At 39.5% G+C, this 144,179-nt stretch overlaps 1 protein-coding gene across 2 annotated transcripts; it reads right to left on the reverse strand.

The window, feature by feature from the left end:
* Nucleotides 1–21,843: 21,843 nt before the first annotated feature.
* Nucleotides 21,844–116,624, reverse strand: SAMSN1 (SAM domain, SH3 domain and nuclear localization signals 1). 2 transcript variants are annotated; one of them, XM_086763977.1, is made up of 15 exons: nt 116,442–116,624; nt 105,007–105,144; nt 99,027–99,067; nt 96,515–96,552; nt 90,505–90,572; nt 85,747–85,815; nt 79,625–79,748; nt 78,110–78,486; nt 40,332–40,400; nt 39,598–39,753; nt 37,505–37,625; nt 35,942–36,093; nt 33,609–33,815; nt 32,456–32,606; nt 21,844–23,256 (listed from the first exon to the last, which is right to left on the reverse strand). In XM_086763977.1, the coding sequence occupies exons 1-15, from the start codon at nt 116,622–116,624 to the stop codon at nt 23,051–23,053; spliced, it is 2,100 nt and encodes a 699-aa protein (XP_086620103.1). In that variant the 3' UTR covers nt 21,844–23,050. The 2 variants fall into 2 exon arrangements, with proteins under 2 accessions (XP_086620103.1, XP_010126647.1); XM_010128345.2 differs by lacking the exons at nt 78,110–78,486; nt 79,625–79,748; nt 85,747–85,815; ... (3 more) ...; nt 105,007–105,144; nt 116,442–116,624 and adding an exon at nt 58,695–58,807.
* Between the last annotated feature and the right edge of the window lie 27,555 nt (nt 116,625–144,179).

Genomic DNA, 144,179 nt, shown 5'->3' on the forward strand with positions numbered 1-144,179 from the left:
TCATTGCCATGCTTTTGGCTGAGTCCTACTGCTCAGATATGCAAGTGCATGCTTTTGCCTGTTTGAAAAATCAGCTACTGCACACACCAGCACAGTAGTAGACTTTACAGGATATGTGAAATCTGCGTGCCAGCATATTTGTGGGCACTGAGCCCTTAAGCTTTGGAATATTTTTACCAAACACAAAATACTGATAAAAATACAACAGTATGTTTATGTTGTGGTTCTAAGAACCATTTCTGACTGTATGCTGGGGGCTGGGGCTGTCAGCTGGAGCTGAGGTGCTCCCACAGTACCAATAATTACAATTAAACAGCAGTGTGAGGGAGGGATTTTGCAATCTCAGAAAGATGTAATAGAAGCAGATTAATTTCTGATGAATTATTGGGACAGAGAATACATCTCTTCATATGTTCTGGAGAAGCCCCAAATGTTTCCCATCTCAGTATAATAGCTCTTTTCTTCCTGTTAGTCAGTTCCAAAGTGACCAGAGCTGACAGATGTCGATTCTTTCAGATTTTCCCTTTCCTAAGGACCTTGAGAGCTTCAGCTGCAGGAAAAACAGATTTATCCTTATTTTTTTTCCTTACCTCTTTACTCCCACCATAACTGTCCTCTCTCTCACAAGGAGACATAGATTCAGTTCATACCATGCAACATCAATACTTTACCCTCACTCTGCTGAAAAGGATCCCAGGAACAATACAACGTGCTACCTGTCCGTCTCTGTATGCCGTATGCTCCCGTAGCCATCTTCCATGCTTGCATTTCAGAAGCAGTTAGGTATGACAGAAAAACTGTCGGATAGATACAGGTATATAATGATGTGCTACTCAAAAATAATATAGTTAGGCAGCTGCTACACATCTACAATACCTGCACTATGTATATCAGCAAAATAAAAAACAAATTGTAAAGAAAGGTTTGCAATTTCAGTGGTAGTAAGTAGTCTGAATTGAAAGATCTGTGTCTGCATCCTTGTTGTTATTACATTCATGTAAAGCAAAACAATGGTTGTATATCATGCTGTGTATGGCCACAGTTAGTAATATGCAGATTTTTGAAGTTGGATTACACATTCTGGCTCAATATAGGGAAAATACAGCATGTCCAGAAAGTTTCAAAGGGTATTGATTGGGAGCCGAGTAGTTAAACGTCTGGTAACGTGTTTTTGTACAGTAGATCTCCCATGAAATAACATTGAGTTGACTGTTATCTGCAGTCAGTGAGGGCTGGTAATTCATTGCCATTCAGTTTCTTTGTTCTGATTTCTGTGTGTGGGTAAGTATGCTATGGATAAGCCTGTTTCTGTGTGATTGATTTATGTATTTTAGTTTTGAATTGTGTGGCCCTAAAGTCTGATCAGGACAAGCAAAGCCTATTTGTTTTTTTCTGGAGAGTTCATTAGACAAAAACCTTCACTAGCTGAAACCTTTCCCCAGTTCTCAGAACTCTTTAATTGTTTTAGTGCAGATTGATAGATTTTACCTCAGATGTGTGATAAACAGTTAGGAGCAGAGCTCTTCCTGTAAAAGGCAGTCCTAAGAAAAATGCGGTTTAGTTTGCAGCCTGCGATAATCTTAATGAGATAATCAGGGAGGGCCTGTCAGGAAAATCAGCTTACCATCTCTATGCCATTTTTAATGTATATTATCTATCTTTTTTCCTCCTCTTTTGACAGAAATGTGAAGCTTTCTCTATCCTTTACTAAATGATGGTGAAAGAAATGGAGAAAAAAAAGCAGTTTTCTTCTAAACACAGGCATTTTAAATGACTTGGGGAAAGTGATTCCTGCTGGCAAACTGATCCATCTCTCTGCTCCTCCTGCTGCTGATCTCTGCCCAGCTGGGTGCTTTCCAACCTCCCCTGCACCCGTGCTGTGTGGCACCGCCGACTTTTCCAGCTCACAGAGCATCAGGAGAGCCCTACACACACAAAACATGGTGAAGCACGTGCCTGCCCCTCTGGGGGGAGCGCGCAGTCCAATAATGCCATCTGGTAACCGTCTTCCTGGCTTATTGTCAGCAGTTAACCAAAAGTCCATTGCAAACCCATCTATGCAACAATATTTAGAGCTAAACAAAATTGACAAAGTCAGGATTGGGGAGAAAACTGTTCATGATGAAAGAAAAAAGGTGCATTTGTTGGATAGTGCTTTAACCAGCCAAACTATCTGGTTCAGCCTACTTTCACCACCATTGCACCTTTCCATGTCTATTTTCCAGCTCTTATTTTTTTTAAATATAGAATAAATGTTCTGTCTGCCGTTATTCTGTGTGACTATAAAGTTCTGCTGTTCTATCTGAGCAGGTTGTACTCCATCTGAATGGCAAAATGGATAGAGGATTGCAGTAGTTAGAGAAGGAAAAAACGTATTAGACTGGAGTCCATCATCCTGTAAGGGTATGATATAATATCATGACGGGGACCATATCAGATATTAAATTGGTACAATACAGAAGTTTTTTACACTATCTGAAATCATAATGAGAGAGAGCAGCCCACGAGTGCGTTTCATGTTGGTGTGCAAGCCAGGTTACTCTAGAAGCGAGAGGCCCAGACTATTACAAGAAACAGACCGCCAGGTTAGTTCCTGCAGATAAGTCTTCTCCAGCATCCACTCCGTGCATTTGGAACTGCAAGGTCTTGAGCGATGTGCTCTTGCACCTCAGCTCTCACTGGCCAAGTGGGAAGGGGGTGGTTCAGTCCTCAAGGGCTTGAACCAAAATTTGTGGAAGCACAGAGGAGTTTTGCCGGTGATTTCAGAGCAAACTGATGCCAAGTTCTGCACAGCCCCGAGGGGAAGGACGGAGTTGGGTCACGCAGTAGGTGGCAGTCTGTCCCCAGTCATCCTCCGTCCCCGCACTCTCGCAGGACCTGAGCAGCTGGAGGTGGTAGATTTTTGCTTAGCATCTGAAGGCAACTCTGATGTCCTGCTGGGAGGATGAAAAATCCCTTGACATGTTTGTAGAAGAAGGGATATGAACCTTTTGGTATCCTGGCTGGATCTGTTCTATCTAATGGATCTGTTCTATCTAATTTCTCCTGCATTTTAATTGATGCAGCTGTAACTGATGCCTTGCTTCTTCCAGACTGAAGCAGGCTTTGAAACAGCCCTTTAAATGTCTATTCCCTCACTCCCCTCACCCCGAATGTCAGGTAAACCAGCATTTAACAGTACTTGTTCAATTTGTACTGCACATAAATACGGTTGTGGAAACTGTCACTGTACAAATATCCTCTTTCTTTTCTGTAGATTTTTTCATCAGAATATGAAACTATGGAATAGAAATGCTTTTACATTCTTCTGCTGCTGTAGATAGAATTGTGAGACAAGGAATATCTTTAGTGCAGTGCTTTAAACTCTCACAACAGTTTTTTTTCCTCTCAAAATACTTGTAAAAAAAATACATTGCACCAGGTGCCCTAGTTTCATTTCTGCATGTTCTCTTCTCAGAGGTTTTACATAACTCAGAAATGGAAAGTCAAACTACACAGCATGCATTTGCTGCTGATGGGCATATACACAGGGGTAGACTAATAAAAATACCACGTTTCTTCTCAATATAGCGTACATTTCCAGTGCTGAGTAAATACTGAACACAATGGCTGAAATATCCTGTTACTAAGGCAACCACCTCCCATGTTATCTTTATATATATACACACACACGTACTCCCTATGCTACTTGGAAAAAAAAAAAGTTCTTGTCAAGATTTTGTGAACAGAATTCTTGATGAGATCTGTCTTCTAAAAGGCTAAATGTGGGTGCCTCAGACTGGACTTTTGGGTTGACAATACGAGTAAGAACAGAAGCTGATAGACAGGCTAATGATTTTCAAGTTGCAGAGTATTGGCCAAGTTAGATGTTAGGACAAAACTTTTCTAAGGCCTCTGTATGCCATAAGTGCCGTCACAGTGTTCATATATGTAAGTTCATAGTACCTAGTACCATAGTTCATAGTACCTCCTTCTGAGACAGCTCTTTTCGCTTGCTATGTTAGGCAGACAAATGTATTTCTCTAGTATGGGAATTCTTACTAATGAGCCTAAGCAAGGGAATGCCCAGCAGCACGGAGCATGATATGTAGTCTCTAAATCTTGCTATTATTATATATTTTCATGTACATATTTTCAATATTAGAACACGTCAAATACTATAGCAAGCAAGTGTGCATAACTCAGCGCTGCTCCAAAAGAGTGAAGAGTGTAGCTGAGGCACTACTTACGCAGTAGTTCTCATCCGACTGTCTTGGCCTCAACTGTTTTTCACCATAAATGTTTATTCTGAGCGCCACTCAGCTGTAGTTTATAACTAATGAAAAAATAAGTGTTCCCTCTGTAGGAGTTTAGTGCTCATGTGTATGCTGGTGCAGAGTCAGTTTAATTCAGAATTGAAAATTAAGTCAGCAACAACGGTCCCAGCAGAGAGGGTGACTGAAAGCCCCGGGCTTCATGGGTGGACCTAAACCATCCTTAGAGGCAATCTTTGGTTTCATGGCACTTGGCCTGGGGAGCACATATTCTTGAGTGGATCTTAAACTGGACAAGTTTGCAGCTTATAACTCCCCATGCTTTCAGTGAAGTACTACAAGTAATAAGGTCTATATTCAGGTCTTTAGGAGTTACTTTTTTTCTAAAGAATATTTAAATCCCAGCAGCTTGGGACACTAGATGAAGTTATCTCCTGAGGTGCTATGCAGCCTCACGTATTCACTGGCAGCAAGTGTCTCCAAAGAGCCCATTATTGGCTGCTATGAAAGGGATCACAGAACAAGCTTGAGAAATAGTAAAATGGTATTAGGTGAGACTTCCTCCTCCAAGTGAAGTTTTAACCCCAGTCCATCTCTCACAGCTGTAAGTACTGAGGCAATTCGCAAATGCTTTTTCCATCTTCTCCGTTATTTCTAAAAATTTATTGTCTGGAATTGGGGAAATTCATCTGTGGGGCACAAAGACCTCTAACTGCTTTTTTTTTCCTTTTTTTTTTTTTTTTTTAAGCCAAGAGACATTTCTCTTCTTTCTCTCAGATCACGTGATAATGCCAGGAGGTCCTTATCCATGTTCCTCAGTTAGGTTGCTCTCTCTCCATGGCTTAAATCCAAGTACTTTCAGCTTTTTTTGACATCTCAGAAGTGACACCATTCTGTTCCCATTTTTTAGAAAATACCAGTGATACACTGACGCTAAGAAAAATCCTAGCTCCTAAATAAGCTCTTTGGGAAGAAACTTTTCTTGTCGCATTTCATTCCCAGCCTCTTCAGAGGTTTCCCTCGTGTGGCCATAAAGACGGTGCTTGTAATTAGGGAACCTCTTCATTCCAAGCACAATTGATACAGTCCTTTTGTCCATTATCCCCCAACAGGGATAATAGTATTTTATTATCCTTAAATCCGAAGCCTAAATGCGTTTTAACCAAAGTGCCCAAACCCAGTGCTTAACTGCAATGCAAGTGAGGTCTGTCCCATACAATCATTTTCCTAGCTCACCAGCAGATGCTCGAGGAATGCACTCTCCCCTTGGAGGCCTCCGTCCATCTGGAGTTTCCAAGCAGCCCTTAGGCTGTGCTTCTCCCTTTTCATCAGCAATAAGCTCCTTGCTCTGAAAACCTTTAGGGAATGTGGATTACACACGCATGGAAATGGGATTTTTAGTAACAAGTGGCCAAATGTTCAGACGTCTCCTCTAAAGACATTTGTGCTTCTAGTCAAAAAAAAAAAAGCTTGATCCCAATAAGGAATCTATTTCTAAATTAATAATTTTAAAACCCCCTCAAGTCTGAGATGATACATTAAAATACAAGGTGACATTTGAATATGTACTGTGGGTCAGACTCTGATGCTCTAAGGCACATTGAGTACTGTTTTACTTGCAAGTAGTTCCATTAATTTCAGTGACCCAGTTATGCAGTAAGACACCACTCAGCAAGACAAAAGATGTTAAAAATCTGCTCACAGTATTTGATGATAATTTGATTTCTCTACTGCCTCCCAGACCCAGTCGCCTCTTTCTGCTTTCACCACAGTCCAGCAGCTCTTTCATAGATGCTGACATCTCTAGATGGCTGTCAGCCTTTGTGATGAAGAGTATGAGAATAACATTGCAGCTGTGTTAATAAAGAGATATGCATCCATTCATGAGGAGGATATTTTTTCAGTGATTCTTGTAAAATTCCTTGGTTTTTTTTCTTTTAAGTTTGATATTCAGGTTTCTGTGACTATGCTAACTTCTGTGCATATTTTAGGCTCTGCAGCCACAGAACTGCATTGGAGATAATTGATTTTCTCCCCAAAGTAATTTGGTGCTCTTCACTTCAGAGATCATCCTTTGGATTATCGACTGCTTATTATTAGTCATTTGCAAAATTATTGCTATGGCTATGAGGTTCACAGCCCTGTCAGACTTTTGGCTTCTTTTCCTCAGGGTTTGCTTCCTGACCAGGAAGGTTTTAATCCTCTTGTACTTAAAAAAAAAAAAAGCCAGCTAGCTTTGCTGGCACCTTCTCCCATAGGGCTGACATTTCAAATCAGTTATCAACATATGCTCCTTGCTTGCCTTTACGATAGCCTCAAAAAATGTTACAAAGAGCTTGGTCAGTGATGATAACCTCTGCAGAGCACTGACCGACAGCAAGGAGAGGAGTGTTTTCCAAATGACTACAGTATATTAGCAAATAAGTAGTTGTGCTTGTACTTGTCTACACTGTCACCCTTTTCAGTGTTTTGTAGTTAGGCTAACACTTTGTTTATGATAGCTTCACCTCGTATTTTTCTTTTGGTTTCAAATGAATTTATAACTTCAGCATAAAACCTCACTGTAGTGTAAGTGGTACATAAAGTGCCTGTCTGCAGCTAATTGTATTATGTAGTCAAAAAATTCAAAAATATCAGAATAACCTTCAAAGATTCATATGGGCTGGGTGTGTGGGCCTTTTTCATTTGGGTTGAATGTTCTTTTAATGATAAAAGGTGAAATTAATGTTTTTGGAAGATATTCACCAAATATATTGATAGATATTAAACAACTAAAGCACCGTGGTTGCTTATGTTGATTTTCAAAGCATTTAGGACTTCACAGATGTGGTAGTGATAATCTAAATATAAGATGTTTGAGTTTCAGTTACTGCTCTTTCTCTGTTTGCACGCTATTTTCATAGCAAGAAAATGGTATTTATCAGTGCAGGCTCTACAGTGTTCAAACACTGCAGGTAGTAGTAGGAGTGACTCAGTGCTTCCATTAACATCTGAGGTTCCCCACATGCGCCTTTGATGATTTCTGGCTTGCAATTAAGATAATCATCAAAGAGGAAGGACATAGTTTTAGTCGTGCAGTTGTGTCTGAACTAGGTATAGGGGTGAAAATGATGGAGCTGTCGCAGCAGCATCCATGGCAGTAGTACAGTAACTTCCATGTTGTGTATTCTTTTGGTTGTAAATCAACCTCCATGATCTTCCTACTAAGCTTATCAGCCTGTGGGGAAAAAAATGCAGAACTGGGACCCAAAAATGTCTATACAGTTTTACTGATGTTCCAGTCATGGTTTCCATAGTGCTGGAGAAAGACTGATGTGGAGGAATGGTGTTTTGGGACAAAACATGGGATAACAATAAGGGCTGTGACTACTGATAACATTTCTTCATAGTATAGTGTTCATTTCAGCAGTATTCATATACATGCATATGCATGTGTGTGTACACAAACCTCTCATTTTCCTTGAATTGATAGCTTTCTGTTTATTAGGAGCCCTCATTGTCTGCCTGTGAGGGGCTCAGGAGCATCCCCAGGCACTCGAGAAGGATTCTGAGTTTTATTAGTCTTGCCCTGACAGACAGGTCTCTAATCTCAGGCATGTGTTTCTCTGGTAATGGCAATTCCGCAGTCTTCTCCGTAAACTTGTTCCATTGCCTAACTTTTCCAATAGTTACAACATTTGCCTAGTATTAAATCTAAATTCCCCCTTGCTGCATCTTAAACCCATTACATCTTGCTCTGTCCTTGTTCTCTAATGAGAATAATTGGTCTATGTCCTCTCTGTAACAGCCCTTTACGTATTTGTGGACAGTAATGCTTCCCCTCAGTCCTCTTTCCTCCAGACCGAACAGGCCCTGCTCTCCTAACCTTTTCTCAGAGGTCTTATTTACTAACTCTTTAATCATTTTTGCTGCTCTCATCTGAACTCTCTCCAATTTCTCTGTCTGTTTTAAAATGCGGTGCCCCAAAATGAATGCCGTTCTCCGAATGAGGCCTAGCCAGTGCTAAGTAGAGCAGAATAATTATCTTGCTTGTTTAACACGAGGTATTCCTCCGTGTGGCTTTCGCCTCATCCGTCAGAGCTCAGTCCTCTGGCCTCTCCATCCATTTGTTATCCTGTATAACCCCACAGAAAACAGAAGCTTTCTAATGCAACATTTTTAGGTCCAAGACAAATAAATTAAGTCCTGATGTCTTAATTACCTCTCCCTCCCAAAGGAGAGATGCTCCCCTCCCCGTCTGTTTACAACATGGAGGAGCACCCGGCAGCCGAGCTGTCAGGTCTTGGGGAGGTCCGGAATGCTCTGAGGTCCCTCACCCCACCCCAGAAGTGCTTCTCACCACAAGCCATCGCGCTGAGGCCTCACGCTCCCTTTCCCCACACCTGCCCAGGGGCTGCAACCTCCCATGCCTTCCCCTCACACGTGCCCTGTCTGCTGCTCACGGCAGCCCCTGTGACCGGGACACTTTCCCCCCTAATGGAGACCAGTGCTGCTGTGACCTGGGGCTGCAAGAACCCCTGGGAGATTTTAGCTGGGATATTCTTCTCATACAGGTGTGAGGCTGGCAATTTCACTGCTGTCTCCCTACATCACCACGCAGTTTGTTGTTACTTCTTGGGTAAAACCAAGTGCCGAGCCCGGGATGGCTGCTGCAAACCCATGTCAAAGGGCAGTGTGTGGGCAGCGCTGCTGAGGCCCCACCTTCTGGTGAGGTGCACCCCACTGTTTTTAGTGAGGATTCACCGTTGCCCTTTTGGTCTGCTGGGAGTTGAGCCTCGCGGCTTGGCCCTTGGGTTTCCGCGGTCTGCTGCTGTTTTGGAGACCTGCACAGGGAGAGCCTTGCATGGGTGGGAAGGATGGGTCTGGGGAGGGGGGGATGGCTGCTGCCAGCACGCTGGTGACAGACATAGCAGGGTCAGAGGAGGAAGAGAACATTATTTTTTTTCAGTCACACTCAATGAGTTCAGAAATGGTTATCAAGACAAGAGTTTTTATTTTGTTTTCGTGCCCGTAGTATAAATGGTTTACTTCAGCATCATACCTGATACTTCTTTGGGCGCTCAGTGTGGAAGGTTTGAGAGGTGAGGCTGCTTTGCAAGGGCTGCCTGGCAGCATGGGAACTGCTTGGGCAGGGTGGCCCTGCAGCTGGTGGCTTGCTGCCTCTGGCAGGCAGGCACTGTTTTGAAGCTCCCTTGCAGGCAGCAGCTAAGAGTTTATTTCCAAATTCTTTGCCAGCTCACACCAGTGAGAGCTGAGGTGCTGATACTCTTAGAGGTGCATGATCCAGGGAGAACATACAGAAACACAGGATATCACTTGTAATAGCAGCCACCACTATTTTGCATAGGAGCCCTTAGCAAAACTCGAGTATCTTTACCTTACGATTTATGCCCATAATACAGGGACAGCGATGCTTTCCAAGGAGTGCCATGTGGCATACTTAAAGTGTCTGACAGGCTTTGGGGCTGGATCCAGAGCCCTCTCTTTCAAACATCCCCTTTGACTTTGCAGAGCTCGGAGTCAGCCCTGGAGACGCTCTGGCTTGAAGGGCTACTGGAGATGATTACTTCTTTCAGAGAGCAAGACAATACCTGCTGACACACTGTTTTGCCTGGAAAGAATTAGAAACTCAGCGAATGAATTCTGCATAAATGTTCCAGTCTCAGACTTTGAGGGAAAATGCGAGTGGTAAAAATACACCCACATCCCAGGCTCCGTGTTCAGCAAAGGCATTGGGCCAGGGCTTCAGCTTTGCTGAGTCCACGTTTGTTGAAGCAGAGTGAGGAACGGGTTATGGCTTCCTAATTCCTTGCCTGGCTGCCAGCCCACAGCCAGGTTGGAGCAGCCGAGGAGGTGCTCTGACACGTAGCATCTAGTGGCCTCTCGAAGGCCTTAGCCACAATGAATATGCACGGACAGTGGTGTAACCTGGGTGCATCCCCTGCGCCCTTCTTTCTCCTTCTCGTCTCTGCCTCCCCTGCTTGGGGCAAAGGAGCAGCAGAGTGCTCTGAGGGAACGTTTCAGTGCTGGCAATCAATCATGCATGCAGGTAGCACAGCTTCTCTCTTTTACCTCGGCACCTCTTAAGCAATGCAGAGAACGTGCTCACAATTTACGAGGCTCATGCTGAATGCAGCCAGCATCATTGACTGCTACATTTTTCCAGATCGGTGCGCCAGTATGCTGCTTAATAGACCTCTGGCATAATGTGCAACAGTACCGAGCTCTGTGCCTTAGAGCTAAAAATGAAGAGACAGGAAGAGGTGAACAGCATAGTTGTTTCTCATGGCCACAAAGTGAAATTATACAGGAAGTAAGTCACCTCCTGAAGAGACTAGACACCAGAGGAGTTATCTTTCTCAGTTAAATTAAAAAGAATGATTAAATGCCAGATAGTTAGAGCACATATGCCAGATACTGCACAAGTGCTTTTCTTGCTTGAAAAGTGACCACATTACCAGCTGTCTTTAAAACTACTGAGAAAGTGTAGTTGTAAAAATTGTTACTGCTAATTTACCTTCTGGCAGGAGTAGGAGAAATCAGCTTTGGCTGGGCAATATTACTTCATACAGTATTAAAATACTGTGACTTGTAAAGAGCGCCTGAACATGTGAGGACATGGTGTCTGGGTTGCTCCATGCTTGGCTAATGAACTTGCATGGCCCTCATGAAAGCTTCACATGTTGAGCAAAGAACTGTGAAACCCAAACCCAGCTGACTGCGTAGTCTGCTGTCTCTTTTGGCTTTGCAAAGGTATGGGACACTGGATTCACATAAGCTGGCTGAAAGTGGGGACACTGGAGCAAGGTCTCCTCAAATCCCTTCCCAAATCTAGCATGTCTTTGGCATTTGTTGTTATCCAGGATCAATATACCTGCCAGAGGAAATATTTTTCCTGGGGAATTTCTCTTGCTGTCCCAACACTAACCCTGTTCTACCTCAATCACAGTGGGTAAGCAGGACCAGAATGGTTCCTCTAAAGCATTAGAGGGTTTTCAGAAGAGCCTACATAGCAAATATCTCTATCTCAGATCTTGTACCTAAGAAGAGATTTTTTTTTTCACCGTTCTGATTTCATCCCTTTCACTTCTCACCAGCTAGCACATTACTCATATTTAAAGGAAAAGTACAATTCATTTTAAAGACCGTCCCACTCTGTATCAAAACCTTTCCATTAATCTCAGCAAGCGTTGGTAAATTGTTAACCTAACTACTAAGGGACAGTCCTACAGGGAGAGAGACTTGTCCCATCTCTAAGCTCTCTGCTTCTGGAGGTCAGCAATTTTATCTTTGTAAAGATTTGCCTCCTCCAAGAAATATATGCCTGAGTACTGTAATTGTCTGGGACTTAATGGGAACTGTTCTCCTGTCCAAAACCTTCCCCCACAACCCTAGTTTCTTCATAAAGAGGAAAGAATTGCTGTATTACTGCAGAATAAAATTGTCTGTGCAGAGACTTGGCACAGTATTACTGCCCCACATGTATGGGCTATTTCATACATTCAAGCCTTAAGTTAGGACTTAACACCAACGGGCCTTTCAGCTCCCCAGTCAGTGGGAAATTTGGGGAACTTCTTCATAGGCTCCAGCTCTTTCAAACTCCCAGCATTAGCACAGATTCTCTGACTCAGTGGAATAGGAGTTGAAAATAAAGGGGGCGGGGGGAGGGGGGGGGCGAGGTGAACTCATCTGTCTGGTGTCCTAGGCTGGAGAGAGAAGTGGAAAAACTTTATTATTCAGATCAGCAGTGTATAAACTCCATTCTTCCCTGCTTGTCTTTGGTTACTTCTCTGATTGCTGTCTGAGGGCAATAGGAGAAGAAGAACACCACAGCATAACATTTTTAGTTCATATCAATAGCTAAGCAAGACAACTTAGCCTCTTTCTACCCCACCCTTATAAATGATAGAGATAACCTTTATGAGACAAGATAGGAAGGAATCAAACAGTTGTTACTATACCTTGCTCCTTTGAAATGTATACTTCCACTTGCCCATATTTACTTTGCTATTGAGCTCCTAACAACGTAATAGGCTATCTATAAACTTAAAAAAAAATTATCGTTAAAGGATAAATGGGAAGCCCCTCTATGTTTTAGAGACCAACCCCCAGAACAGATTCCTTCTAAATCCAGCTATTCCAGTTAATAGGGCTTGGCACAGCCCCTATGTCTACTATCCCAGACCTTAAAAGATAATTTATAACAGAACTTTGAATGTTTCCTGGCTCAATGCATTTTTTAATATACTGGATCATTTGCATCAGTGTCTCTGTTCACCTTATATTTCATGAGTAAGTAAATTGTGGAAGGTTAACCTTTTCTATAAAAAAAAATAGGACTTTATGTGGAAGTCAATATTGGCATAGTCTGTAGAAGAATTGTGTCTCAGCTGTCTGAGTGAATGTTTTGTCTGGCCTTCCTTGCAATTCTTTTGGTTTTACTCAGTCTTTCTTCTTCTATTTTTTTTTCCCTAAAGCTAAAAAAAGGAAATTTAATAAACTAATATTACCATCAAATTCTTTAAATTGTCAAGTCATACTCTGGCTAGCTTTTCCACCTATATAGTGCTTTGCGCCATGGTGAACATTTATGCTTGCGGCACATCCCTTCTTGAGTAATTTATAGCATTTAAAAGCTTAGATGATCTTGTGGGCTTCTTGGTTCCTTGGTGCTTAAGTGGACTCTTGGCTCCGTAGCTGTGATTCCAGATCTAGCAGGCAGCAATGTGCCACTGCAGTGCTTGATTGCTACCGTACTCATCCAAGGGCATAACTAGCAGTATGAAAGATTTCTCCAAAGACTGATGCACGCAATTAACTGAATTACTTCAACAGGGTGTAGATAGGATAGATTTAAAGTGGAACCTGTTACTATGCCAGTGGCTGGATGAGGATCCTGCTGTGCCAGTTGAGGGGGAAGAAAATCCTTCTCTGCCAGTTCTTAAAGAAGAAGTTCTTGCTGTGACAGCAGATCTAGCTCACACGCTTGATTTAATGCCCTCAATTACCATATCTTCGTAATTATCATCCATGTCTGATAAGTCTTGTGGAAACTATCAGGTCTGGAGTAGAGGATCTGGGAGTCTTTTAAGAATATAATGTCTTGAATTGATCTTTCTGTTTAATGTTTCATCACTCTGCTACCAATTGATCATTCTTTGAATAAAATGATAGCATAGCTGTATGCCAACACTAGTGATTCATTTTCACTTAGCTAATCAAAATGTTGTTTCACAAGACCCTGATGATGTTCAGGATGCCTTTTAGGAGGTATTACCTTACTCCAAGCTGGCTGACTCAGATGGTCTACTTCTTATAACATTACCAGACCAAACCCGATGATTTATGAGACACGTTTTCCTCTAGCAAATAGTTCTTATGGGGGTACAGAACTGTTTCATTGCAAAGTTTTTCAACTAGTGAGAAATCATGGTAAATGTTTTTGGTTTTGTTTTTGGGTTGGTTTTTTTTTTTTCAGTTGAAGGAACTGCAGCATCTTAGCATATCCTGGATCAATAACTGCACATTTTATCTTTTTACATTAAACTCGGGCATTAGAAGATTTCTAGCCTGGTTTGTACAGATCAGCCATTTGTTGTTAGCTAGCCGAGCCAAGCATCTCTTTTCACTCTGTCTCATGCTGAAACCATAATGCTAAGATTCAGACACTAACTTGTTTTTAGGAGGGCTTCTTTTAGCAATGTGAACAAATTGAAAGAAAATTTTTCCCTTCTTCAGTAGTCGTGAACCATGTTCATGTTTGTAGCTGAATTTTGAAAGCACATACCCATCAGCCAGGGATGGGATTCTTACTTTTTTTAAGAAAAATAGTTGGTCTCTTTACTGATATAATTCTAGTAAGTTAAACAGAGTAATGGAGTTTGATATTTGCTTATAGCAATGAAGTAGTAAGTAAAGATCACCTTTAGAAAGGCTTAAGCACTGAAGTAGGAAGGAGCAGTGAGTCACAGTACTCTCATGTAGTTAAGAGACTCTAGTTGTCAGGCTGCAATAGTAAGCAAGTGTTTCAGAGGTCTTAGGGAGACAGGGGAATTTTGCCTAGAGAAGTAAGCATTTTCCTACAATTTTATGTCTGGTATAATTATGTTCTCAAGTTTTAGCGTATTTTTTTTATACTCCATGAGCCTCAGTAGCAGTAGCATTGGGAAAATTAAACTGTAGCGCTGAACGCTGTCTGCCTACAGCAAAGATGAAGTTCATAGAGGACACAGAAAGCACAGAGCCCCTGTTAACCTTCTGTGGATGAAGTTTCGTTACTACGCTCCAAGAAAGCAATCTTTTTTTCCCTTAGGTCTTTGTACAGTCTCATATGTTGTCTTTTCTAAAGAGAGAAGACACCGCTGTAGTCATTTTATAACTATTGCCAGCTTCAAAGAGACTGTAGAAGCATCTGGTGGGGCCAGAATTGTGGTTCACAATGTCAGCTGCCACCTTTCATGTTACTTTTTAAGAAGTGAGTTAAACTGCCTCTCGAACACTGACAGGTTAAGAAAAGTCTGAGAAACAAGCCTTTCCCTAAGTGCAGTGATTCACCTGTGTTTTCCTGACTGTGATTACAAATATTCTCATTTAAAGTGTCGGGCATGTTCCTCCTTCACAGACCAGGATGTCAGACTTCTAACCACTTGCTTTTGCTTTCTATACAACATTGATGGTCCTTTGAGTTAGTGATGCTTGTGCAATTCCAGATGAGAGCTCCCAGGGCTCACGTGGGAGCATTTCTTCCTGATTAAGCAGAACAAGTGAGCACCTGATTGACTTTTACCATAAATGCTGACATTCTGCAGCCAAAGGGGAGAGAGGAGGAAAAAAATATCTTTGATAGTGCTTAAAGCACACAGGCCATTTTCAGCAAGGATTTCCATTTCAAGAGATTTGTTAGTGTAGTCTTGGATTAGTGTACACATCGAAAGCTTTACTGAGGCAGATTTTCATCCTTGAGGCACACACTTACAAAGCTCTTTGTTGTTCCAAATCCATATGATTATATGCTGAATAATGGATATTTTTTAAAAGCTTTATGCAGCCACACTGTGACACCTCACCGATTTCAGCCAATCTCATTCTCTTTATCTTTTTTTTTTTTGACATTTTCTAACATAAAACTTTTAGCAAAGACTTTTAGCAATTTAAAAGTTCTTCAGTGCCAGGCAACTGAATTGCTGAGATGCTGATTTAAAAAAAGAAAAGGTATCTTATGCTGATTTTGTTTTAGAACAAGCTGACTAGCTGCAATTGAGGTTAATTGACCTTTATAATGGATACACAAGACTAAAGCTGTATACATAAACTGCAAGTTTATTTGAAAGCAAATTGTGTTAATTGACATTCATTGTGCATCTTTCTGTTGTTTATTGCTAGTTGCTCATGTGAATAGTTTGTTGATATTATAGATAGGACAAACATTTGTTTCAGATAAATAGGATTTTCAGTTGAATAGGTTTTAATTAAATGATCCCCTGTACTCAATTTTGAAACTGTGAAGTACTATACAGTATGTAGCTAATACTGTTATCTAGGATCTTAAATTGTTGAATCACATCTCACACAGCTTTGTTTATTTTTGGCAAATAATGTCTAAATTCTCCGCCAGTTGTGCAAGATTTAGGTCTTTTTCCAGAGTAAAATGTGAAATTATGGTGCTGCAGAGACTGAGCTTATGCAAGAATTTTAGATGGTTGGTTTGCCTCACTGGGCAAACCAGTCTTATATTAAACACATATTCACTGTTCTATTAAAAGTGTAAGTCAGACTATATACAGCTTCTCTCCTACATGGGTCCTGTTCTATTAGACACTCAGACGTTGTTGTTCCTTCCACAGACTTCACTAACCACTTGTGGAGCCTGTCCTATACAGCCACAGCCTTAATGCTTTTCGCAACATACAGCGTTTTTGATCCTGCAACAAAATTCTAAATATGTCTACAAATTCAGTCCACACCAGTCTATTTTCCCATTTTTTTTTCTCTGATGAAGGGAAGCCATAGCTGACAAAGTCACTGATCACACAACCACTTCCACTAGTGGTGGCTTTCCCTTCACTCTGAAAGCAAAATGACAAAGCAACCCCTTCAGAGACCCAGATGGAAGCCTTTTCTAGGTTATGAGGCATGTTTTGCTTAACAAAGTTAAAATGAGCAAAGATTGCTAATACATTTTGTCTAAAAATAAAGCAGAACTAAGAAGACAGGTAGATATCCTGTAGGCACGTTCATAGCATTAATTGAGTGGTACAGAGCTATCAGTTACGCTAATAATCTTCTAGCTCCTTCTGATACGTCATCTCTGTCTTTAAATAGCTGTGTAGCTAGACAGAGAGGCAAGGAAATAAAATAAGTATTTACTGTGTATTTTTACCACAAAGGTATTTAAAGAGAAATAACTGTTCTTCCAGTAAGTTACATTTTATTTTAATATACTGATGTAAAGAATGATGCTAGTCATTCACCTGTTATGCTAGAGATGAGAGCAAACTTTGGAGGCAAAGTAGTTAGGTAATATACAGAGAGATTTCTTTGAAAGCATGCAAGTTCCTCAGTTTTGCTGTATTCATTTTTCTCTGAAGTGTATTTTTGCCACATGAGTGGCTTTCTCTTTCAATTTCTTTTACGTTTGCACCCTGTAAAGTGTAAGGTTATTTCCAATAGTATTTTAAGACGTGCTTTCCCTGGAAAATGTTTTTTTTGATAGCCAGTGAGGGACTGCACTCAAATATGATGGTGAACATTTCAGAAAGATTTGTGATATAATATGTGTTGCAGACACAGCTTACAGGTACCTTCTTTCTTGTCACAGAAAAGTAACAAAAGGCTGGGGCCTGATTTTCAGCTCTGACTGAGCTAACCAGCTCCAGGAGCAGTCCCTGGGACCTGCACTGAGTACTGGGCATCCAAGCAAAGCACGTCAGTAGTGTCTAGATGAGGATGCTCCAAAAAATGAAAGAGTACAAGAAACACAGGCTGTCTGTCACGACGGCGGAGTATTTACTGCTATATTCAAACTCTGTCCCAAGTCACCAAGTAACTCTTAACATTTGTATGTTAGTTTGCACTCAGGGTAGCCATGATTCACACAGTTTGGCTCCTTCTGCAGGAAAGCTAAGGCTTGGGAATGACTCAGGTTGAAGTCTTCCCACTTCCTCCCTCAGCCATATTAGTCAGTGTCAACCAGCTTGCCCACTGTCTCTCAAAACCACCCCGTGGCCCCGCATGCTCTTGACCTGTCTCTGTGTCCCAATGCTGAGTTGCACAATTCTACACCTTTGATGCTCCTCCCAAAAAAAAAATCCACATATGACACACAAGAGAGCCCTTCCATGTGTGGAAAACATGTTCAGAAGCCCTGACTGAGGAAGGGAGACAGGTATTCTGGAAAACCTGGGTTGTACAACTTCCATAATGGGAAAGTAATGGGACAGTAGTAAGGGCACATCTAACCCTCCCTCACTGCGAGCACAGAGGAGCCATGGAGGATCAAACTTCGAAATCTGAGATCTCTGAGTGTGGATCATTTGAGAAAGCCCAGGGTTTGCCACAGCCCCATGTCAGAGCACCAGTGAGTACAGTGGCATTAATGTTGTTGATTGGCGTGGGGAATGGGCTTTAGGAGGTGAGGATGTGTGGGCTCTGCCCAGGGAACACACGCATTGTGTGACACTGGCCAGGCTTAAATTAAGCAGCCAAGGTATGTGAACTGTTAAGGAACACCACTTGCCCTCCAGCCCTCTTGTCCCTCGTTTGTGCATGACTTCCTGGCACAGGCAGATTTACTGTGCTCTTGCTGGTCAGCAGATGGATGTCATGCCCAGCAGAGATTGCTAGGCATGTCAGACCAGATTCTGCTTGGCCACAAAAAATGAAATGACCATCTCAGATCCCCCTAGCCTATCATGGATGCCCTCCCACCTCTTTCTGCCTTCTAGAGAATGCATATTTCCCAAGAAATTCAGATTCTTTGCAATGACTGCTGTTTATTATGCATACATGATGCGACTGTAGATTTCATGGCTGTTTTTCCTTGAATGTATTACCCATCACTCTCCTCCATTCTCTTTTGCCATGTGCTTGTAGCGGCATTTCTTGGCCTTTCCTAGGCAGGAGGAAACAGAAGATTTGACACCACTTTTGTTGGTCTTACAGTGAACAGACAAGTCCTTCTTCTAGGGCTGGGTAAAGTATAGAGCTTGGCAGGATCACTGGCTGGTTGTCAGTCTGCAGCAAGGATGCCAGCTAGTGCCAGCCCTGTAGCCAGCCATCAGGACTCCAGGGGCAGACAAGGAGCTACAGACTGATAGGTTCATCATGTAAGACAGACTCTGGAGACATACAAACTGGATGCTCTACATAGCCATTTTACAGCCTTTTCCACATTTTCCTCTGAGATGAAGGGAAAATTCTGCTCATTGCCTACCAGGAACCAAAGATCAGGGACACAAGTGAATGCCTCATGCAGGAACTCAGACCAAAAGAAGCTTCTACTATCCTGTGTAATATATTCCTGGAACTCACCGAAGGCCGTAATTGCACAAAGCAGTAGTACGACATACACAGCCAGCAGGCGTCAGAGTGTGGTGCAAATAACCTCTTTGGTGGCTAATGTAACCCAAAACCTCAGCTTTGAGCTGTGAAAAAGAGGTGGAGGGTTTGCCATGCTGTTACTAGGTGTGATGGAACTACTTCCCTCTGAGACGAAAGAAGGCTCAGCCATCTCTGATAACATGTGATTCAGTTGCAAAACTGCCATTGAGGACAGTCTGTCTTAGGACAGGCACCAAGCTGCTAATGTGGCTCAAGGCACTGAAAGAGTCTGTGCATGTCTTCCTTTAACTGTTGACGCCAGAGATTTGTGTGTGTATCTGTGGGCAGAAAGGACTCTACTGACCTTGGCTTGATGGAACAACTAATTTCCAGGGAAAGGGGCCGGTTGTACTCATCCTGTGAACCTGGTGACATCTAGAAACTGGCCTGTCCGGTTCATAGCAGAGATATCATATTTTTTCTTTCCATATTGCCTTGTGCTCTTTGCACCAGCCTTCTTTTGTAATGGCTCCACCAGTGCGATGCAGATCCCCTGATAATGCCAGAAATTATTTTAATGGTCACTACCTGGGAGCAAGCGCTATGGTATAAAGGCCCCTTTTATATCGTAGCTAGTGAGCTGTGGGCTTCCTCACATGACAGGAGAGACCGGCCACTCAGTGGTAGGATTGGTGAAGTATGGGATGGATAACTGGGAGGTAAGGTGGGTAGAAGATTGCCTGGACTGCTGGGCTCAGAGGGTTATGTGAGTGGTGCGAAGTCCAGCTGGCAGCCATTAATTAGTTGAGTCCCTTGGAGGCTGATCTCCTCCAGAATTTCCACAGGTATGCCCAAGTTCTGCCTTATGCTTCATGTGCTCATTCACACCTCAGCAAGATGAATGCAAAACCCTCCTTATTGCTAACCTCTATGCTAATGTGTTTATGCCCACCGACTTTCAAAAGTTTTGTTACAAACCCTGGAGAACAGGATGCTGACTCCCAGGATGTGGAGGCCAGGCCATGTGGATCGCAGGGCTGTGGTCTGGCACTCTGCTACCCTCTTTGAGGATAGAGCAGCTCTCCTTTAATGCAATTCTATAAAATGTTGCTAACTTTAACCCTGAGGACAAGGGTGCGCGCCATCACCTGAATTTTTCTGTGGGTTACCTAAGTTTTTCTGAGTTACCGGCTTTCTGCCTTGGGCAGGTGGCAGCGCATGTGCCAGCTACCAGCCCGGCGCCGCGGGCCTAAGGGGAAGTCTGCTGCACCTGCACCGCAGCGCTCTGCGGCAGGGGAAATCCCCACCAGCTAAAGGCTAGTGGGGCTAGCCTCCTTAGCTTTGCCGCTACTACTGGTTTTGCACCTTTTCCTATGCTTTGTAACTGCAGGGGGCAGTGGACTCTCGGTTCTCTCCAAATAAGAGACTTACAAACCTTACAGTCCTCCTTAGTTGTAGAGGAAGGTTAATAAAAATGAAAAGGAACCTGACACTGTTGAGCAAGTGACAGAAAGGAACAAAACCTCCACTGCTTGATTCTCTTCCCTGTCTCTGGGACATTGTAAAGATTCCTCAAAAGTAGCTCAGATCTCCACGGGACTTTCTCCAACAATTCCTAGAATTATTCAGATTGCCCAGCACTAAAGTCAGTTGGAGAACCTCTTCTGCTGTTACAAACAGTTTAATCCATTATTGGTGTGATTAACGAGACCACTGAGAGATGAAAGAAGGTTGGGTATGCTTCTTGTAGGGAACACTTTTTTTTTCTTGATGGTACGAAATTTCCTCATTCTTTTTTTTTCTCAGAATAGATCGAGAGAACGGAAGTTTCTCTGTTTGAGATCTAATCTGCTCTGCCTGTTGCAGGAAATTACAAATGTCTCAAAACAGGTTTCAGTTGACATGTTTTTCTAAAAAAGGAGCCCTTTGGACAAAACCGTACTGATTAGAGACAGGAGTGGGTAAACCACAGCTGATGGCCATGGTTACCAACTGGTTAACCTTACACCTCTTGCCGTCAGCTCAAGCTATGCAGGGTTTGATTCCTGTAAAATAATAGCAGCTGTTGGGTACTTTGCTCTGTTGAAAGCCTTGCCTGTCTCACCCTAACTAGTTAGGGAGGCCTCTCTTAATTTGCAAGCCTATGCAAATAAACATTTCTCTGAGTATTTGTATCCAGTAAATCTCTGGTTTCTGTGGTTGTTAGTCCTTGACCCAGCTAGCATAGCTGTTTCTTGACAGTCATAATCATATTTAAGCTCACCTCGATATATTTTTACAGGTTCAGCAATTTCACAGATGTCTAGATAGAAGCAACCAGAAGGCTGAGTGCCTCTGCCGCAAAAACCAAATAACAGGGCCCTGTTAGAGGAATTCAAGCTGACTTCAGTCTTTCTCTAGAATGAGGAGGGGTCAGAAGCCAAGCCAAATACATTGTTTTAGAAGAAGTGATTAAAGTCATATTAAGTAAAGCCAGTACTGCATGTCGTGACACACTACTGGTTAGAAAAGCATTAACAGACAAATACAGTTGCTTGATACAAGCTCTCAAGTACTTTATCCCTTCAAGGGAATCTGCATTCCCAGCACGCCCGGCAATATCGGGTCGTTACTGCTAACTGATGATGATTGTTGCCAGCATAAAAAGTAAGTTACAACCAGAAACAAATCTTAGCATCTTCCATTCTTGTTTATTTTTTTTTAAACAGACTGTATTTACTCCAAATCTTTGAAATTTAGTTAATGCAATGTTCTAAAATTGCGATTTTTATACTATCACCTTCAAAGCAGATCTGTATTTTAGGAGTCTGACAGCAGTAGTCATTCGAAGGGTCATGAAAACTACAGAAAGCACATAGAAAGCATTTCCATTAGAAAAATAAAAAAGGGGGGGGGTGGTGAAAAGCTTCAATTTGTTTATAGCTTTCTCAGAAATACTTTTTTGGGGTGGAACTTTCCACATCTCATCTCTTCTGAAGGTGATTTTTTTTAAGCTGTCAGCAATATGTGGAAACTTTTAACATAAATGCAAAATGCCTTAAATTATGAAAATTGTGTGACTAATTGATGAGCAAAAAGTTTCTCTACTGATTTGATACACAGATTATTATGCATGATAAAAATGCTCAGTGGAGTTGCCATTGACTACATTAGTCTTAGAGCAGAGCACTCTTTGAAATGTAATGACCACATTAAAAATCAAGCAGTTTTTAAAGGGATCAAACACATGATTCTGTTTATTTTAGAAGGAAGTACTCTAAAAGAAGACAGGCAGTTAAAATGTGTATTCCAGTGTGAAATATACTGGGAAATTACACTAAAATCTCATATAAAAGACAATAGTGCACAATAACCGTATTAGCTTCCACATTTTGTATACAAACAAATACTCTATTAGCAAACTTCACACTACACACGAAAGGCAAGAGCTTCACAAAAAAAAAAAAAAAGATCATAAAAGCATAGCATTGATACTGTGTTGTTTTTTTTTTTCCTCCAAGCTTGCATTCTCTGTATAAAGCTTGGGAAGAATGAGAACAGGTGTGAAAATAACAATAAAGAAATTTCCAGTGCATGAGCCATTCAGATGGCTATGTTCTCTAAAAGATAGCCAACACAGACAGCTTGATTCAGATTCACACTACAGTTCTTTCATACCTCCAGGGTAAAATGTAGGAGATTATAGTCTACTTTAGGGCCCATTTTGGAGAAGAATAGTATGAAACAGCTTTAATATTAATGAGAATTATCTTGGTACTTTTCAAAGTAGGATGTGAATGTATCCACCTTTTTATTATGATGCTATATCAATGAAAATAGGTTCTGTACAAATATGAGCATAACACATCTGAAAATAGAGACAGTGTGATTAATCTGTATCTTTTAAAAATAAATATATACAATATTTACATTTTGGAGAGTTCCAGAAATAAACATGTCTAGATTATGTACCACAACCTAAACCAATTCTTTATTGTTATAGAAAATGCATTTGCTGTACAAATATTTATAAATACATATGTATAAACTTTTTCAGTGAAAGATCTGTGGATTCACTGAGAAGAAAAGCATGAGATATTCTTATTATCAGCTAACATTTAGCTATCACGTATCTACATATTAAACAGTCTAGAGTGTCATACATCAGATGGAAGTAGATTTTTTGATGTTGAGAATATTTTCTGTTCTGCTTCTGTGCCATTATACTGGCAAATCTGATTGTCTTTTCTGAAAGTCTGCAGAAAAGCAGCAGGGCTGAATCAGTTTGACTCAGTGATTGTTAGTGACTGCACCATGTCAGACAGGGTTTCTGGGTCTACTTCTTCTTTACCATTATCTGAATTTTCTGATGAGATGTAACACCCAGAATCTCTTGGGCAGTCATTTAACTGTGATTTGTCAAAGCCGTGTTGAGGGCTTAAGCTCCGTGTCTCCTGACCACCCTCGCTTTTCTGCTGTTGTTCGACTAGAAAGAACAGAAAAAGAAAGAAAAAAACTGTCAAAATAAATATCCTCAGAAAGAGTTTGAGATAGAAACATGACTGATCGTGAAGAACTGTAGAAACAGAGTTGGTAGTACACACATGACTAGATCAATATCTTTTGTCTATCAGAAATAGAAACCTCAGCATCAAAGAACTAAAAATATAACTACATGAATATAACAACATCTAAGTTGACGTTGAGGTTGGCTTTGATCTTGCAGTATGTTGCTCAGAGGTGAATGCTAGAGGCTTTGGCCTTATCCTTTAGACTGAGGTCCTTTAGGCTGTCCATAGGTGCAACAGTCACCATGCATGGTCACCATACCCCTAGTAGAGATGGCAGCTTTTCCCCTTCCACACTCACGTATTCCAGAGCTGGCTCATGCAACTAATCATGTAGCCTTGTTTATAACACATTGGATTATAGACATTGTGTCTTTTGAATGTAACACCCAGTATTTGACCTATTCTGTGCACTGCCTAGCAAGATACAATGCACTGGTCTTCAGAAGTGCTCAGCGTAAAGGGGTGGTAATCAGGTTTTCTAAAGCACTGGATTTTTCAGTGGGAGGGAGTGGCTGACAGAAACTTCCTAAGCTTAGCTTGATATCCAAAAGGTTATTTTCCAAAACACAAAGGTGTCAGAAAGCTAAGATGCCTAACTCTTGCTATATGTTTTTTGAACGCTGTTCCACAACTAAGTAGAAGCAAATTATCTTGCAAATAGCTTCTCCTTGTTTAGCTGCTGTACGACTAATCTATTCTAACTCGTAAATCTGCAACTCAGGGAGAGTATCGACAGATCTCTCAAAAAAAAGCTCCATAAGCTGGTGCCTTGCAGACAGGATATACCTGTGTGTCATGATTCTAATATATCTTGTGTATCTTGTGGTTAAAGTTTGTGTTCCTGTTTTCTGGCTGTGAAATACATGATGTTTATTCACAGTAAATTTATCCACAAAACAAGCTATAAAATACAAAATCTTTCCCTGTCATACTTTTCTTTTTCCTTATCACCCTGCTGTAACTATTTTTACTTCAAACTATGGCTTGCTTTCCAAAACATAGTATAATATAGCTTGCTTTCCAAACATAGTATAAGGAACAGTTCTCACAGGAAACAGACGGTTTTACTCTAGATTTTAGCCCTGGTACTTTTTTTTTTTTTGCTTTTCCAATGAAAATTCTCATCTTTCATTTGACTTGTTCCTCTATGGTTAAATAGTTAGCTTCGAATCTTTAGTCGGATTTAAACTGTCTCCATTCAAGTGCAGACAGAATGGAAGTCTTGATACATGAAGGATTGCATCTTAATCTAGTTTAGCTCCAGAGTAGAATCCCAGAATTATAAAATTTCCACGAGGAAAATTCATACTGACATTTGCTTCAGGGGTTGTAAATAATAAGCTTTGGCAACATGGGGAAGATTTAAAAAATTGATTATTATTTTTTTTAAAAAATCTTGTGTTATATTGTAGAACAAACAATGAATTAGAAATAAAAAATTGAAATGTTTCACTCTGAAAATACTGAAATGGAACAGCAGGAGAGTCAGAACCTGACTTCATTATATGAGATTTCAATGAACTTGTTTCACAAAGCATTTTGATATACTGATAAATATTTCTAGGTCCTGATGGAAGTCTTCTAGATTTGTTTGGACAGAATAATTCTGTTTATTTTCTAACTTTCTGTTGCCTAATTAAGTTAATAAACTAATCTGATTTTGAAGAAAAGAATCCAACATCTCAGCTTAGGCATTTTTGCATGAATAGGTTACAGACATAAGTTTATGCATTAAAAAAAATAGTATTTACTTTAAATGCTTTCCAAGGAATAGAAGTCCCACCTTGTTCCCAAATAACTTAATAGTATGCCTTTAATCAGATTTAATTGATAACTGTAACTGTTTGATCTCTTTCTCACCTTACAGAACATAGTTTGTCATGTCAAATGTTATCTCTCTTTGCAGGGGAAATATTTGATCACGTAGGGTCCAATTGATTTCTGATTTAAGTCAGGAAGGAATTACAAAAGGCATTACACCAGTGAAGGTATTACTGCTGCTATTAGTAGCAACAGAAGTAGGTTAGTACAAATAACAGCAGGTGCCCCCGTAAAGCCTTGTCTAAACTGTGTCATTAGCTCCTCGCACCCATCCCACTGGTGCCAAGACAACTCAGGTCTTGGTCGCTGTGGGCTGACAGAGCTCAGCCGGTGGCTGGGTGAAGTCCTCCCATGCAGCTGCGGGCAAGGCTCCCCTGCCCTCAGCTGTAATCCCCTCGTCAGCCTAATGCTGCTTGCTGGTACTTTTATCAGCTTCTCTAGCATCATCTGCTGCCCTGGCAAGCAGTGACCTAAAAAGTGTTAATCCTGTTTACATTTTCAAGGTCGTCCACTTTGTTTGTTTTACAATGGAAAGAAGACCAAGAAACTAGTGAATTAAAGAGAAAATGCAGTTTCAGTCAGTATATCAGTGCCCTGTAACTAGTTGCGATAATCTGAGTAGTTCCTACGTGAAAAACAGATCCTAAATTTTTTTGTAGCAATGTCTTTCCCTTGTGTGTTTCAGGAAAAAAGACTTAGACAAGCCTGGAACTGAGATTTTTTTTTTTTAAATTTGAGTTTAGATCTATTAGGAGAGTAAGAAACTTCTATTTAGAAAACATATAGAAATGTAAAACTTCTGTCTCTTCCCATAACACTAGAAGAACTTTCTACATGAAAAACTGAAAAAAAAACCCCCAAAATATTAACGTTTGAGACAGTGAAAATATTACATTATATATTTTTCATTCTGAGCAGAAAAAGTTGAGGAAAACTCCCCCATATTTAAGATGAAAAGGCTGAAAGCAAACTTTTTCTTTTCCTCTTTAAAGCAGCCTTAAATATTATGCAGTAACTACTAAACCACTTGAACAGGATACTGAGTGTTATAAATATATGTAGCATACAACTTTAGATGTTGCTTCATGAGAAAAGAAACTATGCTATTTTTTTCTTTTTAGCTTTTGGCTTTTACATTCAGTTCCACTTAATTCCTTCCTCTAACATGTGTTCAAGGTCCACAGTAGGAAAGGTAAGTTTACTGTCTTAATCTTTTGGACATCAGAAGACAGATACAATGCACAGGAAACAGGAACTGATAAAATTAAACTGCCGTTAGATGTTGCAGAATCATCAAAAATAACTATCTTATCAACAAATGGAAGTCCTATCATTTTTCTGCAGTAAAGCAGTTTCACGTAAGATAAATAGCTTTCAGTCTCTGTTGTCTATGATATGGCCAGAAGAGTCCAAGATATGCATCATTTTGACATATATATTCTAATACTGTTTTCGATGGTAGGATTATATTCAGACTTCTGAAAAAAAAAGATGAGGCTTTAGCCTTAGTAATAGATGCCTGATGCATACTTATCTTCTTTGCTATTTAGGTCTTTGACATGAATATTTGTTGTTCAATGACATAGATGTGCATAACATATGCAGGGATAGATCTCCTTTTTTCCTTCACCAGCTTTTTTCCCTTCTTTAATGAGTTTAAAGTCCTGATTAGGAAGGCACTTTAAGCTTAGGTTTAAGGCAATTCAGCTCAAGATTGTACCGAGGTCACACTGACTCCCTTGTGGTTATGTCAGTTTAAATCGGATGAGTAGCAGGAGGCTTGGACTTCGTCTTGGGAAAAAAACAGAAGATCATCCAACAGCAAGCTGTACTTCATGAGTGTGCCCTCTGAGAGTTTGCCTCCATGAGTTTTGCTCAGAAGGAGAGCAGGGCTAGGAGCACAGTGCTGTAGGCTGAGTCACTTGCGTGCCTTCCTGGAAGGTACAGTGGTGACATACTGAGCAGCACGATACAATAACTGGATAGAACAAAGTGTGTCTTCAAGGATGATGATAGACCTTCTAGGTATGTTTGAAGGCCATGCATCCTATATTGCCTGTAGGAGTTAGGCCACCTAATTGTTAAAATGAAATGAAAACTCGTAAAGCATCAAACTCAGAAAGGATCATTTTGAAGCAGTAAATAGTAATACTTGAAAAAAAAAGCAGAGAAACCTGAAGTGGATCTGTATACACATGCAAAACTTCGAGGACCAAAAGGAGTAAAGCTTTTGTGGATATTTACAGATATGCAACTTAAAAAACTACACTCACTGAAGCGAGTGGCATAGCTTTCCTGGGAGGGATACTGAACTGAAGTGGGAGGGGAGTCTGAAAACAGAAATGAGAAGGTTCTTTTTTTTTTTTTTTTTGTCTAAAATCTGGAAGCAAACAGATGTGCTTGGAAAAGGGTGAAAAATGCTAATATGCATGCAAGGGTGAGCTTCCTCATTGTGTAATCCCACGTATTTAAAGGGACTGCCCAGTGTAAAATGGTACTCTTGGTGCTAGGTCCTCATTTAAGGAATGCAGCTAAGAACTGAAAGTCATGTCCTCAGCTATCTACTGTTGTGCTGTCCAAGTACAATAAATAAGGAACAAACCTTATCTGGTACTGGCAGTGGGATTTTGAGTATGCTCTGGCGCTTAAATATGAAAAGCAAGCTAAGGAAGTGGATTTAGAGAAATAAGCATAAAATATTACACTCCAAATTGCACATATGCATTTTTTTTTCTATAAAATGAACTGTATGTGCTTATCCAATGAAATCTAATTCTTCTTTAACTCAGAATAGCTTTGGACTAATGTAACCCACTGGATTTCAGGAATGAACTTCTTAATTTACATAATCTCAGTGAGACTAGAATCAAGACTATTTTGCACACACAAAAACCTATGTCCTGGGAAGCGGTCAAGAAAAAAAGTTCCAAACTTCTTTTATTACTTTATTCATTAACCATCCAGCAACTGCTTCACTTTAAAAATAGCATCCTACAAAAGCACGGACATCCATCTCCTGTCTAGAAGCCATCTGGGAGAAGAATGGAAAGCTATTAAGAAATACTTTATGAAAAAGAGCTTTTTTTTTTCCTTCTCAGCCATGAATTCATGGAAACCAATCATTTTGTCCCAAATATATAGGACTGATCAACTTATAGAAAATCTAAAAATAGATCTGGTGGTGGAGATGAAGGTCATGAGGAGCTCACAAGACCTTGCAGTGCTAGAATAGCCTTGCTCTGTGAAGTACTTGAAGACGGTGAATTTGGGCCTGGACTCCCAGGAAAGGCAGAAAGAAGATGTACAGTAAGAAGTAGTGCAGAAGAAAGAAGAAGTGCAGTACCAGGAAGCAAAATCTGCTTAAAATCCACTGCGTGGTAGCATTTGACACATAAAACTTACTTTTAAATTCCTGGTATGAAATGGATGATGTTTTTTTTTTTGTTTCACATTCCTTCAGGTCTAAATCAAATGTAAGATGAAAAAATTCTCACTGCCAGAAGTCCTACATTTTGGACAGCTTTAAGGAGCATATAATGTGGAAACTCTTGCTGCAGATCTTTTGGTTAGAAAACAGAGTAACTGTTTATTCTGCAACATGAATTATATAGTCACAACTAAATGACATGAAGAAATCACTTAGTATAGCATAAAATAAATGTCAAGAAAAGCCAAGGGAAGAAAAAGAAATTAAAAGCCTGCAAAAACATCTGGACATTTCACAATATGAGATATTACATTAAAGAAATATTAAATCTTGTTTTACGATATCTATTGCAGATTCTAGTAAAATGAGGCTATGTTCCAGCACGCTTGGCTGTTCTGAATAATAGCAGAGTCACAAAAACTCAGAAACCCTTGCATTTCTGGCTCATACCTCAGACTCCATCCATTAATCAAACACATGCCTCATGGAAGCACAAATGTAATGCAAAGACGTGGAAGCCTTCCAAGCTCTATGAGAAAGATGGGCTTAGAACAGTAAATACAGTCTATGATCTTAGTGTATTTTTTCACGAAGATTATAAAAACAGTGAACTTTTACCTGGAAGAGTGCTGAACTTATATCTAGAATACTCTTGGCCAGTAAACAGATTACCTTGTAGCTGTGGGTAATTATGCTACTCACTTCTAAGCAATGCAGAAAATAAATTTTAATTAAAAAATCATTTATGCTCAACTAAGTCATGCCCATTTAGGAAAAAAAAAAATATTGACCTAGGAAAGTTCAGTTCAGATACAGAATTCGCTTTCACAGGAGCACCCAGCTCTTTCAACCCAATTTTCCAATCAGATTGACAGAAGGACAAAGAGGTCAAATGATTCAGATGAAGTCAGACTCATGCTGAGCTTATCCTCAAGATCATCTTGACTCCCTGTCTTTCGTTATAACGACTTAACAGATGGCTTCTATCAATTTTAGTCTTTAGTATCTTCCTTTTTAGAGCAAGTTGTTAAATTCTGTTCTGTTGCTACCAGTCACGTGACAGATGATATGAACCTTTTGTAACCAGATAAAGCAAGGTTTTGATTCAATCCTCATTCAAGACAGTATCCCAAATGAGGAAAGTATTTTTGTGTGGCTTACCTTAAAAATATACACCAGTCTTACAAAATTCAATTAGACTTAAACGAGTGCTTATAGCTGGCATGATATATAAAGATGTCTTGGTTCTGGTCCCAGTGAGTATTAAGAAATTCTGGGAATATTATTTTATTGAATTTGAATACTAGAAAGATTGGCTATATCTCTAAAGTGAATGTGAAGCAAATAGTCATTTCATCTCTTGATCTAAGACTACAGTGTCATCACTGATTTTGAAGCATGGGCCACTTTATAAGATTTAATGGTCAATCATAGAATCATAGAATGGTTAGGGTTGGAAGGGACCTTCAAAGGTCATCTAGTCCAACCCCCCTGCAAGGAGCAGGGACATCCCTGACTAGGTCAGGTTGCTCAGAGCCTCATCCAGCCTGGCCTTGAACGTTTCCAGGGATGGGGCCTCCACCACCTTTCTGGGCAAGCTGTTCCAGTGTTCTATAACTCGCATCGTAAAAAATTTTTTCCTAATTTCCAATCTAAATCTACCCCCCTCTATTTTAAAACCATTACCTCTCGTCCTAATGTTATTATTTCCCGAACAATTAGGAGAATTTAAACTATTAAACTACCATACACATAACATCAGGGACACTGTTTTGCCTGGAAAAGTGACTTAATCCCATGCTGCCAATTAGGAAGAACCCTATTTGGATAATTAGGGTAAATTTGTTAATTTTCATTGGGATATGTAAGGACGTTCTTACATTTGGTCCTTGCAGAGGAGTAGGCAGAATATTAAATGTTAAGATACCTTCAGAAAAAGAAAAACTTGGTGTTATCTTCTAAAAAGGTTAAGTGTCTAAGGCTGCTTGCTATGCTTTTGTTACACAAGGAATATAAATAGTAAACCATATCCTCACTACTCCAGAACAGTCTGACACTCATGTGGTCTGTTAAAAACCATTATGTTTTGGTTTTGTTTTCCACACCAATGCAAACTCTGCAAAATTACAATCTAGCATTTTTCATTATTTTTTTTTTTTGTGTTAGATATTGGTGTAGAAAAACATACACAATAAAAGGTGCAGGAAGTGCAGCAAGGCTGCACCAAGAAATACATACAAATATATGTATACTCAGTTTAAGGGCAAACTAGGAAAATGAATACATTTTCAGATGATTTCCAGCTAGACCCCTGCAATACAATTCTTGGAAAATGTAACCCTTTTTTTTTCCTGGATTCACTCTTTCAACCACTACTTCTACATAGACAGCCCTTCAAGAGTCCTTTTCTAGACCGTCTTCTCACAAAGCTATAGACCAGAAAGAATTACTGATCTTGGTGGGCAAAGAAAACCCTTTAAATGCCTCTCCAACGTATTTGCAAGAACCTTACCTTCCCCTGGAAGCTGACTAAGAATGGGAAAGATTGCAAGTACAAATGGGGTCCCAAAAAAGCCCAAATGAGTGGTCAAATATCAGGTCAGCAAAGACATGAAGAGGGAGATCAGAGAACATCTGCAGGGAAAACTAGATGGAGGAGGCAGCGAAAGGCATTCTTAGAAACCCAGAGGGATTTATGTACTGACGCACATAGGGTATACATGTAGTGCAGGTATGTGCATGCATATGTACGTGTGCTGAGTGAGAAACTGAAAATGACCTATCAACTGAGGCAAGAAAAAGTGGACAGCTGACAGGAACTGATATTAAAATATCCCAGGAAGTTATTACTTTTCCAGATCTTCTTTTTTTTTTTTTTTTCTTTCAGATGCTTCGCAATTGTGAGTGCACATCTGATGAAAAGACTGCTCAGGATAGGTGGCGATTATACATGAATATTAATGAAGAGAAAAACGTCTGTTTTGGCTGAGTGTCTAATTAAGTAGATGCTTAGCTGAAGTTATGTCTGAACTTGACATAAATTATTTAAAATTAGAAGTCAGGCTGGAACTATCATGAAAATATCGTGAGGACAGTATTTTCTGTTCTGTGCCCTAGCTTTTCCACTCCCAGTGAAAAGAACAAGTGAAGAAAACATAATGGTGATCAGTACACATACATATAAACACCCCGAATGATCAGCTTTCAGAAGCTCTCTGGAAGCTTGAGTCAGACTCATTTTGAGAAAAGAATGCAAACCAGCTATTAGGTTTTTGTTAATGGTTTGCATTTTTATTTTGTTTTGTTTTGTTATGTTTTTTTTTTCTTCACAAAACCTTCCTACAAATGAAACTGATTTGGATAAGGATTTAAGTGCAGGGTGAAGTGAGTGAAGGAAGAAATGGAATCTGCTGCAGAATGTTGTTTAAAAAAAATAAAGAAAATTCTTTACTGTAGCTATTGAAATAGGCTCTGTTTTGGTTAAGATACTAGTGCAGAGTTTGGGACATTTTATTTTCTGCTCTTGCACAGACCTTGTGCTTTTGAGAAGTCACTTAACCTCTGTGGAGATTGGTTCTGCAACCATAAATAGAATTGTTTTCAAGCAATAGTTGCTACCAATCTCTAGGTTAGGACCTAGAAATGAGACATTTTAAATCATTTATGTGTTACTAGTATATAAATCTTGTACATATCTAGAAGAGATGTGAAGTTTGCTGTCTGAATAAATAAGAAAACTATCTGATCCATGTTTCATATTTAAAAGAAAAATAATTTTACACATCAATGTGAGATTCACTATTTCTTTAAATGTGTTTCTTCAATTAAAACTTCCATATGACTCATAACAAAGTTTAAACACTTACTGTCATAGTCCTGTAGATTTTCAATTGCTGATAACAATCTTGTCCTGTCTTCTGGGTTTGAAATATTTAATTCAATCAGGTGACTCTCCTGTAGATCCTTTAAGTCCTCAAGAGTTTCATAGCCATTTAGCAGGAGGGTTGAGGCATATTCCTACAGAAAAACCCAAGAAAATAATCTCATGTAAACAAGCACTATGTTTAGCAGACAAATATGCACAATTTATCTTTTACTTTTTTTTGTCAGGTTGAAATGGGCTTCGTTCTCCAGTCTAATCAACTGCCTTTGGCGTAAAGCCAGAGCTGGAGAGCAAGAAAGGACAGAGGCAGAGACGCCTTGAGATCCTCTTGGCCATCCCAGCATCTGTGACAGAGTTGTCTAACAGAGTCCAGTAGCAAATTGGACCAGGACAGAGCTCTGCCGTAAATGATTGAATCTCCTGAGCTTCTGGACTTTTGTGGGTCACCCCATAGGGTGCCTCCCATGCCGGCTCCAGGAGGACCTCTGAGGTAGGGCCTCTGCCTTTGCAATATCAGTGAGGGTGAGAAGCTTGAGAGAGCCCTCAATCGTGCTATGTCACGCATGGTCCCCCTTCAGGTGTGTGTCAACGTAGTATGAAACCTTGTGTGTACTCCCGGGAAAGGCATGTTTGCATCAGCACAAAAGCAATAATGGTTATTAAAAATTTGCCTGTAAATCATGGCCTAATTATGCTTTGATACTCAATTGAGAACTGAAGTTGCAGAGAGGAAGAGATGCACAACACGAGTATAGCGCAAAAAGGCTTTGCTCCCTAAATATCACAAGAAATTAGAAGCCCAAATTCTAAATGTTGGCACTGGAGTCAGAGTACAGTCCTCTCCCTGAAGCCTCCACAGTCACACACCTCCTACCCTTAGGCACATAGTCGCAGTCAGTTGGCTTGACAGGTCACTAGCATGCCTCTTTGCGTGGAGTCTCTTAGCTTAACCAAATGATGTGGTAAAGCACAGTTCTATAAGCCACTCATATCAGATAAAAGACAGATATGAAGCTGCTTTGCTAACATCAACAGTGCTGAAACCTGCCTTTCTAATTCTGCCTGTAAATGACATCCAAACCCGGGCGCACAGAAATGAAACATTTCAAATACAGCTGGGAAATGCATTGGCTGACCTGCAGGTGGACACAATCCAGGAGTTCTTGCAATGTTTTAGGCTTGGTCCTTTTGCTTCCTCTGTGTGGCTTTATCTTTCTGGGTGCAGCTTCCTCTTCCAAGATAATATCCACATAAATGAACTTGAAGTTTCCTACTTTGTTGTTCAGCATGCCTGTCCATATGCCCATGGGGGTTTTACAGATGATATCTATAATGTCTCCTTTCTAGAACAATTAAAAAAAGCATACCACTGCTTACACATCTGGTTTGTAGTATGTAGTTTTTCCTCTATGGACCAAAACCAGCACAGATGGCACAGAATCTTAACTGGTTAGTGTGAAGTAACTTTAAAGAATTACCTAGATTTAGCTCCTTTGCTTTTATAACATCCCAGCAAAATAATTACAGAAAATTGAGTCCTTATGTCCAAACCTTTGCCAAGGAGAGTTGGGCATAAGCAGCACCTTTCACCTTTTTTGTGCTCCCCTTGGTCCTGAAAGGGGATAGGGTTGCATCAGCAATCAAGTTTTGCCATGAATAGTGGGCATACCTTTGGCAAAAAGCAAGGAAACACTGTGAGGTTATTTTCCAAATACATGCCAAATTATTTACACAATAGTCTTATTATCCAGCATTTCAAGGGTCTTAAAAAACTGATAGCTGTCCTATGTGAAAGGTGGACTCTCACCCGTTTTACAGTAAAAAACACTGGTTACATTTCTCAAAGGCAATAAAGAACATTTAACTCCCTTAATATCTTCCTGTCAGGCCTTCCCAAAGGACTGACACGTTTGCACTATCATTAACACAGTTGACTGAGAAAATAGTGGAAAGTGGCTTAGTTGACAGATCTCAAGGCTTCAGCTCTCCACACTTGTGCATGCACTCGCAAACATGAGTGCAAAAAAAAGAGTGACACCGCAGCAACTTCAAGAGGGGTTCTTGGTAAACATGTTCACAGCCACGCTGTGGGAACTGAGGTCTCAGCTTAGCAAAACAGTCACTCTGACTAATTCTTCTAGTAAAAAGGCTCCCTTCTAAGTCACACAACTTGCTCCCATGACCTCAGAACTGAGTCCTCTCTTCTGGGCAGGTACCACAGAACTTTTAAAAATGTTGAAAGTCTTTAAAGAGTTGTCCAAGAAATCCCTGTGTACACACTTAAAATGGCATTCTGTTACAAACTTAAAAATCAAACTCAGTTTGTTAAAATATCTGTTAACAAATCCAAGACTTTCAAATCTTTTCTAGTCTGTTCAAGAAATTGCAAATAAGTAAAGCGGTCACCCTAGTTTTGGTACAAACTCAAGTATGAAATCCACTGTGTTCCAGTGACCTGGTTTTGTTAGAATACGGAGCTCAGAGCTATGAGCACGTTTGAAATGGAAACTAAACAAACATTTGTTTAAAGCTCTAGAAGGACACTTGTTATTCTACGCGCTCATGGAGGCTCCAGAAGTTCAGATGTGGATGCAGATCAGGATTAGGTAGTGGCTCTAAGCCAAGCTGCAGATGCACTTTGAATTTAGATTCAGTGTACTGAAATTTTGTGAGATAAATTTAGGGTCTTTCAACCCTAAGTACTAGTTTATAATTCTAAAGTACGCCACCCCAGTGACTAAAAAAGGAACCTATGTGAGCCAGCAGACACTTGCTATTTCGTTACCAGTTAAACAGAAAGAAATGCCCTAGGTCTAAGTGGAGGGCAAGTGGTGAAGACTGCAAGTACTGGCGAACAACAGCTGTAATATATATAGGCCAGAGAGAAAGAGGGAGAGACTGCCATGAGATACAGGTGAGAATTTTGACATGAAGAAGAGGATGTGGAGAAGAAAAAAGATACTGAAGTGTGAATATAATCTGGATATGAAGGTATTTACAAAGAAGGAAAAGAAATAAGTCCATATTACTGACATGAGTAATCTGAAGGATGATGATATTGAATGTGCATGTCCATCTGTGCATGGAAGGAAAAGAAAAGGGCTGAGTATCAATGTACATAATGTACATTGAGTGAGACTCAAGTTTTTCTTACTCCAGACCTAGTATGTGGCAAGCAACATGCATTTTACTCTGAGGAAAGCTGTGGTATCCATGTAGATACCACAATGAGGTACTTACCTGGACCCTATGCCTTAAAAAGCCCTTAGCAGCAGCTGGCTTTGCAGCATTGCCTGAATTAAGTCCTTGAAGAAGCATTGCAAAATCAGATTGGTCTTCCTTTGAGAGTGTTACATGTGCTTAACAGTTAAAAATACATTAGTAAACATATTCTTCACATGTATGAAATGCCCCCCGCCCCCCCCCAACGTTCTTACTGGAAAAGAAGAAAAGCTGGTGGTTGTCTTACCTTGATTTTCAAAGAATCGGTGTCATAAGGGCTTGGTGTGAAGTCGGTGTGAACTTTGGCTCGACCGCAGAAGGGCCCACTGTAAGGGACTTCATCATCAAACCGGAGGCTGTCCCTGTTGCTCGTTCCATCTGAGCAGCTGGTCACCCCACCTTAAAGAGAGTCAAGTTGAGATCTCCTGCACTTAGTGCCCAGACATGCAATTCTGCACAGCAGCCGAGAGGAAAGTATTCAAAAGCACAGAATTAGAGAAAGAGTGCACTCTGTGTGTTTTTGACACATTCCAGGAAAGATACATTCAATAAAAAGCCTACTACAAGAGACCGAAGGAAATAGGTCAGAGATTTTTTTTTATGCCTTCCCTACAATAATCTTTTTCTGGTGATGATACTAATAGACTACACGTTTTACTTACAGACTTCTTGAAATATTACCTCTGCAGATTAATAAAATGCATTCTAAAAGTGCAATTTAGAGAATTAATTTTGCTGAACTTCTCCTGTTTATTCAGAGAAATGAAAATAAGTGCTGTAGAAGTTATTTTATTTCATTACAGAGCTAGCTGAAACATCAAAAGAACCTGCATTGCAGTGGGAAATTTTAATCTTATCAACATTTCTGCCTGTCATTTTATTCAAGTCAAGCAATAAAGTATCAGCAAAGTAATTCAGGAAAATTTGAGCAAGCTCTGCAATATCCCATCCAAATATGTTTTTAGATAAAAGCAGCAGTGTGTTGGAAGTAAACTCGCATATACAATTTTCACAAATCATATCATAGAAAATGATCATAAAAATGGTTTTGTTTGAGGTGGTTGTTTAAGTGCACAGCTCCGTCTCAGGGCCAGATTAACTACCAAGTGCAAATGGTCTGGACTGCAGCTCAAAACCCCGCTTAGAGCTCATGTGGTACCTGCAGTGATGGCGCAGCAACATCATCATGGACAGCTGTGGCCTACGGCCCAGCAAATGTCCACAGCAGAGCAGTGGATAGAGAGGTGGAGGCAAACTCCACTTCTCATCAGAGATTTGTCTGCCCTCTGACTGAGACTACCCTGCTGGGGGAGGGTTTTCAGTGCGTCTGAGGAGAGGCAGACTGTGTCTCTGTGTCATGACCTGAAGCTGCCAGGTCAGGCCCCCATCACCCATCATTTCAGAGAGACCTCTCACAGTGTCTGTCTCACATCTGCAGGGTGAAGGATGAACTCACAGCCACTGCCCCCAGAGAGGGTGCCTGGGTGGCTGCACCCAGTGATTGTAACACTATGGGTGCTAGCACCATGGCAGTGATAACCCCAAAAAATATTTATGGCATATACACCAGCAACATCCCCTATAATCTGTGTTATTTTTTAACTTCAGTTAGTTAAAATATTCAGCTTATTTCTGGAGAAAGTTATCTCTACCCCAGCTGCCACCCATTTAATCAAACTACACTTTTGTCTGCCAGACTGAAGAGCTCCCTACTATCACATTTTTGATCACCAGCTCTGATACCTCAGACTTAAACAATAACAGTATTGATCCAGTGACTGAATAAGAAGTATGGATATCTTGCACTTACTAGATGAGCTCTGGCCACTGTTCAGACTATAGAGACTTTCCATAGAGTCACTTGCTTTTAAGGAGACCTTCTCGGTGTGCATTCCACCACCAGGATCGCTATCATCTTTTCCTTCTTCATTCTTTAACACAAAAATCAGGTGTTAACCACCAAGAGATGTATTTTAGACAAACATTTTTATTTATTTTTTTTTCTTTTAAATCATCATTGAAGATTAAGTCATCATTACACTTTATTAAGAACCACTCTATGAGAGAAAGCATTTTAGAAGCTGATGTCTGGTACTAAGGATGCCCAGCACTTCTAGCACCTTATGATCTTGAAGAAATCTCCTGTCTCCTCTCTGCCCCATTCACTTCATTCCACTCCTGATCAAGCAGCTAAACTGATTCTCCATATCAGAAGACTGCAATGCACCACAGCAGCGACAAAGGCTTGTAACGGGAAATGTGCAGGTAGCCAGATAAGGTGTTTTTTTTTTGATTGTCTCAGAGGAGGAAATAGTTTAATTCTGAAAGCACATGGCCAAGTGCTAGCTGACATAGCTGTGTTTTGCGTTGAACTTCTGAAAATCATGGGCGCTTGGCAGCAGGCTGGTACCCCAGCCAGGGTGTTCAGGAGACAGCTTGCACACAGGTAGGGCGTTGTGTGCTCACCACATTGGCTGACCTACACATTGGCCTCAAAATCCAGTGCATTTCAGAATTAACAGATGCATGTTTCTCTCGCAAAATCTAATGGTATATGAAGTTGGCCCCTTGAGTTTGTAACGTTAAATCACACCTCAGGAATCACAGCCTATTCAAAACAGTAAGATCCATATTTCAGTTACAGGTAAGTTAGGGATGGTGTAACAACTAAATGAAATAATGATGAGCTTTCAAAGGGAGGAATTTCTTCAGCAGATTTCATCACATTGTCAATGTGCGTGATATCCTGATGCAACTGAAACATCCTGCAGTACTTAGGATGTTACGTTATATTTGGGGAAATATTAATTATTCATCAGTTGGCTGATGAAGTCAAGCAAAAATGACAGTACATATACGAAGTAGAGACCAATACAGGTGCGTATAAGGCATAGCATTGAAATGAAAGACTGTATTGGTTTTCAACAAGGCCAGTGCTTGTTACACCAGTCAGCAGCACAGTCCATAGATTAATCGGTGGGCCAGTATTGATTGTCCATAATCTCCTGCAGGAATGAAGATCATGCTACATGAGTGTCCAACCAGATAATTCATTGAATTTCTGTGATGTGCATTGTTGCTCTAAATGTGCAGAAGGTAAATGCTGAAATTCTGATTTTTAGCTCTTAAAATATTAAAATCATGGATTGCAACCTCTCAAATTTTAGCAAAAACTGCAAACTAAAGTAGGAGTCCTTGTGTTTGACCTCCAAAAACTGTATCCTGTGAAACACTATTTTCTACTTCTGGATTCTCTTATTTATTTTCTCTGGTTATTTGATATTGACGTATGTGTGAGATAGGATGCAGACTAGCTAGATTTTTTAGGATTATTAAGTATGACAAGTCCTTTTTCTGTATTTTTTTTTTTTAAATTTGGAACTCACTGACACAACATTTTGAGAAAACAGGGTTTGCAATGTTTAAAATGTTATGGTTTTTATGTTTAATAATGATAGGTTCACTCAGATCAGATAAGGTAAAAGCAGATAAGGCATATGTCTTGTCATGCTCTAGGATGCTGGCTGACCTCTACAAAATGGACTTTGGAAATAAATCTTATATTGAAAGATAAATTCTTCTAATGACGCATTTTGTACAGGTTGAGTATCAGACTGCTGATGGGATTCATCCGATACTCCGTTGTGTCCACAACAGGACAAATTCCTATGTCTATCTTGGGCCCTTACTGTGAGATGCTGTAATTGTATATATACATGTGTGTGTACATTAACATGAAAGAAGGAGTACATACCAGAAAGCTATTTTAATTTAGTATGTGTTACCATGTTTTAATGGATTGTCATCATTGATGACAACTGAAACATGAACAGGAAAAATGTGCACAACATTTTTACTTCACATATATTATCATCAAACAGGAGATTCTTAAGCTGTATTTACCATCTCCTCGGAGAGTGCCTTGATGTACTTTTTACCCATCTTTTTCTTCATGGTGAGGGAAATGGCTCTCATCTTCTTACCCAAACTTCCTCCATTATTTGCTGCTTTAGTTTGTACTGCTTCTCCAGTGTCACTTATAGTCTCCAGCTCAGATATCTGATTTGAAATAAACCAGTAAACAACAACTCACCAGAAAAATGAAATTCAGTGTACTGTAATAGGAATTACAGGACAGTATTAAGGACACTGATGCAGTTAGGATGACAAAAGTCAGTCATAGCCATTTTGCTGGAGAATCATGCACCTAAACAGGTGTTTAGCACACCACTGTATATGTGAGTGACAGAAAGAAAATACATTTTATGCTAGAAAATTTTCTTTCCCATTGTTTGTTATCCTTCATCCAAATAAGAATTGAGAGGATTTTTGCAGAGGTCTTGAAAACAAAAATGACACGTGTTAGTTGCATACACATACTTGTTACTTTGGGCATATACCAAGCTGAAGTGCACTTTTGTCTTCTTAAAAAATTGTTTCTAATTTTCACATCAAAGTACCAAAGTTTAGGTGTGATTCTCTCATTTGTTTTGGCAAGAACTCAATCACCCAGACAGATCCAGGTATACAAGGAAAGTTCTCACCAGTTTAAAATTTACACAATAGTTTCCCAACATTTTTGCATCATTGTCATAGGAAAGTCAACTGAAGAAAGTAAAACTGTGTGTTATACAGACCTCAGCTGAATCTGTCTTTGATATCGAGTGGTGCCTGAAACGGTCAAAGCTCCCAAAGCTGCTTGTGCGCTGTAAAAAAAAAGAGAAGACAAACTTTGGCTCACTGATGGTGTTTTGTTCTGTTATTAAGACTTAAATACAACTGTCAAGTCACCTGGTTGTGTTTAAAATTCCTCCCAGATCAGTGGACCGTGAACTGCTACATCCAACTAGAAACAAACTGGGAGGTGATTATAGGGAAAAAAAAAAAAGTGACTGTACAGCCAGAAGCAGAAAAATGGATAGAAGAAACATTGCTGCTTCAAAAACTAATTAGGTAATGGATATGGTTATGAGTTCTTCTACATCAGTTTCATATTACTTATACACAAACACCTATGAATTACTTCTAGGTAAGATTGCTTCTTACGAGCTTACAAAAAAAAAGGTGTTTCTATAAATATTATACAAGCTATAGAGTCAGTTATGATGGTGTAAACTGTGGCAATTTATATAGTTTACTTTCCCAAATGGGGAGACTGTTTACAGTTCTTTACCATCAGGAATCAGCAAGGACTGCCAAGGATTATGAATACATTTTGTCCAAAATGCGTAAGTTGTGGAGTGGGTAAATTACAGAATAATCAAGCAGGCCTCATGTTTTTCTTCTCAATCCTCCAATTCAAAAATTTGATTTTTAAACACAAATGAGTACGATTTTTCCCTGTGCTGCAGTTTTACTTAACATAAGAAAGGCTGCATCACCCGAGCTGCGCATCAAGAGACAGTGAATGGATTGCTTTTACTTCCTGCTAATTTTCACCCTTTCTGCATGTGTATAAGTGGCATGGAAAGGAGGGAATTGGCACAGCAGATTTTTGTGAGAGAGGTCACACAGAAATACTTGCCAGACATGCCCAGGCAGTGTTGTCTGGCACTGCACTGGCCATGGTGGCAAATTGCATAAAATTGGCATTGATGACAAGTCAGAAGTCCCTTGAAGTCTGGCCCTAATAACAGGGAGAATCTGGACATTTATCCACTCTACAGTCTCTTTAAGAGCTTGTTTTTGTATCTTCCCACTACTCTAACTTAAATGCAGAACAACAACTTTTTTTTTTTAACTAAGTTCTTCACTCTTCCATACTAAATGAAAGTCTTTTAATGCAATAGCAGAGTTTTTGAGCAGGGTTTACTATTACATACTATGCAATGTCATCTCAGTATATTTCTGAATATTCAAAATCCCCTCTGGAGGAATAAACCACTGAACTAAGTAGCAAACCACAAAATAAATACATCCTGAATGATTTAATAAGTGATTTCAGACTACCTGGCTACAGGTTTTCCTGTATTTATTCATCTGTTTACCTTGCCCACATGACTTCAGCCAAACCGCTTCCTTGCTCTATTGCTTTCTTCCCCCACCTCCAGCCACACGAGACATTTTTTAACCTCCCACGAGGTTTCTTAAGCACCCATGGTGCCACCTTCTCCTGGCACCTCCAGCTACCTCATAGAATCATAGAATCTTTAAGACTGGAAAAGACCTCCCAAGATCATAAAGTCCAACCATCAACCTAACACCACCATGCCTACTAAAACATGTCCTGAAGTGCTATATCTACACGTTCTTTGAACACCTCCAGGGATGGTGGCTCCACCACTTCCTTGGGCAGCCTGTAACCTCCCTTCACTCTCCATTTGAGAATGCCACAAGCCTCAAAAGGGCCTGCCAGCTCCTGGTTCTGCTCTACCATTACAGCTTTTCAATCTTCTCCACCAGGTAAGAATTTTCATGAGGCAGCTTCAGAGGCAACTGCGGTAGATCATCCTTTGGGCAACAAAAGAAGATGAGAAAAGAACTGGTTTAACAATTGGTCCTATTGCCTGCCTTCGTGTTGCAGACACACCTAATGCTGGCATGAACCTCCTTCCAGAGGAGCTAAGGAGAAATATCTCGGTGATGGTAAGAGAGGCAGAACTGCCCAAACAGCAAGTGCTGCAGGGAACACTGCCCTTGCTGCTCCTGTCCTCCAGTTCCCTACCCAGGTGGCAGGGGTAGTAACGCTGCAGGAGTGCCGTCCTCTGGAAAGATGGAAAACCAAAGACCTGTTTGAGCCAAGGCCTAAGTAATGATTTCAGCTGCTGGCAAATTTCTGAGTGCTGGTACCTCGCTGTACCTGTCCTGCCCTCAGCTACCAAGCTGCTGCTTGCTACTCTGTCTCCTTACGGTCTCCTCTCCTGGCAGCAGTTTGTCTTCTGCAGGACTCATCAGTAACAGTGTCTGGCTCCTGATGCTGCACAGGGTGGCAAGGTGGCATTCAGGTCTTCACAACCGCGATCTTAAGGAAGACGTTCATCAAAATGATACCAACTACACAAACCACACACATATCTCCCCTGGGTGTTTCCATTCAGGAAAGACCCTGTCTTATTCTGTCTCTGCTCATAAATCACAGGGTTACTAGCCTTATTAGCTCCTTTATCTCTTACACACATTCACTTTTAAACTAATAATAGTTTGTAGAAGGAAAAAAAAATACAAAGAAAAGCTACAGGAAATCATGTGCAATACTTTGTCTTAAACTCTCCATTTGAGAAGAAGAAAATCACCATCCCCTGGACTACAATTGAATAGCAAAGCCCCTTGCTGTTTCATTTCCCTGTTTTCCCACACTTATTTATTAATCAGCTTCCCCCTTCCTCCAAAAACAACAATAAAAAAAATAACGTGGACATAGTAGTGGGAGAGGCCTGAGCACAGCCAGATGGAAGAGGAAAGTGTACCCACATTTTAAGTCCGTGTCCTAACCACTGCAGCTTAAGACAAAAAGAAGTAACATCTTTTTTTTTTTTTTTTCACTACATTTCTGGGCACATCTAACCTGAAACATGTTTCCAGCCAAAGGTTATTTGAAGAAGCTGACCCAGATTTGTGAATATTTTTGGACAAGTGGAATAACATTTACTATTCACCGAGTGGGGAAAAAAAAAGAAATAAAAAATCACACAGCTCTCCTCTTAATTGGTTGTAATCTCTCAGAAAATCTCTGTTGGCTAAACATTGTGGTTTGTTTGTTTGCTTTTACCCTGTGAAATTGAAAAGGACAATTTGGATTGTACACTTAAATTTTATCTAAAATTCCCATAAAGAACTTTGCTATTAAGTAGATGAACAATACCCTGTGACAAGGGGTTAGCTCAATAGTATGATATAAAAACACAGCCCCAAGGATTATTGTTCTATTAGACAGGATTAACACCTTTCACTGGCTTGTCAACCAAGCCAAATGTGCCGTGCAGCGTGGAGTGGGAAGGACAGAAAGAGGGAGGCTGGGATTCACAGCGATATTGGAAAAGTATAAAACAGTCTCACGCAGTGGTCTCTAAACATACACCAACCTCTCTGTTGCATTCAACCACTTCAAGATATCTGGTAGGAGTAACTGTATATTAGAGTGCAGAAGTGCTGCAAATACTTTAAAAGGAACAAGGGGAGAAACATTGTTTATTGTTGGCCTTACCTATAAACAGCTTGAGCACAGGGAAATCAGTTATTCTTTTCCGACCCCTGAAACAACCTTATATCCTACATGTGCAGGAGCCCTGGGCTATTTTGTAGTGTGCTTCAGTGTTGCTCCATCCCTATTAAATATTAATAAGGGTGACGGGAGGATTTCCACTATTCTAGATAATGGTCCTGTTGCACTGGAGAGCACTAAATAGGGCTGCTTCAGCGATTCTCTATACTAACTTTTTCCATTAAATAATCAATAGCTACCACCTTTTTAAAATGTATTCAACCCCATTATACTGATAACGAGAAGCAGATTTAGGAGCTCTGGGCTTAGTGTCAGTCACTGCATTAGTGTCAGGGAACACCTACTTTGTGAAGATATGGACAGGCCTTATTTCCAGGTGAAGGGAAGCTTTTAAAGTAAATGCAAAGCCACTAGGAGAAAATATGCTATTGACTTTTGATACCAGGATTCAGCATCCTATAAAGTTAAGTGATTTTTCTGGCTGGATTCATGCAAGAGCTACCAATGAATATGTTAAGCAAATATGAATTTGCTCAGTAAAATCTAATGGAGGCATGGGTTGAGGAGAAACACTTTTATTTTCCTACACAAGGACTGGTCAAATAATTTCTACAAATCAATGTATTAACTTTCATCCCTTCCTCTTTGGTATATCAAATTAGCTTAATAGAAAATATCAGATATTTTTCAGTACTTTAAATCCTTCTTCCATCTTTTCCTATATCTTCAATTCCCGGAAATCCAGGAACTTTAAATAATAATTTTAAAGAGGTAAGAGCTATGTAATTGCTGTTTATTTTAATTTGAACAGTCTGCAGTTGGTGATCTGGTTTGTCTGTAAATAGCCTATAATGTTGCCTAGAAAATGGTATGGTACACAAATAGAAAAACAAGAAGAAGAAGTTCTGCAATCCCTGCTTTTCTGTTATAAAACATACTTCTCTTGTAGGGCATATCAGAGGAGAAGTGAGTTAGTTCTTATGATAAACGACTCAGAGCTTCTCTGTGTCTGAAGACAACTTTTGAGTCAAAATTGGCAGTAGCTATCATACTTGATATCCATCTTATATTTTCCTTTGAACAATTCACACTGCTCAGAGATCTGGTTCCCTGCTGTGAGAAATTCTGGCCCATTATGTTTTGCTTCAAGTCCTATTCAAAATAGCTTTTAAGTCCAGCATGACACAATGGCTTTGCACTGACCCTCTGACGCAAGTAAATCTCTTCAAATTCCTCCATGCATTTTCATTTTTAGCTTCCATTCATCCTTACACTACCCAGACCATATAAGCAGTATAGGGGTAAATGCAGCCACCAAGAGTAACAAAAAGGGAGCTCAGCCTGTTGCCCAATTTCCTCGCCTGCCAGACACACTTGTATTCTTCCCTATCTGCTCAGAAGAAACCACAGCAGTTCCCAGGAGGACAGTCTGTGCTTACTGCTTTGATCGATGGAGGTAAGTGGAGCTCAGGATTTGATTTATTTCTTCCGTTCTCTGATAGTCCTAGTGCCTTCAGAAGGAGGAGACTACTCTGAAAACAAAATTAAGAGTTACCAAAGTAGGGTGAGTATCGCCACTTTGCTAGCTTATCTTCTTGCATAGGTAATCAAAGAAATGGTCTCTTACTTTCCCAGAAGGCAAGACAGTAATTTTAAGCTTTTGGGATATTCTGGGGAAAAAAAGCCCCCAAAACACAACATCAAAAAACCCCTCATTTCTGTATAAAGGAGGGGAATTTGCATACAAGGTTCAGTAGCACTCCAAAGAGTAATACAGAAGTAAAAAAAAAAAAAAAAAAGAAGATACTGTGACCTCCCTACCTCAGGGATTTTTTCCTATTTACACATTAGTTACACATATAGAACTTTTGACCACTAACCAAGCTATTAATATATCTTTATAGCCCACACGAAACATGGCCTAAACCTTGTACTTCACCAGTCAAAAGCAATAAAAAAGATACAGCTTGTTCTTGCTAGCTCAAATAGGGCAATCTACTGAAATGGCATTTTTAACTGGCTTAAAAATGACTCTATAAAAGACTGGTTGTTATCATGGTCTGGTATTCAGTAACTGCATGGGGGTGGGGAGAGAGGGGAGCAAAGTGATCTTTGAACAAAAGTGCTACTGTGAAGCATTAGAGCAAACACCCTAATTTTAATGATAGAAAATGACTGGAAAATAAAAACTGTATAAAATAATGAGTTAATTGGATTTAACACTCCTCCAGGTCAACCAACTGCTCTCCGAGGTAAACACTGAGCAGCTATTTTATCAGTACCGCTATGCTATCTGGTACCAGCCTCAGTCTCCCAAGCCTGAACCAATGCTGACACAAAGCACGTAGCTCCCGATAACCCAGCCCGCACGTCAGAGTTTCCACCGGAAACCTGGTTCTCCAGTGCTTTCAAAGGGCACCTCGTGCAGGGTGGGTGCTGACGCAGCTGAGAGCAAGGGGGAAGCTACCGTTCATGAAGTTAAAGGAGGGCAAGCTGGTTTGCAAGGTCTGTAAGTCTTCCTCAGGAAGAGGCAAGCCATGTAGGAAGTCTGAGCAAAAAGGCAATTTCATCTGGCGAAAAGTGTGCTCTGTTGATTAAACAAGTTTGTGAGGAACTAAATGAGGAACCAATTTAAGAAATGTCAATCTTAACATGAAGAAAGTTTTTAGCAACTGAATGTGTAAAATGTGCAAGGGGGAAGGGATCTGACACCTCTTCCTTTAAATGCACATTGACCCTGAATTTTGAGCACCATCGTCTCTGGCCAGTTGCTGCAGAGCACTCTCAGTTCCCAGTGAGAAAAGTCACTCCAAGCGCTCCTCTGGCACTCTGTCCAGTTCTGGGAGTGTGCACACAGGTATTTGCAATAATTATGTAATTAAGACTTTATTATTTATATGACATTTAATTAAAAGTGACTTTCAGTGGCACACAAAACCATGAAAAGAAAATGACTTTAAGAGAAGGTTAAGGATGTGTGACAAACTCGGAAGAGCTATGAAAATGACAGTTAAGGACTTGGCATGATGTGCACATCTACCTCCCTGCTATCCTTTTTTACCCTTCATTTCCACATGGGCAGAAACCTCAAGGAAGAAGACTGGAGATCCAGCCTCCCCAGATCCGTGACTGCAGTAAAGGGGAGCGCTTTCTGAGTAAGGGGTGGATAAACACTACATAAGCATTGCAGGCTTTGATCTTTAATCTCTTAAATACCAACATCTTTCCTCTCCTGAAACTTTCTCCTCTCCAAATCAGATGAATTCACAGATTAATTCTCGTACTTTAAAAGCAAATCACCTTGCATCAGTTAAAGTCCCTCCCTGCTTACTTATACAGCACGATTTTGTTAATGCTGTGTGTTCTCTAGGTCCTGACCTTGCAGGGTTTAGCTGGATTTCTCATGCAAGAGAAATTACTCACATGCATGTTTGCAGGCTTTAAGTGAAGATGAAAATGTATATGCCCAAAGTTGAGCTGAGAAGCATGCAGTCCGTGAGGGCTCACTTTTAAAGGGAGCCCCACACCTGTCCCACACGCATGGAGTGAGGCAGCCGGTGTACTGCCCAGGATGAGGTGGGAACTACCATCAATGCTCCCATGCCGGAGCTGAGGCAGTAATAAGGAGCCTACTGCCTCATCGTGCTCTACATAGGCCACATGCAGAATAGCGCGGGGAGACATAGCACGTCTGAGGGCTTTGCTGTTCCTTCTGGCAAGCCCGAGAAGCGGCCACAGCTGCTGACTGCAGCATGCTCGCCTGCCCACCCTGGAATGGAGCAGCAGGGTATCAGCAGAAAATACTCCTGCCTGCTGTGACAGTGTTTCGGTCAGAGCTTCTGCAACTCAGCTGTTGTACCACAGCCGTTCAAGATCCTTTACAGGGGTTATTTCAATGGCAGGGAGAGCCTCCTTGCCTATCTTACACTTTGTTCATGTGTGACGTGGGAGCTGGTCCTGCTCCTAGGGAGTCACCAAGAATGAAAGGCATCTGCTGCATTCCTTGCTAGGGAGAGACACGTGTTCAGTGGAAGGTGTTCCTTCAAATGACCTTTTAGAGGGAAGCAAGATTAAAAAATAACCTCTAAGTCATGGTTAAATGTGACCATTCCGAAAGCTCCTTTGGTTTTTCTGAAGAGTAAGCAGACTTTAGAAAACCCTTATACAAGTTTCACTGACGTCCTGCAGTCTTAGCCTTGACAACAGGTAATGATCAACAATAAGCTAATTCTAAGAAACCTGGGGGAGGGGGAAAGAAAGAGAATTAGTTTTTATTACTTTTAAATGAGTGTTTGATACATCATGTTGGTTCCCCTGATTAATGTTCACAGCAAACTCAGCCATTGGAGTTGTAATGTTTCTGCAAGCTTCCCTACAGCAAAGCTTAGCCATTAATTCAGTGGCATATGTCAGCTCAGCAGAGCAAGGTCACTCTTCTCTTTCAAGGGGAACCTTTTTAGAAATAATAAAACTGACAGAAAGTTCTTTTTTGTATGCTTTATGTCACCTGAGGTTGAGTGCTGCAGTTAATATCACAGAGCTTATAAACATTCCCATCTTCAGCAGCCTCCAACCCCACTGGGCTCTTGGAACCTCAACTATTTATTTTTTTTTAAAGTAATATAGTGACAGCTTTATGTGGGGCAGATATACAGTATGTAATTCTAAATTAGTAAAAAATGAGTAAAAAATGAACAAATCTTTTCTTAGACTTTTTAGAGGTGAAATTTTGGAAGGCACTAAGAGACTGCTGATACTGCAGTATGCGTTTAGGATGTAAGTGCTTAGAGAAAAAGATGTAGGATTAAGGACTTTGTCTCCATGGATGCTTGCACCTTTGGCTAAAAGGGAGGAAATTTTAAACCACTACTGGTTCACCTCGTTTCCACTTCACTGTTTACTGATCCTGCAAGCTGGAAGTCTGAATAGGCATGCAATGTTAAGGGAATACAAAATTAATTGATATATTTATGGAATATTTTTGAACTTGTAAGTAAATAAAGATGTGCTAGGCATCTATATTTGTAATATTTGTATCCCGATAAATAAGTTCCATTTGCAACTGGAATTTATTGCAACTGGAACTTATTTATTGGGATACAAATATTACAGAACATTATAAACAAACTAACTAGCTGAAGAATAAGATCCAAACAACAGGCCAATTTTTCCCCCTCATTATCTCCCTTCAGACATCCTGACTACACTTGATTAATGAATCCATAGTGAGATTAGCTGAAATTGCCTTAATGGAGATGCACTACAGTAAAGAAGCAAAATTCACTGCAGTATCTATCATCAGTCACTGTTTCATCAAATATATATATCAATTTATTTACATTATTTTTATCTTGGAAAACAAACAACAACAACAACAAAAGACTATACTCATTACAGTGGGTTAGCTTGTGGCTCCATTAAAATAATGATCAGTGTCACTGTTTTTTCTCCTTCATGTATCCTCCCTTCTCAGAAGGCTGAGTTCCAGTGTTGGCTCATTGCCATCCATGGGCCAAAGTTATCCTTAGCATCTATTTGAAGAAAGCATGCGTGTCACTTCATTGCAACTTTATAGGCTTAAAAAACTGGACATACTTGTACAACATATGCCTGAGAATCTGAAATATCCTCCTTGGAAATTAGAACTCATAAAATAAATTCAACAAGCTTCTGGTTATTGAAAGATGGTTTCCAGCTCAGGGTTTCCTTGTAATTTAGCACTTCATAAGAATACTTCTTACTGCATCAGTTATGATGTGTTAAATTCAGGATTTTCTTTATAGCATAAGTTCCATAACTGCAATCTCAGGAAAAAAAAATCTAGTCATCTGAAGACAAGATAGCATCCTGATTCTGTTCAGGTCGCTCTTATGCCAGAAAGGAATGAATGCAATCAACATCTCACTGGGGACACTGGGCACAGCAAATGGTACTAGTCTAGTATGGGCACACCTATTCCTCTCTCTCTGTTTGATTATCTCTGTGGCATGAGGTTATTGCAAGCACAGCTCAGTGAAAAACTAGTTTTGTCTCATGAATAATAAATGTACCAGATGCCTGAAGTGTGTTTTCATTCTGACGCATGCCAAAATGGAGACTGAGCTTTTCACCCCTCCCCTGCTCCTGCAACCTCCATGAAAACCACACGTGGTTGAGAGACACTCCCCAGTGAGATGATGCCACCAAGGCACAGACAGCAGTGGGGGCTTTGAGGTGTTCTTTGAACCCCACATTCAAGGCTGTAGTCCAAATCCTACTCAAATCTGGCCTATCACTGAGAAGGGGTTGTGCCAGGTACAAGGTTTTAAGCTTTCATCAATGGGTAGGAACATATTTCCTCTTCCCATTCCTTCAGACACTAACTAAAATTCCAAATACATAGTTGTCAAACATTTTACCACAATTACCCAGAGACATTAATCAAGCAAATTTAAGGTCTATTATAGAGATGGGAAGAAAATAATGGAAACATCCTGATATACAGTGTCAGAAGAGCCTTGCCATATACTTGTGACTAGAGCTGAATGCCTGCTCTACTATCATCAGTAATTTCATGTACCCTCTACACAGGCTCCGAGCTGCCCATCCATCAGTAAACCATGTCCCCTTTCCAGCTTTGTGAAGCAGTTTTTTGACTTAGCATCTGATCTTAAAAAAGGAGGCAGAGAGACAGAAGTATATGAGAAACAGCACAGCTGTGGCAAGTGAAAGCACTTCATAAGTGGTAAAGCTCAGCATCCACTTTGCACAGGTGAAGGCAGCAGAAAATCAAGTTGTGTGAGCTCATTCAGCTGTCTCAGCTTCTTTGTCATCTCATCTTCACACATCTGCTTTTGGTCGTGCTGTTGCTAAGTAAAGCCGATTTATTTCTCTCGTGTTTGCAGGCTGCTAGTGACAAAGCTCCATCTCTATCTCAAACACAATGGTAGACGGAAGACATGAAACTGCACTGTCGCTTTTCCATGTTTTCTGGTTGAACAGCACGCCTCTAGTGCTTCTCTTCTGCTTGAAGAAGCCATGAGAAACACTGCAGAAAAACCTAAAGCCAAGTACTCAAGTATTTCAGTAGTCTCATGTCTCACTTGCCTTTCAATATACCTGAAAGAACAGCAAACCTACCATATCTTCTGAATGAGGTCAGCATGACCAAGTAGAAGAACTTATAACTTCCAACAGTTCTCAAGGAAGTAACCATTCAGCATCCCATAGAAATCGAGTACAGGAGTGTGAGGTTACTTGGCTGTTCTTATGACGGTGATAAAAGGTTAGGAAAGGGACTAAAACTTCAGCTAGAAGACATAACGGTGCAAAATAGTAGGTGGATCACCAGATATTCTTCCCAGAGAAAGCTAGTCAGCCTCAGTGCTGGATAATGGTTAGAGATGATAGACCCTTTGCTGTTGACATTCAGCTTACCAGAAAAGTGCCAGTAGATGTTTTGACTGGCAATTAAGCAGCCTGAAGACTGTGTATAGGTGGTCGTTATCCAGCTTTCTGTGTATCCATTGAATAAATCAAAGAGGTATGGGGAAAAAAAGTGGCAGTCCGGCATATAATATGTGTAGTGAAAGAAGCAGCTTCCCTGAAGCAGTAAAAAATCTCCAAACTTTTCCCTAGGCTGGAATTTCAACCTCAAGTTTGAGAAGAAGAAAAAAAAGGTAAGAATGTTCTCTTGGGTGCACTGTAGGTGGAATAAGATGTAAAAAGCTGGAAAGGTAAGAGCAAGCAGGTATACAGGAGAGATTTCACTTGGGGAAAAAAAGTAGGTGGTCATTCATCTTCCTATGCAGTATCAACACACCTACAACACACCTTCATCTGATACATGAATCAAAGTCTTCCATTAGAATGGTTTAAAGGACATAGGACTTGCTAAATATTCAGAGCATATATGATCTGTAGCCTGGTGCCAAGCAGCAAAATGTCTAGCAGAAACCCTGACATTGCTAATTTGTCGGAAAATAGTATAACTGTTTCTAACAACTGAAGTAACTCTGCTGTCTCTGTTGCAAGCTTTCAGAAGATAAAGGTTAAGGGATATTGTGATCACAGAGGCCCAGAAGCCTTTTTTTCCCCCTTCTTTGGAGTGGGTATTGTCAGGGGTTTCTGCCCGCACATCAAGGGGTTGATTCTTCTGGCTGAAGTGCTTGTAGGCACCCACAAATTTCTTATACAAGCTGGCCAGCAATGGCTTTATAATGACTTCAGTCTGGGTTTATGCTATGACACAGAGTACTAGAAGAGTGTTGAAACCTACAGAAAGCTGTAGGCCACATCCTCTGCCTGTCCTACCTGTACATAGTTACTGCTTCCTTTTGTCAATGACAGATATCCTGGCCAATGTTTAATCTGGGGTATTTTTGGTTACCTAGAAACACAGTATTGAAGTAAGTCAACTGCTCTATAAAGCTAATTAAAGAATTAGAAGGCAACTAATGCTGATTTATGTTACCTTAGTAGTTGTGCTGCAGTACTTATCAGAGAATACAGTTATAAACAGTGTGGTTGGCAGTCCAGTTTATAAAAATGTCTGGAGAAGGTGGTTCAGACATACTTCTGTAAATGCTTTTATTTGCTTAGGAAAACAAAGACCTGAATTGGATATGTTACTCTAAGCAAAATGAGTATTAATGTGAAAATATTCTCTTTGGGAAGTTTCCTCTCACTTATTTAAAAATATTCTGCTATTGAAGACTTAAGCCTGGCCAGTGAAGGAAAACCAAGACAGGGAAGAAATAAGAAACTACCTAATTTTGCACAAATTTGTTGAACATTTAAAAGGTGCTGTAATCAAGGGAACATACAGAAGAGGCCAGGACTGGACCAAGCCACAGATGTCATTTTTTCCTTTGGCACTTGAGCTAGTCAAGAGTTGTATGAGCCCTCAATGAGCCTGTGTGTCGATCTGAGCATCAAAATGTGGAGTCTGGTCATCCTAATCAGCCTCCTGGCAAGGGGCAGGAAAGAAATGGCTGTTCTTTTCCCCAGAAAGACTCTGGACCCTTACTTTCTAGTAAGAAAAAAAATCCTCAAATTTCAAGACCTTACTAGAAGAACATATACGTTAAGCCATAAACAGCTTCCTGGAACTACTGTTGAAAAAAACAAGTAAAAATTGGCTGATGATCAAGAAGCAAGATGGTAATAGAAAGGAAGAAAAAATATCAGAGGTAAGATGAACAGTAACATGATTGTAGAGCCTTCCACTCACACAAGAAAAATAACCCAAGGTTAACTCTAACCTTGTTCTAGTTTTTTATGAAGCCTGAGGGAGACAGGAAACACCTTCTGAAGTGTCACCTGCAATCCCGTTTTTCCCCATCTACACATACATGGTTATTACACGTATCATTTTTTCTTTCTCTGAACCCTCCCTGATAAAGGCCTTCAGGTATTTCCACTATAAACCAGGTTCTTAAAACTACTTCCCAAATGTTGTCATACATTTCTTCTTATTTAAAAGATTTCAAATGGCTTTTGACAAACAGTCTTTCTTGAAGAGGCAATGCAGTAAAGACCTTTAATGACAGAACTATGTGTCATCTTTGCCTACAAGCATAAATTTGCACAGCGGGCAGTACGGTGAAAACAGCTTATCATCAACTCATCACCTCTCATCATTGTTAGAATTAAATGCAAATGGAAATGAACATCACTTCAGTCATGGCTGTGAAAATTAGCATCTGCGACATTAGCAGTGGCTCATTTATTATGCACTCAAAATTTCAGGGGGAAAGAAAAGAATATAAAACTTGCTGTTTTCAGAACTCTACCAGCCTTTACCTTTGAAATAAAATTAAACCCCTCAACTTTCTCCACTCAAGGATAAATCCTAGTTAATATTCATTAACACTGAGCAATCTCTTCACTGCAGATCTTGTCCTACAGAAGACCTAATTATGTCTTGAATTATTTTTGATGTTTAGGTTTGCTGTACCTATTTTCTGTTTTATTTTCTTTAATAAGTATTCCCCATTGGAGAATCACAAGCCACTATCTAAGAAAAAAAGCAGCACCAAAAAAAATTGCTTATAGCATCATTCTGCACTACAGGCTCCAAGCACTTAGGCAAGCGATAAACTTTACTAAGATGACAAATCCCATTGAAATCAATGGGATCACAGCTAATTTATTCATTTAAGTGTTTTCAGAATCAAGCTCAGGCCTTCTGCAAAGAACACATAAAAAGGGGAAATCCTGGCCTCAAAACTATGGTCAAAATGTGCATTGATTTCTGTGGAGGCAAAGTTCCATTTAAAGCTTATAAAAAGGAAAATTATTTGTATGAAATAGTACTAGGGAACAAAGTTCCACATTAAAATATTGCCTCCCATTGGATTTGCCACTATTTTCTCATAACCCTGAAAATAAATAATAGTTTATCACCTAAGTAAGCGAGTATTGATTTAATTAGAAGCTTGGACATATTTTTCCTAAGCAAAATGCACAAGCATTGACCCTGAATTGTCTTACACACCAGAAGTAAGCTGAGTTTGAAGCACTGAGCACATTTGGAAGCAGAATAAGGAAACAAAAACGTCTCAAACCTTTAGCATAAACATAGATCAACTGTCATGTAGAATAATGACACAAGACTTCCTTCACTCAAGCCAGAAAAAATGGCACAAAGTCCCTTTGCTTCAGCTTGAAGTAAAGCCAAGAATCATCAGGTAGTTCTCAAGTTTGCTGTGTCCACAGGAATTTGAGAGAGAGAGAGAGAGAAGGCAATAGGCTCTGCTCAGCACCTTGCATCCTGTGAAATGGGCAAGACCATGCAGGGCTGTTTTACAGATTATTTGCACCTTCCATTGTCATTTGCATCTGGTCAAATGTGCAAAACAGTGCAAAGTGGAATGCAGAGTAGCTGCGAAATGCATTAACGGTGTTTTATGTGTATGGTGTGAGGATATGGTGCTACCTGAAGCCTATACAGAAGAGAAGACTAGATCCTGTATGATTTCTTAGAATGTTTTTTCTTACCATCTTTCTAAATCTGCTTCATGCAACTCCCCAGACACACTGACATCTGTAACATCATAAGGGCCAAAGAGGCTAAGATCCAGGTGATTTTAGGGGTCTTTCTTTCATCCTCTAAGTCAACTGCTTTCCTCCTGCCCAGCTCTCTAAGAGGTGGTGAAGTAGACTGCACAAACTCATAGCTGAAACACATCTAGTAAAAGCATCCTCCCCTTCACTTGCTTTAGTAATTTTCTGCTCTGCAACCAAACCTCCAACAATGCAGGAGACGCACGCTCTCCCTGCGGTGAGCTGGCGGAACAGAGGCTGACTTGGCAATCAGCATGACCATGAACCTCAGGGCTCAGTGCAAGACCTAGTTTCTTTGACTTCGCTTTCCCAGAAATAATACTGTATCTCAGAACAACTCCGCTGTGTCAACCAAGCTGTGTCTCGTCTAATGGAAAAGAAAGAGAAGCAGGTGAGGACTAAAAGGAAGCGCTGGGAGAGAGCTGCCTCTTGGTGGATGCCCTGATGGAGGGTGCACAGGCTCTGTTGTGATAGAAAGTCATTTAAGGTCCTGGACAGGCAGACAGGTTAGATTAGACAGGCTTGAAACAGAGAACTTAGCCTTTCAGTTGGTTGCATTTCTTCAGTATAAAGCAGAGTATTTTTAAGTCTTAGGACTTTTCCTTTATAATTCAGCCACCTGTGTCCTCAGCTGATGCACAAGACATAAATGTCCAGTTCTGTGGCAGTACGTGCAGCTAAAATGATAAACATTGCCAAAGGATCATAATCCTTCCTCTTTTGAAAATGTTTCTCTCAAGTTTCTCTCCCAGTTTTCTCTGGGATGACACTGGGTGTAGATTTTTTTTTTTTTGCCTAACAATGAATGTTTATTTATATGGTTTACACAGAGTGCATTCAGTAGTTATACACATATCCGTGCATAGGCAAAAGCTGCCAGATATGCAAAGAAGTTATTAGCATGACTGCAGCACTTCAGAAATCCTGCTGTGTAACAAAAAAACCTGCAACACTACTATTTCATGTCATAGTATCATCCTTTTCATAGCAGACAATGAGAGTTGTAAGATGCTACTTTTTGTCTATGTAGCACCTAACGCGTCTGCAGAAGTCCCTTAAGCACCACCGTAATAAATAAAGAAAATGCACTGCACGTGGAGAACTGTCAGTTAGATACTGAAAATCGGTATCACTCCTGCATTACTCATGGACTTACCCACCACTACTAGAAGCTTTATACAGGGAGTTGCCTTGAGAAGAGTTTTAACACTAGCCTTGCATGGTATTCCTTCGTCTTTATCAAAAGGCATAACTGGATGCCAACATTCTTCACATTAGAAAGTAATGAAACCAAAAGGATTAAAAAGAAAACCTTGGTGAAACACTTGAATTAATGCACAGATGCTCATACAATTGTGATAAAGACAATTGGTAACCTTGGCTAAGATTCAGTTACCTAAAAATATTTTTTTAGTGTTCTCTTTGAGGGCCTAAGATAGCAAACCTGATATTCACTTAACATCCCAGACCTTATGGCTCTCCCATAGTTCTTGTGCCAGTTCTGTGTGGATGTGTTGACACTGGAACGTCTAAGCTACCTAAAAGCAAGACGAGGTAGCCTAGGACCTCCACAGTGACAATGGCATCCTGCCCTGTGATTATGAGGAGGTACCAAATGTTGCCTGCACAGGGCAGGGGCAGCCAGGAAGTGATTTACAGAAGTCGCTTGTGAAATCCTGTAACTTCTGTCAGGAGGTAAGGACCTGCGTCCTGTGTTACCCAATTCAGTATTAAGCAACTTAAGTATTTGTGTTGCTTCCACGGGGGCATGTTTCGAAACATGCTACAACAAGCTAAAATTTTTATTCTGTGCAACATGGGGCTGTCTCCTCCCATGCCCGTTTTGTGAATAGCACGTTCAGCAAAAACATTCTCGTCGTGGAAAGTTTACACAATTCTGTGCACAAGTAGGACTGCAGTAGGTGAAGAGTTTCAAAGCACACTACTGGAACAGAAAGACATCCTGAGCCACTTCACCAAGACCTTTCCATCTTTGTAAACATTTACAATAAGACAAAGTCAGCACAGAAAATTCTGCAGGGTTGACACTCGGTCAAGTGGTTAGACCCTTTTTCCCCTGCTTTACACATATGGTGAATCAAATCCATGACCATAATACATATATATTTCAGAAGCCACAACACCAGCATTTTAATACCATGGAGTGCATTCATGAATGACTAAGTGTGTAGAAAAAAAATAATATATAATCAGACTGAGAGGCTGTTTAGTAGGGCCTCTTGCAATAGGACAAGGAGTAATGGTTTTAAAATAGTGGGAGGTAGATTTAGATTGGAAATTAGGAAAAAATTTTTTACGATGCAAGTTATAGAACACTGGAACAGGTTGCCCAGAAAGGTGGTGGAAGACCCATCCCTGGAAATGTTCAAGGCCAGGCTGGATGAGGCTCTGAGCAACCTGATCTAGTTGGGGATGTCCTTGCTTCTTGCAGGGGGTTTGGACTAGATGACCTTTGAAGGCCCCTTCCAACCCTAACCATTCTATGATTCCATGATTCTATGATTATTCTGGAAGGAGAGAGTGACCAAAACTGGCTTTTTAAAATATTTAACAGACAGGAAAACAAAGCCCAGCCACAGAGTCTCTTGTGATCATTTCTTACTTAACCTATAGAATCATAGAATTGTGCAATTAGATATTAATTATACTTTTTCCCTGCCATTAAAAAACAGTATGATGATAGAACAGAAGAAAATGCATACTATACCAACCAGTGAAATGCTTAAAAAAGCATTAACATATGTGGGAAAATGGATCCAAGATTGTTTCAAATCCATGGAAAACGCATTAATTTTAATTGTTAATGAGTCATGTCTAAAACTGCAAGTGCAATACACAAAAGCCAATGTTGTGTAAAAGCAGAAGATATTTCTGCTGGAATAATGTCTGCAATAATCTTTTAGGACCCAGAAGTCACTAAGTAAGGTGTATTCCCAAACAATGAGAAGATGGGTCTGCAAACAAGGAGACCCTGTGTTGCTGAGAACAGAGATATACCAAAAGTCTTTTCTAATCTCTTAGTTAAATTTTCGGCACTGATAAACTGAGGTGGAAATGGATGCTGAAGTGCTCAGGTCTAGCAGCAGCCATTTCTCTTCAGGCTTACAAGACACTTGCAAAGGTCATTTTGCACCCAGTTCAGGGACTGAAAATAAATTTCTAGCACAGGACACATTCTTATGCATCTTGCAAAACTCTCATTTTCTTTCTTGCCATTCCAGATTGTGGAAAGTGTTCAGTGTAGCACATTATCAATTTATTCAGAGTATTTATTTCATGCTAAAAGTATAATCATTCCCAGAAAAGTGAAGATGGCAAATACTGATTGCCAAATATTCTTTCCTCCTTTGGCCATGGTGATGCAAAAGCAAATTTATTAAAATAAGTAACAAATTTAATAGCTTTTCTAATTCTTCACTGATTCTCACACTCTTCTATGGAACATCATCAGTTTATTACAGATGAAAGAGAGAAAGGAGATTTTTGTGAACCCCTCTGTTAAAAGGCTGATACAGACATATAACAATAGACAAAGTCCAGTACCAGGACTCTTTAGCACAGCTATAGCAGCTTCACAATGAGGATTCCTCGAATTGGATCATTACTATTACAAAGCAGCTATATATAAATAGATTCCTGAGATTATAGCACTGAGGCACTTGCTAGCACATCAAGAAATCTTGAGGCTAGGATTTAAAAGGAAATTCTCCTTTTAAAAATTGTTAAGAATTCCTGTTATTATTCATTGTCAATAAAAATTAAGCATTCTTACCTTTGGCTTTTGGCTTTTCTCCTTATCAGACACATTAGATGGTTTTCTCTTCAACATTTTAAATTCACCTTTATCCAGCTGATGTGCAACTGCTACTACTTGTAGCCAAACTAAGTACAGTGAAGCGCACCACACAAGCGTACATTGGTTACACAGTTCCTTATTCTATCAGGATGTGACTTCACACGGATGCTTTGTGGCATGGGTGAGCGAACTGAAATCTTTGTTTGGGGAGGCAGTGAGGAAAGAGGGTAGTAAGTGACAAAGAAAGAGAGAGGTCCACTAAGGAGATGAGTTGAAAATTAGGTCAGGGTTCAGAGTGAGAAATACTTTAAAACTTATCTCCTTCTGTGGCACCATCAGGCCTTAGTAAGACTTTGGCAACCTCAAGAAAGCTGTCCTCTTTTCCTCTCTTTTATCCCACTCAGCCTTGTGGCACTAACTGCACCCTTCATTTCAACTTGTGCTGGAACTCGAATATGAAGAAGGTGTGCTGCTGTTCAGAGGACCAAGGGATATTGTTGCCCGGCAGATTTGTACTGAAATGTGGTCGTGGTCTAGCTGGTCCTTAACAGTTCCCTTTCTCTCTTAGCTCTACAGTCATGCAATACAAGCAATGAGATTAAAGGTCACTATTTGGTAGAGAAGGGAAGTTTTCTAAAGCCATCTTTTTCTTTTGCACAATGGAATAATTTTTTTTTTGCCATTTGTCACAGAACTTGGACTCCCTGAAATAGCACTTTTCAGTCCTCCATTTTCCTTGCTTTGGTGACAAAGTCACAGGGAGAAAAAGCAAGTCTAACAGAAAGCGTACAACAAAGAGACAAAGCAGAATGACAAAGGTCCTTTTTACCCTCTTCAAAAACAGCCCAGAGGCTAGATGAAAGTGGAGGTATTAAGATAGCTTTGAATTTCTGATGCATTTTGATTGATATTATTTGTCAAAGTCAAACAAACAAAAGTCTTGAGTATCCTAAGTAAAACTTATTTGTTGTGAATCATAGGCTACAAAACCTGAAAATATGAAAAATTCCCCACTCTTTGCTGAAAGATGGAGGCAAATTCTCAATTTCAACCCCCAAACTTTTGGGCCACCCACACAGCTTCAATTAAATCTTAATTTAACATTACTACAAATGAAAAAGAAATCTGTTTCTATGTAAAGTTGCAAGAAAAAGGCTCAAGAGTAAGTATCAAGAAAAAACTTTGGCAAAAATTATCTTTTTTTTTTTCCTAAATTTTTATAACATTTTTTCAAAATCTTTTTTTTTTCCAAGTAAATCTATTCTAAGCAACTTTTACTCATATATTTTGCATAGATAAAAGCTCTTTTTAAAAAAGTGAGTCAGTGTGAAAGTCTCTTGCTCCAAATAAAATTCAGAAGTCCCTGTGAATCCAAATACTCAGTGCACAGATCTTTCTTTCTCTATGTCATTCTTTTAGTATTAGATCTGGTTGAACAGAAATTTAAAGGAAAGCTAAAACAAGTAACAATACAAACTAAAACCCAAAACAACTGATGGTTGTAAACCAGTAAGAAATACGCAGGTCTTATTTCTTAAAATTGCCTTTCCCAGTCCCTTAAACACTTCTAACTTTTTGAAGCATGCATGAGAAGAAAATGCTAGATAGGCACTGAATTCCCATTTCAGTTTGGTATTTTGACTTCTATTTAAATGTTTAAGAAAAGTTATGGAGGCCTTCTTGGATTCTGATGAATGGGCAACTGAATGGACTGAGACTGACTGATGACAGAATTATTATTTTATAGAAACATAGAATCATAGAATGGTTAGGGTTGGAAGGGACCTTCAAAGGTCATCTAGTCCAACGCCCCTGCAAGGAGCAGGGACATCCCTGACTAGGTCAGGTTGCTCAGAGCCTCATCCAGCCTGGCCTTGAACGTTTCCAGGGATGGGGCCTCCACCACCTCTCTGGGCAACCTGTTCCAGTGTTCTATAACTCGCATCGTAAAAATTTTTTTCCTAATTTCTAATCTAAATCTACCCCCCTCTATTTTAAAACCATTACCCCTTGTCCTATTGCAACAGGCCCTACTAAACAGCCTTTCCCCATCTTTCTTGTAGGCCCCCTTGAGGTACTGGAAGACCGCTATCAGGTCTCCCCGGAGCCTCCTCTTCTGCAGGCTGAACAGCCCCAACTCTCTCAGCCTGTCCTCATAAGAGAGGTGCTCCAGCCCTTTTATCATCTTCGTGGCCCTCCTCTGGACCTTTTCCAACTGGTCCATGTCCTTCTTGTGCTGGGGGCTCCAGAACTGGACACAGTACTCCAGGTGGGGTCTCACCAGGGCAGAGTAGAGGGGCAGAATCACCTCGCTCGACCTGCTGGCCACACTCCTCTTGATGCAGCCCAGGATGCGGTTGGCCTTCTGGGCCGCAAGGGCGCATTGCCTGCTCATGTTAAGCTTCTCATCCACCAGCACTCCCAAGTCCTTCTCCTCAGGGCTGCTCTCAATCCATTCCCTGCCCAGCCTGTATTTGTGCCTGGGATTGCCATGACCCAGGTGCAGGACCTTGCACTTGGCCTGGTTGAACTTCATGAGGTTGGCACGGGCCCACCTTTCCTGCCTGTCAAGGTCCCTCTGGATGGCATCCCTCCCTTCCAGCGTGTCGACGGCACCACACAACTTGGTGTCGTTGGTGAACTTGCTGAGGGTGCACTGTATCCCACTGTCCATGTCGCCGACAAAGATGTTGAACAGGGCCGGGCCCAGCACGGACCCCTGAGGGACACCACTCGTGACTGGTTCTAATGGTATAATGAGTTTTTCCTTTCTAGACCTTCTAAGACCCAGGTTGGTAAGAAGGGGAGAAGGAACTGGGGTTAAGGTGCTGAAATTCTGCCAAATATAATGCAAGACTGTTCTCTGAGTTATTGGATTGCAGTGGAGTATGTGTTGAACCTCAAACCATTAACCAAGATGTTTCACTTCACGTTTTAATCAGAACTGCATTAATCTAGAACAGAGTTGATTTTACTATTGCTGTTATTAATAATGGCATATCAATCAGAGTTCATAATAATTGTTGTTATTAATAAATATTTATTAATAAATAATAATTATGGACTCTGAGAGATACGTTTCTTTTCTATATCTGATAATACCTGAAATGTCCATTTAAGTTTCTATCTATAAGGAGGTCTTACTATGGGTATTTTATCAGCCTTAGAAATTCAGTAGGGCCATAAGTTTTTATAAAAGCTGTATGTATTTTTAACAGTAATTAAACCTGATTATTGATCTACTTTGATGTACATTGCAGTGTATTGTTTTTCTCTTTAATCTGATCCAAACATGAGGATTAAATCAGACTCTGCTGATCATTAGACTGTGATTTCCTGTCTCAGGCCACTGTTAAAATCTTCATGATTAATAAAATGGGAACTCATCTGAAGAGTAATATATGACCTTCCTTTCTGTAGAATATTTATTGTTAAACAGGAAGAAAGAGGCCATTTCAAGAGATATAATACCCACCCATATCTATTTCCTTTCCTCATCCACATATCAGAAAAATTATAGCAGCTTGAAAGCTGACCTGATTATGTTCTTGCCCTTGGAAGGCTGACCCACACTAGTTTTAAAATGTAACAAAGTGAAGAAAATCAAACATATATAACATTAAGTTCATTTGATTTCGTTAACCAATACATTTCAAAAGGAGCTCTTTTGAATTAAAAATTAATGCTAAGCTTGGTGCTTATATCCTCTGTATTTGAAGCTAATTTTTCAAAGTGGAATGAATAACTATATAAAATTAAAAGAAAAATTCTCATTCTTATTTTTCTGTTGGACATCATTGCAGGTAACTTATTCCATTTCCTTGCTAGTCTTTGAACCTGATCCAAACCCCAGTGAAATCAATAGAAGTTTTTCAGGTGAATTTTATGGGACTTGGATTAACTCCTCCATCCTGAAAGATCCAGGCACTGTCACTCTTCTCTTTGGCAAGGCCTATGGGGAAAAAGGCTATCCACTTAAAAGTTACTAAGATAGCCCCGTGAGAATGATTTCCACTGTCATTGTATTTACAAAGGCAACATACCTTAGAGTTCATTATTATCATTATTCAGTTTTAATGATTGGACCATGATGACTGGTCCTGGATATTCAAGTGCTTTATGTGCCTCCCTCCCACACGGTATCAAGTGTCACGACAGTTCTGTATCCCCTCAGCACCTCCATCCAGTTACCTCGCCCTGAAAGGAGAGATCACTTCCAGTCTACACTGCAAGTGTAAATTTCTCCTTTCAATACTTGATTATGCTGATAAAAGTAAAAAGTAGAGTGCAAAGTGGATTGAACGGTTTAGCATACTGGCCACCTGTCAAAAAGCAAATGAAATTAGACTTTTTTCATATTAGCAACTTGGTTTTTATTGTCCGTCAGACAAATCTGGTCCACGTTTAACCAGAGGCTCAGAGATACCTTGGGACTGTACATTGCTTTTCCTAATGCTAAGCAATCCCAGAGTGTTTTAGTCTGTTTTTTTTTTTAATTAAAATAAGACTTGTATTTTGTACAAGAAAGGAATCATACCTTCAGCCGCTGCTTTCATGGCCGTGCCTCTCCCTGTAGGATCTAGCTCCCTTAGATATTGAATAAATCTCAGACTAGCAAGTGGAGCTGAGTGAGTAATTTGCAGTGAATAATTTACTTAACAAATTTAATCTTTATTTCCTCAAGGAATGTTCATGAGCAGAACACGATTTCCTCATATCTATTAATTATGGGTGAGAATGTAGCTAGATACTTCCCTCTCCTGGTCTAATCTGAGCAAGGGCCAGCCACAGTTACAGTCACTGCTACTCCTCAGCAGAATTCTCTCTATAAACTACCACAGCAAAGTCTATGGAAACTAAAAGGAACAAGAGTGAAAAAGCGAAATTAGGCTCTCCTTCCCCTGCCAACAACCCATGAAAGAGGCAGATGTTGCAGGCTGGGCTGTCTTTATAACTATTTAAACAAAACACTCCAAAGACTGAGGCTGTGATTTTCCATCGGGATGCTGGGCAATAGAGATGGATGCTTAAGGTCCCATCTTTGAAACTTCCACACTCACTGCAAACTCATCTCTGCAAGCACCTAGAACTTAGTCCTAAATATTGGTCCAAAACACTTAGGGGCTTCGTGCAACAAGGTGTGTAATTTCCTATTGAATAGGCTCTTATGTGCTTTTTGTCAGGAATGAAAAATGAAGAAGCTACAGAAACTCAGAATCTTCAAGAGATAAGAAGGGATAAAATAATATTTTAAGCTTGCACCCTTGATTTGGCAGTGTGTTGACGCTATATCAAGAAGACTCCTCTCCCATACGAAGTACAATTCTTAGGAGGCCTGCAGAAACTGGCTGTTAGCAAAGCTAGTAACTAACAACTGAAGTTTGCCTCAAAAACTTGATCTTTGCTAAACAATTTACACTGGTGGGGAGGGGGGGATTTTTAATGCCATACATCCACTGAAACAGCATGAGGGAACAACAGCAGAGCAGAGTCTAAGCTTGTTTAAGCAACCATCGGACTGCAGAGCAGCAGGAATACCCTCATTATGCCAAGTCCCAGGAATTGTGAATTTGGCCTCTCTCAGACTATTTGGCTTCCTTCTTTTCCTGAAGAAATATTTTTGTGATTCTTCCTTCTCTTATGCTAATCCTTTGCCACTAAGGTCAGTAGAGTCACAAAGAAATATGGCAGAGACAGGCTATAGAGCATCACTACCAGAGCTCCTATTGAATTTAAAGATGTGCCTGGTACAAAAAGGAGTTGCTACTCTGTGAGTAAGAAAAAGTGTCTCCTTGCCAGGCCCTCCCACTGTGTCCTTGGCATGCTCCCAACACTGCCTGGCCTAAAGGGAAAATGAAGTACTGAGAACTTATCTCAAGCTTTGATCCCAACACATTCTCTTGCATTAGCCGTAGATGAACAGATCAGTCATACCTACACGATGTCGGGTTAGCACTAACACTAATAAAAATCTATACTATTGTGATGGAAAGATTGTCAAGGAAATTGGCTTTCACCTGTTGAACAAATCCCTTTCTTATTATCTTGAAGAGTAAGAGCCAAAGTTGTATCTATATCTTCTAGGTATTCCTGTTGGGAAAACTCAAATTCAGCAAGGTTGGTGTCTTGTAAAACACAGTCACAGGCTTATCCAGCATCTGTGTAATAATTTCCAACAGAAATGCGTGCATCAGTGGTGGTTTTCCTGTACAGACTAGTGTAAGCAGAATACACTTTACTGTCTGTGATGAATAACAGAAAGTGACTGGCAGGACAATGCTGCTGTGGGTTCAGGCATGTAAGTGAACAGCATGCTATTTCTCACAGGGAATCTTAAAATGTAGTTCTAAGCTACATCACAATGTTCATGCCTAGAACATCTCAATGGATTCTGTCAGTGAACACCACAATTACTAATCAGCTACAAGGGTGTTTTATCCCACGTAATTTGCAGGTTTATATGACTATTGTTTTAGAGTTACTCAGCTGAAGCTTAGCCTCCCAGAAATGCACTTACAGATAAAGAGTGACAGTTGCCTTGCACATGTATTCAGAAAGCTCAGATGAGATTTTCGATAAAGGGAACTGATATAAAAATAAATTTAGGCTCTCTGTTTTAATCTCATACACAAAACATGACATGCTTCAGTCGGCATTTAGAAGACCAGCTTAATGCACAAGCGCTGGCAGTGCAGCAGGGGATTTTTTCAAGGTATGTACATGATGTCTGCCAGCCTATCTCTGATTAGAATCAAGATCAACAGAAGTAAATTCTGATTAACTCTAATGCACAGCCTGCTGTCAGGAAACTCTTTGTAGTTTGAACTGTCTTTTACCAGTAAACATCTCCTGCTGAATTTATTCATCAAGTGTCAAGTCACTGTGCCATCACAGCGTTAGGAGTGCTGTGCAAATGCTAACATGGAAGCTAGTAAAGTGTGGTACACTGTATATTCATTTGCAGGGTTTCAATTTAATTTTGTTTCTAGTGGAAAATACTATTCTTCCTTTCTCCTTGAACATAATTTCAAGAGAGTGAAAATCATAATGTGGAAATGACAGAAAGGGACAAGATGGCTTTATTTGTAATTGGTTTTAAAACTTTCTTTCTACCCATCTAACTGATGTGATACCTGATTGACAGCCAGCATAAACGCAAAAATGCTTCATCATCAAGAACAGGTTATCAGTTTTAATCTTACGTTTTATTTTATTTTCTTCAAACACTCTGTACCAGACCTGTGGCCTTATCTGTTGCCCCACTTGATTCTGGTACTAATATTAATGGCAATACATTTAAAATCACGCAGGATGTGAGTCAGACTAGCTCCATCAGCAGACCTGCCAAATCACATATACTGGGAATGAGACTTGAGTGGTCGATTTGCTCTTATGCTTACTTCCAGACTTGAAGCTCACTGCAGGGAGATCTGGCTCCTGCTCTGTACATCTGTCTGGTGGGTGAAGGTGGTTACTCCAATCCATCAGCCACTTGCTCCAGGGCAGGGATGACAGAGGGTGGGCAAGTTGCAGCCACACTGAGCTCCCCCATAGAGAAAAAGAGGCACTATTCCTGCTGGGTTTCAGCACCAAGTCCCTCACTGAGAAGGACTGGCCAGATTGCTGCACCCTCTGCCTTTCATGGTTGGTGCCCTGCTTACCTCGGTTGGGTGTTCATAGGATGCTTCGGGCTGTGGCTGAATGGTCACAGTTGGTTAAGTTGCCCCAGGTCAGCTAAGCCTCACTAATGGGATGGAAACTTGCTCTTAGCCCATCAACAAGACAAAGTGAAGCACAGTCACATAAATTTATTTAATTAAGGATTTAAGAAAATGGAAAGGGGAGGCTGACTCTGAAACTGTGCCCTGTGGAGAGACGGGTGCTTTGCCTCTTCACAAACACCCCACTTTTCTTACGGATTCTCTCCACCAATCCTGATCTTTTTTTCATTGTATTATCAAACTCCTTCCCCTCTTACTTCCCCACAACGTATACGAGCTTTTGACTCCCACCTTGCATACCACTTCTCTAGAGAATCTTTTTTTGCCTCCTACTCTCGCCTATCTGATCCTTTTTACATCTTTCACATGTATTATCGTGTGTGTTTTCTGTCTGCTTTGCCTTGCTGATGCCACGGAACACAGAAGTTGATGAAAAGGCCACAAAACTTCTCCCTCCAACAACTGCATGATCTGCCAAAAGTTTACTGAGCTACAGACAGCAAATTGGAAAGGAGTTACACTCCAGGAACAACAAAACTCTGAAAGCTAGATATAAGCCTGTTAGTTTACAGCAAGTAATTTTTTAAATATATGTACAAACTGGTGAAGAGAAATGCTAACATTAAGCTACTGTAGTTTGGGAGGTGAAAGTTCACAAAAATCTTTGAAACATCTTTGCGTTCAAACACCGCTATAAACCTAAATAATAACACCTAAACCCCTAAAAAATAGCACTTTCTCATACCATACACACACAAACTCATTAGATTAAGAAAACAAAGTTTCAAAGACAAGGGAAGGCAGGATTAGTGCTGTCTGTGATAATTGAATCTCACCCCTATGAGTATATGTTTTATGATGCCGTTTTAATGATGCAGATTTAATATTTGCCATATTTCCTCTGCTGAATTTCTGCCTCTTTCAGTGCAAAGGATGAATATGAATGGAGGTATCAGAGCCTGTAAATAAACTGTTAGAACTCCTGCCCTTCTCATGCACAAGTTGTTATATGTATTCTTGCTCATGCAAGAGCCATCTGATGTGTAAAATAACATACTATCCCCATTTTGCAAATGAAGCCTGAGGCAGACAAGTTAAGTGATTTGTCTAATATCACAGAAGAGGTCTCTAGAAGTGCAGGGAATTGAATCTGCATTATCTACATCCTTAATCACTGGATCATGATTCATAGAGTTAAGGAAGCTATGCTGTCATGAAGAAATGGAATAAGGGTTTATTTTGTCATTACAGTTCAGTGATATGCTAAGAAATTGTGTTAAAACTTATTTGCTTTGCAGCTGATAATTGACTGCACATAATCCTCAGGTTTTGACCCTGTGGATAGATGTGCAGAAAATTTGAGCGCATATAGCTGCAAGTGAAATTTTGGGAGTTTGACTTCAAGGCTTTCAGACTAAAAATTCTGAATAATATCTTGCCTGTCTTAAAATGGCCACCAGAATTAAATGATTTTACCCTTTCCCACCTGTACACATCTTGCCGTAGGATGTGAGTTGTCATCTGTATTTATCTGAGAACAAGAACTGTCTTGTGAGCTAGCATGGCAGCTGACACACCAGTCCTCTGTCATAACTGAGGCCAGTTATATTGCTATATTGCCATGTGATTAGTTTTTAGTGGAGTTATGTGGAAGAAAGGATGATCTGTGAGGAAGGAAATCTAGGTATCAAACCACCTACACAGTCCAGAACTAAATATAGAAACCCTCAAAATATCTGCAAAAGTTTTCTGTCTCATGATCTTAAACTATCTGAACTCTTGATTTTCCCACTTCCCATGCACTGTTTGTCGTCATTTCTTGCGGTATGATATCAAACATAAGTTGTAAGTAGAAGTGAACAAGAAGTTTCATGTCATTTAACCTAGTTAATTTGGTCCTTTCATGAAAAATATTCAGCTAGATTTCTTCAAATGGAAAGGAGTGTAAGCACTTCCAGCAAGAATTATGTTTTGTTCACATTTCGAATTTGATTTGTTTCTATGTTAGGGAAGGTGAACTTCTTCAATCAATTAAATGCCTACAGAAAGTCAGTCCAGAAATTTCATTACCATAGGTGAACTCCTTTAAAAATAAAAGAGAATACTTAGATACAAATCATTGTCCACTTCATTCTGAAAAGCCCTGGTCTTTGTCTTATAGTGATCTGTTCGTATACGTGGAAATATTTAAATAGCAGAATTAGAGGTATGTCCACTGTCTGTCCATTTTTTTTCACTTCCATTCTTATTTTTCAGGCCCTATTCTTGTTCATTTTACCCACAATTATTTTTTCAAAGCTGGATGAAAACCCAGTATTCAAATTAAAATTTCAGTTTCTAAAACCAAGTTTGAAATTGTGCAAGACATACCCTACTTTTAGGAGAATGACACAACAGAAGTACTTCTTTTACTGGACTTTGAAATACATTCATTATAATAATGCTGCAGCCCTGGAAATCTTAATGCCTTTCTGGCACTGAAAATCCTCACTCTTCTGTTTATGCCATTGCTGATCACCAATATCATGTGACTTTTTCTACATTTCTGTGTGAGGGAGTTGAGAACAGAACTAATTTCTTCTGATTTATGGAAGGTTTATTTCACAAATAGGCTTTACAGGAACACTTTAAAGCATACAAAAATGACTTACCAAAGAGAGTAACTACCTCAGTCTACACTCACAAAACAAGCAACCAAACATAATCAGCTCCTGAGCCAGCTCAGAACTTCCAGAAAATTAATGTTCCTTAAAAGAAAAGTCATTCAAATTAGCTAGGGAAGAAGACAAGGAACATCGGGCATAGCTGTATGCACTGCTACCTACTGCCTACATATTCTTGTAACTTAAGGTCAGTAGGGATCCTTGAGTCATCTCAGGTTGTGCCTTCCTTGCTGAAACCTTAACCTCAAAACCCTTACTGAATTAGTCATGTGGGTAGCACTTTAATTTCAACTTCATCAGGGACACTGAAGAAATCTGAAGGTAAGCTTGCTTGTTCTTCTGAATAAATACGAGCACACATGAGAGGTATACTGAGCTAATGCAAGCACAGTAAGAATTAAACATTTTAACTGCAAACAGGAAGCTCGTCACCAACTCAACAAGTACAAGATCAGGCCAAGGTTTAGGTTTCAGAAGTGAATCTATGCAGAAGTAAAACTGTATTACTTTGTGTAAGGAGATAAATTGCACTTAAAAAATTGCAGTCTCGGATAGGCAGATCCCAAGGCACCTGATGGCTTCATTGGTCAAAACATTCCTGCCTGTATCGGGAACTAATGCATTAGCACAACACAGGATGAAAACACAGTCTGTATGCGCTGATTCATTTGACAGGAGCACTGCTCAAGCAGAGGAATGTATACTTTTTTTTTTTCACTTTATATAGTGTATAGGAAGAAACAGTAGCTTTTATAATTTTTTTAATATAAAAAAGCCAAGAAGAAAAATGTCCATTATGAAATACTGAACTGACGGCAGATCCACAGAAGGATAATATTATCACAGCGTAGGTATATAAAGCAGCAGACAGAAAACACAATCTATTTCTTTCAGTATGCAAAAGTGCATCATTTTGGCAATTCTGAAGGATGCTAACAGGAAGTTATCCTTTCATCAGACAGTTTGTTATCAACAATTGCACTTAGTTTAATTATATTTTGACTCTTAATCATATTTCATGAAACACGTAGCATTCCTTTTTTTTCTATTAAGAATTCATATGCCATTTACAAAGAATAAGTATATGAAATGCACAATTTCCCCTGCACTTTAAACAATAATATTCCCCTTCATACTACATTCATGACAGTAATTCAAAATAACCTTTAATTTCTCACTCTAGCTGTAGTTCTGCAGTATCTAACATATCTAACAGCTATGTCAGAAGCAAACCCATGAAATCTGCTGAGGTGAATTGAAATGTTCTTCTGCAGTTATCTGTAACCATATTAAAGACATTGTGGTATTTTAAAACATCTTTTACTGCAAATAAATTCACTTAATTATCATTCTGCCTTATATATACTAGCAAGTACTAGCAATCCAAATTTGCAGAATAGTTCAGCAATGTTTGGTGGAAAATATTTGGAATTGTTAAGCTTTTTGGCAGAGTTAGGTATACGTGTGTCTAAGCCTAATGAAAAATGTGGTATAATTCCCTATATAGCTATGAAAATTCTTGGAAGGTAGTAAAAATATGAAATAGAGTTACTATAGTGAAGAGCAGTGGTATCAGATTTTTTGCATTTTTTGAAAGTCTGCTTTGAGACTGTATGGTCAAAGTCACCACATACAAAGACATTAAATTTGTAAATTTTTCACATTACTATGCAGGAAGTAGCAAAAATCACTGTAGGATGCAGAATGGCAGTGGCAGATATTTGCTATCAGCACAGTGCAACGGTGCAGCTATAGCGAGGCTGGGCGCCCTCCCAGGCTCCTCTCTTCCAAGCACAAAGCTTGAGAGACGAAGCCTTGCGCTTTAGGAGGTGATTTTTTCTCACTTTTTGTGTTTAACTGAAGCAAGCCATACAATATTTACCAACTTCCTGATGTAACAGTTTTTTAAATAAAGCTCCCTGTGACAGGAGGCAATACAGATGCTGAAGCATCAGAAAAATGAGTTCTCTTAAGTTCACTACCATTTGTATCTTTTTGTCTGAGTTCATGTTTTGCTTGGTATTTCCAGGAAAAGTAAACACTAAAAATTCAGTCATGGATCTTGACTTTCCCCTTTAAAATCAAAGCCATTCAAATTTCACCAGCATCTGACTACGACAGATATGGATAAATATATCGCAATTCCCACCCCCTCACAAGGCTTAAAATTCAAAATAAAGTTTCAAAAGGTTCTTGGTCAGATTTTGAACTTGGGAAATCGTGAGTGCCTTTGAATTTAACCATGTGCTAGATTTAGCTGTAGCACTGTTTCTTTTGTCTGTCAGTTCATGTATCTTTGAAGACTCTGCAGTCTGGGGAGCACAGGAGCATTTGGAGCTATCTCTGTATGCTGAAAGAGAGGTGCTGAGTACATATGGTGAAGGGCTGAGTTGATGGACTGATGGGGAGAGCAGGGTAACGGGTTAAATTAGCTAGAATGTTATAAAAAGCAACAGGAAACCTGTTGAGAGGCTTGTAAATGCAGATAAGATGAAAGAGAAGCAGCTGGGGACAGTTTTAGATCTTAGAAAACAAATCCTGTTTTCATATCTCAGCCACAGCTCATCACCTGAACACCCATCCTCATGGTCTTGATGATTTTATTTACTGTCACCCTTTCAGCTGTTCTTCGTCTTTTCCCTGGGCAAAGACCTTGGGCCTCAGCTTGGGCACAACTGAGCGGGATTTCTAACACCAGTAGGAAACAGATTTCTACTTGGTGAGGAGCTGGCTTCCTACCTTGTCACTGAAATAGGAACAAGTAAGAGCTACGGCTTTTAAAAGGACCATTTATTACTGACACTGAAGCAGCTAGAGTGACTGGAGCAGTTGAAAATTGGTGTCTCAGAAAAGCAATTTTGGAATATCCAGGTATTTTTTTTTAGTGCTATATTTGTGCCAAATGACGATTCAAAATGTAATTGAGAAAGCTCTTCTAAGGCACATTCAGGTGTCTCTCAACAGAAAGATATTAGCTGAAGAAAGAAAAAAAATGCAGAAAACAGTCAAATTGCTTAAGAAAACCAAGCAGCCAGAAAGTCCATTAAAGCCTACAGTATTCTAGTGCACGGGAGAAGCTGCTGGCTGAAATGAAGTAGAAATCTTCCCACAGCCATTCTCTGGGCTGCACAAATGGTCAAACGTGACTTTCAGCTTTGAAACACATTTTTCTAGAAAAGGGCACTCTCTGTCCTGTTTGCTTGCTACTGGCTCTCCATACTCTTCCTCCTCACTCCAGCCACCTAGAGAATAACAGTCAGTCACTGGTATCACGAGAGATCCGATAACCTGTGTAAACCTCAAGGCAATATACAGCACCTCTTTGAGAACCAAGATGATCAGGAGCAGCAGCGGCTGAAGAGAGTGGAGAGTAAGAGCAAATCAGAGCAAGCAAGCAAGCAAGGCTGTTAGGTGGCAACCATGAACCAGAACCTATTAAGTAAAATATGTCAGGAAAAGTTAGGACAAGAAAATGTCCAAAAATAGAGCTGAGAAGAAGAATGATTCTTCAACAAACAAATGAGTGTCAAGCTAGACGTATCTACTAACGGTCAAAGGGAAATGCTGAGAAATGGCTTGTCTGGCAATAAAGCAAGAACGGGAGGAAAGCAAAAAGCCACAAGGTCACTGAAATGGCAGAGAAGCAATCTTTTGAAGCTTTCTACTCTCCTCTTAACCTGAAAATGGAAGAGAAAACATATCTTTCTCTGCAGCACCCTTAGATATTTTCTTCCTCCTTACCAAAATCCCAGGTCTTCTCTAATCTTGGGAAATGACCCTCTTCTTTTCATTCTCACTGAATACCAAACACATGTTGCAACAGACAAATATTCTTAGGGTATCACTGACTAAATCCTTCTTCTGTTAAACTTAACCATGGTTCTAAGATACTGCAAGAAGAGAAACCCACTTCCAGTAGCTCTCTGCTGATTTCTTTCCAACAGGAGATGTTGTGTCCTCTCCCCGTCCTGTAAGGGATGCCTGTGTCATCCTACAAACACAGCTTCCATATGGCGCAGTTATTGGGAGAGTGGGTGGGTCAGCCAGTGAAGCAGCGTGTTAAAGTATTGAGGGAGAGGAGAAAGAGACTCATCAGTTTTTCTCTCTCTCTCGGGCCGTCCAAAACAGTGTGGGAATGCTTTTGTGAAGAAGACCCCTCAGTTGTGACCCCCACTATGTGCTCCACTCTGTGCTTTTTTCAGGGCCAGTCAAGCCCATCAAGCTCCTGTACTTTCCAGGCTTCTGACTCTAGATTTTCCATGCCTTACATTGGGTTGCAAAAGTCTTATGCAATTGTGCAGATTAAGAAAAAGCAACAGAAGACTGAAATGGCTTGTATAAAAGTCATACGGACACGGCACTTCTAAGTATACTACTTCGTTAGGGTAATGAAGATTTTAGCATATGAATAAAAGAAGGGCAGCTTCTAGCAACTATAATTTAAGAAAAAAAAAACTGAGACAGGCAGCTGAACTGTTTTCTGTAGGGCTAAGCTTAAGGAATAAAAAGAAGCATAAAAACTAATAACCTTTCAGATTAAGGTCAAGTGGTTGTTAAAGTGGTGTCTGGACAATCTTTTCTTCCATCCTCCACCTGATTTTCAGCTGATTCATAACATTACAAACACCAGCCTGTGTAACTCCTTTTTCTCCCTAATATACTTTCTGGTAATATGAAAATATGCAACATAGTAGTTTCTTTATCCGGACTTTTTTTTTTCTTGCTGAACTATTCAGTATTTTCTTAAATATATTATTCCGCTTTCTAAGGAAGAACTATTTACAAATTACATCTCCTTAGGAAGAATATCAGTAACAATAATTTCACATGGCAATCTTGACACACCAAAAAAAGCAGTGCTCTATGTTGCCCCTAGCAAAATTTTGACCAACCACTAATTATATTGTCAACAGCTGAACATTGCAGAAAAAAATGACCTATGTCTAAGTTAACTTTGCACAAAGTTGCTAACAGTGGAACCGTGGCTATAAAATGTTAACGCAGCACACTCAGTTCTGTATGCAATTAAAGGACAGAAATATAGACTTCTAAAATATTTTCATAATACATGAAAGTAGGGAGGATGGGTGACATTTGAGTTGTCTCCAATGTCTCTGTGCCAGAGACAATCAGCTAACACAGGTTATTGTATGCTTGAGTGGGGGAGACTGAAGGAGGCTGGAGGAGTTTGGCGAGTCTGTTGTAGCTGAAGATGGATGTGACTTTTGCAGGCTGTTCCTACAGTTCTTGTTTAGGTGACCAGCTTGGATGATCTCTGTCAGCCTTTTTATTGTTTTAGGTGAACAAACAATGGCAATATGAAACACCATAACGGAGGTTATGTATAGTGCTGAGGAGGAAGAAAGGAAGAGGAAGAAAGGAGTCAAGGGAAGAAACTGGAGGAAGGGAATTAGGATCACTCATATTTTGTCTTTCTAAACAGCAACCTGTCATGAAGAGATCCAAGTCTTTTTCCTTGTTATTATGGGAGAGCACTACTTAATTTACTGTCTGCAATGCAAGCTTTAATTAAGGCTAAGTTCAATCACCTTTGTGTATGTCGCTGAGATGAGACTGGGTATGTGTCCAACCTAGATTTTTCTCTGTCCGCCAAACCACATGAGCCACAGTTTGCTGATGGAATAGCAAAGCCTTGGATATACCAGTTTTGCCTGTTTTCCTCAATTCACCACAAACCAACTAACATTTCAGTAGTACATCTCAGGCTGTCTTCTGCACATCATGCTACAGCAAAGACAATAGAGTGGTAGTGTCATAGTTCAGCCCCGATCAGGACCAGACTATGCAGTCTCTCTCTCGCTCCCCCCACACTCCGAGAGAATAGGGGGAGATGATATAAGAAAAACGGCTCAAGGTTTGAGATAAGGACGGGGAGAAATCCTTAAAGTTACCGTCACGGGCAAAACGGACTCGACTTGGGGAAAACTATTCATTTATTTCTAAAATTAGCAGGAGAATGAGACAGGGAACAAGATAACCTCCCCCCCACCCCTCCCTCTTCCTGGGCTTAACATTATCTCTACTACCTTCCCCTCCCGAGCGGCACGGGGGGGGAAAAGGGAATGGGGGTCGCGGTCAGTTCATCACGCGTTGTTTTACGCCGCTGTATCATCGTCAGGGGAAGAACTCCTCGCATTCCTCCTCTGCTCCAGCGTGGGGTCCCTCCCACGGGCCACAGTCCTTCGTGAAACTGCTCCGGCGTGGGTCATCTCTTCCACGGGGTGCAGTCCCTCTAGAACAGCTGCCCCAGCGGGCCTTCCACGGGCCACAGCCTCCTTCAGGCCTCCACCTGCTCTGGCGTGGGGTCCTCCACGGGCTGCAGGTGGATCTCTGCCCCTCCGTGGACCTCCATGGGCTGCAGGGGGACAACCCGCTCCACCATGGTCTTCACCACGAGTTGCAGAGGAATCTTGGCCAGGAGCCATATTACTCCTCCCCCTCCTTCTTCACTGACCTTGGTGTCTGCAGCCGTTCCTCACAACAGGCTGGCAAACGCCTCTCAGGATCCTTTTTACATCTTATTCACTTCTCATCTCCTCTCCACTTCTTGCAGCCAGGCCAAGCCGAGTTGGGCCCAGTCGGCTGCCCGGCGGGAGGCCAGAGGGTGAGGCCTGCAAGGCCCATGAGGCTCGCGCCTCCCCCTCTCTGCCCCCCGCTCAGCTGCTTCACATCTTCTCCTCCTCTTTTTCCTGTTTTCCCCTACTTAAATACGTTATCGCAGAGGCGTTATCACGGGACATTCTGCTACCAATTGGCTCGGCCTTGGCCAGCAGCGGGTCCGCCCTAGGCCCGGCCGAGTCCACTGAACAAAGGGGAGCGACTTCTAGCAGTTTCCTAGAGAAGCTACCACCTTAGGCCCCCCCTCACTAACAAAACCAGAACAGGTAGCCAAGTCACGATCAACTAAGAAAATGAAATGATATTTTACTCACAGAACCAGAAAGAGGTTTATGGAATATACTGGTTTTACTCTGATAAGTAAATCAACATCTGAAAGAACATCTGCATCATCCCCGATGTCTGATCCCCTGATAGCAAAACCACCAGTGTCAGCTTGTTAAATTCTTAAAAAGCAAAAGTGAAAATCCAGTCTTTCTAATCTTCAATTGAGCCAGTTGGTAGAATGCAAATGCAAGGAATAAGATGTCTTGCCATTGCCTATAATCTAAATCTGTAACCCACAGAGATACATTAAAGTCAGGGAGCCTATCAGAAAAGCAGATGGCAAAATAAAAAATAATGTGGAAAAAAAAGCACGAAACCTCTTGCTGGCACTTAATAGTAACATGGGTAGGACAAATCTCACCAGGATAGAGAATGCTAACAGCCTGTTTGTAACAAAATGAATTAAATTATTTGAATTGATACTTATGCTCTCATAAATCTGACCAACACATCTATTATTACTATTTTGCCCTGGGACTTCAGCCTTAGCTTGGGATGCTGAAAGTTGCTTTCATTAGGAGCAGGCATATGATGGAGCCCAACATCCCTGGCACAATTTGATTTCTACTGAGAGTCCTATTTACTGGCAGACAGGAGGACTCACCTGACAGAGCACAGCCTTAGTTCACAGCTCCCAGCCTACTTCTGCCAATGCTCTGTCTCAAAGGCGTATCTCCAGGGGCTCTCCCTGGGAGTTCGCAGTGCTGAGGCTGTCCAGGCTTTCACTACTGCACCTTTCTTAGGTTTTTAAGGGGTAGCTTGCTTTCTCTCTCTTCTAGTTATAGTTCCATCAATCAAAGATTAACCTTTCTGTTTTCTATGTCAAATCCCAGGAAAATCTTCTAGGCTATATTCAGCTAGATAAATCCCACATTTCAGGTACTGCCTGTTGTTATGTCAGCCACTGTGTCATTGAAAAGAAACTGAATGACTACCTCCACGTATTCAGAAATGTGGTTGCTATACTGGCCCATACATCTATGCGTGTGTACCTTAACTAACGATACATGAGCACATGTTAGAGGAAATGGTGTTTTCAGCAGGACACTCTCTGATCTTAGGTTATCGTTGCTCAGGTCTCCATTTGAACACTCAGCTGGCAGGTTTCAGCAGGTATGTTGCCTCGTGTTTTAGATGCACTTTCCTGGGAGCTGGCCTTATTGCACAGTAAGAACCAGCTCTGTCCCTGGAGCACTGTGGAGGGAATGGGCATGAAGGGAAAAGAGGCTACTTCTTCCCTGATATATTTTAGTCAACAGGTCACCCTCCATGTGCTTACCACTATGTGGGGTGCCAGAAGAGCTGCCGTGCCCAGTGAGGAAAGGGAGCAAAGCCTCATTACAGTCTCCACATTTTGTACGTCTCACCAACTGAAGTTTTTCTTGGTTTTATTTTTCTAGTTTTGAATAGCCCTTTAAAAAAAGCCAGCAATTGAAACAGAAAAGCCTCCTCCAGATAGCTGTCCAGAAAGATAATGTCAGACCGAGATTAAACTGCTCCTTTGTATCTGGCCCTAAAAACTTCTTGCTGCCACAAAAGTAATTGCAAAAAAAGGCTCCACCAGCTAAGCTGATCCAAGAAGGAAGAAACATCAATACCTAGTCAACCGCTGACGTTTGTCTAAATAACTCTACTCTCCTTTACTAGTATTGCAGTGACCTCTAGGGGCCTGATCCAAGCCCACTGGCTTCATTGGCCCTTGCTGACTTACCCCAGACTTCCAGAAAGTTTTCTAAGCCTGGAAGGACGAGTATTTAATGTACAGATGAAAAGAACAGTGTGTCTGATGAGAAATAGAATAGCCTAAAGTCTTCCGTCTCAATGCTGCTGATGTCTGCATGGTTAAAAATGAACTACCTAGGGCTATATGAACCTCTGGTGATGAACAATGCATTCACATCCATTTACCTGAAATCTAAATTTGGTTTATTGCATTTCAGAACCACATGGAAGATGACAGCACCTCTTTAATGCTGAATCAGAGCAAAAAGTTTCCACCTTTTTTTTGCATATCAGCACAAAAGAAACCACTTCCACTTACCCAGGCATACTGTAGATCCATGTCAGTTAGGGAATATGTAAGATGTGGCTGATGAAAAGAACAAGTACAGTTTTCCCATTCTTCTATTTTTGAAATCAAGAAATCACAAGGACATAGCTGGTTATCAGGAAATGGCTTCCAGTCACTCCACAAATGAAATTCAGTTTCCGAATGTATTGAAATAGTTCCTAGGTTATTAAGTCTGGAAGTGTATGAGCGGCCCAGAGATGCAGAAATAAAATCTGCCCTAGCCTCAGTCTCTTCTTTTCTCCTCACATTGTCTTTCCAGGTCTTCTTTTCCTGAGGTTTTGTCAGTTTCATGCAAGAAGTTAGTGCTTCTTCCTCCTCTTCAGAGAGACAAGCATCTTCTAATGTATCTTTAAAAATGCAAATACTTCTGTTATAGTATGTTGAAATTCATAGAGGAAAAAAAACCACACTTTTTTCTTAAATTCTGTCTGTTGCATTCTATATAATGAAAAAGCTGAGGACTCCATAAAAAAATAATGATAATTAGGGAGATGGAAAGGATTTTGTACTGGGTCAGACTTCTAAGCCAAAAGTAAGATTTATTCTCCATTTGGTAAATTTGTCTTGTTCCCTCAAAAGCCTGGAAAATTGTGCTGGTTCTGCACTGAACATGAAAATTTGCTAATTAAAAGTCATAGTGCTGCACAGTTGCAGAGAGCATGAGTTAAGATTAAATACTGGAAAAGTTTGGAAAGCTTTTCTGGATAATTCCACTCCCACTCCTTCCCAGTATGTATGTTGTAGTTACAAAGCAGTTGCTAAAATCTAAATTTCCTCCTGTGTTTCAGCCTAAGCAAAGATTTGGCTGGAGCAGTAGTTCATCAGATAGTTTAAACTCACTTTTTTTTTAGTATTGGTTTAAAAATAATCATATACACAAATGCATTGTACAACAAATGCATGCACTCTTAAATTAACGTTAGCAAAACAAGTTCAAATGAAGAACTGCTGCACAGTCAGATCGGTGATCTATAGGAGACTTGACAAAAAAAACCTGAGCTCACCATCAGTTTAGAATTCCTGTGTCTTATGACCCTAAGCAATCAGGATGATGGGAGGTCGAGTTGCTTATCATTCCATAGACCTTCTTGCGCTCCCAGCTGCTACTGACTCATGGATTAACACTGGAAGTTATCTTTGCATTTGTGAGTTTTACCTTTCTGATCTGAAACATGATACCAAACTAGGAACTACTTGAAAAACGAATTGTACCCAGCACGGAGGCTCCACTGTTGTACAATTCTATTTAGCTAAAATCCCCACTTGCAAGATATACTGTTACAAAACTGAAGCTAGTGTGACAGGAAACAGGTTTTCACACTATGAGGAAGTTAGCACTAGAGTGGTATCACAGTAACATCTCAGTTGGGGTTTGAAAATTGTGGGTGGTGAATGACAGACTAGGACAGGATTATTTACAGTTATGTTCAATATAGTGTCATTTGCCAAATGTTGGAAAGAATGCTGATATGATGCTTTACTTACTGAGGGGGATCAAAACATGTTTAACATCCTCCAAGCTCTGTGTACTTGTTTTTTTGGTTCGGACCAATTTCTGCAATCGTTTTAATGTTCCCATGGACCCTGCTTTATCGTCTGGTTCTGTACCCTGTCAAAAAACCAAAGATGTTAAAAGTATTCAAACCCTAAAAATAAAAACTGAGGGTAACATGGTGCTTATTTTGAGAGTGATAAAGTCTCAGATTCAAAGAATTAATCATCTACACAGTGCTTTAAAAGGTAGGAAATTCCTTGCTTGGGATCTATATATACAAAAAAGGAGAAAGCCGAGTGACAAGAGGCATCAAACTTAGACCAATGTTCATACTGCTGTTACATATTACTTTTCCTTAATACCCTAGTATTATTTAATACTTAATTCCAGATTAGTTCCAGAAAACATTTTAATATATGCATCCACTACATTATCCAGGAGTATTTTAGGTCTGCACAGAAATCCCAGATGTGGCAAGCTACTGCATTTAAATGTGTGTGGGAGTGTGTTCTGAAATACTGATGTCTTCCTTTGTTCAAGGCTTTATTTTCTTTCCTAGATTAAATAACAACAATGTAAATGGCAATTCAAATCTGTTATTGTATATTCCAACAATATCCTACTGGAGAAATTAAAGATTTGAGTACTACAGGCTCCTAGAGCAGGAACTTTGTGAAGATGCAGCCATCTCACATGCTTTCACTTATGTTAAACCGGCTACTATCTTGAAGATCAATCCAGAAACACTTGAGTTCACTTCCAGTCTGACTCTGAACTTCTCTGTGAGCTTCAGAGAGAAATTTCATACCTTGACAGCAAATAACCTCTCTTCCATAGTCATATGCTGTGTTTCACAAAGGATATATGCTTTTCATTAGAAACAAAAAGAAGTAAATATATTAGAAATGAGTAAAACTGTAATTCACTGGTGGCTAATTTTTGGAACAATAGTGTCTATCATTTATGGATGTTCACCTATTTACACCGATAATGAATTTGGCCTTATTGAGAGCAGCCCTGAGGAGAAGGACTTGGGAGTGCTGGTGGATGAGAAGCTTAACATGAGCAGGCAATGCGCCCTTGCGGCCCAGAAGGCCGACCGCATCCTGGGCTGCATCAAGAGGAGCGTGGCCAGCAGGTCGAGGGAGGTGATTCTCCCCCTCTACTCTGCCCTGGTGAGACCCCACCTGGAGTACTGTGTCCAGTTCTGGAGCCCCCAGCACAAGAAGGACATGGACCAGTTGGAAAAGGTCCAGAGGAGGGCCACGAAGATGATAAAAGGGCTGGAGCACCTCTCTTATGAGGACAGGCTGAGAGAGTTGGGGCTGTTCAGCCTGCAGAAGAGGAGGCTCCGGGGAGACCTGATAGCGGTCTTCCAGTACCTCAAGGGGGCCTGCAAGAAAGATGGGGAGAGGCTGTTTAGTAGGGCCTGTTGCGATAGGACGAGGGGTAATGGTTTTAAAATAGGAGGGGGGTAGATTTAGATTAGAAATTAGGAAAAAATTTTTTACGATGCGGGTTATAGAACACTGGAACAGGTTGCCCAGAAAGGTGGTGGAGGCCCCATCCCTGGAAACGTTCAAGGCCAGGCTGGATGAGGCTCTGAGCAACCTGACCTAGTCAGGGATGTCCCTGCTTCTTGCAGGGGGGTTGGACTAGATGACCTTTGAAGGTCCCTTCCAACCCTAACCATTCTATGATTCTATGATTCTATGATTCTACTGTGGCAATATATCTTTGGCGATATTACAAATGATTAAGTGCTAGTGCTGATGTTATCAGAAGGTAGAAATGCAGAGACCTCTACTGCACTCTCCCCAGCAATTAGGTCACACATCATAGAACCTTTCTGCTTCCTCATATGCATAATCCTTTGAGACAAAGTCATCAGGGAGTTTGCCAGCCCAGTCTAATGTATAGAGGGCAGGCTGCTTAGGGATGGGTCTCAAGAGATTCTGAACTCCTCAGCTTTCATTTGGGTTAAAGGCTTTTCACAAAGCCTTAGCATGAGGCACGTCTGAAGCCCCAGCATTCACATATTACAAGTTACATCCACCCCCTGCAGCAATAAGGGAGAAGGTGTATGTTAGTTTCAGGCTTAAAAAATGATTATCGCTCACTTTACAGATAGCTGCTTGTAAAGATGGCTGTGCTTCAAGTGCCAAAGGTTCAGATATTTTTCTATGACAACATGATGTTCTGGAAGCAGAAATGGAAGTCCAAGACTTCCATGCCCAGGCAAAGGACATTTTATGTGTATTTAGATAGTTTTGTGTCACTGGACAATTGTGTTGGAATTACAGTAAGTTGAAGTAAAGAGTTAATGAAAGTTAAGTGTGAATAGGTGAGATGTTCCCCTATATATTCAGATCTTTGATTTCAAACCTTGAAAAGGCTTGTACCAAATTATTTGCACCAGCATCTTCGTCCAGCTATAAATTGGCATGGGGATTTTATAGTCTGCAGAATCTGATATATCCTCTTCATGTAAGACCAATGGACTAACAGAATATTAGAAATTGTCTTGAACCAAGCACGACCTAGTGAAATAAACACATGGAAATGTACCCCATTTACACATGGGTATACCACATGCGTAAAGTTACAAACAAAAAAATACGAAAATATTTTATTCTTTCAGGGACTGTTCTGATGAAATATTCTTAGCTATGTGAATATTAATCATAACAATTACTATTATATCTCTAGATACAGCTTTAATGGCTCCCTTCATGGCTGATGTAAACTAGAATGATTCTGTTCATGCTGATGGAGCTATGCTGACTTCTCTCCTTAAGGATAGGACCTTAGGAGTCCTCCTTTTGCTAAACACAGTGAGTAATGTTTAAGTTCCCATGGTGAACAGCATTTGGGTTTAGAATCCCTTCTTCTCAGGAGCATGTTATGTTCCTGGGAACTGGGACTCAACCACAGGAACATAATGGGAAGCCAAGGAGTTGAATGTAAACACCTTTTTGTGTCTCGGTGTCTGTTTTAAGTTATGGCTACATTAGTATTTTAGTTTCAATCAGGGACACGTATTTGAAGTGAATTTCACAGCTATCACTGCAAGCTGTGTTTTGGTCTCAGAGTACCACAAACAAAATTAATCGCAGATGAAATTAAGACGAAATATGCTTTCCAGAAGTTCAACCGAGGAATTCCAGGTACTATTGGATGTTCAACATACAGAATCTGAACACAAGTAGATCACCCATAATGCATATAATGTGGGCATCAGCTCATCAGCACCAACTGTTCTACTGTGCCAATACTCACATAGTACTCTGTGCTAGTTACTAATATAGACAAAACTTAGGTGCTTTCAGTTTCTGCCATTTTAAGAATTAATTATTTTATTTTGTAGACTAGTAAAACCCAGTGGTTTTGAGTTTAAAACTCTTCAGGTTTTCTTGAGGATCTTCACTGTAGGATAGGGTGTGAGCAGATCCACCTTAAAGCTCTCATCAGCTTAGGGCCCTTTTACAGCTTGTATCTGAGTATTCATCATCCGCTGTGGGCCAAATCCAAGCATCCTTAGATTAGTTGTGTTCTGATTTTTATTTCAAGCTGCCTCTCCCCTCTTCCAAATTCAAGATAGTAGAACTGCAGTTTTAGCTTAGCTAAAGGGAGAAATTGAAGTGTAATTTTTCAGTCTCTCATTGTGAGATGTCTTTGCAACATAAATCACAGGGGGTTTAAAATGCTAATAATGCTCTAATATGAGATCTCTTGTAGTAATAATCATTTATTCACTTATAAGTTATGATACAAAAGCAGCATGATGACTTTGGGTTATGATCTGGGATTTCCATCATGGGGACATCAAGATAAATTGAAGATAATCTATTCAGATAATTTTATTAATGGCAAACGCTAATCCTCTTTACCTTAAAAGCACTCACTTGGTAGAGTCTATTGTTAGTGAAATGTCATAAGTGCTTAAATAATAAATACAGCAACTCCCTTTTATGGAGAATAAAGCTCATGCAGTATCAGTTAGTGATGGGACAGCTTTTAAATTTACAGTATTTTATTTTGATTTACCTAAGCATTCAAATCCAGAAGTTTAGCTGCCTATGCAAACAGAGATGGGACAAGGGTTAACGGTTTTAAACTAAAAGAGGGTAGACTTATATTAGACATAAAGAATAATTTTTTTTTACAATGAGGATGGTGGAACACTGGAACAGGTTGCCTAGAAAGGTGGTGGATGCCCCAACCCTGGAAACATTCAAGGCCAGGTTGGACGGGGTTCTGAGCAACCTCATCTAGTTGAAGATGTCTCTGTTCCTTGCAGGGGGGTTGGTCTAGATGGCCTTTAAAGGTCCCTTCCAACCCAAACTATTCTATGATTCTTTAATGTGGAAACCAGACAGACTATCAGGTGAACTGACCATCCTCATCTCACAGTTTTGGTGTCTTATCCTAGTAACCCTCAGCCACATCTTAGTGAAAGCATGCTTAATATTGAGAAAACCCTGTTAAATGTTACACGCTGGGTTCAAGCAATTTTCTCCTTGCTGTTTTGTGTTATCTGGAATCTGGTATCTCTAGTTGCTGGTGTCCAGGATATAAAAGAAGGAAGTGCAGTAACAGAATGTGCACCACTACTGGTTGGACCAGTAATACACGCTAATTTGGAGTATGCTACTTTCCAGTATCTTCCTTCTCTGCAGAAGAGGAAGGATGTTCCAAAATGAACTATGGAGAAATACTGAAGACCAGTGAACAGAGCAGTAAGTCTCTACTCATAAAAAGCTGTTAGTTTTAAAAACACATTTAAATACTTTTAGATTTCTGCTTCCTCTATGTTCTTGGGTCAGAGCACCTGCTCACTTGAATATTGTAGCTGAGCTTGTGTTTTGCCCAGTCTATAAGCAAAGCTATATATAAGGAAAGAATTCCCTCATGAACAAGAATATTCTTTATTTCCCTGCTTAATGAATTTAAGTCATGCAAAATCATGTCACATCACAAATAAAAATGAATTGTGTAAAAAAATAAATCACAGGCTGCCTTTTAGTTGCAAATAATTTGCATGAAGTATGCATGAATACGTGAGGGCAAAAAATATACATTTAAAAATCTATTACAGGAAAAACAAAGACCTAAGTTGCGTCTTATAAACTGTTTCCAATTTATCCTAAGATATTCTAAATACCTTAGAAATCTTTGCTCACTGAGATGTTATGAGGATTAACCTGGTAACAGAAATAAAGCAATTTCTAAGCTAAGTGTAAAACAGTGTTGGTCAGATTCCAGCAATCTCAGTCCTTTTGAGCACTCTCTTTCCTGGGTGTAACTGCATTAATTTCAATAAAAGTACTTGCACAGCATGTCACTTCTCAGCATAAAGAATTTAGTCATGGCAGAGTCTAATCTCTGTGATTTTTTTCTCAACTGGTTTGCCTTTCCCAAAGAACTGCGACGACTTAATCATGATAACCTATGCACTTAAATTCAGTATACAGTGTAAGAGTGAGAAAACAAAAATTACTGCATGTTTACTGTGTCAATGATGCTATCATTATTGTAAATTTTTGGAAAGTTTCAGTAATACCCTTGCTGCACATAGTGAATATTAAAATAGTACTTGATGATAGAGAAATTTCTGCTCTATTTAAACGAAGAGTTAGTTCTGTAAAATGCACCAAATTTGGATAAATTTTATGTTAAAAAATGTCATTAAAGCCACGGTCAACCAACATGTGTACAAGTACTGCACAAACTTCTTCCATGTGCTGCTGCCTATACTTATCTGGCCTTTAAATATTCCCATTATTTCAGTCTTGTACTCCAGCTACACAAAATGAGTGCAGAGTCAAACTAAGCAGGCTAGGATTCTAGGCAAATTTTCTCCTGGGAATCACAGAACAATAATAAGTTATTCTATAAAAGATAAAGAAATATCATTATTAATTACAGAGCAATAATAAGGTATTCTATAAAATATAAAGAGATATAATGATTAATAGCATGGACATGGATAAAGATCTTTCAGCTTTTGAGGAAGCAACATACAGTAAAGGAAATCCTACTAAACCAGCATGTTATTCCAGACTTCTAGCTGCTGATGAAAAAAGAATGAATTATTTTTGTGGGAACTCACCATGTCACTGTTACTAGGGACACTTGGATTGTGAACTCGTGGTGGAATCCACTGCTCATAGTTTATCACCTAGGTGGTAAGAAAAGTAAAATTTAAAAAATCCAACATATATAAGATGAATAAACATAATTAGTATTGTGTCATTGAGTACAGATGGAGAGCTCAGCAGTCTTTCAATCCAGTACTGTGTGCATATAAAAGCAATCGCTGACATACACCAACTGACATCGGTTGAAATCAGTTTGATATTGAGCTGTCTTAATTTCCTTAGTTATCTGGGACTCAGTAACACCTTGGAGACATCACAGTGTATGTGGTACAACAACAAAGCCATGAATTATGTCATGGGACACTTAAGTGTCATCCTAGATCTTGGCTTTCCTTTCTCAGTGAGCAGGAAGGCCACAGAACACTTCCTTCAGCAGCAACCCCCCAGCTGAGGAGCAAGTGTCACTGATGTATTTCTAAAAAGAATCTTATTCAGTTCACCTCATTTTGCCTGGGATGTTGAGCCCCAGGGATGTGAGTTTGAATTCGATTAACAATGCAGAGGAAATGGGAGGATCCCCAGAATTAACAAAAGACAAGTCTATATACACTTTCATCATCTGCCCATAATCTATTTCTTGGTCACAGTGTCCTCGTGATAGGACACCATGAGAATACACTTCACTTTCCCCGGGGCACTGATGCAGTCCCTAGTGGGCAAGCCTGACAGTGCTTATAGCTTATCAGTGAAAGTAATGAACACTAGCCTTTTTCTTCATGAATATGAATGACACTTTGAAGGCTGAATGCAACCTAAGAATTTACGTGAGAAATGAGCCATGAAACATTTTTGAAAATGTATTAGCCCAAAGACTGTATTACTTCACATTTTATGTCCTTCCCAATATGCTACAAGGGGTTTGAGCCATCAAGGGAGCCCTGCTAGACATGAACAAACAAGAAAAAAGATATGAAAGATAAATGCAGAAAGTAAAGCTATTTTTTATGGTAAGGTACAATTATTACAGTATTTCTCATGCAGTGTTCCTCAACCTGTAATTCTGTTCCAAGCCTCCACTTTCCAGAACTTACAGAATGAATAGAATTATATGAGCATCTGTTTAGGAAGTGGAGAGGGATTAAAGTTTTTGTGAAACACTCAGGGAAGCTTATTTGTTTTCTTTGCTTGCTTTTTTTTTTCTTTTCTTTTTGAGAGAGAGGAAAAAACATAAAATGGTCATCTGTTCTATTTACTCTTGCTTGTAAATTTGTCTCTTCCATGTCTCATAGGATCACAGATTCACACAGACCAGTTGAGGCAGGAAGGCCTCACTGGGGATTGTCTAGTCTAACTCCCTGCTCAGAGCAGGTCCACCAGAGCAAGTTCCATAGGTCTGTGTTTTGAGTGTCTCCAAAGATGGACTTTACACAGCATTTTGAGGTAAAGAGGTCCAGAGGTCAGTCTGACTGGTCTGTAGTTCCCCAGTTGGTCTTTCAGCCTCTCTGGGAAACCTCTTCCAGTGTTTGACCTGCTTTCTTTATCTTAAATGAAATTTCCTGTATTTCAGTTTGTGCCCATTGTCAATCATTCTGTCACTGGGCACCACTGAGAAGAATCTGGCTTTTCAATTTATCCCTCCTATCAGGTATTTGTACACATGGATCAGATCCCCCTGAGCCTTCTTTGCTCCAGGCTGAACAGTCCCAGCTCTCTTAGCCTCTCTTTGTATGACAGATGCTCTAGTCCCGTAATGATCTTCATGGCCCTTCATTGGATTTATTCCAGTATTTTCCCTTTTGTCTTGTACTGGAGAGACTATAACTGGACTTAGCACAATCATGTGATGGGTCAGCTCACCACTGCTGAGCAGAGGGGAAGGATCACCTCCCTTGATCTGCTGGCAATGCTCTGCCTAATGCAGCCTAAAAGGATGTTGTCATTCTTTGCTCTAAGAGCACATTGCTGGCTCATAGTGTCCACCAGGACCCCCAGAACCTTTTGTGCAAGGCTTCTTTCCATCCACTTGACCCTCAGCCTTTAATAGCAGAAGAGGTTCTTCCTCCTCACGTGCAGGAGTTGGCACTTCCCTTTATTGAACTTCATGAGGTTCCTGTTTGCCCATTTCTTTAGTCTGTTGAAGGTCTTCTGATGGGCAAGCACAACTCTGGTGCATCAGCCACTCCTCCCAGTCTTGCACTGCCTGCAAATTTGCTGAAGGTGCACTCTGTCCCATCATCTAGGTGATTAATAAAGATGACAAACAGCACTGGACCCAGGATCGACCTGGGGTAGACCACTATGGACTGGTGTCCAGTGGGATTTTAGGCCATTACTCACATTCCTCTGAGCCCAGCAGTTCAACCTTGTTTTAATTCATCTCACTGTCCACTTTTCTAGTCCCTATTTAATTAGTTTGTCGATGAGGACGTTATGGGGGACAGTGCTGAAAGTCCTAGTAACATCAAGATAAACGACATCCACTGCTTTCCCCTCTTCCACCAAGCTAGTAATTTCATTGTAGAAGGCCCTCAGGCTGGTCAGGCATGATTTCTATTTCATAAATTCATGCTGACAACCTCCAACCACCTTCTTGCCCTTCATATGTTTTGGAATAGTTTCCAGGAGGATTTGCTCCTTCACATTCCTGGAGATTAAGGTAAGACTGACTGGCTTGTAGTTCCCTGGATTTTCTTTCTGGCCCTCTTGAAGATAAAAGTGACATCCATGGCAGCTTATACCCCAGTTGTGTGAGCTATCCCACCACAATTCTGTGATCCTAATGAGACCGCAGCCTTGCAACTGCACGCAGACCTCAAATTCCTTGTCTTTGTTCCCCACGCGGTGTGCATCAGTATACAGGCACTTCATAAGGGCACTCATTTGTGCTGTTTTGGCAGAAAAAGTGTGAGCGCTTCCCCCATAATGCTGTTCTGTCAGCATTTCCTTGTTTGTGTGTATAATGCAGTACAGCAAATGAAAATAGACATAATTAGACTATTTTGGAAGCCTAAAAGGGCATTATATCAATGTTATCTTGATGCTAATGAAGGCTGGAAATAATAAACACTAAAATTCAAAATAATGTAATAAAAAAATGATTTTTTTTAAAAAAAAAGCAAGCTGTAAAAGCCAAGTTCAATAGGTCTTAACTTTGTACCAAAGCTTGGAGGTATCCAAGTTTCTACTGCTTGTTGGTCATGTGCCCCAAAAAGCATCTTCAAAAAATTAGAGAAGTCAAAAATAGAACTTTGCTTTTAAAATGGAGTGAATGGTTCATGGGGAGATGCATTAAGAGATTTTAAGGAAACTTATACTTAAAGCAAACATAGACCTTACTTCCTATTACTTCTTCTTCCCTTTTTCCCTCCATATCCTATCATGTCTGGGCAATGGCCTCCGGGATCCTAACCAGGAGTCAGCCCAGAAGCTGCCATGGCAGGGTAGGGGAAGAGCCAGAGATCCCTTACATTAAGGGAAGAACTGCTGTGGGAAGTTAAAGAATTATCTGTCTTCTTAATACTTAGAAGGCAATAGGAAGATAACAGAGAAAGAGAATGAGAGACGCAGAAGAAAAAAATAGTTATTTTCTCCTTACCTTCCTCTTCATCTACTTTTTGGCAGTGGGGAGAGGAGGTAATCATGGGAACAAACTTACAATACAGGGACAGATAAAACCTGGAGGGAAAGCAGGAGAAACCCGGAACATACTGGCTTTAAAGTCACCAATACGGTCGTCTGTCCCCCAATATACAGATCATTTGACTTGTCTTTTTAAGCCAGATTTTGTCTCCAGCCTACACTGAAGCTGAACACTACCTAAAGTGTGTGTCTTCACAGCTCTCTGTCTTATCTCAGATGCCTTCAGGGTGATGCATGTACAGTTTTTTCTGTCTTTTAATCTGAACATCCAAAAGGACTCCTGACATTGTATAGAAACAGCAGAGGAAACACAGCTTGGAGCCTTTTATAAAGTTTAATATTCACCTTGAATGTAATACACTTTCTGTAAAGGAAAATTTACCAGGTTTTCAACTTTTAAATAGTTTATTGTATTAATTCATCATTTATACACACAAAAACATATATTGGTGTGTGTTAGACACTTTTAGTAAGATTCTCAAACTGGGTAAACTGTTGTGTCATGTGAAATCTGCAGAGCTAAGCTGATTTGCAATAGGTATGAATTGGCCCTTTAGGTAACATATTATCAGGGCAAATATTGGACTGGAAGTGAAATAAAAAGCAAATGTCAATTGTTCTAATTCTAGAGCTACAAGTCCTTCTCCCCACCACTCTGCTACTCACCAGCTGATGGGTTGTTACCTACTTTGACATTATTACTCTTCTGCAAACCCAAGGGTCAGAATTCCTTAATTGCTCATACTAGTGGGATAACTAATGTAGTATTGTGAACAGGGGATACAGTATGTGTTTATAGAAATTCAGAAAGCATTAGGCTATATATGCCAATATGGATCATACAAGACAGATCTAAACCCTCAGTACAGGTCTTGCTAGACAGAATTCCACCACATTGATTTAGCAGAAACGTATTCACTCAGCAAAAGAAAAAGCTTTCTAAGTATTAAAACACGTATGGTCTGCATAATGAAAATGGTGCACCAGAGTCTTCTTTTAAACTCAGCTTCTGAAATATACAGACATACTCAGTATGAAGCTTAGGCTAGGCAAATACTGAATGGAACTAAGAAATATCCATTTTATTGGAATGAAATTTTAGATTCTGAAAAGAAGAATAGTTTTCTCACCTGGCATGTGGTTTCTTCTATCTTCTTTCCTTGCAGCAAATGTATCCCATCACCAATAATACTATCTTCTGTGAATTATGATGAAAAACAAAAAAGAAAAGAAAAGAAAACATGCTTTAAAATGTCCTGGTTTAAGTTATTCTGAGGAATATAATTTGAATCGCACTTGATGATTTGAGCTGCCATTTTTACTCTCTGAAGTTAATCTTATATCATTTAAGCTTGCATTTTATCTCAAACTGCTTTGAAGTAAGACTACAGAATAAACTGTCAAACTGACTCACATAGAAAACTCTAATTCATGCTTACTTCTTCATCTATACTTAGTCCTCAGTTTACAAACCCAGAATCCCCCCAAGTGCTTTCTTTTGCCATGCTAATTTACAGCAGAAGAGTGTAGAATTTTCAAGTAAAAAATTAAGGCCCTGGGCAAAAATTGATTTTAGCAATTGAGATCTGTTTAGCTTAGATTAGATTACAAATTGCTTTCAAAGGATGAACGTCCTCCTATTTCTTCCAAGAAATGAATACTTTGCATGGGAAGAGTATTTTTCTTCATTACAACAATGAGCAATAATAGGTCAAACAACCATTTGGAAAGTTTAGTTTTAGTAAGGCTACCTTGAAAGATCTACTCTTACTCCCACTCTTAAGGCAAAGCATCCACCATTATACTACTGTAGAAAGACCCTAGTGATTAGATTCCATCAACACACAGATCAGAAGCATTTAGTTATTTTTCAAGAAAAAAAAAAAAAAAAGAAAAATTATCTTCTAATCACAGCCCAAAATGCTATCCTATTTTTCCAAAGTTACTAGAAAACAGTAGGAATGTGTTGTTGGTTTGGTTTTTTTTCTCACTAATCCTAACTTGGCCTCCTTTCTGCTGCTAAGGAATATCTTACAACATCAGTAATTCTCCTATTCACAAAAGGATAGCTAACTTAACATACAGATTCACAAAGGCTCTATGTAGGCAGGTGAGACTGGTTGAATTGTTTTGTCTACAATCAGCAGAAAAAAAAAGATTTATTCCGTGAATAATTCCAAGTGACTGAGATTATTCAGCTATCACATGAAAAAAAAAGTATTTGAATAGGACCAGGAAAACTTACATTCAAAGAGGTAAGTAAGGTCCCAGTCCTCAAAATGCCTATGCTTATTTTGGAATTAAATGAGACCACAATGTGTGTAAAGCTAGCAAAAAAAAAAAACAAACCCTAAACTCATGTGAGTGAAAAAAGTAAAGGGCCAAAAGTTAGCACATACATTTTATTTTTAAAGCCAATTCTAAATCAAGAGACTTTTTTAGGATCCTTATTTTTCCTAAAAGAAAATCCTCTGCAAACAAAAATTATAACACAATAACAAATAATCTTCCTTACAATTTTACAACTTGGATGTTGTACGACTGAGTTAAAACTCACAAATTACAACCTAGGCATCAGAAAAAAAAAGAGCAACACTCTCTTCATATCGTAGTTCTGCCTTGAAACAATAGGTCAACTGTATAGAAAACCCCATCAAACAATTTCCTTTATTTGCCACGTGCTTCAACAGGAAGAGGAAAAATGAGTAATGGAAAATTTTATTGCATGAGTTTGTCTTTGGAGGCTTCTGTAAGAGCTCCTATGATTATAGGACAGTGTTTTTCTCCCTCAGACTTGATGGTTACAGTAAAACCAAAAGCTTTTCTAAGTGGGTTAGATTCCAAAATCTAACACGACTGACCAAATTTTAAGATGTCTCAAGCACATGCAAATCTCCTTGAGGTCACTGAGGGCCAGGTGTCTGACAATCCAGTTTTCTATTTAAATATAGAGTTACCTGGTCTTCTAGAAGCAGCGTAAGTCATGTCAAGCAGTGCTTATCTGACATGAGTTTCACATAAGTGGGTTATTTCTGGTCCTCAGGCTCACTTGTTTTAATCTCCTGCAGGCATCTCTGTACATCATGTACCTGTGCTCTGTAAGTTTACCCTAAAACTTAAGTCTTGCTGTTTTCAGTCCTATGCCTACAAGTCCTCTTACAGTCTCATCCAAAATACTATTATTTGGTAGCTGTTTGCAGCTGAATCACAAAGAACTGCAGGACTTTAGCCTGAAAGACTACTTACAGTGACACTGTTTTTAATTGAAATTTTTGGCAAAATCAAATTAACAACAGCAAGTTATTAAAGCAAACCTTAGTGTTCCCATCCCAACAATGATCTCTTTTGCTAGCCGTATTAATATGCATCTGCAGTACTATTAAATCTTGTTTAAATCAGCTCTTCAATCCACTGAAATATGGAATAGAGTGTATGGGGAAAAAACCCACCAACCAACCAACATGCAAAAGATATATGTAAACTGCAGTGTTCTCTTCCCAGTCTGGCGACAGGTACCAGTGACTTTACTGTGGAGTGAATTAGGAGCAGTGGAGAATTATGGCCACTGACTCTGAGAAGTGTCAGCCCTTTTCTGTTTGTCTCCTTAATGATCTTTCATGGAAGCCCAATGACTGTGACTTACATAGTCAACGTTTTCAACAATGACACTTTTAGGCTGACAAATATGGTACTGATGGTTTGGGTTTGGGCTTGTGAGCAAAGATAAGTATTCCCACTATTGTGTCTGTGGTATATATATGTTTTTACTGCCTTATCAATCTGAAAAACTGATTTTTTGTAGAGTTTATACACACAGAAGCATTAAGGACCTAATCCAAAGGCTACCAACATCAGTGGACGCCTCCTTTCATTGACTTAATTGAGATTTGGATCAGGTCTGTGAATATAGCTCTGAAGTGAGCAGAGAAGTCTACGCTGACCACCACACGTGGTTTATTACATCTAACAGAAATTCATATTATGCAATAGACTTGCAGACCTTGAAGGATTATCTCTGTCAAGAGAAACATTTGATCAATAGTGACAAATTATAATCAATAATGATACATTGTAAATCTCATTGCAATGGTTTTCACCACTGTGTGAAGGGGACTTCCCTTCAAATAATTTCACTGCAGTAGGGGAAAGGGACATTTTTATTTAGCTGCCAGCTTTGCTTCCTGTTCCCTCTGGGCTCCTGCCCTTCAATTACAACACTTGTCAGCTTTTAAAATGTGCACTGCTTCTTTTGCATGCTCTGGATATTTAAAAAGGTAAAAAAAGTCTTGAGTACAAAAGACTCTGGAGGAAGGTCAAAAAGTTCTGTTTTCTCATTCAGTCTTTTTCCACCTCCAAACTGACAAACTTTGGAATACTTTGAGGAATCATTCCAAAATATTTTTGGTTGAAAGTAAGTAAAAATGAGGTATTTTTCTCATCTGGAGAAAAATGCCTCATTTTTCTTTCATATATCATTATAACCTTTTCCCTTTCAAGTCAATGAGACTCACTGAAGGTCTCTTTTCCCCTCATCGGTTCATCACAAGAGAAGAGTTCTGCTAAATTTTCCTGTCATCTCTTCTTTCTGGTTCTGGTTCCAAGAAGACAAATTTGCCCATATATGGGGAAATACAATAGATATTGCAATTTCAGATCTATTTTCCAAGCATTTAAGAGTTTATCTTGAAGTGGTGAAGTCAATGAAATCCAGAAGGAAAGCTGATGTCCTGTCCTGTGCTTTCTTTGGCATATCCATTTGTACAGGAGATATTAAAACTTAAGACAATGGCCATCTTCCCACTTTGTTGGCTTAAGTAGAGAACAAAACACCTATCCATTTTAATCTCACATATCTTGGTTTCTATTTCTGCTGAACCTTGTCTGGTCTGGTCTCACAAGGCAACTATTATGGATCTACCTTAACTTTAAAAAGTACAAATACAAATTCCATTCCTGGAAGCAACAGTAAGCAGAATATCAAAGCATTTTAATTTTTAAATAGTTTATATTTGTGTTTATGTTTATGTTTAAATAGACAAGGTGACTGCTCTTTTATTATTTCTCATAGTTATTTAATTAATTTATGCTGATCAAGTTTTAAACAGTGTCACTATCAAATTCCCATATATTAGTTGATCAAAATAGCTTTAGAAAGAGAACTGGACAAAACAATTGCCTACAAAATTTTACCAACTCTCTTTAGCATCTGTCACGAGTTTTTTTTTCTGGGAAAAGTTACTATTTCCCTATTGGATACCTGGAGTAGTCTAAAGTATACAGGGAACAAGGATTCCTACTATGGGCTTATATTACAGTTGGCAAGCTTTATACAACATGACTATGGCAATTTACTGTAGTGGAAGTCCTCTTTGGCCTGTGGACTACAGACTGAATTGCTCCCAGTGTGTTCTTAGCTTCCAAGTTTTAAAGGAAGTTTTATTTTAACTACATTTTTTCCCCCCTTGAGGACATGATAAATCTCAAAAGGACTTGACAAATTATTTAGCTAGATTATTGGTGAAAAATGAGAAATTTTCCTAGCTGCCCTTTAAAATACTTTGTGGAAAATGCAAAATCAGCTGAAATATGTTTAGCAATTACCTTCAAGCTGACAGTGCCTTCTGACGTTCAAATCATTCTCCAGCTTCCTGGAACCCTGCCAAAGTGTGCCATTCACATTTTTCCTGTCTAAAGTAAAAGCACAGAGAGCAGTAACCTGAATTCATAGCAAACCTGTGAAATAACAGGAAAGTCTATAAAAATAGCACCAGAATGCAAATCAAACAAGCTTGCAGAACACTGTAGCGTCTGCTCAAACACAGAAATGAATTTATGATTTCACAATATAGGAAATTTGACGGACGGATAGTATTTATTGTGAGCAGACTTCAAGTTTTATCATCTTTTACTGCTGTCTAATATCTCATTTAACACTGTTAGAACACGACCAGAATGATTGTTATCTTAACCCTGGTTTCAAGACCTAGGAGCCCACATAACATCTGTGCCTTTATATTGCTTCCAGGAATTGTATAAATGTTATTTAATTTTACAATTAACCAGCTAGTGTGTTAGCAAGAAACAGCATCGAAGATGCCCACATCTGTCTCATACACACTCCAAGGCTAGTACTGTGTCAGCCTGAATGGGAGAAATTAGGTTGGCTTTGAGAGCAAGATGGCCATTCTCCTGTTCTCTCACTGAACTTGAAAGCAGTCATGCTTCACAGCATGTTGATAACTATGAAGGTTTTTTGTGCTTTCTGGTTTTGTTTTTGTTTGGTTTGGTTTTTTTTAATGTTAGGTTTCACTCTATGTAAGAAAATTTTCTTTATGAAAGCACTTGTCGATTCTGTCAAGTGCTGGGAATTCATTGCAGCCTCGATGCTGTAGACCAGGTGATACTGTTCTGCATGAAAGTCTTCCCAGTGCAGGGCTACCTAATGAAGTCTTAACACAGGAGAACTTCCAGCTGTCTGAGATACAGTGTTATGACATATAGCTGCATTGTTACAGGCAGATAAAAAAAACCCTTTTTATTCAGTAAGGGATAGATACAAATAAACTCAAACTCCAGAGAATGGATAATAGAATGTTAACAGGAAGCTCTCACTGGAAAAAAAAAAAAAAAAATTACTTTTTAAGGAACTGATTAATATTTCCTACAGATAATTTTAAAAATAGAACCCATTGAATCACAAGTATGAATAATAATATGCAGTTTCAGGACAGGTTGAAAAAAAAAAAACCTTGATTTTCTTCTTTAGTGAACTTGTCTGTGAAAGTTGAAGCAAAGTAGTTTAACATGGGAATGGGCAGGGCCCTGAATTTGATTAGATCAGAGATATTTCAATTTTTTATTGAATTTATCAAAAGAAACACTGGGCATGCTGAGTATTTCTCATGCTGTCCCCTACTAGGTTATTTAAATCTCAATTTGGTTTCTATGTTTAACTAGTTTGTTTTTAATATCTATCTACAAACTTGTCTGTAGAAAGCAAGGAATATATTGATAGCTTAACTGTGTTTTTGCCTTTCCTGTGCATTTGCTCCAACAGCTGTAAAGCAAATCAGATCCTTAATTAAAGTTTGCTCTGTGAGATTAGCAAGTATACAGTAAATTATTTAAGCAGTTACTAACCAAATGCTTCATTTTCAGACATGGACTTCTGGATGGATCTAAAAGAATTAAAAGAATTTACCATTAGCTGAAAGCCAGAATGAAAAACGAAAGCACATTTAATCAAAGATGGATATTTTCAACCTAGTTCTTCAAGGCAGGGCACAGGGATTTAGCTGTGCAATTCCCACTGGCTTTAATTGGAGTTACTTGGCTTTTCTCATTCACCCAATCATCTACTCCCACATGCCACACAAAGCTCGGAAAGCTTCTGAGGTTTCATTCTGTAAAAATATGCTATTCAAGTTTATTTTTGGAATGAAGAATTCATGAGTAAATCAGTGAGCCCACCAAGATGAAAACAAGTGATATTTTTATTTAGACATGATCTGAAGTGTCCTACAACTTTTAGAAATTAGTGTCTGAAATTTGGCAACATAATAATGGATTGAATGAAAGAGCTACATAAGAGCGTACTGTCCCCATGAACTTGAGTGACACTTTATTACCCAAAAAAACCTTGATCTTTTTGCACATTTACATCAAGGAATAGTCCTAACTCATACTTCCATCTGTGGTCAGTGATTTAGATGAGGACTTAAAGAATATACTAACTTAGAGAAGAAAAAAAAATCTTTGAATTAACAAAGATTTACCTTGTGAATTAATGTGTTTCACTTTATCCATAAAAGCCCAATAGACAGTAATCTATGAGCTAGAGAATGAAGCCAGAAGATTATACCAGATGAGACCAAAGACTCTCTAATCTGTGACTGTGATCAACAGAAGGGAAAGAGCACAAAAATTGAGATTCGTCTCCCAAGTACAGGCATGCAGGTGCTGAAGGGTTTCCTGAGCAAGAGGGTGCAGTTGAAGTATTATTTATTTAAGCAACTGGCCCATAAGCAGTAGTTCCTTTTGAAGCCACTTGTATTTCTTTTTGCTTCCAGAGTTCCATAATTTAATTCTTACTGTCTAAACAAGGCATACTTCTGTTTATTTTATTTCTGCTGCTCTATTTTTTTTGGTGCTTCATTTTTGCCCCATTGTAAGAAAAAGAGAATGATAATTCCTCATTCATTTTCTTCACATCAATAGAAAAGGCCAATGTGAAAATTTCTATGTTATCAGTGGGAGTATCATGCCAGGATAGTGATGGCTGGACACTCAAACAAAATAATTTTCATTACAAAATATTTTCATGTTGAGAGAAATTCTTTTCATCCAGCTTGCTCATTTTTTTTTATGTTGATTAGTCAAATGATCTAGGTAACCCTTCTAAATTCTGATAATCCATTTAGAATAGGATTAGTTTTAGAATAGAATAGTTTTATTTGCACGGTAAGATTTGACACTGTTGCTATAGACTACTATTTCTATTCCTGGGGCAGACTTAGTTCTGATCTAAGCAGGATACTCTTAGGCAGCTAGGTGATTGTATCATATGTGGTAGACCTTGGCAGGGTAAACCTTGGGTAAGGCCTACACAGTAGTTGGCTTCCTTAAAAGTGTTAAAGAATGATGAGAAAACTGTGAATAATAGAGTTATGTCCACACTTTATTTAATGCCATTGTAGGAGCATTTTCACTGAGCCCTGGCTGGTCACTGATAACTGAGATCTCACAGCTGTGAGTGCATACACCTCTGTGTTTGCAGTTGATAAGTTACTAGTGTTTTTATCAGATGACCAGAAATACATCAAAACTGTTACTTAAGACAAAGGAACTCTTGATTTGCTTTGAAATCTTTATCTATTTTGAAATTTCTCAACAACAGACAGAGAGAACATTGATGTTGTGAATTTAGTGGAGCCCCACCTAAGAACTTAAAAAAAAAAACCAACATCAAAAATTGTCTAGGGATTTTCATGTCTGTCACAGACAGACAGATAAAGTCTATCTCTGTCATTCCATTAAGCAGGATTTCAGATTTCATATGAAGGGGGCCACTTCAGTAATGCAATGGCCTTCAATCTGAAGCTGGAAAAAGAATTTTCAAATAAAATCCTCTGCTTGCTACCATATATTAATGATTAGCCCAAACCATAGCATTGTGTCTTAACAAATGGATGCAAAGCATGCTGCTGTCACAAACACACTTGATAAAATACAGTCTGACCTGCTTTATCTGAATCATTTTGCAAACTAATTTTTTACTTGGATTAAAAACGCAAACAAAAAACTCTTCAGGAGATTATCAGGTCAATGGTACAAACATGCTCTAAAATAGGTTACCACTTCAGTCTTTCAGAAAAGCAGACATATGGTGAATCCAAGCTCAGATTAACTGCATTTGATTTTAGCTGTCCTGATTCTGATATTTTGGAAGAAATCTTTATGTATTTGAAAAAATCATGGCAAAAGAGCTTTAGTAATGCATTACAGGCTTGTTACTTTCTTTCCAACTGGAACATTATTACATGTACTCTATGAGAATTAAAGTAAAATTGACAAACATTAATAAAACAACAAGGATTAAAGGTACAGACAAATATAATGACACTGTGCAGACCTCGAACTGGTCTCAACTTACTTTCTCTTTTTGGTCACTGTGTTCTCAAAGTCAGGAAAATCCTTTTAAAAAGATAGAGAAAAAAAGTCTATGAAAATCAAAAATGTTTAATTCAAATATATACTTTTTTTTTTACTGGAAAGACACTGAATTATGTTATTTTGATGCATGTTTTTAATATCTGTTAACATTTCCAATTTATCTATTTCCAGCAGCTGAAGTTGTGGAGGACACAGTGCAGCAGAGAATATATGCAGTTATGTGTCCTAATTTTAGGTGATTTCAATATCTGTGGCTCCCAAAAAGTTGACAACGGTAATATCCCTGGAGAACCAGAGAAGACAACTCTTACCCCAAGAATGAATATAATGTTTCTTCCATAGTATGACTCTTTTAAATTTAATGGGGATAAAACACCCACATGTTACAGGAAACTCTGCAAGTAAAACCGAAAGTTGTGCAAGTCAGTCTGGCAAAGCTCTGAGGGGCACCAAAGAAGAATCAAGCACTGGCCTGGAGGCAAGATCACATAGCCCCCAGGGCCCAGATGGTATGTACCCTGACAAGATGTGGGAAAGAAGAGAAGAGTTATGTGGGTGTTGAAAGAGTGAACAAAAGGGTGCCTCACTCTGCAAGTGATGTAAAAACATCTCACTGTATCTTCACTGTCGCAGTTACCCTGGGACTTGAAGTTAATTTTAACTTCAAGACAAACTGAGGATGTCATGTTAGGACAGAAGAGATTTCTGATCCCTATACTATTTTGTATTTTGTATCTCCTGAGACGAAATATCAAAGCACTATCACTTTCATATCTATTTCTTCCAGCTTGGCAAGCAGAAACTGGGATTAAAATGCCCATGATGAATACCACTTCAATCTGCAGTGCAACAAGAGACATTAAAAAAAATATAGAACCATTCGTTATTTTGTAAATATCAAAACTTCAGTGCATGGACCTATTCCTCATATTCTTATGTTTAATTTATTTCCTTCATGTAATACTATCTACACCTGCATGGCTCTGATCACAGTAATTTAAAAATGTTATCCAGGTTGCGTGATGAAATGCCGAAACAGGTACTGTATAAAATGAAGTAAGTGCATAACTGAGCATTTTATTTTTTTTTTTCTTCCCTCCTCTGGTAAAACCCGTCATAGATTTTTTAAGCTTCTTCAGGAGAATGCATTAAGAAAAGGCTGTTTTACTGCTATGAGGTTATTTTAGCTGAGGGTAAGAGGTCCTGTTAGCACCTGGACATTTGTGAATGCTAATAATTGTAGACAGTTTCCACAGAATTCTTTTTTTTTTGCATGTGTAGATTTGTTCACAGATGCTGTGTGCAGATCAAAAGAGTATACAGAATTTATTGCCTACTGCAAGCAATGTAAGATAAATTTGTTGCTGAAAAGAAATCCAGCATTTTAGTCTTGGGAGAAATCTTTTCAATAGCTCTAAAGAAATTACTACATGAGAGGTTGAAAAAAATGTTGCAAAAGTTATTTTAATGCTAAAAAGTGATATTAAAAGGGTAGTGTCAACATCTTATTAAAAAACATCAAATATTTGGTACCATAGAAGCTTGCTAAAGGAAGCACTATGCATGTAGGTCAGAGACCAAAGGATATTGTAAGTTAGAATCTCTATATGATCCAGGGAAAAAAATTGAGACAGGATCCTCTCTAAACCTCAGTGTGGTCATGTACCTGGAAAGTCTATTAATTCATTTCTTCACATGCCAAATACCTGGTGTGAAACATGAAACACAATTGTAGGCTTGATCTTTTTCTCCACAATTTGAAATCAATGTTTCAGCATCAGTTTCTTAAAGTCCACCAAAAGATGTATGTATGGCATTGCATCATACATTGAGGTGAAATTGACGAGTTCACTGGATGTCATGGGACACAGTGCCACAGTGAAATAAGACAGTGGGTTTAAATGGCCATTTAAAAAAATGGCACCTTTTATTTGGCACACGTCTTCCTGTTATGTCTGAATCAGCTGGCTAAATTGGGGTACAAGAATAAGTTGCTCTTGTTTGTACTTTTTATTTTTAAGTATCTTTTCAGTATTTAGCTACACTTAAAATCATGTGTAACTTTAATCTGGAACTAGATATTAAGTAGTTCAAATAATATGTTTTATCTTAGAACATAAATTGAGGTTCATCTTGACTCAACTCTCCACGTTCTCCAAAGTGCATTATTACCCTGCTTATGGGAACAATTCTGTCCCAAATATGAACAATCTGTTTCCTAAAGACAAACTGCACATGTGGAAACTCAGTATTATGAAATTATTAACAAAGTCCTTTCCTCCCTGCTTTTATCTAGTAACTATGATTTAAAGAATTGAATGAGTCCCTCTGGTATTTACAAGCTGGCTGAGAAAGCTAGAGCTCCTGTGTCTGTTAAGACAGGAGTCTGTTAAGACTTGCAAACAGGGAAATTATCGTTTCAGATAACTAGCTCTCTTCTTTCCCCACTAGAATCAAATGCCAATTATAACACTGAAGACTAAAGCAGGTATCATGACTGATTGTGATTTTCCTGGCGATAACTTAGAAAGATTGATAAATTATTTGGCACTTTTCTGATATACAGGGTAGTCGATCATATCGCGGTCAGCAGTTGAAAAATATGTGAATCTCATGACATTTGGTGATTGCAATCTGACAGGAAATACATGAAAATAGTTTTAACACTGAAAACTCTTTTCCTGAGAAGCTTAAGACAGCTCACAAGGAAGAAGACTGTAACACCAAGCTACAAGAGGTAGAAATTCAGTTTCTCCATTAATAGGATAGTTAAGGCAAAGAGCACCCATACAATTCATTACTGTTGGCTACCAACTGTTTCTGAGGAAAATGCGATTCAGCTTTGCCATGCATGAGGTTCAAAAACGATTTTAAAACCTATTTCTGTTCTTTCTGTCTGAGAATATTACTGAAGCTGAGCAACAGGTAAAGTAACCAAAAAGTTAGTATGCCAATTCCCTGAGAGGATTAAAACCAAAAGGCAAGTGTGTATAACCAGCATAAGACAGTACCATAGGAATCTGGAGTGGGAACATCCAAGGCAAAATATTTTGTATACTAAACAGGTCTTCTAAGCTATCCGGAAGAGAAGAACAGCATACATGAAAGTGAGTTTATTCTTCATCCAGGATATATCATTTGGGTAGATATTTGTCCAGGAGCAAAAATAATCACGGTTCAAAAAGGTGCTCAAAGAGTATAATTACTGAATTATGTCCTGCACAGTTTCATGACCACAGTACCCTGTATTTCCCACGTCTCCAGAAAAACGCCACAGCCCAGCTATGATTAGGAGAAATCACAACAGACAAGATAACTGCAAGAAAATAACTACCTTGCTACAGTATAAGGAAAAATTTCTGGTAGCAATAGCCTCCCTTTTTTAAGTTGAGGAGAGCAGACCTTGAATGCCTGCCCTATTGATTTCCAAAGTTTTATAGAAAAAAAAGCAAGGAGGCTAGCCTCCTAAGAAGGAAATGTGTCATGCCAGACTGCTCCACCCTGAAGACATTTAACAACTCTGTGGAATCTGTATGGCCATGGTTTAGCCGAGCACTTAAACGTGCACTCAAGCCCATACCTACTTAGCAGTGCACTTAAGTACGTGCCTTACTGAATAATGATAGATGGCTGAATCAGGGCCTGAGGGAACCAATAATGTTCTGAATTTATCATGCTATGGGGGCCGCCCTGCAGCCTGTAACCAAGTGACGGAATTAAAAATGGGAGAGAAGTACAAATGGGCTCAGTTAATAAGCTTAACGGCTTCATCCAAGGTGTAGGTCTAATAACTCACATGCTAGAAATAGCAGATAAGATTACACACAGTCCTTTGGCCTTAGCGACATTTTCCATAGGTCTTACTGCTGACACGTCATCACTAATCTTGTTTTCAATTTCTAGAGAGTATTTTACAAATAATCATGTTGATTCTACAGCCAGCACAGTGACACAGCATCCAGCCGTTATTTTTAGTTAAGTGCTAAGCTGAATATTCTCTCAAAACAGAACAAAATAAAACCCACAGCCAGTCTTAGGACGCTTCTTGTTAGTATCCAGTGAGCCAACAGTTTGCTTACCCATTTAGCATTGCTTTTATTGATGATAAAATTTAAATTAGTGATGAATAAATGTGCCATCACTAAAATATCCCCTTTAGGAAAACAGAAATGTATAATAAGAGTTAGCAGAAAGTACTGGATTCTTCTGTTCACTGCTGTACATGTATCTTCACGGACTATGCAGTGCTACAAAACCAACACTGAGTAATGTGAAAAATACAATTTGTTCAGATCAACATACAGGATTTTCTAATCCTACACTAGCAGCAAATCTGCTTCACTATGCTGTCTCAATGAAAATGAAATTCTATATTGGATAGATTGATTACTTTTGTTCAGCAAAAAAAAAAAAATTACGAAGCCATTAGCCATTATTCCCCATTATTAGCCGTCTCTATACTAATATAAGGAGTCTGAACTAATATTGCCAAATCGGGGAACAAAACAAAACAAGAAAAAACAAGAAGCAAAAAGCCTAATGTAAATGATCACTGTTGGTTTAATTCTTAGTTTTACACATTGTAAAAACCATAGCAGAGAACGGTGCTATGCATATGTCTTTACTATAACTTAACAAGACGAGATAATTTCTAGTAGTTACCTATTGCAAAATGTATTAGGATGTCACATGTTACGTGCTGGGTACAAACTAAAAAACAAGTCTGGAAAAGTGTAGAGGTGGCTCATTCTTGTAATAAGAAGGTCACAACCTGACAATGGGGAGAAACCTGTCATACAGGAGAGAATCCCCAAGATTGTAATGTAGGCACGTTTCAGAGCCCAGGCTCATAGATCTGTGTTGATGCTGTGAGGAATCATATTGAGATCTCTGCCCTGCTACGCTCTCAAAACCAGGTCTATTATATAAAGCACCAAGGTGATTATCTGGAAGAGAGAGACATGAACAGAGTGAGATGGTTGCAGCAGAAGAGTCTGAGAAGAACAAGTTATTTCCATTACTCTAGGAACTCAGAAGTGCATGCCTCAACTCCCCAGCCATTCTCCTACCCGACCAGCTCCAGCACTCTCTCCATGTAAGTCCTGTGTGCAAATCTGCTTTGTGATATCGTAACATCACAGGCCCAGCAGTCTCATAGGTACATGGTACTTAATCCAGAGTGTATACGCGTACAGCCTGGCAAAATTTCTGAAGGGAGGAAAATTTTTCTTTGAATAATGAACATCTTGGTTTTTTTCTTTATTCCTTCATCAGACTGCATCATATGTTGCTGTAGATACAGATAGTAATTATAAATGAAAAAGCATTGTAAAGCAGAGAACAGAGATTATGAAATGAAAAAGTTTATGAAATTTAATATACTATGTTAAAGTATTTGTCAAAGCCTCAATGATGTATTATACCAATAGCATGCCAGTAATAAAGGATTAAGTAGGGTAGCATTATTTAGGAAGAAAAAAAAACATCAGGGACATCTTTCTTCACATGTTTGCCTAATGAGGACTTGTAAAAGGTAAAAGTCATTCCAGAGGTATAAAATTTGTACAACTCACACTTTAGAAATGCTTTTTGGTTTTTTTAACAAAAAGGACAACCAAAGACACCAACAATATATCCTGTAGAGACAAACTCTACTAATATCTGTACTCAGCATTTCCATATGCTGTTACTTGCACAGAGAAATTCCCTTGTACAGTGAAGCTATGCTAATCTCACTTTGCTGCTAGGTCTATAGAAACTCATGACCTGTTTTTCAAGTGTGTTTGTTAAGACTGGACAGAAATCAGGTCATTTGCTACAGAGATGAGATATGAACAGTGGCCCTAAAGAGCCTAAATAGTTCAAACAGGCAGTTAAGCCTGCTCAATGCATGTGCCCACATAGAGAATAATAGTTTTTAGCAAAATACATTGCATACTTTGCAATTAAATTTTACTTACCAAGGACATAGACCTATCAGGTGGTTCATGGTTTGCATGCATGCTCACTGGAGTGCTAGCCCGGCTGTCAGTAGTATTTGTATCCTTAGGTTCTTGATGCTGTGGGACAGGCTCATACAAGCTGTCCATTGAGCCTTCCTAAAATACATTTAAACAAATTTTCAAAGGTGAACACTTGTAAACACATTAAAATATTTGTAATTTAAAAGCCAAGCAGTTTCTCTGATATACAAAATAGAGTAATTTTCCTCCCTTGTCTTTTGAAATCCTTTATTTACTTCTTTCTCTGAAAAAAAAAAGCATTTAGAAATCCATTATAGTACGTACTCAAATGCTGGAGTTCACAATATCATGGCTTAGATTCCACAGATTGGCAGGGGTAAAGCTGAGGGTACAGCAAAAGCGAACATTATCTTTTCAGAAGGAGTAAAATTAGGTGTATATCTCCACCTGAACACTACAGGAAAATTCCTGTGAAAACTATGAAATCTACAAACCATGAAAATTTCTATATAAACTATAAACATGTTTTATAGTCAGTACTTCTTCTTTATGGGAAAAAAAAAAGTTAATTTTATGCAGAAAGGTAACTCTATTCCTTAGAAATAAATTGAAACAATGGTGCCAACTCCCAGAATTTGAGAGTCATTATTTAGGGACCCAAAATAATGAGAAAGGGTAGAATTAAAAATAAATTCCATTTGCATTTAAATTTTTAACCAGTTTTTGCACATGTAAGGGTTCTTTTTCTCCAGCCACCAAGAATATTAACATTTTAACAGAAACTAAGATTTCACATTTATCCCACAACTCCAAGAGCCAGGTTTACATATACACACCACCATTCCGTAATCCAAGAGTTAAATGAAAGCAGATGGCAAAACTAAAGACACTTTAACTAATGATCCTAGATGATGATTTTAGATATTCCCACTTTCATCTGCTCTGAATATTTTCCCAATGAATTTTGATTACAGATTTTAACTACATTAATTAAGGAATGAATCAAATTTATAACAGTGTGACTTACAGCAGAACACCATCATTGAAATTAACATGGTATATTATAATTTAAAAGCATTTGTTCCTCTAGTATAAAAGATGTATATTTGAAGTTATATTGTTTATATGTAAAGCTTCACAGGCAATATTATTGACTGGCAAAATAGCAATTCAAAGACACAACTGATTTTTGCAACTACAATATTTATCTATGGATCTTTATTTGCTTCAGTCTACTACAGTCTTGATAAGGCAAAGTAAATGTTGTGCGAGAAATATTACAGGTTGAACCTCTTGAAAATACCCAAGCTATATATTGGAGTTTATTCTATGAACTAACAAGTTACTGCTTCCTGGGAAAGTGGTGAAAGTTTACGAAGCTGTGTTGGATTTGTGTGTAGCAGGGGGCAAGGGAGGGAGGGGTGGTGTGTTACAGTGGTGGCTTCTGCGAGATGATAGAATTTTCCCCTTTGTCCAGTGGACCCAGCCGGCTCCAGGGCAGACCCACCTCTGGCCAGGGCTGAGCCAATTTGAGACGATGATAACACCTCTCTGATAATATATTTTAAAAGAGGAAAATAAAAAGCAGAAGTGTGGGCAGAGATGGCTGAGGGGCACCAAACTGTGTGGTGCAGTTAATGAACTGGAGGGAAGGGATTCCATCCAGAGCAACCTTGACAGGCTGGAGAGGTGGGCCTATAAGAACTCCATGAAGTTCAACAAGGCCAAGTGCAAGGTCCTGAACATAGGCCAGGGCAACACCAAGCACAAATACAGGCTAGGTGGAGAATGGATTGAGAGCAGCCCTGAGGAGAAGGACTTGGGGGTACTGGTGGACAAGAAGCTCAACATGAGCTGGCAATGTGTGCTTGCAGCGCAGAAAGCCAACCACATCCTGGGCTGCATCAAAAGGAGCATAGCCAGCAGGTCGAGGGAGGTGATTCTTCCCCTCTGCTCTGCTCTGGTGAGACCCCACTTGGAGTATTGTGTCCAGCTCTGGAGCCCCCAACATAAGAGGGACATGGACCAGTTGGAGAGGGTCCAGAGGAGGGCCACGAAGATGATCAGAGGGCTGGAGCACCTCTCCTATGAGGACAGGCTGAGAGAGTTGGTGTTGTTCAGCCTGGAGAAGGGGAGGCTTTGGGGAGACATTATAGCAGACTTCCAGTACCTCAAGGGGACTTGTAAGAAAGCTGAAGCGGGACTTTTGACAAGCGCATGTGGTGATAGGAGAAGGGGCAATGACTTTAAACTGGAAGAAGGTAGATTTAGATTAGATATAAGGATGAAATTACCATGAGGGTGGTGAGGCACTGGTACAGGTTGCCCAGAGAAGTTGTGGATGCCCCATCCCTGGAAGTGTTCAAGGCCAGACTGGATGGGGCTTGAGCAACGTGGTCTAGTAGAAGGTGTCCCTGTCCATGGCAGGGGGGTTGGAACTAGATGATCTTTAAGGTCTCTTCCAACCCAAACCATTCTATGAGTTTATGAAAAGAAGCAAGGCCACAATAAAGGGGAGCACTCCAGAAAGGGAATGCACAAGAAATTAGAAGCAAAAATGAGAGAGAGGGGAAAGAGGGAGATAAATAAGGCGTCAGAGAGATAAAGAGGGCAAGAGAGAGGCAGACAGTGAGGGGGCATGGTTGAGGGATTTCAAGGGAGACAGAGTGCACTAATAGGACAAGGTTTAGGAAAGAGAGGTGGTGTGATAAAGAAAGTTAACAGAAAGGCATAAGAAAGCAAGAACAAGGTTGTGAGAAAGTGTGCAAGGTCATGAGAAAGAGGGTATCATTACAGGAATACAGGCATGGCCATGAGAAAGGGTAAAGGGCACAAAAAGGGGTGCGTCTGTGCAAGAAAGAGTGAGGGAATAAGAGAGTGAGTGAGTAAGGAAAACCATGATCATGTGTGATAAAGAGCAAATGCACATGGGAAAGTGTGCGTGCATGTGTGAGAGAGAAAGAGAGAGCTGGAGAAAGGGACAAAGCAAGAAACAGAAGCAGATGCACAGAAACAAAAAGAGAGGAGGAAAATATAGAAAACAGAAGATAAAACAAGTGAGGGGGGAAGATAAAGAAGGAGTGAAACAGAGACAAAGAGAACTCAGTGTAGAGAGAGCATGTGTGCAAGAAACAGGGAGAGTGTGGAAGGGAGAAAGTGAGCACGAGAGAGTGAGTGCGAGGGCATGAGAAAAAGTGAGAGTCAGGTTGCAGTAAAGGGCATGAAGGCACAAGATAGGAGGAGGAAAAGCACGGATGTGAGAAAGACAGTGTCCACAAGAAAGAATATGATCACTTGCAAGAAAAAGCAAGGGTGCATAAAGAAGAAAGATAAAGAATAGGAGAGAGGGGGACAGCAGTGGGGAGAAGAAGAGAGTATGCAAGAAAGAGGAGCAAGAGGGAGAAAGAAACAGAGAGTGTACGGGGGAAAGAGAGATGGTGTGAGAGAAAGTGCGTGCAAGAAAGCTAGTGTGAGTGGGTAAGTAAGTGCGAGTATGAGTTTGCAAGAAAGGGCACAATGGCTTGTATCAGAAATAATGTAGCCAGCAGGACTAGGGAAGTGACCGTCCTCCTGTACTCAGCACTGGTGAGACCGCACCTTGAATATTGTCCCTCACTACAATAAAGGTATTGATATGCTGAAGCACATCCAAAGAAGAGCAACAAAGCTGGTGAAGGGTCTAGAGCACAAGTCTTATGAGGAGCAGCTGAGCGAACTGGAGTTGTTTAATCTGGAGAAAAGGAGGCTGAGGGGAGACCTGACCTCATTACTCTCTAAAACTGCCTGAGAGGAGTTTGTAGCGGGATGGGTGTCAGCCTCTTCTCCCAAGTAACAAGTAACAGCCCCAAGTTGCACCAGGGGATATTTGGAAAAATTTCTTCACCAAAAGTATTATCAAGCACTAGAACAGGCTGCCGAGGGAATTGGTTGAGTCATCATCCCTGGAGGTATTTAAAAGACCTGTAGATGTGGCACTTAGGGACATGGTTTAGTGGTGGACTTGGCAGTGTTAGGTTTATGGCTATACTTGATCATCTTGATGCTCTTTTCCAACCTAAATGATGCTATGACTCTATGGTTCTATGAAATAGTGCAGAGTCAAGAGAAAGGGCATGAGGGCATGAGAACAAGCACGCATGAGAAAAAACGAGCATGCACAAGAAAGAGTACACATGAGAGAAAGAGGGAGAAGGAGAGAGAGAGTAGCCAGTAGGAGAGAGGAAGGGAGAAAATAGATGAGATGGGAGGGAGAAATGGAGAGAGGGAGACCAATGGATTGCCTGTGTGAGTGGGGGGAAGAATGGACAAAAGAAAAGTGGGGGCAAGGGTGCAGTGTGTGTGAATATGTGAGAAAATGCAAGTGCAGAAAAAAGCACATGAGAAAGCAAGAGCATGAAAAAGCAAGAGCACTTGAGAAAGGAAGTGCACAAGAAAGCATGAGTGTATAGAAGAAAGGGAGCACAGGATAAAGAGACTGAGGGTGTGAGAAAGCAAGAAAAGGAAGGAGAGAGTGAGCAAGGAACACAGAGAGTGAGAACACATGTTAAAGAGTAGTGGAAAGAGACAGAGAAGGGCAAGGTGCACTGAATCCTGTGTGCCTGAGAAAGCCAACATGAGGTTGTGAGAAATACTGAATTTGAGGTTGCAGGAAAGGATTTGAGGTTGTTAGGATGTAAGGTTGTGAGAAAGGACATGAGATTGTGAGAAAAGGCACAGTGTTGTGAGAAAGGGAGAGAGGCTGCAAGAAAGCGTGTGGAGATGTGAGAAAAGGAGGGGGTATGAGAGTGTGCATAAGAAGGAGAAAGGAGGAGAGAGAGAGAAAGAGTGAGTGAGAAAGCAAGCATTCAAGAAAGAGGGAGAGAGAGTATATGAATAGAGACTGCATGAGGAGAGAGGTGACATGAAAAATTGCATGCAAGGTCATGAAAAAGCACAAGAGCAAGGTCACAAGAAAAGACACAAGGTTGCAAGAAAATGAGAAGGGGGCATGAGAAAGACCATAACAGAGGAGTAAGGGTGTGAGAAAGAAAGTGGGTACAAGAAAGAGAAAGAGCAAGCATGTAAGTGATGTGAGAATGGGAGTATGACAGAGCAAGAGCAAGAAAAAGGAAGAGCTAGATAAAGAATGAGCAAAGTTGGGGGGAGAGCTTTCAAGAAAGAAAGTGCTCAAGAAGGAGAGAGACGATGTGTGAAGAAAACATAGAGATGGCACAAAAGAAGTGAGAGAGCACAAAAAGCCTGTGCAAGAATCCAAGCATGGGTATGTGAGGAAGAGCACAGGGTCACGGAAAAGGATGTGAAGTTGTGAGGACAGCAAGGGCAGAGACATGCAGCAGGTGCACCAGCATGTGGGAAAGAGTGAGCATATGCATGAGAGAAAGAACAATTAGAACAATTAAAGAAGAGATAGAAGAAGGCAAAGAAGGAGGAGAGAGGGAAGTGGACAGGAGGTAAGGGGAAGAAAGAGAGAAAGAGAAAAAGAAAGGGAGAGAGAGCATGTGGGTAAGAGTGTGCAGGAAAGAAAGACATGGCAGGAGAAAAAGAAAGCATGTGCAATAAAGTGAGAGTGTGATAAAGAGTGAACAAAGTCACACGAAAAGGTGCAAAGTAACAGGAAAGATGTGTGAGAGAGTGCGTACAAGCATGAGAAAGGTGCAAGAAGGGGAGTGAGAAAGAGAACAAGGTTATGAGAAGGAGGAGTAGGCATTGGAAAGATTGTGGCCATGTGCAAGAAAGAGTAAGTTTGTGTGAGAGAGAATGATAATGAGATAGAGAGATGGAGAGAAATTATGGGTGTGCAAGAGGGAGAGAGACACAGCATGTGTGAGAAAGAGTGAGTGTAAAGGTAAAAGAAACATTGGGCAGGAGAAAGGGCACGCGCACACGAAGGCGTAAGCATGTGTGAGAGAGCAAGCGTGTGCAACAAAGTATGTGAGAAAGAGCTAAAGCATGAGAAAGGCAGAGCGTGTGCAAGCAACAGAGAGAAAGAGTGATAGCAAGTGATAGAAAGTGAGAGTGCAAGAGAAAGATACTGAGAAGGGTCAGGAGAAACAGCATGCGAGAAAGACAGAGTGTGAGAGAAAGACAGCACAAACCAAAAGACAGCATGAGAATGAGAGAGCTTGAGCCATACAATGAGTGAGTGCAAGGGCACAGGAAAGGGTGAGCTCAAGAAAAGTCAAAGATGTGGGAAAGAGTGTGGGAACAAGAAAGAGCAAGGGTGTGTGAGAGAGAGGGTTCAAGTAGAAGCATGCACAAGAAAAAGTAAGCACACTGAGGGAGAGGAGGAGTGTGAGAGAGGATGGCCAAGAAAGTGAGTGCAAGAAAGGAAGCATGCATGAGAAAGCACAAAAGAGTGAGAAAAAGAGCACCCAACAAAGAGCAAGTGCACCTTCAGTTTACAAAATTTTTCTTTGCTGACTGGTTTTATACTTTGTAGGAGTATATTTCCTTTGTAGGAGGGAAATATTGAAAGAAATAACTTTCTTTCAGGACAACCCAAAGTATTCAACTGAAATTGAATTTTTCTTGCTTTCTTTTATTTTTTTTTTTTTTACGTTAGGTCTACTTCTATGCCAAAAAATGCAATGTCAGTGAAATTTTCAATTTCAGACATCAACTCTTTTAGTAGTCCTGAACACACTAAACATCACAGAGCAACATGAGAGATAGCAGAAGACAACATTAACTTAATTCTGGAGTAGTTAGTACGTTTCCTTTCTCCTACATGACATGACAAAGCCTTTTGAAAATCTTTGCATCTGTAGTTTTATGGGAGAAAACATCCTAGTTCAGATCTAGGGGAAAATAATTGTCTGTAGCTCTTTTCTTTGCATAGTATTATTATCATGTCATGCAGAGATTAGATCAATCATAAGGCAGAGAGAGGTGCATTTAGTAATGCAGTCCAGTAATTCTCCAGCTCAGTGTTTAAATATGAACTTCTGTGTACAGTGGGATGACAGCAATCCAGTTAAAATGCACAAGGAGTGTATGAAGACGATTACATGGGAAGCACTACAAAACTCAGCCACTTAGATCTCTTCTACTCACGTTACACTTTAGAGGATGGTCTTTCCACATTGAGGTAATTCTTCTTTATTAAAACACTTTTTTAAAAAGTCAAATCCATTTCTAAGTAACATCATTTCCCAATAGCCATAGCAACGTTAGCATCTTTCTATTTACTCTTTGAGTTCTTTAAAATACGGAGGCTCCGTTTAATTAATAATTTACCTATTACACCACTTTTATTAATACTTATTTTCTTTGCATCTTGCACCACAGAAACATTAGTCTTTAATTGTTATTCAGTTTATACTACATTAGCTGTAATATATCTTACATTGTGCTGTCAGCACATCTTTAAACCAACCATCAAAATAAAATCTATAACTAGTTCAATGCTACTGACAATCACTAAGACGATTAGACTTTCACTCAGTACTTAACTTTACGTTTTACTAGCAAAAGTGGTGGTTAGCAAGCTACCATAAGGAAGAGAAATAGACATATGCAAGGGATCTTATTTGGCTTAAACCCTAAGATCAGTGCTCAACCTGAATAACTGATCTGAGCAACCCAGTCATTAGGAGCGTTGCATTCTTTCACTACTGCCCTTCTTACACAGGTTTCTGATATACAAGATATTGGCACCTCTTAAGTATCTGAAATTCTTCCCTGTCTTCATTAGTTCTATTACTAATGACATCGTTCACTGACAAAGAAAGTAGAATCTAGTCTTGAAGTATTGCCTTGTGTAAGGAAGTCTTTCATGCCCATCGCATCCACTTTCTTACAGAAACTTTACTGAAAATCAGTTTTCCTTTGAAAGAGAAATGCCTCTGGTTGTATCTCTCTTAGTAAAGAAAAAGATGGACAAGAATGAACCAGGGTACTGTAACACAATCATCTGCACTGGTGCCCCCTGCCAAAACAGTCCCTGGCCCACACTTGTCTTATGTCAACTAACAGACATCCAAATGGCTTCTTGGCACAGTTGTTAAAACACCATCAAAACTATACTTGACAGACAGGTTGCATGCAGCTACCTCATTTTGGAGGGATTGCTCAATCAGATATAGGTGCTTGTGTGCTGAGGTGGCTCAATGCATGGACACGTTCCTGAAATTGTGTACTTCATTATTTGGAGCCTCTGTAAAGAAAGGTCTAAAAAGCCTGTTATTTGGGCTAAGTATACAATCGTGGCAAAGGTGGCCCCATCAAAGGAGACATTTCTGCTGCTTCCAGAAGTAAATACTACCAAAGCAGTAAAAGTATACTCTGTCAGAAAAGAGAATAACTCAGGATAGGATTAAATGGTAGTGTTCCTGGAGTGATATATCTTGGATATTGAAGAGTTGATTCAGGAAAAGAATGTGAAAAAAAAATAAAATTCTGTCTTACCTAAAGGACTTCATGATTCAATAATATCTTTTATTTCTCTGATTTTTAGTATGCTGACATTTTTTAGGCAGAGTTTCAAAATAGAAGGTTTGGCAACATCATTTCTTGCAATTCAAACAGAAGCAGTGCTTGATTTGGGCACCTGTCTGTATATTGTTCATAATACAAACAGTGTTGTTCTGATTTAATTGTCTGACATGCTAAGCACCATAAGATGGAAAAGACACTGCAAATTCAGGGTCTAAGGTTGACCTTTTAACATGATATGTCTCCAAAAGAAGAGACATTTATGCTTCTGGTCATTTTGTAAATGGAAAAGGGACACAAGGTTTTGAAGGCAAATATAATTTTTCTGCAAATCACTTGAGACCAAGGCAATGAGTCTGATGCAACATTAATCTCAGTTGAGAAACCAAATCATTCTGAAGCCAACTCAGGATACAAAGTACTGCAGGGGAAACACCCCATGCTGGAGTACTCATACTAGGAGAGCAAAGGGCTCCCAGATGGCAACAGATTGGAGTAATTTCTGTCTGCGTCTCTGGGAAGGGCAGAGTCCAACCCAAGCTCCAAAGCCCTTACAACCATCTTGAAACTCTTGAGTCTTCAGCCTCCACGTCACCACTTGCTAGCCTGGCCCATAACACTGTGTCTCTCATGCTAAAAATATGTCTGGTTTATGGACAGGTATGAGAGCAAATCCACAGAGAGCCAAATCTAACAGCATAAACTGATATTCCTTTAACTACTGCAGTAGTTCCACCACTTTAGATCAGCAAGAAGTCTGGTTTTACTCTGTTTTTAAGCAGAATACTCTGGTCATTCTCTCAGGTTGTAGCTTCCTTCAACCGTTATACTCCATAGGATAGAAAACTATTGTCTGAGCTATAAAACAATGTATTTTAGGAATATATGCATATATACACACACACACATGCACACAAGCACACACTCACAGTCTGAAGACTTGTCAGCCAGTCTACATGAGGAAAATGCTTCCATGAGAATACTATGGTTTTGCAAATCTCTTTCTGTTCTGTCTGCCAATAGTTTAAACTTCTCTTCCATGGTTTCAGGTTTAGCAGTTACTCCAAATGTTCACTTGATGTAAATCAGCAGTGATTTCTATCCATCAGTGGCTATTTGCATATACTAAGCAACTGACTCCTCTAGTGTCTTGAAAAAATGTCTTTAGAGCCCAATTATTTTGTTGCTGTGCATTATTTTTAACTTGCTTCTCTTGAAGAGAAAAACAACCTCACATTGATACGTCAACCACTTTGTTGCCAGCCTTTTCACAGTCACAGACCAACAGAGTAAAGTAGCTAGTGTACATACTTGGATCACCAGCTCATTTCCAAGCTAGACAATCTGATTGAAGAAAGCACTTGCCCTGTGTAGCATGCACAGGGAGGACTGCACAGGGCTCTGAGTTTTATGAAATACACTAGGGACCTATGAATTATCTTTAGATCTTGATAACTTGTGAGATGTTTTGCCAGGTGCTCAAAAGATTACCCCAGCGGACAGAATGGCTCCCACAGAAAGCTTGTAAAGAATGGAGGTTATCTTCTTAGCAGCAATCTTTAAACAGAACTAATTATTTCATTACAGAAACTATCATGGCACTAGCTTTCACTTGTCTGAACCGTCCATTATTACTGCAGTCATTATCTCTCTCACAGAAACTCCAGTTGCTGTACACCCGGTTTAACAGAGAAACTGCAACTTAATCTATTCTCACCCACACAATCTACCCTGCATTTTGTCTAAATGATGATTTCTCAACCGATACAATGCTCAACACCTTTTTGAAAAGTGAACTATTTAGAATGCAAGAAGCTGCCCCAATGAAACAACAAAATATTGATACAACAGTTCTGTCCCAAAGAACTTTAGGAATTAATATTTTCAAGCTATAACAGATTATACCACAAAGCCATTGTTAACTTTGAACAAATACACAGATATTGACATTAAACTATGATCAAAAGTGTCATAGAATTCCCATGGAATAATTTTTTAAGAGTGACTCTTGTCACAGAATCCTAAAATATCACTGCTTTTTTCTTTAAGTACTGCAAAACATCGTTTAATCCTTGTGATCTGGAGAACACCAGTACTCTGCACTAAGACAGCATTACCAGTCAGCAGTAACGGTTTACACAAAGAAGGGATCTATTTGAATTTGTATCAGTGCAGTTTGAATATTGATTTTTATTGTTTTTTCTAGACACATGGGGAATATATACTAAACATCTGGACAAAAGATGAAAAATGGGCAAAGGGATCTACTGTACTGCGTCAATACAGCAAATATACTCTGATTACCACTACTAATACTGACTGTTGGTATGGGCAGACGATTAAGCCTTGAAAACAGAAAGAGTTTCTGTGGATTTCCTATCCCAATTTACCTGTTGTTGCCCCAAGACCTTGGGGCAAGGAAAGAAAGGAAAAAAAAAAAAAAAGAAAATGAAAAAATAAAAATAATAAGGTCTTAAATCAGCTCCTCTATCTGTGAGTAAATATTGCCATATGACTGGATTACTATGTATTAATGCTTGGCTAATAGAAAACTAATACTTGAGAAGTTCTAGCAGTTCTCCCAAACTACTTAAAAAGGAAAACAGATACTACTGTCTAAAAAAAAACCTAGCTCAAAGCAAATTATAGCATACATATATTTAGTAATCATATATTTAGTAATTTTAACATACATACGAGACATTTTACTGTGTTGGGGTCAAATGCCTCATGTTTAAATCTGCATGGTTTTGTAGTAGTCACAGATAGTGCACAGTACATTTAAATACACTTTTTGATTCATCTTAATTTTACTGAATCATATTTTGCTATATATAATTTCTCATACATAAACTTTTGTCTCTGCTGGAGAGACTCATTGTCCTTACACAACTCTTGCACAGTTTGTGAAATCACACCTTGATTTTTTTCCATCCGAACACACCCACTAATTCAGTTTATCAGCAGCCCACTAAATAAAAACGTGTGTGTACACTTACCAGAGAAAAACAGAAAAGATTCATGTTGGTATTGAGACCCACTCCAGCACCCCAAGATTCTGCTCCACAAACTCCTGCCGCACAATGCAGCTCCTCCGTGCTTTCCCAGCTGTTTGTACATTTCTCCCTGGAGATTACTGCAAGATAAAATCCCTGCAATAATCCACTGGATTCAGAGCCCATTATCAAATGAGATAGGCTTCCCCAGGCCAGTGCAAACTGTTTTCTGAATTAAAGAAAAATGTTTACCAACAAAACAAAAGCATGGTCTGAATTATTATGGTAGACTTGGGAAATGCTCTCTTGCAGGCTGTTTTTTTTCTCTTTAGTTTATCATCTAATAGAAATAAAACTCTTTCTGCCTAAGACTACTGGAACATACAGCTAACTCTAGGGTGAATCTTAGCTTGCTCAGATTATCAGAAACATACAAATTATTGGAAAATGCTGATTTTCTACACAGATGAATTCATTTACAAAATTCAGTAATTATTGCTGACTGCATTTTAAATAGGAGCTTTGAAAAAGAAACCTGTGTGCCATGACCAAATTATTTTAAAAAAAACAACAAAAACCAAAACCCCAAAACCCCCGAACAAAAATTTTGCACTCTGGGCTTGTGCACTAAAGAATAATTACCAAATTGATCTCTGATATATTGACTGCTTGATCATGCAGATTAGGACTAAACCAATTTTCCTATTAGAAAACATGGCAAATCTGGAAATTAAAAAATTGGGAGTATTCAAAGGTGATCTGTGGGTTAAAATGAAAGGTATTATAGTCTATACAGGCAGGTGGCAGGCAGATGAGAGATAAGCACTTGTAAAGAAAAACAGTAGCCTACGTCACTAACTGGTATCAATCAGCAAAATTCCATATTTTAGCAGGATAAATACATTTTAACATAACTTAGTTTCTACCTTGAACAAAACTCAAACAAGAGTCACACAAAGGCATGCTGACAAACACCAGAGGAGAGATAAGAATCAAGATTTTAAGAGGAACAGATCTTTAGTTTGCAATTTTCATATTTACTGTGTAGTATATAAAAGTCTTTCTGAAGGCTTTTCCCAGGCCTCCTTTTCAATTATCATTTAGGTTTGTTTTACATATTAGAAAAGTAGGGTTGGTTATAAAGATCTTCGATGAAAAACGTTAACAAGTGGCTTCTCATTTACTCCTACAAATTTGAGGAACACTGACAGATTTTGCCAACTACCGCCTAGTGACACTTTCCTAACGTGATTATACGAAAATAGACATCTGAGAGGCCTAGCTTGCCACAGACAGACTTGCATTTGCTTTGTGGCTCACTTGCTAGTTTCCCTGTGAAGGGGCAAGTTCTTATCCTTCCTGTGCCTCAGGTTCTCCAGCTGGAAAAACTGAAATAACAGCACAAACCTCATGCACCAAGTACTATGAAAGTAATGATCAAAAGTGCCCTGTCCCAGCTGTAGAGAATTGCTCTTTTTTTAATGCCTATTCACAGCAATAGCTATCTGGAAAACTCCAGAAAGACTGAGGAGCTAGTAAATGGCAAGATATAATAAGGAACCAAGACCTAAGTAACTCCGAGGAATGTGTTTTTCATTCAGCCCAGTTTAATCTCTTGATTTTGGATTGTGCCTTTTGAGGGTGTTTTGCTATGCATATTTACTCTGAAATCTTTAGGAGGAAGTTTCTTAATTTTATACACAGATCCTTAAGGTAAGAGTAGCTAAGAAAGCACAGATGTTATACTGAGCTATTCAGTTTTTGTTTTGCAGTCATGCAGAAAAGAGGATAATTTAAAAGAAAAACAAATTAGAAGATAAAAAGCAGCTTGTATCTACACTTAGAGACATACATATATATGGGAAGTAACTATGTAGGAAGGCAAAAATGCAGAGCTGTACAGACAACACTTTGTGAAGGGAGATAAATGCTCATCTGGAAACTTTCTAGGGCATTAGGCCAATTCTTGTTTCAGTTGGTTTTTTGCTTCACCATTTGGACAAGTGCAATTCATCACATCAGGCTTGAAATCTCATGAGCTAGGCACTATTCCGTTGAAGTAAAATGTGAAAACAAGAGGCAATCTTTTCGCAAATACAGAGCTGGAAATCGAAACTGGGAGTCATACCAGTTTAGACTCTGTGGATGTGTCTCCTGAGTGCATGTCCTTGTTTGACTTCCTTCATACTCCGAAAGGTAGAACTCCAGCATTCAGTTGCTCTCATTTCATATCCTGATGCCTTCATCCTTTTGTTTCCAGCTGTGTCAGCTCTCTGCATATACCTGTACTGAAGGTATTAGGGTGACAGCGCTGGATGAAAGTGATGAAATAGCTTTCAGTGAAGACTTCAAGTAGGATCCCAGAGCACTGCTGCAGATATTCTAGATGCAACCCACTAAGACCTTAAGACTAAAGACTGCAAATTTGTTATCACATGTTTTTGAGTACTTGCAGTATTAAGACTCCTCTTACGAACAGGTCACTTTTTAGACATCTACTAATTCACTGATACAGCCATCTGTAAGGGTCAGGCTTGTTGATAGGCCTAAACTACAGAAGACATTACTCATCAGGTTCCAGTGCTAGACTAATGGATAAATTACCAACTGTGAGGAAACACCTACTATAATGATTAAAATAAGATACAACCGCTTGTGATTGGTGGACCAGGATGAATAATACAAATAAAATACTCAGCAAGAGTTCTTAATGCCACTTGATATCACAGCTGTCTGTGTAAAGAATTTGAGCTTTGAAAATAGTTTAAAAGCTAGTAACTAAGTAGAACAAATTTAAGATAACTTCAGTGTTGTGACATAAGGAACATTTTCTCTGGTATAAATAGAGCAATTTGCAGCATCAGCAGCATACTGGAACAGCAAACACACACTACAATGAAGGTATAGAAATCAGTTTTATCAAAGACAAAACACTTGAACTTTCACTTCCTAGCTCTAATCTTGCATTACTGTTAGCATTTAATTCTATTTCTTCACTGCTACATAATCTCTACATATTTGGCTCTACATCCTTGCAAGTAGTTCAAACACATTAAAAAAGAAAAAAAAACACCCACAAATTTAGGGTTTTTTATATTGAGGTTTCTATTCCTGCACAATGAAAAGACTTCATAGCTGAGATCTGTAGGCATCCTTGGCCTTTTCAGGAGACTGCATTTCAGCTGTGTATTCACAGTAAGTGGCAACCCATAATCTAGGCTGGTGTACAAGCAGTTAAGTTCAAGCCATCATTCACATACTCACAATTCTGCCCTGGCTCCAGGCTCCCAGACCTACGCTAACCATTCCACTGGTGCAGCTTCCTCTGTCATTGTGAGAACTCACCAGCAGAGCTGCGCAACTTGCAAATGTCTTTGGTTTGCTGGACAGAATTAAAATAATGTATTAGTAGCCGTTAACCTGGGCACATTCCGGTAAATCTGGAACAAATATTTACCCCTTTTTTCTTCTCCCTTCCTTTTTTTCTCCCGCAGCATATCTATCATTAATGAAAATGTGCATCTACTTCTTCTCTGATCATCATCTATTTGTCATCTGAGATTTAAAACTAAGAGCAACAATGCTACTATCTGATATACTGTGAGTCTTAAATATATAACTAATCATATGCTGAGTGCTCACATTTCTCTGTTCACTCCACACAGGAGACTGAATTATTATTTTGTCATGAGCTCAAGGTAAGCACAGTGCGTCGCTACAATGCTCCACAGGCTATCCTGGTGGGAAGTGGGAGATTCAGAAATTAAGTCAGACACTTCTTCTCGGCTCTCCCGTTTCTTTGGAAAGGGACTGTGTGCCTACTTTCAGCAAGTGTCTACTCAGTACACCACATATTCTTTAGCTTAAGAAGGCAACTGTGTAGGTGGCACACTGGATAAAAGCCTTGCCTCATTTCATCTCCTTCTGTTCACTTAAAATAAGCAGATGACAAAGCAATTCTGTGCAGAACGCTTTCCTTATTGACCCACAGCCCGTGACCAAGTGCTCTGTGAGAAGCTACTATCTGAACCTAGGAAACTGCTATTATAAAACAAATTTTCTATCACAGACACCCGCTGAAGATACTAGAAATGGTAGAGAGCTCCATTTCAGACCACAAACACAATAGTGACTCTAAGACAGAGCTACTAACATTTGATATCCCTGAATCAAATGTTCCAATCACTGGCTCTAAATTACATCTACTTAATAGTTTGGAAAGGACTCCAGAAGTACTAACTAAAAATCTGATTCTTTAAACGTTATTGATTTTTTTTTTCTTTTAGAATCTCCTTCAATTTAGATACAGCTTTTTCATTTCCTCTTTTTACATTCAGCAGCTAATTAAAATTTGGTAAGAAAAAACTTCACCACCCCCCTCACCCCTGCCAAATTGCAGTATTTCCCTCCTCCTTTGCAAAGACAATTTTACAGATGCAATAATCAATTCAACACAGCAGCTTTTACAGTTTTGCAACAAGGATTCGCAACAGAGTTTAGCTCAGTTAAAGATTATTTTAAGCTCACTCAGCATAAATGGCAATAATATTTACTTCATCCCAGAAAATCAAGCAAATAAAGATATGAAGAGCCAATATTGTATAACTCAAAACCAAACAGGCAAGTAAAATGCTTTCACAGTTTCCAGAATCCCAGGGAAGGTCTGTGCCTATTAAAGTCACTGGCAAAATTCCCATAAAATTCAGTGCAATTAGAATTTACTGTGCACCTTCTCCTGATAACCGATCACATTTAATCACAACATCATAAAAGCACATGGTGTTTCCCATACAATTCTTTGTAACATTCAGCCACGCCTTGAAACTAACATTCCTTCTAGGATAAATAATTGCACTGTTCTTTCCCTTGTCCCAGAAGATTTTCTCTTTTTTTCAGAGCAATTATATTTTAATCAAGGGAAAAACTGCATCCCTGTTCTAGAGAGGAAATGTGTATTTTCTAAATGGGAGGGCCAAATCCTCTACTCTGTAGTTTTACTGAAACTCAATGAAGCTGGCCCACACATTCTTTATTGTTATCTAGCACTTTACTGCAATTTAGAGTGAAAACTGCTAACTTCTATTGTCAGGCCAATTTATGTATTATCAGACAAAACTGATGTCTACAGTGAATTATGAGTATAGGAGTCATTATCTTCCAGGAGCACCTTGAAAACAAGATGTCTAATCTCAATAATGTAAGTTTCCTAGTTAAATAAATCCCCTGTGCTTAGTAATTCTATGCATTTATAGAAGAGATGTCACCCCCCACCACCTCCTTAGACTTTAAAAAACATTTTAAAGCCTCAAAGGGATTTGAATTATCACTAAACAGAATTTATTTCTGTACTTACTACTTAGTATTCTTAATCACGCAGCTCATGCATTTTTGTTATGTAATGGATTAGGAAATTCAAAGAACCAGCCTGTTTTGCAAACATTTAGCTTGCCATCACCCCACTTATCTTTTACTTTGATGGCTTTTTTTTTAATATCAAGATGACAGTCTTATTAAGCACACCCTGCTTGAAACAGGTCCAGCCAATCAACACTGCCCTCCAAGCATGTAGCCACCCAGGCCTTTCGTGAGCATTTGAGAACAGAACTTTGAAAGGCCAGCAGAGGTTTTCCAATCTACTCCGCAAGAAAGATTGCCTCTTCACTTTTGCCTATGAGAATTCAGGTTAAGGACTTTAGCCATCTATTTCTTCCTTGAGAGTCTGATCCAAAGCTAAATGAAGCTGAAAAGGAATCCATCTATCAATAGGAGCACTTCTGGCAATTTAATCCACAGTTCTTCTACCAATTTACACGCTAAGTTTCATACAGCCTGAGACAGTCCTTCTAACCTAGCTTGCACCCACTCCCTGTGGGCGCAGGCACCCACTCTTTTTCCCACACACCACCGTATCTCCAGGAGATACCCTCAGATGGCTGCTGACCACACCAAGCTCCAAGTGAAGCAGAAAGATCCAGCTGGCTCACACAGCCACCCACACCAAGATAAGTAGCCTCTGAGCAGAATGCACCATTTTGTCCATACGACCATCTTATCTGCAGTTTTCTGGGCTGAGGCTTGTTCACAGTCATTCAATTAAGACTGTCGTGTGCCTATATTTGTAGACACAATACCAGATTTAAAGGATTCTTCTGACCTTCGTGAGTCTACACTGAGACTCCTGGGTCCTGTCTCATACAAATCAGCAGTAATTCACTGGAAGACATCAAAGCCACAGCAGCATCTATAAGAGAAAAACTGAAGCCCAATGATTTAATTGGTGAGCTCCTGGCATATTTTTAATTTTGTCATTGGGTTTGTGCAAGTCTCACCTTTTTGGAAATCAAAATTAGGGACCCAAACACTCCCCATTCAGTTTTCATACATTTCATGGATCTTTAGCTGATTTAGATATGTACCTGCTGCCAGTAGCCTACTCTTTTACAAATCATTCCAAATAAATTCTGCTGTACAAGCACCACATTTTGATCGCACTAATTCTAAGTTAGACTTAGTCTCTTTTTAAAACCATCTTCCTGATAAAAAAAAAGTAATTCTTTTATACAACTAGAGAAGACCAGCAATCTGTATCAGTTATACATTAAAAGCTATACGGTTGCTATCGTGTCAAATAAAGCTTTTGTCTAATAGTCTGCAACTTAGGTTTCAATCTGTACTTAGTAATGTTCTAGACCAGTTCTGAAGTGTGAGTACCAGCGCATTCAGGAAGTAAAAAAATTGCTTAAAAGACAATGGTCTAAACACTTTCAGACGGCAAATATAGCCATGAGCTGGAAGCAAGCACATAAAATAGTTCATGTTGCAGCAAGAGATAAGTGCTGCTAGACAGAGTGCTTCTTCCCACCTTATAGTTTTACACAGCTTAATGGCTCCACACTGTTTGGACAGACCCTTTATATTTGGAAGTCACACTGGATAGACCCTTAGTTGGTAGATATTCGCAGAGCCTCATATTTTTCATCTGAGTTACACCAGCTCATCCAGTGTCACTAAACAGTTAGAGCCATGTAGCTGATTTTTGCAACAGTGCTATTTTTTAAGAGGCAGGGATACGTGAACTAACGCAGTGGCAATTTGAGCTGCTTACATCCCTGTGCACGTGATTTGCAGAGCCTCCAGCTTGGAGTGTCCTCGTTTTTTACTATCCACGACCCCGCTATACTGTCTTACTGCGTCTCCATGTGTTATAGCACTTTCCTTCACTTCTGCAAACATACTATGTCATGTGAGAGACAAACTGTATTTGCCTCTTAGGGGTGCCTTTAAAAAAAGTGGCAGTCCTCACACCCTTTAGCAACTCACGCCTTTATGTACCTGCAAAATGTGCCCTGTCTCTACCCACTATTACTGGCTTTTAAGGTAATCAAATATGCAGAAGAGGCTGATGTTAGGGGTAAGAAGTCTGTACACTGCTGTCAGCACATGTTGCAGGAACAACACATAGTGTATCAGTGTGTTCTAAAATATTTAAAGGAAACAAAATTTGAATTTGATTATGACATGCCAGTAAAAAATTGCATCAGCTACACATTGTCTGCACCAGCCACGTTAAACTCAGGCTTACATAGTGGGAACTGTAGATGCCATCTGCAGCCCTAGAATAACCTTGGCAGCATACCAGCACATATTCATTTCTTTGGAGAACAGCCTTGCTTGCTGTAGCGGAGTCCTCATGGTACCTCAGACTGCCAAATTGTCTCAAAGCTAGTAACTGGATATTATCACGTATTTAAATCCATCCTAGTTAAACAAGATGCTTGGAGTTGGCAATTCCTGAAACTTTATTAAAGGTTGAGTAAGTAACCTTTCTTGGCCCCCCAGCCCCACCCCAGTTTAGCAGAACTTGATTACCTCAGGCAACTCATCAAAAGCCTATGATGGATAACTTGAAAACTGGAACATACATGAAAAAAAAAGCAGTAGAGGGAAAAAAAACCCAACACACTATTGAGGAAATTTCAATGTTGTTCTGCTTTAGGTAGAACAGAGTCTTTCAACAGGAGAGTTAATAGCGTCCTAATGAATTACAGACAGATTGAGAGGGGAAACTGCACAGCAGTATTTCTGTATTTGCATAGGAACTCCTACCTGCATAGCCTAGCTTCTTTTAACTTCTGAGAAAAGGGAACAATTAGGACAGTTCCTGAAGAAGACTGGCCTCCAGAGATCTGCAAAAATGGTACAGACAACAGTTCCAGTTCAAAGACCTGTACATCATCAAAGAGTGACCCATCCCCCTGCGACTCCACTTGCTCTTATTTCACTCAAATTCTTCAAAGTAGGATTCAATTGAATAGATGGCTTTTTTTTTTATCCTGGATAGCCATGGAACAGCCAAGATTTACTCTAACTCTATTGAATCCAGATGTGGTTCAACAACCTGTTGCCCTAATAACACGCAAAAGAAAAGATTGCTCTATGCAGAAAGTAATGTCCACGAATAAGCTCCAAATATCCATCAGGAATAGCTTAGTGAATCACACACAGATTGGTTTAGTGCTACAAACTGCTAGGAGCAATTTTACTCTGTGTAGTCTAGAAGCAGGACTTCAAAGATGGCTCTGCTAGACATACGTTTCCACCCTTATCATAGGTTCTTGCATGTTACCCTTATTATCAGATCTAAAACTTAACTTAATAATCACAGTTATCCTTTGAACATCCCTATGACAAGGAATGTGGTACTATTCCCATGTTATCATACAATTAAGCCTATTGTCTGTATCACTAAAATCATAATCACATACATGTCATCTAGCAGTCACTGATGATGGGATGTCTGAATCCAAAATGCTGATTTTCAAATCTGTATTTTAAATTGCTCCTTCACTCTTCAGGTGCTTAAAGATATTTAGAAATGTAAAGTCTGTCTGTGAAGAAATCCAGAAACTGTAGAACTCTTGACCCTATAGAGAAGCTAGACAGCTACTCTACGTTCAAATTAAATCCATGTGATTTATCAGTGATTAGTCTGACTGCTTTCTTCAGAGCAAACTTACTCAAAGAAGCATTGTAGAGACTTAGGGTAAAAGTGTGGATACCCCTTAGGCAGCAACCCACAGACTGGAGCCCAGCAACTGCAACATCTTTTCTCACTATAGGAATTACGGTTCAAATTCTCTTTGTGGTTTCTGTTTTCATCTTCTGTGTGATTTCTTCAGCCACCAGGTGAGAGACTTTCTCCTTCACCAGAATCTTGAACTGGCTGTTCTACTTTATACAGACTAATCATATACCACTTGGGCTAAGAAGGCAAGGTGGGAGGGGGTGCATATGTTTGCATGTGACTTTCTGGCCTGGTTGCTAGAGCAGTCACTTGACAGGAGATACAATTGGATTCCCCAGGCCCAGTTTCAATAAACATTAAATATTAATTCAGTTCACTGGAGCAAAAAAGAAAATTGTTGCAGCAAGTAAAATAAAAGGTTTTGGAGGACTGGCTATAGGTGCTCAGGCAAGAAGTCTGCAGAAGGCAGAAGTCTGAACCATGCTCCACAGTTGTAGATTTGTGTCCTGAGCACCCAGCAAAGATATTTACTTGTCCTCAGAATGAAACTGGAAACAGTTTAATTCTCCAGCTAGTTTGTAAACTGTGCAGAACATGTAGTACAATTGCCATTCTCTTATTTTCTTTATTATCTCTAATGTGTGACTTCTAGAGGGACAAAGGAGGGCATGCAACTTCTTCCTCTGTCAGCTCTCTCTATTCACTGCCTACCTCCTTCCTCCAGTCTTTGCGAATTTGGAGGAGAGAAACCATCAGGGTGAGGAAGGAGCCATTTCATGAGAGACTGGGAAAGCCAAATGCAATTAGCTGATTACTAGTAGCTTGGTGCTGCGTGTAGCATTAACCACAGGGAAGTCAGACCATTTTGTCAATAGCATCTTGCTGTAAAAACCATGTCAGATTGACTGGATATGGGGAATCTTATTTAAGAGAAAATGATGATACTATGTGAAAATTGAATAGGGGAGGATAAACCTGTATGCATACATCCTATCCCAGTATGGGAAACTCCTACTGCTACTATGACTGATGTTAGCTGCAGCCATAGCTTTGCTGTGTGCCAATGTACACTAACTTAAAGAAGACACAAAATAAAAGGGCTGGAATTATTTTTCTGAATATGATTAATAACAATTTCAGTCACTGTTGGAGACGAGATACTCATCTGCTCTCATGCAAACATCTCACTATACTGAACAGTACGTCTGCTCATGTGGTCTTAAGTGCTCCAGAGATGTTTTCCCATCTTCAAAAGGCATCCTACACTTGCACGTTACCTATTGATTTTATATTAACCATAGTAGTGGAAAATGAGCTAGAGTTCAGCCTACAAAAAGTCAGTGGGAGGAAAGATGAATAGGAGATGAGAAACAATCTGGTAGCAAACATTTGTAGTGCAAATTGAGACAAAAATACTATGTAATACAGAGATTCAGTGCAGCTCTATACAAGAGGTCCAGCCTTTCACGCAAAGTTCTACTGAATTTGACAGAGAAATCTTATGGAAAATTTTTAAATCAGCTTACCACTTTCAAGATGAAGTATATACTCTTGAGGCAGATAAGTATATGTGTCTGTATATATACAATGGATTCCATAAACTAGTTTAAAATAATGTCTAGAAAATGATGCAAGTATAGATCTGCTGCTCTCTTTCTTATTAAAATCCATGTTATGTTAATGGGTTTATTTACAAACTGAACAAGAACTCTGTGATGTCATCTGTTTTACAGAAAATCACAGCAAACTTGCCACTTGAGCATTATAACTTTGAATTTGTAGAAACTCAGAAATAATGGAAAAACTAATGCAGTCATAAAGCTCTGCTAAATCTAAGTGCACAGCTTAAACAGAAGTGTCTAGAAAAAATACCAAAGCATACAAGTGAAAAAAAACATGAGGGGGATATAATTACAAGGGATAACAAGACTTTGGTTGTAAGCTCTTGCATGAATCGGTATTATCAGCTGAATCTTTGGATAGGCCCGATCCAAAGTCTGCTAAATGTTAATGAGGGTATTTCTTTTTATTTTAATAGATTCTGAACTTAAACTTAAACCATTTTTGTTTCATGATGTGAAGCATGGTGTATGAACCTTGTGTGACATGAAGTATCACAAATAGTGTCACATTATTCTTTATTTGTAATACAGCAAAAATAACCTTTTAGAAATAAAGACTTGGGAAAATACATTTTTCAGCAGTGCATTTCTTGGGTCTATGCACTTAGATTTTGGCTTAAAAGTACTATGATCAATATTTCCAGGTGAAGCAATTAATTTCCTCTATTTGGCATGCAAATAAAACTCTTGCAATGCAACTTTGACTTTCATTTTACTTACAGTCTGTTATTGCTAATGAAAAAAAGTACTTCCTAGCTTTTTTAATGTCTCAGCTAGATAAATTGTTAACACTTAAGAACTCCCCAGACTGTAATGAATGACACAGTTTCCTGTGTTATCCCTGATAAAGTTTAGGATATGGAAAGCAGTTTAATCCTCTTTCTGTACTCTCCCATCTGTGCTTTAGAGCTACCATAGTAAATTACTACATACCGAAGCACTGCTTCAGATGCAATTTCATATTTTCAAAGCTGAGATAATTTTACTCCACAGTGTATTTTTTAATCTTTGCAAAAAAAAAAGCAAAATGTTTAAGGAAGTCAGGTCAGATAAAACTGTTGAATTTAGGAGATGGATGGTAGCTTTCAGGGAAGTAGATCTTTCATAACGGTTGCTTGGAACACAGAGTTAAGCCAAACTCATCACTTTGTTTACAGAAAATCTGCAATGCAAAGTGTTTAGATTTAACTCAATTGTAATCTTTCTTCAATTATAAGACTCTTCATGCAGGAATTGTTGCTGACGAATATGGCTTGAGGCACTCTTTTAATTGTATCTTAAATATGCTATTGCCTATGCCTAATGTCTTTGATTCTGTTTTCATATTGCGGAATGAATTTACTTGGTACAGCTTTGCCATTAACCTGTTCAGTCACAGTTAGGGCTCATTTCTTTCTCTGTGAGGGAAGCTTAAGTTTTGTGTTGGATTTCTCCACCTTTTATCAGATGTGCATTTTGCTGCTGTCTAATCAATATGGATAAAGGGACTGATTTAGTATCTGTTGGAGTAAATTGACTGACTCAGTTCAGAGGCTGAGCAAAAAGCAGCTGCTCCAAGAGTAGAAGTGAATACAGAGAGAGAGAGACTGATTTAATAAACTTCTCTATCTTGCATTTTTCTGCATCCACATAAATACCTACATTCAATAACACCACAGAAATCCCGTCAGTCCAGTGTCTTGCTCTGGTCACCATATGGTTCTGGAACAGCTGGTTAATGTTAAACCTTCACAAAACTGAGATTATACTTACAGGAAGCAGCAGATACTTTGAAGAATCTGCAGCCACAGTGCAGCCTCTTAGAGAGACAGACAGACATAAATCATCAAAACACTGCCAGAGAAAGAGTTCCTCCATAACCTTTTGTTACTTTGAATTTCAAAATTACATCTGACTGCCTCTCTTATGTCCTGGGACTTACCTGAAGTCTGTACCTCATCCTACCCGATGACCTAAACCCAGCTAAACAAACATCTGTCACCTCAAAACCAGATTACGGCAATCCAGCACTTTCTCTGAGACCTGACAATTTCTTCTAAGGCTACTGGAGTGTCAAACCTGAGTAGTGTGCTTCCTGGGAGTCAAAGCAGCAACAGTGGTATGGTCACGCTGCAGAGCAGTGGCTCCCTGCTTCCTCTCTGCCCTCAAAGCCAACCCACGTACCACAGATATGCCGGGGTCCAGAAGGTACCCTGCTCTATCCCATAGCAAAACAGCACATCCATGACCCAGAGGAACACACATAGCTGATAGGGCAGCAGGAAAAGAAATTCCCCAAGGAGTCTGTGGATTTTTCTGCGGGAGCAGGTAACACAGTTCAGCAGAGGATAGCCTGCTGACATTGAAACAGAGCTGCTTCATGTGGCATAAGCTGACAAGGAACTCCTCTTGTTCATTTTATTTTCTCTAGGTCTTCTTTGCCACATGACCGCTGCTGGGATTGCTAAGGAAGAGGCTCCCATCTTCACCGCCCTACCCACACACGTCTGCTCCTCTGATGTGCTGTGGGGGAGGCGGTGAGCAAAGAGTGCTTCCGTGGGCAAACTGGGATTTGTGCTCACCAGCAGGAAAAGTGGCACAGGGAGTTGAAGACAGCTTGGTAGCAGTAGAAAACTAGCCAGTGTGGCCAGATTATAGTTGCATATTGTTGAAAGAACAGTAAGTGGCACAGCTATGCTACTGTAAAGATGGAAGTTTTGGAAAGCTCAGTAAAAAATAAAAACACCTGAGTATAAGGTGTTCTTATGGTCTTATATTTGCCCCTTTGGGTACCTAGTGTGATGTTATTGATACTGACAGTAATCCAAGGGATCATGTAGGAGAAGCAGGGAGGGGGTCTAAAGCCTGCCTCCAGGGAGGAGGGAAAGCTCACTTCAATGCTGATGCCTCAAGAGGCAAGAGAACGAGTTACCTTGAGCCCAAGAAGGTCAGAGAAGAGGGAAAACTGCTGGAAACAGCCCACCTCACCCCTGTCCTGACGCCCTTCCCAGGAACATAGCTGGCAGCCCACGGGGCTCTGCCTCCCACTCAGGCCTGCTCCTCAGAGACAGCATTCAGCTCCCCGCGCATCCCTGGGGCCTCTGGAGAACAGGAGGGAGAAAAAAGAAAAGGAGGAGGAGCAGGAGGACCTGGCTACTCTTCTGCAGTTTAACCTGAATATCATCTTATAAAATTAAACAACAGATGATTCTCAAGGGCATGACACATTGTAGAGGCCTCCTTGAAGTAGAGGAACTGCTAAAGCCTTCCAGCTATGGTTGACAGATTTTCTGATAACAGAAAATGAAACAATCTAAAAATATGCTTTTCCAGCTTCCCCTACAACCAGTTATAGGTAGATCGTAGCATGTATCATAAATGCCAAAGCAAGCTGTCCTGACATCATTAGTCCTTTATTTAAGATGCTAATAGAAGTAGATGAGCTAATTATTTATGAATATTCAAGGTCCTGTCAGGACAAACAAAGCATGTAAGCAGATTGATATGAACACACTTAACAACCTGATCCAAAGATAATTCATGGTTTCCAGTCCTGACTTTTTTTTTTTAACTTTTTGTGGCTATGATGCTACTTGACTACATGTTGTTTATTGTACTGCTGTATGCAATAACAATTTAGAAAAATCGTTGCTAAAAGAATATAAATACTATAGTTGGTATAGTAGAAATCAAGTTTAGGCCTTGGATACAAATATAGAGAAAGACATATGGTTTTCTTAATGGAACAATAAAATTAGTTAGCCTTTTAATGAATTTATGTGCTAGGTTGGAAATCTTTATAAAAGAGGTAACTGAGATATTTTGGAACTGAGCATTCATATAAACTGCTAATGAAGTAATGCTGGTACTTCTGAGAGGTACAAAGTTACTACTTGAACACCACTATGACTCTGCAGGCATCATAATGTAGGAGGAATGTAAATAAAATGCTAAGTATATCCAAAATAGTAAGTATTCAAAGTATATTCAAAGTATATTGCGGCCCACCAAGCCAATGGATGGAACACAAGTAAACTGTGTGATTCAGGCATAAAAGCAGAGGGGTTCAGTCACGGGAGGGTCTGTTTCTATAAGACATCTTTGTCAAGTCTTATGAAGCCACAGAAATCCTGACTGGAATGTAGAGGTCTTCTTAATCAGTAAAAAGCACTAGTAATAAACAATGTCTAACTTATATGTCACTATGCACACCATTCAAGTGTACCGTATTTCCTACTAATTTTTTAAATAACATTCATGGAACTGTTTAGAAGGAAGAGCTGCATTCAATAGCTATCAGAGAGATTTACCTGGCCTACCATTATCTGACAATCAACACCCCTTCACTGGAGCTTGAGCTACAGACAACCAGAGCTCATTGTGAAACCAGAATGTATGACATGAAAAGCTGTAAGAATGTTTAACGATAGAGGAAAATGACAGGTAAGAAGATTTTGATACAACTATGAAAAGAATTCTTTGTTCTTTTTTTAAAGGGAAATTTGTGCTTCCTCTCTAAATGCTTTCCAGGAAATACTTATTTCCTAATCAGCTCTAATCATAAGTTACTAAAGGCACTAGTCTTTTTTTCTCCCTCTGACAAGAAAAAAAAATGCAATTAAACGACACAGATGTCACTTGTTCTCATGAATGTGTCCAGCTGTGCCAAAATAGTATTACCCATAAAAGACAGTAAGCAGCATTTGAAAATATTAGTATAACCAGCCAGGGGCAGATTACATTTGGGTTCATAAAGAATAAGAGCAACAAAAAGGAAGCGGAAAGTGGGGGTGTTAGAGAAAGCAGGAGCAAGGGAGGATACAAGAGAGCTCCATTCATTCCCTGTCTTGAGTTCACTTGCAGACGCAAGACTCAGTCTGTTTTTTGCAGCTTTGTAGAAATGTCAAGAGTGTTGAAAGCAGCATCCATCATTTCACCAAAGGGGACAGAGATTTGACCCTGTTCACTGGTGCATTGGCCCACAGAGCTGGCTGTGTATGTACACTGTATATGTATATGCACTCTATTAAGAAGACTCTGTCAGAGGCTACAAGAGGGCTTTCAGGAAAACTGTGTAAAGTTCTCTGAGTGACTCCCTCTGTTCTTTGGAGAGGAGTTGTCAAAGGGGTAGCTAGCCCAGATAGGCCCAAGAACCCTTTAACCTCTTCATATTGGTTAATGCCATGCTTTCCACATGGTGAGTATAGCCAGTTTATATACTGAGTTAAATTGTGGTTAAACGGTGGTGGCCTTAATTAAACTTTTGCCAAGCAAATTCACTTAATCATTCAAAACACATTTGTGAGATTCTCCAAAATGAGCAGCTTACCCTCCACCTTTGTGAAATTACTGTTAATCATTCACTAATGTCTGCATCATCCTATTTAAACCTTCCCCTTGTGGTTTTAGACTTCTTTCTGCTTGCTAATCCGCCACAGGGGAGTGATATGTAAACATGCAAGTATATTTTTATAGGCTTTTCCTATTTGTGGTTGTAGGTTCTATCAAGCCGTATTTATAGCCTCACCAAGAATTATTTATAATTCATTCGTCTCACATTCAATTGAATTAATTTAAAGGTATAATTCAATTTAACAAACATGCAGCCCAGTGTACAGAGCAGTGAGACATACTGCAGCTGTTTCAGGCATGCTGCACTTCACCCCATCTTTCTGTTTTCAGCCAGCCTCCTGGGTCAGTGGTATTCTTATATATCAAACCAAGTACCACACCAGAACAATGGACCATAACAAGACAATAACAGCTTTTAAACCTTCAAGCTGTGTAACTATTATCTAACTGTGCCAAATTTCTCTAAATTCTCCTTCTCCATGAAGAGTATGTCCTTTACTGTACAGCTCTCTATTTTCAAATCCTGCTAGTATGAACTACTGCACTCTTGCTCCTAACTCTGCTAAGTCCATTACAGACAACCCTTTCCTGTGATTTACGCCTCATTATAAAAATCAAATTTCTTGGTTGTCAAAGGTAAATTGACTGCAGCAAGCTGAAGGAACTAACTCCCTGACATACAGAGCCATCACACCAGTCTGAGGGTGTAACTTCAAATGTGGTGGAAGAATATCCTATAAATACAGAGCTCTCTTAGGAAGGAAAAAGAAAAACTGATTATCAGGTTGAGTGAGGAAAATGCACACTGTCTCTCTCCTAAACTTGACCCTAACCATGAGGATGAGCTGAGACAGCCCACACTCACAAGCCATCACACAGATAAAAAAGCTGTCAGGAGAGAAATTGTTCTGCAGGGTACTCGTCTTCTTATCAGCCCTTTGCTTGCAGCCCTACAGCTGGAGATCTAGGCATTGTCTTTCTCCTAGCACTAAAACTAATCACTGTACTTTTAACCATAAGCCTAAAATGTGTTGTGCTCTGAGCTGTAGCCTGGGACCTCAAGCCACGGTTGAGATGAAAAAGCTATTACAGAAGAAATCTTTTTGTAGCCTAACCCTTCCCCTGGCAGCCCCCATGCAGCCTCACTCCACCCAGAGCCCCAAGATTTGTCTCTCTCCTAACCCTTTTCCTAATTATAATGCTACTCCTAATGGTGGATATGGACTAAGCTTCAAATAAGGATGAACAACAGTGGCCCAGAAAAAAAATATTTTGGCAACATATCCTTTCCCTTAGCAACCTCTCTGCAGCCATAATCCAATGGGGGGATATAGGCTTAGTCTTTCTCCTAACTCTAACCCTAACTGTAAAGTGAAGGATGAGCTGAGCCTTAACCCAGGATATCAGCAATGGCCCGGATGAAAACAGTGTCAAGAGAGAAATATTTAGCAGCCTAATCCTTCCCTCAACATTCTCTTTGCAGTCACACTCCAATGAAAGCTCAATGCTTTTTCACTCTCCTAACCCTAACCCAAAAGTCAGCCAGCATCATCCACCATTGCCCTTGGTAGCTGCTTTCCAGCCACTTTGGAAAATGAAAATAAGATTCTGCCTCTGTCTAAAATGAAACCTAACCATAACTGTTTAGCTTGGCCTTGACTCAACACTAGCCCAAGACCCCCAGGCATAGTACACATTAAAATGTAATCAGGGTAGAAATCTTTTCCCAGCCTACCCCATTTTCTGGTGTAGCTTTTGTATATCCATTCCAACGAGTGCTCTATGTTTTGTCTCTAAACTCAAACCTAACCTTAAACCCAACCCTAATCTCAACATTATTGCTTGGCCTTTGCTGAATCTTAGTTAGGGATCTGTCATGCATGGCTAGATAAAAAAGTCAGGAGATTAATACTCTTCTAACCCACCACTTCCTTTGGTAGCCCCTTTGCAGTCTGTCTCCAACAAGAGTCCTAGGCTTTGTCTCTATCCTAATGCTAGCCTTAACCCCAGCCCTAAGGGATGGCCTTTGCTGAGCACTGACCTGGCAACCCTGGTCATGGACAGAACTAAAAAGTCATGGGAGTAAGAATTTTGTAGCCCACCACATCCGTTGGCAGCTACTCTGCAACCCCACTAGCCTTTGTCTCTCTTCTGGCACCAAATGCAAACCATTTTAGAAAGCTCAGGCTCACCTCACAGCCTCTGGGCAAAGCTCAAATTAAAAAAATTAAGTAGCGAGGCTAGCCTCACAGCCCCTGGGCAAAGCCCAAATTAAAAAAAAAAAAAAGTTAAGTAAAGTAATATTTTTCTAGCCCACCACTTGTATTGGCAGGCCTTTCCAACCCCCCTCTATCCTGAGCTCCAGGCTTTGTCTCTCCCCTCACCCTGACAATTACCCTAACAATAACTGTCACAGAGAGCTCGGCCTTACCCCAGGACCCTCAGGCAAGGTCCAGATGAAAAAGTTGTCAAGCAAGTAATATTTCTGTAGCTCTCATCTTTACTTGGCAGTCACTTTCCAGCCCTACTCCAGCAAGAGCTCTGTACTTTATCTCTTACAAGACTAATCCTAATTCTTAGCATTACAGAGAGTTCAGTTTTTCACCAGGATTCTCATGCATGGCCCAGATGATAAATTTGTCAGGGTAATACTCTTTTCATAACCTACCACTTACCTTGGAAGCTCCTTTGCAGATGCAGTCTAAAAGAAAATCTAGGCTTTGCATGTCTCGTAACTCTAAAACTATTTCCAACACTAAGGGTGGTCTGAATCTTACCCCTTGACCCTCAGGAATAGCCCTAATGCAAAAATGCTCAGGGGAGAAATATTTTGTAGCCTACCACTTTCCTTGAGAGACACTTTCCAGTCCCAATCCTACAGGAGCTCTAGTCTTTCTTTCCCTCCTAGCCATCACTCTCTCTATCCTCAACCCTATGTCTCGACATTGGCTGAGCCTCGGGTGAGAACCTGGAATGTGAGGCCCCCTAGGAGGGGCCTAGATGAAAAAGTTGTCAAGGGATTAATCTTTTTGTAGCTTGCTACTTCTTTGTCAGTCCTTTGCTGCTCCATTCCAGAAGTAGCTCTAGCCTTTGACTCCCTCCTAACCCTAATGCTCACCATCATAGAGGGCTCAGCCTTAGACGAGGGCACCCAGGCACCATCCATATGAAAGTGCAGTCAGGACAGAAGTCTTTCTGTAGCCCATCACTTCCTTTGGAAGCCCCATTGCCACCCCAATCCAATGGGAACTCTTGGGTTTCTCTTTCACCAAACTGCAGTTTCAACACAAGAGGTGGGATAAGCCTTACTCAATGATCTTCAGCCATAGTCCAGGTGAAAAATTGCTCAGTAGAATAGTAATTCTGTAGCCCACCACTTCCCTTGGCATCCCTTTTGCAGCCCTACTCCAGTACTGGACTTTGACTCTCTCCTAACCTCTCCTATAAGCTTAGGCTTTGGCTGAGCCTTACCCCAGGACCCTGCTTTCTACCTCATATTTCACACGATATACTCTAAAGATCACTGAAAAACAAAGAAAATTCACTGTAACTACTGTAATTGCCAAGTAAGATTGCATTTTTGTTTTACATATAAATAATTTATTTTTATAGCTAATTATTTTCTGAATCAAAATAAGAAACACAGTACATATTCAACAGACCCTTCATTATGTCTTCAGTGATCTAATCAGCTATACCTCATCAGTGCTGAAACCCTACGTATATTCCAAACTTCCTTCCAGCCATTGAAAATTCTAGGAAAATAATGAGTTTAAAATTGACAGGGATATACTGTATAGGTCATACATTTTAAATGAAACAATGGATCCAGGTTAACTTTTTCCTTAAAAAATAGACATGTAATCATAAATTTGTTTTATTGGAGATTTTTCCATTATTAATGACATAAAATTAATTAACTTTGCTTAATATTTTAAAAGTATATCCTTATGCTGCATATATGAAATGGTAGTAGATGACAAGTAGAAATTTACAAATAAAATTTTTCCTACTATCTTTCTATATGTAGGGAATCCTAGCATATTTACACTATCCATCATTCTCTTTTTTTCCCATATTTCATTTCTCTCTGTTAATGCACACATACGTGAAATCCCTTAGTAGTTTTAGCTTCATTCTTTTCTGTTATTCTTTGTCATTAACAATCTACCTTATAACTTGGGAAACGGCATGTATTACAGTTACCGCTCTGCGTATCCCATACTAACAGAGCAACCTAGGCCATCCAAACAAAGAAGCTGAATATGTCAAATGCATCACATGAACAAACTGAAACAGAAGAAAGCATTTTCTCTACCTTTTTCTGTTTTGATACTTCCAGACTTATTTGTCACAATAGAGGGGACCATATATATAGCCTGATAGGTGATTGACGAATTGATACACCCTTTCAAGCTTTAAAGGCAACCATCCTCTTAGCACAGATTCTGACTTCAGTGAAAGCTGAAATTAGCAACTATACCAGGATTTGGGCCAAAATGGTTTATTAGTGGTCCATTCCCCACCCCCATCATATCTGAAGAATGTCATGGCCTTACAATGGCATGCGTTTTGAACCCTTTCCAATTTCAGATATCTCCTTTCTCTTTTAATACCTCATTGCTTTTGCATCAATTACAGCCTGACCTAAAGCCACACTGGCAGTGAATGTGATATATAGTAGAATCCATTTAAATGAATTTCTGATGAAAGAATAAAACTGTTGAAAGAATAAATTTACTGCACAGATTTATACAAATCCTGTATATGCTCTGAAATCCTCTTAAAGGAAAAACTGATGGAAGATTAAAATGTTAAATGAATTAAAACTCAGCATCCTAGTGAAATATAATGATTATTTGACCTATTAAATGAATAGCTCCACTGACCATATAATGGTAAGTATTCAAACATATGTCAATTTTAAATACGTCGTGAAAAAAATGTAAAGCAAACAGTGATCAATGGGAATATCTATTAAGACAATAAACTTACAGAACAGTAGTGAAATGTTCTTGAAAGGTCTTTGTTCACCCAGGCATGAAGCTAACAAGTCCTTCATTTCTGTTGAGAAAGAGAGACTTTTAATGATTATTAAAAGTTGTTAATTGCACAATTGCATAAATGTAATCTTTGCTGTGCTTAATTTCAACAGAGTAAAATGTCTGAGAAAGCCATGCTCTTCCCTTCCAGCTGGACTCTCCACTTGTGGTAAATTTTTAGGAATCTGTTTGAAAAAAGATGTTGACCAACATCTGCCATTAAGCTGTCTGTATTCAATTTCATGGAAAGTATATTTTAAAACTGTACCAAATTTGTCATCACTAGTGAAACATACAAAAACATATGTGTCATGAGGACTGTACCATTTATTTAGCTTTTGTGATTTTAATGCATAGTCAAGAACATAGCATAGAGACATATTTTCAATAAATATTATGTCCATATATTTCAATGCTAATGTAAAAATTAAGCCTTTTGTCTTTGTCAAAAACAGTATTTTGGTAACACTAAAATCCTGTGAAGTTATTCCATTTAAAAAAAAAAAAAATGCTTTTTCTGTATATGTTGGTTTTGGCCAGCTTTTCAAGTAACTGATTTCAGGTTTAAATCTCAGATTAAACCACTAAAAATGTGTACTCTAAATCCACTGACAATGAATTGAAAATTATTTTATACATCAGCTTCCTACCTGAGAAGAGTTGAGTTCATATTCAGTTTAGGTCATAGGTGAAATGAGTTTGTCAGTCGCAATCTAGTCCGTAATGAATTTATATCTTGATCACAAAATTACTGTACTACCCAATTAAATATTGCCTGAAGGGACTGTTCATTAGAAATGGAGACTCAACAATGGATACTAGAGACTGAAGTGCATTTTCGGTGTATGAAGAACTGTATAATCCCTAGATAGTGCTGTCTTGGTAACAAGATGCTATGCATGGAAATGGCATCCTTCCACCTCTCAAGTCTTCACATTTGCACCACTTTGTGCTTATATGACCTTACAAATTTCAAAAATTTAATACTAAGAAATACTATAAACCTTGAGTCACAGCCTTCTCTGCAGAAAACGCTTTGTAGACATGCAAGGGATTTTTTTAGTGACTACTTACGCGACTGTGATTTTCCTTTTGCCATTTAGCTCAAAACCTGTATTTTTGAAGGATGTCCTGATAAGGCAAAGCCTTTATTGCAGGGGTCTGGCAGACAGTGCAGCATGCTGAAAGCTACAACTTTCCTATAATGAAGGAACAAAGAGTATATGCAAACTGCAGGCCACCAGGAGAATGCACATGGAAGGGTACAAATGTATCTGTCCTTTCTTACAACAGAAGATGTCTTCTGCCTGTACCCACCCCTGAAAGCAAAACCAGATGGATATGAAAGCCCAGGAGTGAATCTTAAGCCCCCTAGGTGAGGTTAACTTCAAGTACTTTGAGTTTCCCTGTGAGCTTCAGAAAAATTTGGGGAAGGGAAAATTTGACTGCCTGATTCACAAAATGCAAGAAAAATACATTTTGGGATATTGGAGAGTAGAAATCTCTCAAGAGATAATTTCTCCTTGCATTTCCCTTGTTACATGAGTGATATCCCCTTGCCTTCAACTCACACTGAGATCTGGGACTACAGAGAAATTTTTAATTTAGCAAAACTCCATCCACCGTTATCTTCTGATAATCAATATACAATAACAGGCATAAAGAAGAAAACTGGAAATAACCATTCAAACACTCCATTCATCCCTAAAATTATCTTCTACTGTACCTTAGAAAGCAAAAATGTACACTGAAATGCAAGTAGATGATAATAGGGAGACACAGAAAATTAACTCCATGAACAAAACATATTGGGTCAGAGTTTTGCAAATTAGAATCTGATGAAGAGATGATCACATTTGAACTTTGACACTCATGTTAAGATAGTCTGTGAGAATATCTTGTTGAGAAATACAAACTAGTTGAGAGCTGGGAAATAAACAGCTCCTGTTGACAAGCTGCTAGAGACACCAACCACTGAAAAGAACAGGAGATGGCTGCACGAGAGTTGTCTGCGTTACGGAGTGTCTAAATCCAATTAGGATTCAGGAAGGCTTAAGTGAGAAACTGCATAGGAAATATAGATACAGAACTCTGTTTTGGTAATGGTTTTACTGGGCCAGAGAGAAAGAGCAATTTTTCTTAATGATGTAGTGACAAACTAGATGAAGTGTGGAGCACATTCCAAGAAGTCCTTCAAAGCAAGGATGGAGAGGATGCTGCACGTACATGCAAGACTTAAACACCTTTTGAGACATGTACAAGTATTATTAGCTTTATAGGACATCAGGGAAAAGTTAAGGTAAGGGAAGTCTTGATTGTTCCGTTGCCACACATAAATAACAGCTTACATAATCCAATATTCACAGTAAAATCTTTGGCCACACTCCATAGAAAACCACATTTCCATCCTTGTCTCTTGGGAGTCCTCTTCTGAAAGACTCTTCCTTTTTAACATTTCAGCCCACATGACTTTCTATTAGTATAAAAAGGAGAGTCAGCTCAACATAGCTTATTATCCTTTGGTTTGAACACTCAGATGAAGTAGCTGCAACCTGTCCTCTAACCCCTTTTTTCTTGCCAAAATTGTATTTTAAATACTTGCTTGTCACAGTGGTGAAAAAGACTGAATCAACGTAAGAAGGACTTAAACAACTTTGAGCTTCAGGAAAAGAAATAACTGAATCAGGATCTGAAACTATGAATGGTGTTTAGTGGGTTAATTTGATTTAATCCAAGAAAATAATGATATGTTCATTAAGAAGACTTTAATTTTGTTTTGTGTTTTTAAACAACCTAGGAAACATCTGACCTCCCTGGCAATAATTTCTCTGTACCATTTATAAGCATTTTATAAGGTGCTGATTACAGTGCTGAATGTCAATAGGATCCTATCTACTATTAATGTTATTGCTGTTTCTGTAGTACTTAAAAACTGCAATTATGGAGCAAGGCCTGACTGGGCTACATGCAACAAAGATCTAGCGTAAAAGACAGTTACTGTCACAAGAACAATATGAGAGAGATTAGTAGTTAACATGGATCTACACAAGAAAAAAGGTGAAACAGTGCTGATCGACATGACAGGGGGAAGTTGGATCATTGAAGTCTTCATTGAGAAGGATAATTTTAGGGAATATTTGAAGCATGATAAAACATTAATTTTTCAGATATTTATTGGGATCATTGTCCAAGGATGAGGGTCATAATGAGAAAGGCTTGATATGTTTGATTCTTGATATGAATGTAATTGATGTATCAAGAAGAATGAACCCTGAAAAACAGTTCTGGACTTTTCTGAGAGAAAAGGTTTTAGTAAGTTCAGCGGAAGAGGTCTGATGAAGCAAGAGGGGAAGAAAAGTGAGGATGTAACTGGAAAAGTAGACTTTCACAGTTCTAAATAACACTTTCAATTACAGAGAAATGAAACGGAGAAAGAAAATAGAGAAGGCACTTGTAAAGGCACATGAAGCTAAAGGTGCATATGGAATTTGTATTAAGATAAGAAAGACTGAAGCATGATTGTACTGTGAAGAGAAAAGCTCAAGTATAGTAAGAGAAATGACAAGCTAAAGGAGGGAAAATATCCAGATACAAGGCAGATGGAGGACAAAATAGAACGGAATTGAGGCAACTGGAAGTGATTAGAGAAGGAGCACAACTCAGGAACTTACACCTGAATTGAGCAAAGATGACATTTGCAGAACCATTACAAAGACTGTAAGGCAATCTGGGATGGGGCAAGGGGGGAGGTCAAATGGTCATTTCATGGGAGAAAGGCATATGCAGTTCTCACTGGAATAAATTGCTGTCAACATGTGCAGAGAAGTCAAGAATAGGGATGTAGAAGATTTCAAAAGGGGATGGAAGGTGGGAAAAATGTAGCTGGGGTTGTAGGCATGGGATTCAGCTGAACTGGAAGAGAAAAACTGTTTAGTCAGGAAGACTGTAAAGTGGAAATAGACGATAAATTCTTTTGCAGTGGGGAGGAGACAGGTGTGGAGAAGCAGCTTTCACTGAAACACTGCGGTGTTTATACACAAGTACAGGAAGTTGAATGCTGGAAGTGATTCCAAGTTGCAGTTTAGTGGGGCAGACCATGCCATTAGAGAACACATTGAAAGAACTAATGGTATACATTAATGTATAATAAAAAGAAACAAAAACATAACCAATAAACCAGACCCACTCCTCCTAAAAAAAAAAAAAAGGCAAAAAGCACCCCCAAGCCAGACAAAAGCCTGAGAGTGGATGAGAAGTTATCTGCTATTGGGTATAAGAAATGATGGGGGAAAAAGATCAAGCAAGAAGGCCTGTAGGTGACACTGACCTCAGCATATTGAGAATAAATACATTCTTACCATGTGTTCTCCAGGGTGGAGAAAGTCCACACTTCAGATCAATTCTATTGACACAGAACAGGAATGCATAATGATTAAATGATTTGTGTGAAGTGACACAGAAATCAGAGCCAAACATTGACCTCAAGACCCCTGAATCCCAGGTCAGATAGTTGGTGAGCTAATTGTCTGTTGGCTCGTATGGACAAAAGTCTGACATCCCCCTGCTCTCTGCAGACACTCTCGTTCTTTTCCCAGTATAGGTCTATTAAGAGAATGTTAACTAAGATGCTACTCAAGCTAAACAGCAGATTGTGTCTCAAAATATTATGTCTTTCTCATTTTGTATTCACTATGAACTCTGCAATGGTAGGAACAAAGGCACGCCTTGAAGTGGGTCATTTTTTAATCTGCTGATAGGTGAGCAGAGAAGAAAACAAACTATGTACTGGGTCTGGCTGAGGTGGAGTTAATTTTCCCCACAGCAGCCCCCATAGTGCTGTGCTTTGTATGGGTAGCTAGAAAGGTGCTGACAACACACCAGTGTTTTGGCTACTGCTGAGCAGTGCTCACACAGCATCAAGGCCGTCTCTCCAACATTCTCCCCTCCAGTAGGCTGGAGGTGGGCAAGATCTTGGTAGTGGACATAGCTGACCCAAACTGACCAAGGAGATGTTCCGTACTGTCTGCTCAGCAATAAAAGCTAAGAGAAAGGAGGAGGAGGGGAGCATTAGTCACAAGGGCATTTGTCTTCTGGAGCAACCACTATGTGTGCTGAAGCCCTGCTTCCCAGGAAGTGGCTGGACACCACCTGCTGATGGGAAGTAGAGAGTAAATCTTTTGTTTTCCTTTGCTTCTGTGCACAGCCTTTCCTTTTGCTTAATTAAACTGCCTTTATCTTGACCCATGAGGTTTTTTTTTTTCATTTTATTTTCTTCCCCTCTGTCCTGCTGAGGAGGGGAGTGATGATCCAGCCAAGGTCAACCTACCACAACATCACTAGTACTTCACTACTTGTGAAGTGCCTACCTATGCCAACAGCTATTTTAGACCCAATATACTTACTATGCAGAGAGAATAAATTCTTATGACACATCAAGTCCAGAATCCAGGGCCACTTGGAAGTGACACTGAAGTAACACACTGTTTGTATGCCAATTTCTGTGGTACTGCTCTTTGGTTTTGTTTTTGGTTTTTTGGTTTTTTTTAGAAAGGGTATTTATGCAGTTTCAGAGTGAGCATAGCTGTCATATCCAAACTAGTGAGGAAATCCAGCCAGAGTGACTAGTTTGTTAATAGCTCATTCTATAGCTGGGGAGAGACACCTCCTAGGGCTTTGGGGTTTGGATTCTGTTTATAAAATAAAAGTTTGGGATACACTTCTTGTTCTCCTTTTAGATTTTGGACACTTAAAATGTCTCCTTGTCTATTTTCATAAATTCTGTGCATCCTGTGGAGACATTTTACATATAATTTTGATCTACTGATAATTCACTGAACATTTAGAAACAACAATTCACTAGATTCTTATTTTTGTTTGAAGGACCTTTGAGACTTTTTATTGGCTTCTTAGCTAAGTACTTCTTTAGCCCAGTATGCTCAATATTTTGTTTTTAATAGATCTGTTCTTGCATGCACTTCATCTGCAGAACTCCTTCTCAAGAAATCTACAGCATAATAAACAAATAAAAAACTCCACCTCAGTGTATCTTCTTAGTGGTTTTGCATGACTTTTACTTCACCTCTTGAACCTCTTCAACACACTGTAGAACTGACTGTGCTCTCTGCTTATCTGAGATTACTTTCTCTCCACTGAAATGCAGTTCATTACTTTCTTCAATGGAATTCTAAATCTGTTCTCTAATAGATTTCTAATCCTTAGCAAGCCCACGTATTATGAAGCAACCACTGTGCTTGCCATATGCTTAACCTGATTTTCAGTGACTCTGCAACATAATTTTCATTATGAGCATGTGAATAGGAAAATACCACACCAACAACAATGTGATTCCCCTTTCCAGCTTTCCCTTATTATTCTGAGGAGGTTCTGATTATTACACAGTCTCCAGCCTCTACAGAGAACTGTTATTTTTTCCCCTCAGAAATCTCCTGTTCTTACTTTTAAGTATATTCATGAGTATCATAAGACTTTGTTTCTCAAACTCAGAGTGATGGGTTCACTGTTTTCTGGATGTTTGTAGTTCACTTGCTTGTAGAAGAACCAATAGCTCAATAGACTTTTGATGTATTCCAATAAGTGGCACTATAATAAAAAGCATGTTTCTATACTAGCACTGTTAAAATTAAAAAAAAAATTGTAAGTTATTTTTATCTTATTTCTGACCACACAAAACGTTCTGACCACTTGTGATCATTAATAATCT

The sequence above is a fragment of the Chlamydotis macqueenii genome, chromosome 1, assembly GCF_036417535.1.
Source record: "Chlamydotis macqueenii isolate bChlMac1 chromosome 1, bChlMac1.mat, whole genome shotgun sequence".
Classification (NCBI taxonomy): Eukaryota; Metazoa; Chordata; class Aves; order Otidiformes; family Otididae; genus Chlamydotis; species Chlamydotis macqueenii.

Coding starts and splice junctions, on each gene's coding strand:
- SAMSN1 (XM_086763977.1), bottom strand. CDS start 116,624: ATGGGCTCTGAATCCAGTGGATTATTGCAGGGATTTTATCTTGCAGTA. Junction 78,487..79,624: donor ACATGTTTTGATCCCCCTCA/GTAAGTAAAGCA, acceptor GCATTTTTAAAG/ATACATTAGAAGATGCTTGT. Junction 40,401..78,109: donor TGGATCTACAGTATGCCTGG/GTAAGTGGAAGT, acceptor TTTTTTTTACAG/CGCACAAGCAGCTTTGGGAG.